Source organism: Danio aesculapii, chromosome 22 (assembly GCF_903798145.1).
Source record: "Danio aesculapii chromosome 22, fDanAes4.1, whole genome shotgun sequence".
Lineage (NCBI taxonomy): Eukaryota > Metazoa > Chordata > Actinopteri > Cypriniformes > Danionidae > Danio > Danio aesculapii.
Window position 1 is genome coordinate 8028591 of NC_079456.1, and position 144179 is coordinate 8172769.

Here is a 144179-nt window from a genome sequence, read left to right on the forward strand (position 1 = left end):
TTTTTACTGTGAGGACTCGCTTCAAACCACTGTTTTTAGTCTAGTGTTATTTTCATTTTATTATAAAAGTGTCTTGCAATACACTTAAAGGTAATTTCATTAATATATTAATCTTAAACGTCTATTTTAACTTTAGGTGAGGTTTTATACAACATTGCTACATTACATTTACGCCTTGATCAGCTGTTTCAAACACACTGTATAAATAAGTGACAAATGCGTCATGTTATCTGTTTTTATAAACCGTGACCAGAATAGTGGTAGCAAACAAACGTCTTACGATCGTGCAAAACACATGCAGCAAGCAAAATACAGAGGATAAACACATATAAAACCGTCTATAAAACGATTCAAAACAAACCGCGTCACTTCCTCGTTGAAGGTCTGAAAACAGGAAGAGAAACAATAACATAGGTCCAAACGTCTCACCACAGTCGAGTAGGCAACAGTGAAAAGTGAATATAGCGAGAAACTTCATTTTCACATGCGCTTCCTGAAGAATAAATGTAGATTATAATCCATTAAAAAGATGTCGTTCTTTTCTATTTAACAACTGTTCAAATCACTCGGCTGGATAACGCCCCACCCACCGCTCTACTGTTGTTGTTGGGGTTTGTGTGTGCGTGCGTGCGTGTGTGTTTTATTCCAGTAAAAGATAAACATTTATAAACACCTTCAGGAGAACAATATCATACTACAAAAATATCTAAAAAAAAATTTTAATTGATATTGAGTTATGCTCAAAATGCTATTAAAATATTTCAAATTTATTATATACTCAACATTTATGGATAAATGTTGAAGCTTTTATTGCTCATACTATTTTAAAAACATATTCGGTTTCTGCAGCTGCGTCTGAAATGGCACACTGTACACTCATGCATGTACTTACATACTTACACATTCAACAGCAGAGTGTCGTCCCAAATGGAGCACTAATGTTGTTTTACTAAGCGGAAATTCAAACCGTTTCCTTGATGACGTTTGACGGTTAATTGCCAAATCAGTGAAATAAATGACCAAATTATCAAATAATACTATTTATTTGTTTTAATTTAATTATATATTTTTTATTTATTTATTTATTTTTATTTTTTTTTGTGGATGCTGCTATTTGGACTTCCTAGTTGATTAAGGTGTTTCTATGATTGGTTATTTGTTTTTTCTGTATGTTCTGAATTAATAATAAAAAATAAAAAAACTATCAAATACTGCCATGAGAATTGACGCATTCTCCTTCGGGAGGCGCTATAACCACTCTCGTAGGAGAATTTTGCTGTCACCATCCAAAATAAATAGTTATCCAACATGTACGCCCGACATAGATATACACATATTAATGTAATGATCTTGATTTTTTTCATTAAAAAACAGAGAAGGGAAAAAAGTAGGAGACACAGTACTTCAGCTTTAGTTTAATTGGTTTTCTATTAATAGAAAGTACTGTAAATCCAGTGATAATGGTCAAAAATGTACAGTAAACATCTACATTAGCCAAATAGTATAGCTAATTACCCTATGAGCAGTATTGTCCCACATGTAAGAAAAAAATGATGACAAAGAAAAACTCAATGAAAATGTTTATTAAGCATAGCAGTCTCAAAATACACGGCAGTACCTTGGGTTCACTGGAGTCAGAATGAACCCTGAACATTCTTAAACTCAAACCTTTATACTCTCTTACTTGTTGCCTTTAGACTTGCCTTTAGATGTTAATGAAGTTGCTCCTTAGCTGTTGAGCTGTTCTCTCTATCTCTCTATGTTAATCATCTCTCTGCAACTGGGTTATGGACTTTTTAACTAACAGACCTCAGAATGTTAGATCTGGCCATATCTGCTCCACCATGGTCACACTTAACACTGGTGTACCACAGGGCTGTGTGCTGAGCCCCTTTCTCTACTCCCTTTTTACAATCGACTGTAGGCCTGTGAACAGATCCAACACCATCATCAAATTTGCAGATGACACCACAGTGATTGGTCTAATCAGCAATAATGATGAGACGGCCTACAGGGAGGAGATACAGCACCTGGCCACTTGGTGCACTGACAATAATCTGCTCCTTAACACCAGCAAGACCAAGGAGCTCATTGTGGACTTCAGGAAGGGACGAACAGACTCACATGATCCCATCCACATTAATGGGATGGCCGTTAAGCCTGTCTCATCCTTCAAGTTCCTGGGGACCCACATCTCAAAGGACTTTTCCTGGACCACCAACACCTCCAGCCTGGTCAAGAAGGCTCACCAGCGCCTATTTTTCTTAAGGCAACTTAAGAAGAACCAGCTTTCATCAGCCGTCTTGGTGAACTTCTACCGCTGCACAATAGAAAGCATCCTGACCAACTGTGTCACAGTCTGGTATGGAAGCTGCTCTGTTGCTGAGCGTAAGGCACTGCAGCGGGTGGTGAAAACTGCCCAACGCATCACAGGGACCACACTGCCAGCCATAGAGGACATCCAGAAGAAACACTGTCTGCACCAAGCACGCAGTAGTCTTAAGGACACCTCTCACCCTGCTCACAGACTGTTTTCTCTGCTGCCTTCCGGCAGGCGCTTCAGGCTCCCCCGGACAAAAACCAGCAGACTGAGGAACAGCTTTTTCCCCAGAGCTGTCTTCATTTTGAACCCTGCCTCTCACTGACCAACCCCCCTCGTACTTGTACATGTGTAATGGCAATAAAGTTGAATCTAACCTAATCTAATGCAGTTTCAACACCATTGATGAGATGGTTCTCTGTGCACCACACCCATCCCTATTCTACAATTGTTACCATTTGATCGAGATTTGGTCACCTCAAGTAATGCAGAGACAAGAAACTGTTGACTTCTCTTTTCTCTCGTAAGTCAGCCCTTTTGGGAAATGAGCATCAATTCACCATTTAGAGTGGAAGTTGGGTCGAGGCAGACTCATTTCTTACATGTGGGATTGTTATTTCTGTGCAGCTGGGGGTGAAGCTGACAGAATTTCAAACCAAACTGAAAAATTGGCAACTGTTTTGAATTGAAGCTTGATGTGTTGCCATGGAAAGTAAAAAGAATACAGTCCTAAAGCTGTTGCGGATGAGACAGTTGAGGCATTCTAAAATTACCAGTAAAAATGATGACATTTTTCATCATACTTGCAATAACTGACATAAGATGACCTCAGCAGCGTGGTCCTTCTTGATGTGAACTTTTGGCCGTTTGGGGTTTTAGATTCACCATTTTAGATGGCTCTTGAAACTGCTGACAAATACAGTATAATTATAACATAACTTTGACTCTTTAGGGAGTCCAGCACCAGATGCGCCATACTGCACCCCATCTTTACATTGTTTTCTCTGCTTTGTTGAGAAGGGCGGCACGGTGGCTCGGTGGTTAGCACTGTCGCCTCACAGCAAAAAGGTCGCTGGTTCGAGCCCCGGCTGGGTCAGTTGGCATTTCTGTGTGGAGTTTGCATGCTCTCACCGTGTTGGCGTGGGCTTCCTTCAGGTGCTCCGATTTCCCCCACAGTCCAAACACATGTAGTACAGGTAAATTTAACTAAATTGGCCATAGAGTGGTGTGAGGGTATGAATGTGTGTGAATGAGTGTGTATGGGTGTTTACCAGTACTAGGTTGCAGCTGGAAGGGCATCCGCTGCATAAAACATATCCTGGAATAGTTGGCGGTTCATTCCGCTGTGGCGACCTTTGAAATAGACATTACGCTGAAGGAAAATGAATGAATGACTTTAAGAAATGCAAAAATACACCAAATGGGGGAACTGAAGTGCGTACCCTCATTAAAAAACAATGTTTAGAGTTGTAAAAGACGTGGCATTGCTTTTTTGTAATGTGTTTTCATGCAACAGTTTCAAAAGATTTGAGTTTTGACTCAAAGTTTATAGCAAGCAAGTATGAGAACAAGACAGACGGTGAAGTGCCTAAAAGTAGGACAGGAAAAACGTTTCACCTACAAACATCAATCAGCCTTTGTCCACCAAGCAGACCAGTCAGTTTCTGAAAAATAAGTAACCACAGAAAGTTTCAGTTTGACTCTGGTGTAATGCCAGGTCATTTGTATAAAATTAGCAATGTGATATGTACACACATTCACAACCATTGAACATAATTTAATAGCAAATTTAACAACCTATGATTAATCTTTATCTTCTTCACAATTTAGGTTACTAAATACATGATTCAAACAATTTTACACCTTTTGAGAATTACGACCAGTTAATTATAATAACCAACACATTATTACATAATACATTCTGAGAATCTGTAACCAAGTTTCCATCCTAACACAAAGCACATATTTTCATTTTTGTGCAGACTGTGGGGGAAACCCTACGAACAATGCGAGAACATGCAAATTTCACACAGAAATACCAACCGGCTCAGCTGGGACTCGAACCAGTGACCTTCTTGCTGTGAGGCAACAGTGTTAACCATTGAGCCACTGTGCCACCCCGCACATATTTTATAACTGAACAAAAACAACACAAATGCTAATTAGGTGCATTTCAATCAGTTTGTTCAAGCAGCTTACAGTAGTATTGCTAACCTAGTAAATAAAACAAGGCAAGCATGAATGAATATAGCAATAAAAACATGACTGTAAATAATGGGCAATTTACACATATACAAGCAGTGTAGCATGCAGTAAAAATGCTATGCACAAATACTAGCGGAAATAGCTGATTAGTCACATGGGTTTGATGTTTAATATATCTGAATTTATTCTGCCATAATATATCTACCATTGCAAGAACACAAAAAACTATGTGCATGTGTGTATGCGGAACTAGGAGGGTCAAACTCTGCTGTGTGATTCATAACAGGACGCATGTCTAATCAGTCATCAAGTGTCTGACTTTACACTCAAACCATCGCTCAAGCATGTTTTACATGTTTGTGTTGATTCATTTGTGCTGGTGGCATCTGATTGGTGAGTTATAAAAGAAATTCAATTATTGTCATTTGGATGTAATTAAATATCGCATTAAATAATTTCTAAGAGCCTGAATGGAAAGTATATTGGTTTAAATAGAAACTATCTTTGGGTCTCTACTGGTAATTTTTGGCTATTGGTGGTAATTACTGGTTAACTATTATACACTATTAAAGGAATAATTCACCTAAACATTACATTTCTGTCATCAATTTCTCATCCTTTACTTGCTTTCATTCTTCTGTTAAACACAAAAGAAGATATTTTGAGGAAAGCTGGAAACCTGTAATCATTGACGTCTATATTTGTTTTTCCAACAAAGGTAGTCAATTGTTACAGGTTTCTGGCATTCTTTAAATATATATTGTTTTTTTTTGTTCTACAGCATAAAAAAACTCATAAAGGTTTAAAACTATTTGAGGGAGATTGAAGAGTATGTAAATTTAAATTTTTGGGTGAACCATTCCTTTAAATAACATTTAACTACTGGTTAAAACCTATATATCCTAATGAAAAGCATCTCAAAACACACTTTAGACCACTGAAATTTACTGGGTAAAATTTGATGGTTTGTAATTTTTCTAATGCCACTTGTAGCTATTAAACAAAAATGTATATTTATAAAACAAACTGTAAACTGAATTTTTTTGCTGTTTGGGATGTCCGTCAATTCATATTTAGTTAACAATAACTAACTTTGAGCTTGTAGACCAATGGAGTGATTTTAAAATGTGCAAAATGTGTTCTCCAGGAGTGTTTGGTGAGACTCTGTCAGTAATGGAAGGAGATTCAGTCACTCTAAACTCTGGTGTTACTGAAATGCGAGATGACGACAACTTACTGTGGAAATTTGGAGCTGAAAACTCTCCGATTGCTCAAATGAGTGTAGAGAAGCAAATATTCCCTGATGGGAGATTCAGAGACAGACTGAAGCTGGACAATCAAACTGGATCTCTGACCATCACAGACATCACAACTGAACAGTCGGGACATTATGAACTAGAGATAGACGGAGCTATGTGGTCTTCAAAAACATTCAGTGTTTCTGTCTATGGTGAGTGGAGATTGGTTTTCTGTCATGAAAAATTATTTGGAATATTTCAAGTTAAATACAAGTCCAGCTAAAATCGGCATCATCTGTTGCAAAAAAACAAAAAAAAAGTTAAGTTCTGTTAGGACCATAGACTGTAAAATATATGGACATAGTATCCGTGACGTCACCCATAGCTTTCTGAAGAACACAAAAGAATCTACCAGTAGACGTGGCCAACAGTTACCATTTTGTTCGCGCGTCTTCGCACCGACCGGGGCATACCAAACAAGGGCAAAGAGGCGGGGCGTGAGTGGAGCTACAGACACCTGCTAGCATTTTGCTTAGACAGGCTTTTCAATGGGAGAAATGCTTAATACTTCATTACCTCGTTTGTGATCTGACCACATGTGCTTGGCTGTACACTATATCAATAAAATTTTTAGACTTTTAAAAACACTATATATAAAACAGACTATATATGAAATCCAGGTATAACACTGCATGACAACATTTCAGATGACATTTACATTACATTTACATTTAGTCATTTAGCAGACGCTTTTATCCAAAGCGACTTACAAATGAGGACAAGGAAGCAATTTACATGATGACTATTTTAGAGCCTACAGCTAATCAATCTGACAGATTCTGGAGGGCATTACAGCTCTAAAGAACATTATAAATGATAAATGATCTTAAATAAAACATATACATTTATATAGATGGTATACAAGTATAACTTCACAGTTTCAGTTACTTTTGTATTTGCTTCACGAGGGAGAACGGGAGGTTGCCGCTTGGTTAAGACATTTGAGGGTTTAAAATTAGAAATGTAATAAGTCTATCCAAGTTTTAGGAACGACAAATAATAATTTTACTTCTAGTAAATTATTTGGTATCAGAAGTGGCTTATATGAAAGGCAAAGGCCTTTAGATTACGCTTATTATACCAAAATAAAATATGATCATGCCTTGATTTTGATTTGATTATCCTTGATTTCATTAGGACAGTTTGGACTGACTTTGCTTAGACAAAGCAAAGACTGACTTGTCACTGAACAGAAATAATGTCCTGTATAGAATATAAAGTCATGGTGCAGTGGAAAAAGAATGAATAACGTGTCTGACTCCATCATGAGCTTGGACAGCTGCATCCATACATCTCTGCAATGACTCAAATAACTTATTAATAAAGTCATCTGGAATGGCAAAGAAAAACTGGAAGACTAGTCAGGATAAAGGAAAAGATGAATGCAGCAATGCACAGAGACTTCATGAATGAAAACCTGCTTCAGAGTGCTCTTGACCTCAGACTGGGGCAATGGTTCATCTTTCAGCAGGACAATGACCCAAAGCACACCACCAAAATATAAATGGAGTGGCTTCACAACAACTTGGTGAATGTCCTTAAGTGGCCCAGCCAGAGCCCAGACCTAAATTCTATTGAACATCTCTGGAGAGATCTGAAAATGGCTGTACATCGTTGCTTCCCATCCACCCAAACAATTATAATTTACTCCTTATTTACTCACCCTCAACCGATTCCAAACCTGTATGAGTTTCTTTATTCTGTTGAACACAAAAGAAAATATTCTGAAGAAAGCTGAAAACCTGTAAACATAGACTTCCATAGTAGCAAAAAAAAATAAAACCATGCAAGTCTGTATTTACACTTTAATTTTAATTAGTCACACAGACCTATTATTACAATATTATATTAATTTGAGCCCTCATTTCTCAGATTTCTCATGTCTGTGGAGTTATACAGTTACTCTAGTGTGCATATCATATTATATTATAAGTGTTACATGACATTTTTTGTGCTTAAAAAGTGATTAACACTAAAAATAATATCGCATTTTTGTTTTTATGTCACGTTTCCCAGCTCGACTGTCCGTTCCTGTCATTATCAGAGTCTATCCACAAAACCTTGCATCACCGTCTTCATCAGTGCAGTATTGTTCACTGGTGTGTTCAGTGGTGAATGTGAGCGCTGTGAGTCTCTCCTGGTACAAAGGAAACAGTTTATCGTCCAGCATCACTGTGTCTGATCTCAGCATCAGTCTCTCTTTACCTCTAGAGGTGGAATATCAGGATAAAAACACCTACAGCTGTGTAATCAGCAATATCTTTAGCACCAAGGTGAAACATCTCAACATAACACGACTCTGCCAGACACACAGAAATCACTCAGGTACAACAGTGAACATGCATGTAGCAGTGACTGTTTTTGCTTGTGATCATACTGACAGATTCATTGTGTTGATAATAGATGAAAGCCTACCTTTATTAAACCTATTGTTAATATCTGCTGCTGGATCTCTGTTGATTGTAGCTGCAATCATAATGTGCTGCATCTGCAAGAAATGTAGAAAAACAGGTCAGGAATTCAGCTATTCGTTGCAAACATATGCTAAAAGAGCAAATTTATTTAATAATAGACAGGCTTTGTCCTTTTAACATGTCTGTGATTATTAATACAGATCAAAAAGATGAGGAGAATACACATTCAATGCCTTGTAAACCAAAAGCACGAACAAAGGTAAGACAGTTTATGACTGTGTAACAAAGAGTAGTTGCACTCCAGCACTTTAGCTATAGCTGTTGATTTATGATTAAAGTCAATTTGTAATAAAAAGATGACTGAAAGTCCCTGTTTACACCTAATTTAAAGATGATTTTTGTATATCTGATGAAAAAGACAACGTTTAATACACTTATTGTATGTTTAACTTCCCACATTTGTTCATTTTAAGGGTCATATTGTTTACCATGGTACTTAGAATATTTAGTCGGAAATCATATCATGTAATTATGACTTCAAAACAACATTAGCACTATTTAACCCCTTTTTTGCTGAATATTAATAAAAACAAACATAATATTGTATTATCATGTACACAACATACAGTAAATATAAATATTTTCTCCAGTAAAAATGACAAATAAATAACAAGTCTAGTATATCCAGATGCATCAGAATAATGTAGCTACTAGCTAACAATGTTTATATATATTATACTATACTACATCTGTCTTATCTGACTCTGAGCTAACTTCCCTGAACTGTCTCTATCAAACGTCCAGTCTGCATCATTCTCATGGTCACTAAAACCCATCTCACTCTCACTTTCATCTGCAGGAAGAGCCAGTTCTGTCCTTTTCTTCTTTCACTTACCATAGAACAAGGGTCACCAATCTCGTTCCTGGAGGTCCGGTGCCCTGCAGGGTTTAGCTCCAACTTGCCTCAACACAGCTGTCTGGGTGTTTCAAGTATACCTAGTAAGACCTTGATTAGCTTGTTCGGATGTGTTTGATTAGTGTTGGAGCTAAAATTTGCAGGACACCGGACCTCCAGGAACAAGTTTGGTGATCCCTGCCATAGAACATGGTGGTGCTCGCTAATACACTGTTCTCTGTATTCATATCTATTTAAAAGTTGTATTTCCATTAAAACTAGATTTTATCCATAACGCAAATGCCATTAACACATGACTAATCAACATTATATTACTAGCATTCATGCTGTAATTGTTACAACTTAAATGTTCACAGCTGACCTTGCTAGCTAGCAAACCCATTGCAATATTGCATGTTCCACTTGGCAACCATTTGGTAACACATACATTTGATCAATTTACAAAAAGCTAATTTGATTTTAAAAAAAAAATTGAGCTGTGAATTTGTCATCATAACTTACTGGAGGTGATGTTTCAGATTTTTTTTTTGTGGATCTGACATAATTTGATCCTTTGTTTTTATTGATGTTTACATTTGCATTCAGCAACTACTTACAATAAACGCCAGTCTGACAGAAATCACACCACAGAAAAACACTGCATGTCATGTAACTTAACCAAAGTACATCATTGGCTACTCTAAGATCTTTTCTTTCCAACAAGATTTTTTTTTTTAAATGTTGGTCTTAAAGAAACAGTGGCAGGGAAATGAACATAAGTATCATGTTGCCATATAATTACACCGTGCAGTAGAGGGTTAATTGAACAATGTTGTACTTTGATGGTCATCGGCTGCTAATATGATTGCCCTATTCAGAATTTATAAAAAATTATTTTCTGAATTTACATTAGAAAAAAGTTAAAATGTGCAAATAAAAAAACAACTTTCCCTCAGTACGACCAACAGCGAGACTCGGAGACTTGAAACAAATGGAAAAAAAGAAACTACACTTCAAAAGCACATCATGGCAAAAGCACGTCATCTATGACGGGTAAAGCTTTGTTCGACTGAAAAACATAAGACTGCTGTTTTTTTTTTTAAAACAATTTGATTACTTTCTTCAGATTATCATTTTTATATGAAGACTAAACAAACTTACTGCAAGATTAAATAAATAATAAATCAAATCACTCGATTTCTAATTTACAATTTGTATACTGCCACTAATATTTTATATTTATTTCTCAACAACAATAGATAAAAATAAATCATGAAATACTCTAAAAAAAGTCAAATAAATTATAGTTTTGAGAACCGAAAGTGAAACCAATTTGCTGGGAAAGCAATGGAAAACGCTAGCCTGCCTGCGACACATAGTTATGACCACAAGAGGGCCGCATCGTATCGAAAAGGTTAAAGTGAGGAACCCTTTTCATCACACATTACTACCTCGAGTGTTTAGTTACAAATTAATATTAACCAAGCAAATATTTGCAAATATACGGTATATGTGCAGTGTTTGTCAACGATTGCATAAACATATGTAATTCATTTTTGCATGCACTCAGTCTTGATTGAGGTAAAGTTGGTTTTATATTCGCAGATTCGGACTTTCCCCTTAATAATATAACTTTATAAAAGTATTATTTGCAAACTCTAAATAGCGAAATCATATTAGCAGCCAATGACTATCAAAGTACAACATTGTGTACAGTCAAATAAACCGTGTTAATGTTGTTTTCAAGTCATGCATGCTAATTGTGATCGAATATTCAAAGTAACATGGTAAACAATATAGAGACTTCTAAATAAATGAATATAAAACTAACTTTACCTATATCTTACTATTGATCAGTGGTCCAGAATTCATGTGCGCAGTAGGTTGCTCCGCATTTGACCGAATTTGTGGCGATTGAATGTAAATCCACAAAATCATCCATTGATTATCTGTTATCACTAACACTGGTGAGAAGAAAGTCTTAATGCTTAGCAAAGCTTTGATAAGCCATCATCACTTCTGTTATTTGTCTTATAGACGTGCCGAAACTAATGTCTTTAGGCGCTGAGTTTATATGAATGACGACATTCTTACCACAGGATAAGCAAACCAAAACAACAACTTCTTCTCATGCGGTTTGACAAGTAAAGTTGTTTACTACCGCCACCAACTGGACTGGAGTTTGAAGCATTGATAGAATGGAAGGACTAGGAAGAAATTCATAATTTTTTAATCATGTTTTATTTTTGTATTTTGGACTGTCATTCATTATGACTTTTATTACAGCACACTACATTACGGACATTTGCTGTTTGTTTTTGGCTTTAAAAAACATTTGATGTTATTCATTTTGAAGGGCAACATCAGGTTTCTGATTGAGTTTGTGTTTCCTTGCAGAAACGAAAGATGGAAGCAGTGTATGAAAACGTCCCCAAAAAACGATGATCAGCTAATGTTTGTAAGAGCTCAAATGTCCTATCGGTTTTGTTTACATCTGTTATATGCAGAATGTCTGTTAATGTGTTTCAGCTCCTTGTTTTTTGTTTGTTTGTCTCATGCATATACTTGTACGATTGTTATTTACAAAATATAAATAGCTGTATTCTACTATCAATGGCATGTACAGTCATACTCTATAATACACTATAGTATTCTCTAAGGCAAGACTCCGCTTTTTCATGAACCTCATATTTTGGGTTTTGTCTTTTTTTTGCAGTCTAATGAAAAGAAAACATCACTTACGAGTTTATTTTGAAGCATTTTATCAATTTGTGTCTAAATTTGAAGTACAATACACACTGTAAGTGACATTTTCTGAAATGGATTTTATATATACAGTTAAAGTCAGAATTATTAGCCCCCCTGTTAATTTTTTTCCCCAATTTCTGTTTAACGGAGAGATTTTTTTAAACACGTTTCTAAACATAATAATAACTCATTTCTAATAACTGATTTATTTTATCTTTGTCATGATGACAGTAAATATTTGACTAAATATGTTTCAAGACACTTCTATACAGCTTAAAGGGACATTTAAAGGCTTAACTAGGTTAATTAGGTTAACTAGGCAGGTTAGGGTAAATAGGCAAGTTATTGTATAATGATGGTTTGTTCTGTAGACTATTAATAGCTTAAAGGGGCTAATAATATTAACCATAATTTTTTTTTTTTATTAAAAACTGCTTTTATTCTAGCCGAAATAAAACAAATCAGACTTTCTCCAGAAGAAAAAATATTATCAGACATACTGTGAACATTTCCTTGCTCTGTTAAACATCAATTGGGAAATATTAAAAAATAAATAAAAATTCAAAGTGGGGCTAATATGTCTGACTACAACTGTACTGCATCGTATACTAGTACATAGGGTGCCATCTAGTGTCAAAAAACCACTAGCAATAATTGCAATACATTCATTCATTTTCTTTTCGGCTTAGACCGTTTATTAATCTGGGGTCACCACAGCGGAACGAACCGCCAACTTATCCAGCATATGTTTTACACAGTGGATGCCCTTCCAGCTACAACCCATCCCTGGAAAACATCCATACACACTCATTCACACACATACACTAAGGTCAATTTTAGCATATCCAATTCACCTATACCATGTCTTTGGACTTGAGGGAAAAGGGAAGCACCTGGAGAAAACCCATGCCAAAACAGGGAGAACATGCAAACTCCACACACAAATGCCAGCTGACCCAGCCGAGGCCGAACACATTTAGGGCTTTTAAAGACATTCTTAAGAAGCATATATATATATATATATATATATATTGTAGGGGATCAACCTACGTTTAAGATCAATCAGGGATTTATTAGCTCATTTAAATGAACCGGATCTTGAAGATTCGAATCATTGATTTGACTCAAGTGAGTCAGACTGAATCAAATTAAAAGATTCACACTTTATCTACCATTTGTCCTGCAAATAGAAGACATCGTATCTTGCCAATCTTGTTAATATTATTTACGTAGCCAACAATAATAACATAACACAGTATTGGGTAACTTTTAGCAAGGTAACAAGATCTACAGCTCGAGGCAATGACTTAGAAGCACATAAACAAGAACACAGTTCTTACAAACTGAGAACAAAGATTTATTGAGCTACACTACGATACATGAAACTAACTACGTAATAAGCAAACAACAAACAGACACACATACACACAGAGGCAGTTCAGAGGATGTAAGATGAGTTGAACAACCCAAGTTAATTATAATACTTCTTACAAGATCTTAGAATAACACCTGAGAAACCACAAAAGCAGAGACATGGCTTATCTTTAACTGCTTAAGATCAATCTGCACCAGATCAGCAAGAGACAACATTATTTTGTGTTACTTGCGCCCTTTTTGCTGAAGTCGAATTTCCCTCGCCAGCTGGCCTCGAGGAAACGCGGTGCTCCTGATTGGCTGGTGGCTTCGGTGACGTCCTTGGGATTCCCTAGCTCGTGAGTGGGTCGTTCTGGGTTACCGAGGTGACGGACTGCTGAGAGTCGGTTTGCGGAAGTTCGTGCGGTTTCGGCGGTCCCGAAACTTAAGAGGTTTGCATGGAGAGTTCGTGGTGACCCAAACGCGTGGCGGCGCAGTGTCCGAGCAGGCGAGAGGGGGCAGAAAGCAAAAGCATGTGCAAGCCAGCTAATACAAAAAGCAGTTTCTCTGTTGCAGGGTGTTTTTAAGTGACCTGGTTTGGTCCATCCCCATGGCACTGTCTTCCAATGAGCAGTTGCCATGAAGGGCGGGCCACGCCCCGTACCATCATAGAAAGGGTCAATAATTAACAGACTGCATGTAGAATTCTCGTGGTAAGTTTTGTGACTATATCACATCAAAGGTTACAAGACTAATACTGTTTGTGCTACTAGTTTTTCATTTACACCAACGTATTGCAAATGTCTAGCTTTCGTTCAATACCAGACATCATACATTTCAGACACAGACATATAATTTTAATCTGCAATAAGGGTTAAAACAACACATTGATTAACCTGGTTGGTTGGAATAAACATAGCATATGAGGAAAACCATGGCATATTATTTAACGATACATCTGCCTTAGTTTTGACAATTTAAAAGTTTGTCTTTCATTTGTATGCATTATTGTCTCTGTGAAATTGTACATCTGGCAGGATGTGCCCCAGGCGAGCACATGACCATGTAGAGGAGTCATTCAAAAGTCTCGTGAGGCCGTTCCTGCTGAAAATCCTGTAAAGCCCCATTGTATAAGTGTATTAGTCATTTACTAGTTAGCTGAAGGGTACCAGAACATCTGCAGCCAAAGTCTTGATACAGCTATTCAAGTCAATCGGTGCTCCGTTATCGTGATGGTATAAGCCCTCAAGCCAGTTCAATGACAGACAATTTGGCGCCCAGTTTCTGAGGTTTCAGATTCATTTCGTGCTGTTCACTGCGATAGGCCATGAGTTACTACCCAGGTAGCAAAGAATTCTGGCCCAGATTTGGCACAAATCTGGCACATCAGGCATTCATCCGGCACTGGCATACAGCATGTGGGCCAAACATGGCCCAGGTTTGGCAGAGGTGGCACCGTCTTGAAGGCGGCAGACAAGACATGGGCCAGATGTCAAATGTAGTATTTGGCCCAGATGTTCAAAACTGATCTGTGGCCCACATAAGTTTGGCCTTTCTGGAACCACATTTAAATACATAAAAAATATTTTTTCGAGTTAAAAAAATATTTCAATACACAGTCATTCCATCTTCCGCTTGCATCTTCTAATGCCTTCATTTTAATCTAGGAAACAATCAAGATTGAATTATTTGAATTAATCTATTCTCTCTTGTATGTTGCAACTAAATTTACCCTACATTACATATTTTTTATTATTCAAATTATTATTTTGCTAATTATATTATTATTAACCAATGATGATATACCAGAATATACAGACGGGAGTGTTAAAATGTTAAGTCAATTGTTTTTGTGCTGCTTGTCTCATGCACAAACACCAGAAAAAATTCAAAAATCCAAATCTACCAATCAGGTTGCTTTGAGAAAAAGCGCGCCTAATGCGCAATGCTTTATGGGTTTATCAATAGGATATTGCAGACGTGACCATTGGTCGTGACTCTCGGTTTTCTGTTTAATTTTCAAATATATTTTCTTCCGGTGAACGGTGTGTAACGTCAGTCTGCTGATTTAACTAGCTTGGTTAATTTTAACCACGATTAAAAAATAACGAAACAAAACTTCTAATTTGAAAAATACTCTCGGATCTATTAAAGAGGACGGCGGCGGCGGGCGGCCACTTGTATGCACTTCACCAACGGTCGTGGACCTAACGTTAACTGGAGCAAAGGCATTTTGGTAAGTAATAATTGGATTTGTAATATATTGTTTCAGATCAGTTATCAGTTTCATCGTAGGAAATTGAAATGTCATCGGTGTGGTTGTCAGTGTATATCCATAAGCTCGATAAATATTCTTTAACGTTAGCTAAAGTTAATTTATCTCATGTTAAGTGGCACATTATGATAAATAAACTCCAAAATAATATGTAAATTAACAGAAGACGGCATCACACAATTTAAGGATATTTATTCGTTTTGTTTATCCTTATCGAACGTTACTGAGATTCTCATTAAAAGTTGGACCATTTTCATGCTGTGATGTTAACCCATAGCCCTTGCAAAGTTGCTGTTTACGTAATAAAGCGAGAGATGAAGGGCATTTCAAGCAAAAACAGAATGATCACTTGGAATGATTCAAAATGTATTCTAAAATCACACCCCTCTCCAGCACGCACGCACGCACGCATGCATGCATTTTAAAGAGAGATCTTTCATGTATTATATTTGTATTATGAACAAAAACGAAGCCTAAATTATGAGGAAATATGCTTAATTAAAGCTAAGATATATCAAATTTGAGTATGCTGTATACATTATGTGCTTGCGTGGATAAAAAAGCACTCTACTTTTATGTGCATGTGAATAAATAGGCAATTTTAGATAAGTTTGTTTCATGCCTGAACTATTAACGTTAAGTAAAAAGAGTGAACAGGTTAGAGAAATAGATTTAAAGGGATAGTTCACACAAAGTTTGTGTACAATTACTCTCCTCAAATGGTTCCAAATCTTTATGGTTTTGTTATTTTTTCTATTAAACACCAAATAAAATGTTTTGAAAAAAGCAGAAAACATGTATTTGACTTTCATAGTAGGAAAAACTAATAGCAACAAATACAAGAGTTAGTGTTTCTAATAATGTTTAAAAAAAAATGTGCTTTTCAGTAACATTAAAAAAAAACAGAATAACAGTTTGACTTAGGGCTGCACGATTAATTGTATTATTTTCGTGAGAACTAAATTTGTGGCCACCAATCAATAATTAAATATCATCGCGATTTTACATTATAAACACCAAGAAGTGTTTATAGAAGAAGGCGGAGAAAATGCGCTGTTTAGTTCCACCTCAAGATATTTAAATAAAACTAACACCGAACTGCTCAGCACGCTCAAGAAGTTCAACTAAATGCACAACTTGGTTGCACATGTCAGGCTAAATAATTAAAATAAATCATTGACTTCTGCCGTCTTCATTAGTTTCAAAAACAATTCATACCTTAGGAATGGTATTGCAGAAAATTTTGGCAGTTTTAAAACCTTTAGTTTTCCAAACCACTGTATAACTTAAAAACAGTTATCGTCCCATGCCTACTGCAGATACTTTGTCATGTTGGTCGCGACACTCTGCTTTCTAACTTACTAGTTTATTACAATAATTGCACTTAGCTTTGCCATCGTTCTTCACCACATGTAGCCACTCTTTTGAGCACAATTTGCAGTCCATCTCTAAACAAAAGTTTAGATTATTATTGAAGGTGTTCTCCAGCGGCGAAGTTCCTGGCAGAGTAGCGAGTGAAAAAAATGTGCATGCAGAAATTGGACAAGAAATTGAAATCTAATCCCCACCCTTTTTTTGTTTTAATGTAATTGTTTTTTAAAATCCAATATCCACATTAACTGTTGATAAAAAAAGCTAATTTCAAACATTTACATATCTGTTTCAGTGGCTGTGAGACGAAACCGCCTGACATCTGAAGCCTCAGAAAAAGACATTGATTCAAGCATCAAAAGATGGCTATATCTGGCCCTGGATAGGGATGGTGGCAGGAAAGAGAGACAGAAGCGAAAGGAGAATCAGGAGAAAACTGGTTAAAGAACTTGCTTATATGGGATTTGCAACTTAAAAGAGTGCAAAATGCTGTGTGTTCTGATGTTAAAGATTTACAGTATGCTGATTTCTCTTGTTATGTTTTCTTAAATGTGAAATAATAAATATTGTTCAGAACAGTCATTGTTGTGATTTGATCTGGGAAGGGTTTAGTTTGGCTGCAGGTTTAGTTTATGTGGATTAGGCTTAGGTGTGGCTCACTTTTGGGCACTCTGGTTAAAGACTGGTCTTAACATGGTTTAATTATGGCTCAGTTTTGGTTCCAAATATTATCTTGATCTGGTCCGGTTGAGGGCCAGTTATGGCCCACTAGGCAACATTTCTCTGGCCCAGCTCTGGCCCACACAATCAGCCTTTTGCTTGGCCCACATGCCGCAGTGAATTACGGTACATGACTGGACCAAGTCTGGCTTCCAGACAATGACCATTCATGTGCCATAACTGGCCCAGTTCAGGCCCAGTTATGGGTTATAAACTTGGCTAAGACCTGGCCCAGAAATGGTCCGTGTTTGGCCCTTGCCCGGAAGCCAGACTTGGTCCAGTCATGTACCGTAATTCACTGCGGCATGTGGGCCAAGTAAAAGCTGATTGTGTGGGCCAGAGCTGGGCCAGACATATTTTGCTATGTGGGTACAATATATATATATATATATATATATATATATATATATATATATATATATATATATATATATATATATACACATATAATAATAATTATAATGCCATCCTGAAAGTCTTTCAGCAGAAATGGGTGTGTGTTCAAAGTGCATGTTCACTGCTGTTTATGTGTGCACTTCCATAATTTAAGCGCAGAGCACAAATTTGGGTCACCATTCTTGGCCACACATCCCTATAAAAAAAGGAAACAATAATAATAATCATATAACAAAATAAAAATAAATAATAAATGAGTGAGTTCACAGAGAGATTTACTGCATTTATTTTACCTGTTTATTACGTCCCTTCATACCGTCTCCTGTATAAACAATAACAAACATAATTGTTATATGGGCAATTAAAGCAAACAAATCACAACTTTTGAAGATTATTTTTACACAATGAATGTCTTTTTACATGGGGTGAAATCAGCTGAATATAACACTCACGTTTTTTCACAATAACGTAGCAGCACCAATGACCAGCGCAAAAAATGCAACACTTATCTCTGCTTTTGCACCTGCTGACAGGCCTGAATCTGAAACAGACGGTCACTGTTACTAACAAGTTACAGGTACTCCATGCACAACTGCTACCATCACTTTTACGTACATATGCATCTGTCACTTTGATGTGTGAGGTGGATGATAGAGGCAATACAAATTTAATTTACTGTAAGAATTGGAGAAAAACAGCAAATTATGTGTAAAAACAGTGATATGGCTCCACTCCACTCCCACATTAAAAAATACTAGTTATTTATAGCAATACTAGTGTTTTTGAACTATACTATAAAAACTATTTGGATTTTATAGTTGCTTTGGTATCACAACAACAATAAACAAACCAAATTATAGACCATTTTGAGGGATGTAAGCAAAAAAATGGTCCCAACGTATTTCCTGTTTTACATTTTTAATTTCCGTAGCTTCTAAGAACTTAAAAAGAGCCACATATTGATAAATAATGCTATGATAGCTGCTTTAACATTAAGTTATGATTGAATTGCTGCTTGTTACAGTTTTGAAATAGTCTGATAACAATCTGGAAATGTTCATGGGCCAATGACATTCCCACATTGAAATGGTCTATGATTTGCTCAGCAGCAATTTTAATGTTTTGGTAATATTGTTACTGCATCTGTAGTTCATAATCGTTTTTGTTTGTTTGTTTTTGATGGTCAGAGATTGAGCAGATTAAATTTATGGGCAAACATGGCAACCTCGTTTTCCACCATTACTGAGAAAGATGAAATTTGGAGTTCCCCAGCGGGAGGGGAAAAACTTCCACTATGGGGATTTTGTAAGAAAGCCAATAATTCTGAAGAGTAATAAAACTTTGTTCATTTAAGAGAGAGAGTGATAGAGAGAGCATGAGAGAGAAAAAGAAAGCTGCCGGCTATAAACAGGATGTTTCTCCCGGTCCCAAAGGAGCTACAACGCAAGCAGCGGCGGTCTAGCTGGGTCCAGTTTCCCGTCCCTGAGCGTTTCTCTGGTCCGGTTCTCCAAGAACGGATTGTATATTACAGCTAGTTTCCCTAAAAGAGCAACACAGTCAAGCAGAGCATATTTTTAAGGTTGTCATTCCGACCTTGAGTTTCTGGATGCGGTGGTTCCCTGTCCGCGGATGCTGGGTGGTGGTGTCAGATCTAGAAGCAGATATGATGGCCATGCTTTCCTGGGCTGCTTCAGCGGTGAGTCTGGAGATGGTTCATCCCCCAGCCCCACGGTCAGACTGACTAGATGGGTGCTATGTGGAGGCTAAGAAGAAGGCCAAGCCTTCTAAGCTACCCATCCCCTTCTTTCCCGAAGTGCAGAGTGAACTCACCACCATTGTCGGTAGAGCAGCCAGGGTGTACAAGGCAGTTCCCTAGGTCGAGCACGCGTTGGGGTCAATCCCTACCTGCATGGTGCCTCTTCCTGGTTCTCTCAGCCTTGTTTCCTATCCAAAGCATGTAGGCTATCTGCGTCCCTCAGGGCCAGAGCCTACACTGCTGCAGGCCAGGCTGCTTCTGCCCTGCATCCGATTACCACGTATCAGCGCTACCAAGCCCAGACGTTGCCTCAGCTGCACAAGGGTGGTTCTGACCCAGGTCTGATGCACAAGCTCCCCACCGCAACTGACTGACTATGCTCTGCGTACCACCAAGTCGGCTGCACTTGCCCTAGGAAGGCCCTGGATGGCCACACTAGTGGTCCAGGAATGCCACCTCTGGCTAAACCTCGCAGATATATGAGACGTTGACAAAGTTCACTATCTTAACGCACCCATATCCCAGCCTGGCCTGTTCGGCGACACCGTTGGTAAATTCACCCAGGAAATAACTGTGGTGAAAGAGCAGTCAAGTGCGATGGGTGAGGTCATCTATCGGCAAGCTGGTAAGACCGCTCTTCCAGCCAAACCATCCATGACTACTGGCTGCTGTGAGCCAGGGCATTCATGTCTACAAGAAGGCCCCCCTCGACATGAATGCCCTGGTTCAAGCTCTGCAATTTTATGTGGACCGCACTCAGAGCTTTAGATCCTCTGAGCAGCTCTTTTTCTGTTATGGGGGTTGGCAGAAGGGAAGTGCCATATCAAACAGAGGTTGATGAGTGTGTATTTTTTACTCTGTCAGCTGAGTTCCCCATTTGGTGAACCCTACATATTTCCTCCGTGGCACCCAGGATCTGACTCAGTGGAGGAATCGGGTGCCCAGCCCATTACATTGCTGCCATGCACACTCAGTCAGCCTGCGTTCTGAGCTTAGGTGCCTGCTATGCAGAATCCCATGCCACTGTTTAGTCCTCCCCGCTAACCATTTCATATGTGTACTCCTCCTTGCCAGGGATAGTCCATATGACTTTCTGCCACCAGGTCTTCCCATTTGGGCAGCAGGTAGCCTCTGCAGCATCGTCCCCATTCGGAAACTGGCATGCTTTCCCAACGTATTGTCGTATTTTATATTCTTAGAACTTAACTAGGTGTATTTTTACGACTCCCCCAAATATAACAATAAACCTATAAGTGCTTCACAGGTAAGTAAGGTAAGTTAGAGCCAGGGGACACATTGGAAGGCTGCGTCTCTGGTAAAACCTGGCAAACACTTCAACAGTGATGTGGTCAACCACTGTGGTGTTTTCCATACATTTCCCCATAGTGGAAATATTCCATATAGCATTAGAGTTCCCCTCTCAGTGGGGAACGAAACGTTTACTACGCAACCCTCATTCCCAGAGTGGGGGAATGAAAATGCTATGTTCCTTCGTCACAGTGGTTGTGCCTTAGCTGACAGGTGCTTAAGTGATGCGTTTTATACACAGCTGATAGTGATTGCTGCCAGCTGCTTTCGCTGATGCTGCCAACTCATTGGCACTTCATTGACCCGTTTTATTACTCTTCAGAATGATTGGCTTTCTGACAAAATCAAAATCCACATAGCATTGAAGTTACCCCCTCGGGGAACGAGGGTTACGTGCTAACCGTTTCATTCTCAGTTACTATTATTAAATGAATTTTTATATACCTTACCTTACACTGAAAAAAAATGGTTCATTGCAAATTGTTGCAAACAATTTACAAAAAGCTGAATTTAAACAAAGTCGAACATTACTAAACTTAATTTGCATATTAAATTATAAATTGTTTGCAACCACTTACCTTAATTTAAATTTTTTTTTTTTTTGTAATTGCAATTAATTATTTTTTTGTGTAATTGTGATAAAATAAATTAAATAAAACTTTTAACCAATAGACAGATTTTCTCAAACATCAGGTACACACATCAGGTGTTAAATATAAAGTTAAAGCTTATTAATAAATACAAACGACACTCTTATCAATTATCTTAATAATAATCTTTGTATTTATAAAAAAAAAATCTATACTGAAATAACCCGGGATATAACTTGCATGTAAGACATTGGACACTTGTTCTCATCTTTGCACTTTATGACTGCACTGTAGTCTATAAACTGAAATGTGGTATGTGATGTCATGCTTACAAACGATTGCCAAAATAATAAAAATAAAATCACACTATCAAAATTATTATTATTTTTTTTTACCAGACTTACAGACAGATTTTTCCTCCATCCCTGCATTTTTTTCCATTTCATGTTGGACAGTAGTAGAATTATCTGAAACAAACCAACAGCTGATTGAAGAATATTTTTGGACAGAAAATAGCAATATAAGAAATTAAGTGAAAGATCTTTAATGTAAATGATTGTTCTGTTTAATGATGTACAGTAAGTAAAAATCTATGAATATCTCTGCGAGAATGAATGCATGCAAGCTACTCTTATCGCTCACCATAGACGGTGACATTGAAGGTCTTGTCATTCATATTGCCAGTCTTGACAATTTCTTGCACATAAAGTCCAGAATCTGTGGCTTTGGTATCCATGATGGTCAGAGATCCAGTCTGATGATCCAGCTTCAGTCGGTCTCTGAATCCCTCAGCACCTTCATTACACTGAACATCTGTACAGGTGTAGCTGAGATTGACTAAAGCAATGCGAATATCCCTGTAAAACCATTTGATGGTTTCTCCTTGGACTATAATGTCAGTGTGAAGGGTGACTGAATCTCCCTTCTTCACAGACACGGGCACTACCCCTGTAACCCCACAGAAGACAGCTGGAAGAAAAAAAATTACAGAGAAAAAATTATTAAATCAAGGATAATGGGACAAATATATAAAACAACAGCACTGTGAACACGTTTGTGTGGGCTTTAGATATGTGAACCAATCCCCTCATATATAAACCAACTGGACAGTCAGTTTCATTGATCTTTTTAGAGACTGAAATTAACAGTTTCCATATTTTTCCATTTGTTTACAGGCGTGAATTGCATTATGAGAGCTTGATCTCTGCTCTGTTGACTTTTGATGTTGATAATTCAAATCAGTTTACAGTTTAACAGGTGACTTTTATTGACATTTTAGTAGTCTGAAATAATATAATGTGCGATAAATAACAAATAAAAAAATAAGTCTGAAAAAGAACAGAAAATGTACATGCAGCTTAATGCAAGGTTTTTGTACTATAATATACAACACAGACTCAGACAATATATCACTTCATTAAAAATGTTAATAAAAGTCGCTTGTCAAGGTTAAAAGTTGTTGGAAGAAAGATAAAGGCTTCATAATGCAACTTAAAAGCATAAAAAATGAATCATAAAATACATAAATCTGCTAATTTACGCATATTTTTACAGTCTAGATCAGGGGTCACCAATCTCAGTCTTGGAGGGCCGGTGTCCCTGTAGGGTTTAGCTCCAACTTGCCCCAACACACCTGCCTGGGTGTTTCAAGTATACCTAGTAAGACCTTGATTAGCTTGTTTAAGTGTGTTTGATTAGGGTTGGAGGTAAAATCTGCAGGACACCGGCCCTTCAGGAACAAGTTTGGTGACCCCTGGTCTAGATCATTCCAAAACACAGAGTTACATTCGTGTTTTATTTTCCTACTGATTCGGGTCACTTTTACAAGGCAACATTGTCATCTGTACTATGCAACATAAATAAAACTGCACGATCATTGGTTGGAAATATATTGCACCTGTTTACGTTCTTATAGTTAGGAATACTCACATTGACTAATAACCATATTAAAAAACAATATGATTTTTATTTTTTTTTTACAAAATTCTAATATCATTTAAATAATTCATTCATTCATTTTCTTTTCGGCTTAGTTCCTTTATTAATCAGGGGTCGCCACCCAATAGCTTACCCAATTCACCTATACCACATGTCTTTGGACTTGTGGGGGTAACCAGAGCACCCGGAGGAAACCCACACCAACACAGGGAGAACAAACTCCACACAGAAATGCCACCTGACCCAGCCGAGGCTTGAACCAGCTACCTTCTTGCTGTGAAGTGATAGTGCTACCCACTGCGCCACCATGACGCCATTTAAATATAATAAACATAATAACATTTATAAATTAGGATAGTTTTTTTCCAACAAAAAATTATAAAAAATAAAATAATAAATTTAATACCTAGCAAACGACTATAGTATATGAACTTGAATATAATATGGTCAGAGACATTTTATTACACTACAATCTAACAAATATGCCAACAAAACAGCGGACATATTCAACAGCATAGACTAAATACTAATACGAACGGTCTTACACTAAACTGTCTTTTTTCTTATCCAGTTGTTATTTTCGCGTGTCTGCCAACGTCATGGAAATAATACCAGGCTATGTTCCTGGAAACCGGTGCTTTCGTTTTGAAAACTTTTTATATATCTTTCCTTCTAAACTGAAATGCTCCATTTGGACAGACACAAGGATGCGTTACAGCTAGACTAATCGTAATTGTGAAGAGAAACAGAACTTGTAATTGGAAGGAAAAACAGCTAACTTAGTGGTCTACTTTACGCACTTGATTCCGGATTTAACCGGTGGGAAATCTGACTAAATCTGTAGTGTCATAGGAAAGCAAATACAGCAAGGACTCTGAAAGAAAATGTAGTTTGTTTCGTCCGGCATAGTTTAGACACTGTTTTCACTCATTCATTTATGAATATTCAATCAAATGCAAACTTTATCTAAAAGTTTTGCGTTAACGGCGACACATGGAGCACATGGTTTCTTTCCGTTCGACCCACGAAAACGTGTTAAAATGATTCAGCTAATTATGTTCTTATTCTTTAGCGGCACTAAACTGACTTCAGTCTAATGTAAGTGGCACAAATAGCCCCTGTTTAGCATAAAAAGAGATCGTTGTCTTACCAGGCAGGAGCAAACCAAATAAAATCAGAGAAATCATTTTTCTGGGAGAAAAATTAACAGATAATGAGATGAAAAGAAAATCTTCATTGTTGGTAAGTATGTCACGTCCTGAGCTGCTTTAATGTTTGTAAACCAAAACAGCTAGACTATGCGTTTACCCCTCTCATTGACAAAAGGGGCAAATAAACAAAAAAGCGGAAACAACTATCTTGTTCTGTTCTAATAGTTTCTATTTTAGGAACTACAACAATGACTTGTCAATCAGGTGCATATTCCCACCTACTCTATGGTCTGAACCATGTATAATATAAATTAAATAGCATTATTAAAATATTCATTCATTGTTTTCTTTTCGGCTTTGTCCCTTTATTAATCTAGGGTCGCCCCAGCGGAATGAACCACAGTTAATAAAATAATAAATAAATATATTTCTTAAAATTAAAATAACCTCATTCTGCTGTATTTCCCAAATGCCTCTTTTTCTTCCTGCACAATTATTGGTTATATATTTATAATTGAGTATATTTCGTCCTTATATTTCATACAGTAAATAATATGTTCTGCATTTTCTGTGATTTTACAATCCATAATCATGTAATTATTCATAAGAAATATGCATTTTAATCATGTAAGGTCAAACTCTGGTTAAATTAATTCCTTCTATTCACATTTTTGCAATAATAGATTTCTTTATGGTTTAATATTTTCTTTCACTATTATCTTTACTTCCACTTTAACCATTGTCTTAACTTCTTCTTTACCAGGGGGATATTTAAAACAGTTATATTTTTTTGTCTACTTTATAATCCTCTTTTATATTCACGAGTATGTACAGAAGCAGAAGCTAATGTAATATATTCATATTATATTAATATACACTACCTGTCGTCTATCCACGTTTTAGAAACAACAAATAATAACTTGAATTCTAGTTGATCATTTGGTATCAGAAGTGGCTTATATGAAAAGGCAAAGGCCTCTAGATTACACGTTTTTTTACTAAAATAAAATATGATCATGCCTTGATGTTTAAGTATTTCATTAGGCCAGTAAGGTCTGACTTTGCTGAAACAAAAAAAAGTCTTGTCACTTAACAGAAATAATGTCCTGTACAGAATACAAAGTCATGGTGCAGTGGAAAAAGAATGAATCGTGTATGACTCCATCATGAGCTTGGAGGACTGCATCCATACATCTCTGCAATGACTCATATAACTTAATGAAGTCATCTGAAATGGCAAAAAAGCGTTCCTGCAGGACTCCAATCCTGGCCAATCCTGGAGTAACTTGATCTTCTTTGCTTTCAGGAACTTTGATGTGGAGGCTAATGTTATCCACATCTATCCTGCTAGAGAATTTGCCCTGTCCTGTGGTTTGTAATATAAGGGGCAGCACAAATGTCTTGATACCTCAGGCTGTTAATGTTGCCATCCACTCTGCAGATCTCTCGCACGCACCCATACTGAATGTAACCCCAAACCATGATTTTTCCTTCACTAAACTTGACTGATTTCTATGAGAATCTTGGGTCCATGTGGGATCCAGTAGGTGTTCTGCAGTATTTCTGATGACTGGGATGTAGTTTAACTGATGATTCCCTCTGCCACTTTTCCAAATGATCACCTAGAAGTACAGTTATTATTTGTTGACCTTACAACTGTGGTCGACAGCAAGACTTTTGTCAGGTAGTGTATAATATAATATAAATATACTTTTACCACTTGCACCCACTGTAACGTGCCAATACTCAATAATCTCCATAATTTCAGCCATGCAAATGGTTAACTGATAAATAATTTAAATAGGATCATAATTTAAAAACAAAAATAGATATTTTACTGATAGGACACCTAGCTGGTTCCTAACGGACCCCTGACGTCCAATCTATACCTTTCTCTCAAACCCGATTCAAGGATCCAGTTTCCTGACTGCTTACAATTTTGTTAGAACAAAGGGTATCGTTTACTAATCGATTACCATTACTTATCGTTTAGTGAAGTTTTTTTCCCTCTCCGCTGTTGCCACTAGCTTGCATGGTTCGGGATCTATAAAGCTGCGCATCGTTGGATTTGCTCTTCAATGTTTGGACTCTCAGTAGTGATTATTAAACCACACTGAACTGAGCTAAACTGAACTGAACTTAAACACTACAAACTGAACTACACTGTTCTTATTTACTATGACCCTTTATGTGAAGCTGCTTTGACACAATCTACATTGTATAAGCGCTAAACAAATAAAGATGAATTGAATTGAATTAATCATTTTGTGTTTTTCGTGTTTATACGCACATTTGAACTTACTAATATTTGCTCAAATTCATTCTTCTTCTACGAAAATTCTACGAGTGTTTGGGTCTGTTCCAAGTTATCGTCTGCAGGCACTAGGTTAGTATTTTACATAACATACCAGCTCCATACAAGAGCTTTTCACAAAGTGGCACTTCTTTTTTTGCACAGAGTTTACTTTTTCCAAGTACAGGAGCACATGAGTGTACCCTCAAAATGCAAGGTGCAGTGGACAAAAGTGAGATGTGTGAGGGACACATGATCACAGCATAAAACACTAGATGGGAATGAAAACCCATTTTAAAAAGACAGCTCAATCCACAAAAAAAAATAATAATAATGAATTCTGTGTAATCGGGGCCTGAAGAGCCATTCATCCCTATGAGGAAACATACAGTTGAAGTCAGAATTATTAGCCCCCCTTTTAATTTAAAAAATATATATATATTTCCCAAATGATGTTTAGCAGGGCAAGGAAACTTTCACAGCATGTCTGATAATATTTTTTTCTTCTAGAAAAGATCTTATTTGTTTTATTTCGGCTAGAATAAAAGCATTTTTAATTTTTTTAAAAACAATTTTAAGGACAATATTAATAACCCCTTTAAGCTATATTTTTTTCCGATAGTCTATAGAGCAAACCATCGTTATAAAATAACCTGCCTAATTACCCTAACCTGCCTAGTTAACCTAATTAACCTAGTTAAGCCTTTAAATGTCACTTTAAGCTGTATAGAAGTGTCTTGAAAAATATCTAGTCAAATATTATTTACTGTCATCATGGCAAAGATCAAATAAATCAGTTATTAGAGATGAGTTATTAAAACTATTATGATTAGAAATGTGTTGAAAAAAATTCTCTCTGTTAAACAGAAATTAGGGAAAAAAAATAAACAGGGGGGCTAATAATTCTGACTTTAACTGTGTATGTCTATTCTCTAAAGACTGCCATGCCTCCAAACACAAGGTGAGACAATGTTTATAAGGCCCTGAGCATACATGATTATTGCATATATGTAGTATTAGTTGTTCTTGAATTTTTTATGCATTTTATTTAAATTTTTGTACAAAACTTTTGATGAATCATGATTTCTTTTTGGTGAAAATGTCCATATGCACATTTCATGTGTAACCCTGCTGGTCCTACACTCCCCACGGTTGCTCTATAGGAGGCTAAAGACCATGGCGTATGTCAAAAGAGCACCTTTAGTCAGAGGAGTGAGGTTTACCTGCACAGCACTTCACCAGCTGGCCTCTGCTACACATGCATAAATATGTGCCTAAGCATGGTTAGTGAATGAGACCCATTGTCTTCATCATTATCTTTACAGTTATCATGGCCAAAGTTCTCAGACCTTTCGCCGTCAGTCTGAGGTCTGCCTATGCAAGACTAGCTGCAACCCAACACTGAGAATACACTCAAGTCAAGTCCAAGTCATGAACCCACAGTGATAATTTAGTTTTAACCACACTGTCACTTACAAAAACAGTGACAAACACTTTGCATTGGTTTTGAAAAGCCTACTTTGTTATTAAGTGTACTAAAACATGATTTTCACTGGTAAAAAGAAACTAAATCCCAAACCCACAACCCCAACCAAAAGTAGTCCAACAGGACAAGTTCAGGCATCTCAGAAGATAAAGCATTTCAGGTTGCAGTAAAATCAAAACCCCACCCTCTCCATGTAAATATTGTTTTGCTATTTCAGGTATCATTATGTTCAAATGTTTATTTGTATAAAGAGTTAGCTTTTTATATGTATAGGGTTGGACAATGAAACTGAAACACTGGCCAATTTAGTGTTGGTGGTTTCATGAATAAATTTGAGCAGCCTTGTGGACAATCTTCATTGATGGCACATTCCACCAGTAAAAGTGCAGAGGTTTAATTCGTGTTGATTGAAATATGCATCTCGCTGGCGCATCTATGGCCAAGACACAAGTATATATGATGTTTCAAGAGCCACAGTATCCAGAGTAATGTCAGAAAACCTCCAAGAAGGATGAACTACATCCAACAGGAGTAACTGTAGACACAAGAGGAAGCTGTCTGAAAGGGATGAAAGATTTTATCCAAAAAAGATAAAAACCACAGCCGCCCAACTCACTGCAGAATTGAATGTGCCCCTCAATTCTCCTGTATCCACCAAAACTGTTTGTCTGGAGCTCAACAGGTTCAATAAACATGTCCACACTTCCTATAGCCAAACCTTTGCCCACTCATGCCAATTCCAAACACCGATCTCAATGGTGCTAGAAGCGAATGTCTTAGCCTGTGGACAACGTGAAACATGTATTGGTCTCTGATGAGTACACCTTTACTGTCTTTCTCACATCTGGGAGAGTTACGATGTGGAGAAGCCCTAAAGAGGCGTACCACCCAAACTGTTAATGCCCAGAATGAACCATGGGAGTGGATCAGTGATGGTTTGGGCTGCAATGTCATGGCATTCCCTAGGCCCAATATGTGTCATTGCCATGGACTATCAGACCATTTTGGAGGAAAATGTACACCCAATGTTCAAACTCCTGATTTTCCCGGGAGTCACCTGTATTTCAGACCCATCTACAGCCACCCACACATTTTGTTATTTATCACCTTGACCACTGCATGTGTGTAAGAACAGCTGACGGTGGTCATAGCAAGGACAAACAGCAGTGGAACGCCGTTTATACAAGCAGTTATAAGTAACAAAACACAACTAAATACATAATTTGCAAGCTAGACAAAGCAAGGAGGCAACCATTTTAAATCACACTTACTTACACTTTTGAGATGGAGGAAGAAACTGATCCATGATCCACTGATCCATGTACTGACATGTCCTTTACATCAATAGTCTCTTCTGATCCTTCCTGTAACAAACGGCCGAAGAATGCCCCGTTGTAAGTGTGTGGATTCCAGATGCTCTCGAACTGCACAAGGCTGGGCTATAATGCAACCACTGACTCTTCACAGTTTCATCTTTGGGTAGAGAAAATAATACAAACTTTCCGTCACACCTTCAATAGCATCTAGCTGAACACAGCATCTTCATGACTTAATTCAACCGGCCTCTGCTATAGTGATTGGCTGCATCTGAAACCGCATACTTCCATACTATATAGTACGCTAAAATCAGTATGCTAGCGGGGAAGTATGTCCAAATTCATAGAATTCGAAAATCAGTATGTGAGAAGTACCCGGATGACTTACTACTTCCGGCGAGATTCTGTAGTGCGCATCTCACACACGCTGTGCTATCTCATGATGCCCCGCGATAGAATTCATGAATGGGAGTGAAGCGACGCAATTGACACAGGTAGGTCACGTGACTATGACAAAATGGCAGATGTAGTCCATTCCATTCATACGTTTTACATTCATACTGTATAGAACGTACTTTTCTAATGGCTGAGTAGTACGCTTAAATTCAAATGCAGTACCTACTGAGTAGTAGGCGGTTTCGGACGCAGCCCTTGTCTTTTTCTTTGCTACAGTTTGTGGGCGGGGCCACAAGTTTCAATTTTCCCAGGTTTGCACGCGCAACAATTGGGCGGGGCTTAAGTTTCGCATCGACGGTCGCCGAAATGGCTAAAGACTCGTTGTCAAGATGATTCATTTGAAGCACTACGAGTCAACTCTTTTATAAATGAATCAATAGTTTTAAACACTGTGTACTTTCAGATTTAAGACTTAGCTGGATATTTCACTTCACTTAGAGCTGTGTTACACACTACATGGAAGGTCATTCTCAAAAACCCATAATAGGGGCTCTTTAATGCTCCAATACACACAGCAAGACTGGTGACAGAGTAGTTTAATGAACATGAAAGTAAAGTTGAACAGCTGTCTCTATTGGCCTGCACAGTCACCAAAACTAAATATTTATGGGCCACATTTGGGGTGTTTTGGAGAAGCGAGTCAGGAAACGTTTTTCTTCCATCACATAGTGACCTGACCACTATTCTATGAAAAGAATGGCTCAAAATCACTCTGGCCACTGTGCAGCACTTGTATCTGTCATTCCCAAGACCAACTGATGCTGCACTGGCCTCAAAAGGAGGACCTACACTATACTAATCAACTTTTTGTGTTTTTGTTTCATTGTCTAACCCCAGCAAGGAGATCAAGAGTGTGATTAATAACACCAGGACAGGTAGAAACAGTTCAGCAATAAGATGTTTTCCTGTCAGTACGTCACATTTCTGAAGAAAAAAAAGCAAACCCAACCACAGCTGGTTTCAGTTTGACTAAGATAAGCTGCAAGCTTCACACATCTGCAGAAGTGACAATAATAACAAGACTGCAACTTGTTTTGGTTTTGAAAGTTTTAACAATTAAATAATATTTTAAAACATTTTAAAATCCATCAAATCAAGATTTGTTTTAGGAAATTTAGTTTGACTAATCAAATGTTTATGACTTTTTCCATAAACTTCTATTTTTAAATACTCATACTGAAAGTTGCTATATTGTGGAAGGACCCATACACAGTAGATGAAAACCTCAAGTACTGGAGCATATACGATTCATCATCAGATGGAAAATGTTTCACACGCTTGCTTTGTTCGGTTTATGCTGGTGGCATTTCACTGGTAAGTTATAAAATCATTTTTATTGCAAAATTTCTTTCCATTTAAGAGAAATAAAACTGCTGCTGATACTAGTTAAATAATTAGTTCGAGTTTTTATTTTTTTATTTGATGTCGTTTAATCAAACTTCAAAGTTGCTGTGGGATTCTCTCTGAGATTATTGGCTGGTTACATAAACACAGCTACTGTTAATACTTGGTCTTACAGTAGTTACACCAGCTATGAATTAAACAAGAGCTAATCAGTCATATTTTTCAGATTCAAGTTAACCCAATCTACCTTTTGGTAAACAAATTTACCAAAAGCCTTTGGGAAAATTGTAATTTTTTTCACCCAAAAATGACAATCCTGTCACTATTTACTTGCCCTTGGATTCCGTAGTATTTGTATTTCAAATATGGATGTCAGTGGTTCAGGTTTCTTCAAAATATCTTGTTTTGTGTTACGCACAAAGACACTCATAACGATTTAAAAACGCATTAGCATGAGTAAATGGTGAGGTTTTTTTTATTTTTGGGTGAAATATCCCTTTAAACATCTAGTTTTAACACCCTAATATACGTTTGTCAGTTGATATTTAATTGAAGGTTTGGGATATCAATTCACATTGATTTCAGTCTGTAAAATAGCTTACAGGGGCTTTAATTTGTTGCTGATTGTTCTCTAGGTGTGTCTAGTGAGTCTTTGTCAGTGACAGAGGGAGATTCTGTCATTTTACACACTTATGCTACTGGAATACAAAAAGATGATGACATACTGTGGCAATTTGGAGCTGAAAAAAAATCTCTGATAGCTCAAATTAGGAGAAGTGAAGAAATCTTCCCCAATGAGAGATTCAGAGACAGACTGAAGCTGGACAAACAAACTGGATCTCTGACCATCAAAGAAATCACAACTGAACAAGCAGGTGACTATGAAGTGACGATCAGTGGAGCAAGACGGTCAACAAAACAATTCAGAGTTTCTGTCCATGGTGAGTGAAAAGCTATTTTATATGTGCTTAATTTTCTTTTTAAAAAGCAATATACACAGGAAAATTTAAGTTAAACAATATTTGTGGAATGTTGATAGAAAAAAAGTAATTAAACATCTTTTCAGGTTGGGTGTAGATGAGGCTGAGAGGAGTCTGGGATTTAGAGTATGGGAAGAAGAGGTTGGGAGTAAAGGATGAGAGGAGTCTGGGATTTAGAGGATGGGAAGAGGAGGTTGGGAGTAGACGAGGATGAGAGGAGTCTGGGATTTAGAGGATGGGAAGAGGAGGTTGGGAGTAAACAAGGATGAGAGGAGACTGGGATTTAGAGAATGAGAAGAGGAGGTTGGGAGTAGATGAGGATGAGAGGAGTCTTGGATTAAAAAGATGGGATGAGAAGGTTGGGAGTAGACAAGGATGAGAGGAGTCTGGGATTTAATGGATGGGAAGAGGATGATGGGAGTAGACAAGGATGAGAGGAGTCTGGTATTTAGAGGATGGGGAAAGGAGCCTGGGATAAGGCAAAGTGAGAGAAGCCAGGGATCAGGTGAATGAGAGAGAAACCTGAGATTAGGGGAAGAGGTGAGGTGCCGGGAATTAGTTGAAGGAGAGAGGAGCCGGGGGTCTGATAAAGGGGATAATAGCCAGAGATTAGCTGAAGGGGAGAGGAGTCAGGGTTTGGATGAAGGGAAGAGGACCCAGGGATAAGATGAAGACTGGAGGAGCCTGAAGTTAGTAGTAGTGAAGAGACGCAAGGAATTAGATGAAAGGTACAGGATCCAGGGATAAGATAAAGACTGAAGGACCCCAAACTTAGTAGTAGGTAAGGGGAGCCAGGGATTAGATGAAGGGTAGAGGAGCCAGGGTTTGGATGAAGAGAAGAGGAGCCAGGGATAAAATAAAGATTAAGATAAAGACTGGAGGAGCTCGAAGTTAGTAACAGTGAAGAGAAGCAAGGGATTAGATGAAGGATATATGATCCAGGGATTAGATGAAGAGTGGAGGACCCCAAACTTATTAGTAGGAAGTGGAGCCAGGGATTCAATGAAGGGTAGAGGAGCCAGGATTTGGATGAAGGGAAGAGGAGCCAGAAGTTAGTAGTAGTGAAGAGAACCAAGAGATTAGATGAACGGTAGAGGATCCAGGGATAAGAAGATGACTTGGGGACCCAGGGATAAGATAGAGGAGTCAGGAAGTAGACGAAGGCAAGAAGATTCATGGTGTAGATGAGGATGAGAAGAGCAAAGGTTTAGTTACAGGTGGAATGAACCAGTTTGGATCCTCCAGCACAAATGCTAGGACACAAGTCCACAATGGAGTCAAGGTAGGGAGGATCCATCAGGAAGTCCTTGGTAGGCCAGAGAAGACCAGAGAAATTACCAACTGAGACTGAGCTAGAGGCCAAGAAGTAGCCATTGGATGCAAGGGTCTAGGCACAACTGATTATTTTAGAGGTCAAAGCAGAGTGGTATAGAAGTGACTGAGGTGAAATCAGAATGTCAGGGGAGAGCAGACTGGTCAATGGACTGAGGTGGAATGATGGCCTTAGAGAATCTAGGTGGAACAGCCTTGTTGACATTGCAAGGAAGAGCAATTAGACAGAAAGCCCAAGGTTTATCCAAGTCACAAGATTTTGTTGTTTAGATTGATTCACATTTTTCTTTATTCTCTCATGTTTCAGCTCGCCTGCCTGTTCCTGTCCTCATGAGAAACTCTTCTCAGTTTTCTTCCTCCTCATCTTCTTCAATGCAGTATTGTTCAGTGGTGTGTTCAGTGGTGAATGTGAGTGCTGTGAGTCTCTCCTGGTACAAAGGAAACAGTTTATTGTCCAGCATCAGTGTGTCTGATCTCAGCATCAGTCTCTCTCTACCTCTGGATGTGGAATATCAGGATAAAAACATCTACAGCTGTGTGATCAACAACACCATCAGCAACCAGACCACACATCTGGACATCAGTCACACATGTTCAGGTACAGCAGCACTGATCTTATTATTCTATAAGATCTCAGTCTTTAAGCTTATACTGTCCGATACATTTTGTCCATTATAGATCAGGGCCCACATTTGCTGTACATTGTGCTGGTCATTGCTGCTGGATTTCTGTTGTTCACCATTACCGTAGGGATATGTCGCATCCGTAGGAAATCTAGAAAAACAGGTCTGGAGAGCAATTGTAAATTACAAATATTACCTACGATTTATACATTTAAACGAAAAAATATTTATACAAATGACATTTTAACACAACTGTTCTTGCAGATGAGACTGGAGAGGAAACAAGATCTAATGTAGTGTTGTGTAAACCGACACAAAAAATGGTAAGATTATGCATGTTGCATTCGGTCTTCCACTGTTTTAAGTTTGTGTATTCAGGTGTCCAATTGTTGTATAGCCTTGTTTTTGTTTATTTTGTGCTATAAAATAGGGTCTAGTTCCATGACTACGTTTTTAATGGGTCTGCGTGAATTTGGGTGGGAGTTTGACACTCTGCTACAGCACATGCACTTGGGCCCAAAATCCTAAAATATGACAGTGGTTAAACTGGACATTTTTTAAAATCTTTATTCGTGCACTGTGGAAGCAGGTCATCTTTTTTAACTAAATAAAAATTGCAAATTCACTTAAATTAAAGAGTTTTCTGGCTCAAACTCATGCAAGTAAACGTCGTCTCATGATCCCAAGGTGTTCCCATTTAAAGTCTACTCATCTTCTGATTAAAATTCATGTAAACAGCTCTAGCTATTAATACAACTCATGGTTTAGGATCAGAGTGGTGCTATGCTAAAACAATTCATACGTTACATACTGTATATCCTTTTAAGTTAAACGAAAAGGAAAAGACAACAACGTGAAATAATTTTGCCTGTGCTGAAATCTGGTCTTAAACTGCAACTGATGTCATTTCCTCTTGTTGCAGTTTCTTGGAAACTGTTCTGTGGTAGCAGTAAATCTGAAGTAGTTACAGATGCTGTACACTAGATGGCATTTCAACATACAGTTCATTATGTAGAACCAAACTGATCATATTATTTACATACAGTTACAAAAAAATAGGCTAAAATGCAATCAAGTTATTCAGAAATTAGATTAGTTGATTTGCTTTGTCACATGAGCAAGACTCATGATTCAATTTGTGTTTCCTTTCAGAAAAAGCCGGATGCTGTGTATCAAAATGTTCCCAAAAAACGATGACTGCATCTGCTGGACCAACTTTGGGCTTTATTCACATTTATTTTCAATATCTCTGTTTTATCTTCACTATACTGTATATACATCATTTTGTTTTCTTTACGGGGTTCACCAATAGCATAATAGCCAGAATCTCATCTAGAACATTAGTTTGTAGGTTGAATGGCCTTATAGTAGGAAGCGACAAAGTACCTGATGGTTCTTAAAGAGCTCCAGCATGCTCTAGTATTCTCAAATTAAACAAACAATGAAGACATTCAGGCAGTCTTAGAGCAATAAACAGTCCATAGAACTAATGAAACTTTGCATTATAATGAATAAACTAATATAATCCCAGAAAGTAATTTAAGAGCAATTCAATGACATCCAACAATCAATGGAGTGAAAAATTATTTAGTAAAACTGGCTAGTGATTCACTGACTGTCACAGGCTCTAATCTCAATTGAACCTGATAATCCACCAAACTGTGATTGTTGCTTCTTAATGGATGAAATACAGCAGTGCCAAGCCATTCAGGAGCAGCTGTCAAGCTAGTTTTTTGGTGTGTTCCACACAATACTTCAGATGTGGATACTAGGGTTTGTTAAAGGGGTGGCACAGGGGGTACCAAGAACCAGTCAGGGGGCTCACATATACATATACACACACACGTATATATATATATATATATACATACACACACAAATACACACATACAGTATACACAATCACAGTGGTTGGACAATGAAACTGAAACCAATTTAGTGTGTTTCACGGCTAAATTTGAGCAGCCTGGTGGCCAATCTTCATTATTGCACATTCCACCAGTGAGAGAAGAGTGTGGAGGTTTAATTAGCAGTGTACTTGCATGGTTTTGTTTATATTCCAATGCACACAACATTATGAGTGACATATCAGAGTTCAAAAAAGGACAAATTGTTGGTGCATTGGTGACAGCATGTCTCAGCAAATGTATCAAGAGCCACAGTATCCAGAGTAATGTCAGCAAACCACCAAGAAGGACGAACCACATCCACATTGGATGCAAGAGGAATCCAGTTTCAGTTGTCTGAAAGGGATGTCCAGGTGCTTACCTGCATTGTATCCAAAAGACATGAAACCACAGCTGCCCAACTCACTGTAGAATTATATGTGCTTCTCAACTCTCCCGTTTCCACCAAAACTATTCATCAGGAGCTCCACAGAGCCAAACCTTTGTTCACTCATACCAATGCCAAACATTGGTTTCAATGGTACCAGCAGCAAAAATCTTGGGCTGTGGACAATGTGAAACATGTATTGCTCTCTGATGAGTCCACCTTCACTGTTTTTGCTCCATCTTGGAGAGTTATGGTGTGGAGAAGCCCTAAAGCAGCATACCACAGAGAATGTTGAATGCCCAGAGTGAACCATGGAGAAGGATGAGTGATGGCTTGGGCTGCAATATCATGGCATTCCCTAAGCCCAATACTTGTGCTATATGGACACATCACTACCAAGGTTGAGAAAAAAGGCTGAACCTACCTGTGCCTCTGCCTGTGGTCCTGCTGTTCAATCACCTGGTCATCCGCCTGACTGGTCAACATCATTGGCAGGGAGGCCTGCAAGAAACATTAAGTGTAATTATCTAAGTTAAGTTTTCTTTTGGTTTTTGACTTCTCATTCAGTTTATTTATTTGTTTTTTCTAAGATACCAATTAGATTTTTCTTAATCAGGACTCAGGAGTTTTATATTTGGAATTGTTTATAATTAAAACATACATCTAAATGACTGAACTCTTGTACTGGTGACTTAAGGCAATACTGGTAATCCTGGTCATTGTTAAGGATTTATTGGTGTGTTTTTAATTGTTTAACATGGCCTAAATTTAAAGCTCAGCTACAGTAGTGAACAAAAAAAAGTCAACTTGTGAGTGGGGTCAATCTTCATTCTTAAGTAACATAAAAACACAAGCATTGTCAGATTATTACCTGTGATTCTGTGTCTGATTTTTTAAAGTAATGAATTGACAGCTTCTGCAAATTCAGTGTATGCAGTATCTTAGCTGTACCTGATTGCAGCCTGTCTTGTTTCCTGTTTGAACAATAACAAACATAAGTAAACTTGACTTATATTTGGGTTTGGGTAGTTACTGCAAACAAATATTTAGCATCTATTGAAGATTATTTTACCACAACTAATGGGTTATATCAACTGTATGTCACCTCACCTGTCTTTCTTGTTTTCTCGTTATAATAAATCCCAGCACAACAGCAACTCCAATGACCATCAGCAGAATAGAAGCATATTGCTGCTACAACAAATGAAGGAAGACCTGATAGTGGAACAGCGAAATTGACTGATACTTTTTTAATCATAAACAAAAACAGCCATATGGAGTAACAGCCAAAAGTATTACTTTAACTGTGAATATAATAAACCAAACGTTTCCTGTATTGATTGCGCATGTCTACAGATTTAAATATACGAAGGCCCTTCATAAATTTACTATGCAAATGACTTTATTCTGTTTGAACTGTAGATAAATACCTGATGAGTGTGTTTTTAGCAGTAATTAACCGGTTAAAACAATTAACTTCAGATAACTGGATTTAGAAGTAGTTTATATGTGTAAGAGATTTACAGTGGGGATGTATTCGACATTTACCATTTTTCGAGTTGTGGGGATGTACGGAAAGAGAGAGAATTTTGAGTTTATTGCTATTTCAGCTTCTTTGGCTGTCATGGGGGTGGGGGGTTTGTGGGGGGGGGGGGTGGAGGGGTTAAATTTACCACATTTTATAAATACAACTTTTCTATAGTTATAAAAAAATTCTAACAATTAAAAGTCACCAACAGCAATAAATAATACACAGGGTAAAATAAATAATAATAATAATGATGATAGTAATGATAATATATAACATAAAATCTAAAATAGTTTATTAGGGTAGATTAAAATTGTAGATTAGAGTTAAGGTTCACTCTTGATAAAAAAAATTACAATTTTAGAAGGATTCACATTTAAAAATACTTCATTTAATGTGTATCCAGATAGAAATTGTTGTCTGATAACATTAAAAATAGGGCATTCCACAATAATATGTTTAACAGTTGGTTGGTGGTTCTTCTCCTTTAAGTAAATGTTCATGTGTGAGTCTCGTGTGTCCAATTCGGCATCTTCTATCAACAATCTCATCGTGTTTTGAGGTAAAAAATAAATGAGATTTTCTTCCTATTTCTGGCTGACTTTCAAAAAGTTTATTTTCTGAGCACTGATGCCATTCTGTTTGACATTTGTTTAGAATATAGCCTTTTATTAGTGGCTTTAGATCTGTAGGTGGGATTTTGCACTCATTGAACTTTCCTGTAAGGGCTGTTTTGGTGGCTTTGTCGGTTTGCTCATTTCCAAATAATCCAGCATGTCCTGGGATCCAGCAGAAAATTTCTCTGTAGTTCATTTACTTTGATAAAAATGTCAATAATAACGGGATGCTTCAGTTTAAAATAATTCAATGTTTGTAGACAGGATTTTGAGTCCAAAAAAATAAATAAAATTGTGTTCTTCAGCATTTTCAATGTGTTCCAAAGCTAAAAATAGAGGCACTGCTTCCGCTTATGGATGTACGGAAAGCAAAAAGGGACAATTGGCACTGCTTTCGTGTCTTGCAATGTTAAAGCAGCATGGTAAAAATTTATCTCATATTTCCGTTACTTAAGTTCTGTAACTTTTTTCTAATGTCTGAGCTTGTGTAGCACAGTTTAATATTGCATAAAATCTGTGTGTGAGATAAAGATATGATATAACGATAATCTGGTGGGTAAAGATAAATCTGTAGTTACTGTTTCTGTACACTAGATGGCATTTTAACATTCAATACATTATGTAGAACCAAGCTGATCATACAGGTACAGCATACATGTACAAAATTAAGCTAGCAATGTTTTTATTAGAGTAGTAATAAGTGTAGTAATAAGAGTAGGAGCCACTGTAACCACTTTGATTACCACATGCATTACTACAATCTTTTGAGTAAAAATAATAGCACATTACAATTACGTTAAATTATATTATATAGGGGATTTTACAATTGGGGTTACCGAAATAGATCAGTCATTCAGTCATTTTTCCTTCGGCTTAGTCCTTTATTTATCAGGGGTCGCCACAGTGGAATGAACCGCCAACATATCCAGCATACGTATTACACAACGGATGCTCTTCCTGCTGTGAGAAACATCCATACACTATGGTCAGTTTAGTTTATTCAACTCACCTATAGCGCATGTCTTTGGACTGTGGGGGAAACTGGAGCACCTGGAGGAACAGTGGCGCCCCCAGAATATTTTCTTAGGGGTGGCCAAGTAAGTAAATCTTGGGGTGGCACACACAAAAAATAATGAATTGTGTATATATTGTGAATAATGAGTAATATTATATTTTTGTTTCTGGTAAATGAAATAAAGTTTTAATTAATTCCATTAATTACTCTTGAAATATTGGAACATTCCTTGAAATAAGAAAGTACACATGCAAACCAAATAAAATCAATATTTAGTTTGAAAACACAGTTCAGGTAAGTTATTTTTCTCATACTTTTATTGTACAACATACAGTATATGCCGGGTTTAAAATTAATAAAGATTACTGAATTAATTAATAAAATAAACAAATGAACAAACTGAGCAAAAGGCATTACTACATACACACTCACTATACAGACCCTAATACTATCATGTATCCATGTTCCTTTTTGAGCCACAATATTATTAATATATATTCTTCTATTGATGTACTTTTTTGCAAAATACACCCACAAAACAATTGAGATTTTTGTCCCTTTTAAGTCAACCAGCAAAATAATGGAGCTGCTAAATAAACTAGATCCTGAAAAGCTGATTTCAAAATGCATCCATTTTTATTTTTTGGGGGGGGATTTGTGGTTTTCAATCAGATAAAACACAACTTTTTCATCTCAAAAATAATTTCTTAATTGGATCAAATTATTAAATTCTCAGTGAATCAGCTACATCGGTGGCGCTGATCAATCCACAATAATTTAGTGGCTGCATTTTTTTTTATTAAGAAAAAGCTTTTATTTTAATTTTTATTCACAAAAAGTCCAGGTGTTTTTTTTTTTGTTTGGTTTTTTTTTTTATATAAAATGTCAATTAGAGACTTCAAATGGACACCAAATGAGGAAGTGCATCTGAAATACTTTTATTTTGTGTGGTTTTGTAGGCAGTTTTGAATAGATATGCATATATGCATTATACCAGGTGTACATTTGAAGTTTCCAAATGCTTTTTTAGAAAGGACGCCTTAAAAAACTTACTAAAAACTAACTAAAAGCTTACAGAAGCTACATTTTTGGGAGTATCATCATGAAATTTGAATAAAAACATAGACATTCAGTTTAATCTTTCTGGTGTTTCCATGCCATTATCATGATAGTCACTTTCATTTTTCCTCTAATGAATTTCATTGACACTAATCGCAATTCACTTTCACTTCTATTTTACCATGTTTTACTCTGTTTCTTTACTACTTTGGGTTATTTTGACCCTTGGCTACCAAACTAGCCAATGTCTAGTTTCAAACAAAACCAGACTTCTGAACATAGACCACAGGGTTCAAGAGCTACAGGCATTTATATTTGGGTAAGTCGTTTTTCTGGAAAATGCTCAAAAATGAGGAGCAGGTTAAAGGGTTAATTAATTTATTTATTGAAATATTGTGAATTTAAGTAAGTACATTTAAATTAATAATATCAACAACTAAAGGCGACAGTGCTAACCACTGAGCTGGCCTATACAAGTGACATGTCTTGTGTAATCTATAGTCTTTGTCTTTACTCTGTAGGCCAAGTTGTGTCAGTACTATGATGGGAAACCATCTGGGAAAACAAGAGCCGTTTTTCCACAATGAGGCCATACGGTTATCTTCACTTTACAATCTGTGCCGATCTGGGCCAGTCAGCATGGATACGGTTTCATTTATTTCACTGTGACGCTGATAACAGAACTAACTGGAATGTAATACAAATGCGCCGGTGCCTTTGTAATGCAAGTGTAATGTAAACGGCAATATGGATGAAGATCAAATATTTCTATTTTGAGGACTCTTTTATCTGATATTTACTTAATATAATAACAGAAAAAAGAAATAATGCATTTCCCGCTCTTGGACCACTATTCTCTTCCCATTACGGTTTACCTCTGCATCAGACATAGGGTCTAATTTAAGTATGTCCATAGTTTTAAAAACATAAAAGTGCAAAGACCTGCAAAGACTAAACTCACATGCACGAAATGACACTTTCCCCTACTAGCTGTTTGTCCATCAACAGACCAAAGCACACCACTGATGAGCATCAACCACAGAAGGTTTCAGTTTGACTCAGAAGCTAAATACAGAACTGCAAGATGGCAGAAAGGTTTAGCTTTAAAGTGTACTTTGTTTTTTTTTTTTAGTTTGTTTGTTTTTTAAGTAAGAAAAAGGCCACATAATTTCCTCTTAAAAAGGTATACTGAATTATTTAAATAAAGAAATATTAGCAGTCAAATCAATTAAAGATTTAATAAGAAAGATTTTACTGAAGAAACATTTAGTTTGCAGATGGAGCTAGGGGGGTCAAACTCTGTCAGGGGAGGTTTCAAACAGCTTCAGTATTTTATTCGTTTGTATTATTAGATCAGACAGAACTACTGAAGAAAATGCCTCACGTGTTTGTTTTGTTCTTTTTGTGCTGGAGCCGTTTGATTGGTAAGTTACTAAAGCATTTTTATAGCTTCGTTCATTTCCTAGACCAATTACAGCTATGAAATCTACTTTGAATATGAACCGAAACTCTCAAATCTTGGAATAGTTATGCAAATGTAGTATTTTTTTAAATCACAGAGAAGAATGGAAATAACTATAATAATTTATTTACAAAAAACATGGAAAGAACTTCTCCGTTAATCATGAATGACTACAACGAATGTGAAAGTTTATTAGACAACACATGCGGAAACCAAGAATTAGATTTAATGAGTCGTTTTTTAGGCAACAAGCTTCAATTTTGTATAATTTTTAAATTGAATTTAAGTGGCAGAATTAATCTTGTAGTTTTAAGCTAAAGTTATTATCATCTTGAACCTATATTTGAACTATTTTTTTATTTTACAAAATGATTTTGCTTTACATTTTAAATACGCAATTTAGTTGACACCTATCTGCCGATTGGTTTATCTCATATTTGCTTTCATGTTTCCTTCTGTTTTTCTGTGTGTTTCTCAATTTGCATGTATAAAGTGACATTTATTTTATCTTTGTAAACCACCAGTCTTAAAATTGTTGTTAAATGTTTTTTCTTTTTTCCAGGTGTGTTTGGAGAGTCAGTGTCTGTGACTGAAGGAGATTCTGTTACTCTACACACTGACACTCAAATACATGAAGACAATGACATTCTGTGGAAATTTGGACCTGAGAAATCTCTCATAGCTCAAATCATTAGAGAAAAACAAATCATCCCTGATGTGAGATTCACAGACAGACTGAAGCTGGACAATAATACTGGATCTCTGACCATCATGAACATCACATCTGAACATGCTGGAGATTATGAAGTGAAGATAACTGCAGCAAAACGATCGTACAAAATATTCAATGTTTCTGTCTATGGTGAGTAGAGATCTTCCTGTTATTCTCGACACCATTTGTGTTATAATACTAATAATAATACATTTCAAATAAAACGTATATACAAATATAATATTTTTAGAAATTGTTTTTACATTATTGTTCTTAGTAATTTTATTGGATAAAGATTGGGAAACTGTCTGTGTTAGCTTTGTTTTCATTTGTTGTTAAATATTACTTTTTAGAATGTAGTAAACTTATTATTATAAAACAAATGAAGAGTTGTGAAGCAATAAACAAAATGTTATCTAATATCATGATGTGTTCATTAATTAATCTGATTTAATCACATAAAGTTACCGCCAAAATACTTTTAAACTGATGTTTGATGAAGATTGAACAGCCTTTTTGCCCTTATTGAACATATTTATCAGTCGTGTTATCTTGCTCGCTCTTATTATATACTGTATAACAGAACGTGCACACACACACACACACAGTACATGTGTACATTGGCAAATATTGAAATTATATACAATCATACAGTTTTAAAAGCTTTGCATATCTTTTCAGCAATCTAATCAAATTAAGTAGCCAACAAGGTAGGGTAAGATTTAGGAATTAGCATAAAGTCCTATTACAATGATCAATACTGGAGTTTCATGTTTACCACATTCTGTAACTTGTAAGTAATTGTGTACAAACTGAAGCTGTGAACATTGCATAACACAGGTTATGCCAGTGTAGATACACATAAACTTTAAGATTAAAGTTTTAATGATCACAGTTTAGGGGCAATTTGCACTAAGAATGTGATGTTGTAATTTGGCACACACCTTATTACTGTTGGTTATAATGACTTATAACCCAGATGTCTTTATTTACCCCTAACATCTAAGGGAAGATGATGTGGCTTACTTTTGTGTTTGGAGTCAAGATCTACCAAAATGTGTGCATGCTTGTGTATATCATGTCTTCCCAGACTGCTTTGTAAAAGAGGGTTGCAGTGTGGGAATACACATCATCCATCCATCCATCCATCCATCCATCCATCCATCCATCCATCCATCTATCTATCTATCTATCTATCTATCTATCTATCTATCTATCTATCTATCTATCTATCTATCTATCTATCTATCTATCTATCTAACTAACTAACTGGTGCAACAGACCCTAAAATGTCTTGGTTTCCTGAGCCCTAAAATGTCTTGGTTTCCTGAGCCCTGACTGTCTCCAAAGTAATGCAAATTGTCCGTTTCACAGCATGGCTGTCTATTGTTTTCTCTTTTCGGTTAACTGGTCAGGCAGGATTGGTTTCCAGAACATAATTTTGCACACTGTTTTTTGCCTTTGTCTTTGTGTGAAACTTTCAGGTCAAAGAAACCCCTTTTATGTGGTCAGTAGCTGGGCAGGTTTCTAATATGTTGTCATCCACTCTGCAAACTTACATGCTGAAGAGATCAGGCCTAAAAAGGCAGTTTACCCTGCCAACAACAACACTTAATTTGCGTGCTTTGTTTTAGAATGTATAAAAAACTAGTGCTTGCTGTAGAGTAGAGAGTTTTCTTTCGATGAAGCCTTCTTATTAAGTTCTTCTTATTAAAGGATTCTGCTTTGAAGACAAGCGAAAGTTCTGCCTGGTTTTTTTGGGCTCTTCTTAGAATTTCACAATAGTTTGGTGCCGTGAGCCAGACTAGAGAAATTCACAACAACAGTTAAGCCAAAAAGATGGCTCACCCCAAAAATCTCTCATTTGCTCATCGTTCACTTGCTACAAAACTGTTTGAGTTTCTTCTGCTGAAGAAATACTGAAGAATGCTGGAAAAAGCGGCCATTGACTTCCTTATTATTATTCTGTTGCTACTATGAATGCCAAAAGCTGCTTTTATTCAAGAAAAGAAATACATTTATAAAAGTGTAGAACTGCCTGAGTGTGAGTAAATGGTGAAGATATTTTCAATTTTAGGTAAACTTTCCATCGAAGTGGTTTGCAAAAACCAAAAACTTTACTTTTTTTTACCTGTTTTCAAAATTTAACAGCCTAAAATTTGAGAAAAGTAGTTAAAAAATTATATATATATATATATTAGTGTTGTCAGAATTTGTGCGTTAACGCATGTGATTAATTTTAAATATGTAACGCATTAAAAAAATTTTTACGCAGTTGCAGTTTTTTTTCCCTGTTGTGGCCAACGTGTGTTTAACATGCACTCTCAGAAATAAAGGTACGCGATCTGTCACTGGGGTGGTACCTTTTCCAAAGGTACAAATTTGTACCTAAAAGGTCCATATTAAGACCTCAAGGGTGCATATTAGGACCTAAAAAGTACAAAATTGTTCCTCTTAAAATTTTTAGGTACCAATATGTACCCTTGAGGTATTATAATAGACCTTTTAGGTACAAATTTGTACCTTTTGAAAAGGTACCACCCCAGTGACAGATCGCGTACCTTTATTTCTGAGAGTGTGGAAAGAAATATGGATAAGACCAAGGAAGCGCTTTGTCATCATGACAAAGATAAAATAAATCAGTTATTAGAGATGAGTTATTAAAACTATAATGTTTAGAAATTTTGAAAAAAATCTTCTAAACTTTTAACAGAAATTGCGGAAAAATAAACAGGGGGGCTAATAATTCAGGGGGTTTAATAATTCTGACTCTAACTGTGTATATACATATATATATATATATATATATATATATATTATTTTTTATTCTCTCTAAGGTGTTGTTCTTCACTGGTATTCATGTGCAGAGCTGTTTGTCAGTGTGATATTGTGGTTTTCACACTGACCAGCAAAGACTCAACATCTGAGCATTTACATATTCACACCCGGTGTCAGTTTTTCCATGATTCTTGAACTACATTATACATTGATGATGGTGAGCTTCAATGTCAAGCAACGATACATGACTAAAACATGCACAAGACACATTATCATTATAATGTGGAAACATCTACAAATACCCAGTTATTTAAGGAAGCGGTAGCTTGAGGCTCAGCAAAGGGGTGTACTCAGACTAGGCATGGTTTCTGAGCATAAGCAGGCTTACGTCCTCGATGTGACTCTTTAGAAGAAAACAGGAAGTTCTCTAACTTACAGTTCTCTAACTTTAGTACAATAAAGATTGATTTAGTTGAATGAAGTGACACATGGCCGATTATTTTACTACACAGATTCACCACATTTGACCCTAAACATTTTCATAAAAGTCATCGTGCTGCACACATTAGGATGTTTACTGAAGGTGACAGCTGAAATAAAGTAAAGGGTTTGCTTCTTTGATAAACTTAGACAGTTTCCATTCATTGACAAGTAAGAATGATATTTAATTCCTTTGGCTTAGTCCCTTTATACATCAGGGGTTGCCACAATGGAATGAACCATCAACTATTCCGGCATATGTTTTATGCAGCGGATACCCTTTCAGCCGCAACCCAGTACTGGGAAACACCCATACACACTCATTCACACACTCATAGGCTATGGCCAATTTAATTATTCCAATTCCCCTTTAGCGCATGTTTTTGGACTGTGGTGGAAACAGGAGCACCCAGAGGAAACCCACGCCAACACTGGGAGAACATGCAAATTCCACACAAAAATGCCAACTGACCCAGCCAGGACTCTTACCAGCGAACTTCTTGCTGTGAGGTAACAGAGCTACCCACAGAGTCACCATGCCGCCCATAAGAATGATCATTCAATCATTTTATTCTTTCATTCAAAGATTTTTCAGGCCCACACTTGAAATCAAGGGGTAAGAGAATTTCCCAGAATACACCAGTCACAATGGCAGCATTGCTGAACGGGAAGTAAGGAGATCCACAACTTAGTATTTTTTGTCATTATTACAAATTTTTACAGCAAAGCACTAGACATTACTGACAAGGGATTCGAGTGTCATTAAGTGTCAGAATGTTGTGGGACTGCGAGTTATTATTAGAGATTATAGATCGCGAAATTTAGCGGGTTTTTTTAGCTTTTTTTTTTTTTTTTAAAGCATGACGGTAAAACATGAACATAAAACATTATGAATATTTTAAAACGTGTTTGTTTGTCGTAATAATGACAAAAAAAAATACAAATTTGTGGATCTTACACTGAAAAAAATTATTCAAAGATGATTCCTTGGATTTACTAAATTTTTTACATTAAGTGGTTGTAAACAATTTATTTGGGCTGAATTTAAACAAACAAATTAAGTTGAATATTGCTCAATTTAATTTGTTTGTTTAAATTCAACACAAATAAATTATTTGCAACAGTTTTGCATGCAACACTTTTTTCAGTGTATTTCCGGGCTCAGCAATGCTGTGGCTGTGCAGTGTTGCCAGATGTAGCTGACTGATTCCAGCCCAAAAACCATCCGAAAACCTCAGAAATGCAAAAAGAACCCCCTAGTCATCTGGAAAACCGCCCAATTGGGTGGTAAACCGCCCAATATGGCAACACTGCAGCTGTGGCTGGTGCATTCTTTAAATTTTCTTACCCCTTGGTTTCGAGTGTGGTCCTGAAAAATCTTCATTTGAAGGGCTATTGGAATTGGGGGACAATGTGGAGAATTGAGACACCCCTACCCCTTGGTGTGCACGCACAAAACGAGGGGTAGGGGTAAGGGGAAGGGCTAAGGGGTAGAAATGGGACTGGGCTTTTTTAAAGACCTTCCCCTTAACCCTTGGTTGTAAGGGCCAAGGGGAAGGGGTACAAAAATAGAATTGATATTGGGCCTAAATGGGAAGTCCCTAAAGGGTTAGGACCAGGCCCAGATTAAGAATTCAGAGGCCCCTACGCACAATGTCTTGTAGCCCCCCCCTACCTGGTCGCACCCCTATAGTTGAATTAAAAAATAAGATTAATATCATCTAATGATTCCTACTTGTCTTCCTCGTGATGAAGAGCAGGCAAAATCTGATATGTAACGGGGGGGGGGGGGGGGAGAAGAATGAGTTCCCCAGACGCTGGATTCGAACCGGGTTTATGATTGATTGTGTCAAAACATGTAGCCATGTGCTTTACGAGCAACGCCACTCACACTGTTGTTTGCTACTCTCTTTAGTTATGTTCTCTCTGTCAATCAAACGGTGATGGGTGGGAATCATACCCCCCAAAGGGGCCCCAAGTGCGTATCTGTGCCCATAATGCCCATTGGTTAATCCGGCCCTGGTCGGGACACACCAAGCTGACACTAAACAACTAGCACCAATGAAACGGTGTTGTCACCTCATGTCAGATTGTGTCACTCCTGCAAATATGCCTCATAGTCTAATGATACATATCATTGTGAATATTTGAGAAATTTTGCTAAATTATCATTGTCACCTGCTTGAATTGTTTACTTGCAACAAAACTTTACTACATCACACTCGATCTCTGATTTGTTGCTGAATAACCAATCAAAGGGCTCTCTTCAGCCGATGCAACGCACTGAATCGAGCCAATGAGCTCCAATATTAACTTGACAAGTGACGACTTGTGGATAACACCAAACCAATTAGCCTGACTGATGGAACGACAAAGCCCAATGGCAGTCTAACTGAACAGCATTCTGGCCCAACTCTTCCAATTAGCCCAGGTCCAACCAATCGAACTGCACCTATACAGAGCACTTACACTAGTGTAATGAACCAGGATTTGGGCATCAAAGATGATCGGTCATGGAGGGATATTCTAGTGTGATTACACCCTAAGTGTTGTATGTGTGCTAAAAAAATTCTCTAGCATTCTTTGCTAAAAAGCTGTAGGTTATCTCAAGGATTGATTGATAACCTCTATTGGTTATGCAGGTTCAGAGAAAGGAAAACCATTTATTGATGGAAAAAGTCCAAGAAACAGAATATCCTCAAAAAATGACAATTTACTTCTGATAATTTTGTAATGAAATGTTAATAGGTGATGTTGTGCACTGAATGTGTAATCTTTTCATAGTTTTGAGATGACAGAAACACTCACTGCCCTTCAACACCTTCCTGCTTCATATTTCTCTCTTCTATGTTTTCAGCACGTCTGCCTGTTCCTGTCATCGATAGAAACTCTTCCCAATGTTCATTATCTCAGTATAACTGTTCAGTGTTGTGTTCAGTAGTGAATGTGAGCGCTGTGAGTCTCTCCTGGTACAAAGGAAACAGTTTATTATCCAGCATCAATGTGTCTGATCTCAGCATCAGTCTCTCTCTACCTCTGGAGGTGGAATATCAGGATAACAACACCTACAGCTGTGTGATCAACAACACTATCAGCAACCAGACCACACATCTGGACATCAACACACTCTGTCAGATGTGTGAAGGTAATACACAACATACAGTGAAATATTTTGTCTCAAACAAAACCAGAAAGACTCTTGCTTGAGGTCAGATTTTGTTCATTTCAGATCAGGGCCTATCCTCATTCTACATAGTGTTGATCTCTGTTTCTGCTGGATTTCTGATGATTGCTGCTTCAGTCAGGATCTTCAGCATTTTCAGGAAACACAGAACATGTAATCGAGAAGGCAAGTGTTTAATACTGCTTTTGTCACGGATTGGCCAGGCTCTTCCACCAACATCACGCACCGAGCACCTTCACCTGAGTATTAACCACGCACAGCTGCACCCAATCACTCCCATTCACTATATAAGCACACACCTCACTTCACTCAGTGTCCGGTCTCGTTCCTACGAAGCGGACTCTGAGTGAACCACTTCCTAGGTTTCACTCCCCTACGATCTCAGCAATTATACTTAACTTTATTCTGTTTCCTTCTAGTCTGTCCAGTGTTCCCGGTGTCCTGTCAGCGTTGTGTGTCTCGTCAGTCTGTCTTCCCCGCAAGTCCTCTGGTGTGTGCATTCGGTCATCCTTCAGTGTTTGTCATCCCACCTGACAAAGAGGATCATCAGTTCCACTAAACTCCGTTCATCGCTCCATCAATATTCATTAATACTCTACTGTTGGAATAAACATTGTTTATACTCACTCCCCTTGTTTGTCCGTCTGCTTCCGTAACAGAAGACCGGACCTTAAACTACCAACAGCATGAGCACTCACGATCCCCTTCAGGAGTTGGTGGATTCATTGAAGAGAGTGCTACTACCATCTGCTCCACTTCCCGAAGCACCACCAGCACCGAGCACTTCTTCACCGTCCATCCACTCATCCAGTCCCATGGCTCGACCAGCGCCCTACTCTGGCGGGGCGGAGGAGTGCAATGGATTTCTCCTGCAATGTTCTCTGGTATTCACTATGCAACCCGAGTTATACCCTACAGATCGGTCCAAAATCGCTTTCATCATCTCCCTCCTCTCTGGGTCGGCTCTTCGGTGGGCTGAAACCATCTGGCAACAGTCTGGGCCGGTAACAAATTCCATTCAGTCATTCACAAAGTACTTCAAGGAGGTTTTTGGTCGCGCGGATGCTGAAGTAGCAGCTGGAGAACAGCTATACCATCTCAAACAGGGAGCCATGTCCACTCAGGATTATGCTCTCAGGTTCCGAACTCTGGCTGCTGCTAGCGGCTGGAATGAGCGATCTCTCCTCACAACCTACCGGTTCGGACTAGAGCCCAGCCTCCGGTTACAGCTGGCCGCCCTCGACGATACGATGGGATTGGAGAAGTTCATCCAACACTCTCTGCGCTGTTCCGATCGTCTGAGGGTCTACTTTCTGAATCTATTTTATACAAATATTTTACAGGTTAAATAGTCCTAATCACAATTATTATTTTGCTTTATCCAAGTTTATCCAACTGCAATAATGATAGTTAATGAAAGTTGTTAAACCTTAAACCTTATTTGGCACTTATAACTGATCATTTCATTTTGATCTTATATCTTGAAGACTGCTGCTCAAATATAACATTAATTGCACATTCTGCTAAGGATCATTGCATGTCTGAAAAGGTTATACTCTACAGCAGGCATGGGCAAACTCGATCCTCGAGGGCCGGTGTCCCTGCATAGTTTTGCTCCAACACTAATCAAACACACCTGAACACCCTAATTAGTGTCTTCAAGATCACTAGAAAACTACAAGCAGGTGTGTTTGATTAGGGTTGGAGCAAAACTATGCAGGACACCGGCCCTCCAGGATCGAGTTTGCCCATCCCTGTTCTACAGTATAAACTGAACAGATTATATATGAAAATGATTAGCTTCTTGCATCTTGATAATAAAAGTCTTTATAATACCTATTCTGAAACAATAAGAACCAGACCAAGTTAAGACTGAGATTTGTTGATTCTATTGTTATAGAGACAGGTCAGACTCATGAGGAAGAGATCACCTATGTTGCGCCAGCGTTCCACAAAAGAAAAACACAGAAACTGGTAAGTTAATTTAGATTTCACTTTTAAAGTAACTTAGAAATCTTTAGTCTGTAAACAAACTATACAATGTTTGATAAATTATACCAGATATTTTAGATTAAAATAATATCGAGTTAATATTATTTTATGAGACATTTTATAAGAAATAATATGAGACATTAGAGTAAAAATGTGAATACCAAATGAAAATGCAAAAAAATAAAATAATAATAAAAAATACACACTGTTACACTGTCAAGCCAGGCCCGTGGCCAGGGGGTTTGGGTGGTTCGGAAGACCTACCCCTCAAAGAAAATGGTCTAGAATTTGTCCCGTACATGGGCTTGTTTGTTCTATTTTGACTGCTATGCCATCATAAACAGTGAATATAACTCATCGAAAAAGTTAAGGCGAAGTGGAATCCTCTGTTGGCAGTGTGACTTCAGCTAATCAGTTTTGGCCAATGGTAACTATTATTTTCCCTGAATCCAATATCCAGCTGTGCAAGAAAACATACAATCTGAAGTAAAGTTATCTTTCACTACTGTACTGCTTTTAAATAGAGAAAATATTTTACAAGTAAATTTTATTCAAAATTTTGGACCTTATTCCTGAAACAAAAAATGACCAATAAAAAGGTGTGAAGCACCAAAAGCTGCCCATATTAAAATTCACTTCAATACTATTTTGGCTATTGTTGTTATCCATGAAATTTTCAAATGTACTTTACAAGAAAGGCTAGAAAAATTGTAAAGTTGAATTGTGTATATTATTATTATTATTATTATTATTATTATTATTATTGTGCTTAAAATGTGCTTCAGAAGATCCAAGTGCTTAAAATAAGGTCCACTTTTTGAGAAAAAAAAGAACCACCCCTTTCACTAGGCTGTCTAAGGGCCTGCAAGCACATACCAAACCAGCAGGTGGCGATTTATGACATTACCAAAAAAGTCATGTTGGCCAATCAGAAGCCTTAAGCCTGAAAAGGAGATAGAGATGGGTCAAACAAATGAGTAAATGGTGCTAATGCTGATGGCATGATGTTTTACTGCCCATGATATTGTTGTTAGAGGACTCTGAAAATCATGACACTGACATAAGTTTTCAAAGTTTTGGTTTCAGTCACCCAATAATGCATTGGCATGTGGACTGATAACCAAAGCACATAAAAAACAACAAAAGGGCCATGAAGTCACCAGTCCCCTAAAAGTATGCTCCACTCTCACCCACACCTTATTACTAACTCACCCTACCCACAGCACCTCATCATCCTCCACATAGAAGAACCTACTCTTCAATCAGTCTCCTGAAAAGGATGGTCAATTGAATGTGGTAATTTTTACCTTATTGCCCCAATGACTCCCAGGTGATTTTTTCAGTGATTAATTTTTCCAAACCTCTTTTGCATGATCCACTAGCGGGATTGCTCTGATGACCCAGTCTGTTTGTGATTAGACTAATGCATTCAATGACTCTTTAGCTTATGTTGTGATTTCCGGCTTATAGGAATATTTTATATGGAATATTTTCCAAAAAAGCTGAGACAGGCTGGAGCAAACCCCATCTCAGACTCTCCCCAGGACAAATCCGAAGTCTCTCAAATTTGCTATACCCTTTATCCTTGCCTCCTCCCACCTTTGTGTTTTCACAGCTGGTTCAACAGACCTCTCCCAGCTACTACTTTACAACCTCAATTTAAAGCTCGCTCTTCATGTTGGCCATCACCTGTTTTCAAAGACATACAATGGCAGATTCCTCCACTCACTCAATTAAATAAGTCTTCACATAGTTTTACAAAATAAAAACCTTCTTCAATTACAGTGGCATCACCAGTATCCATTCTGCCAAAACAATGGCATGATCTGCATTTTTGCACTGTGCAGCTCAAGTACCTTCAACACACCAGTCTGGAAGTTTCTAGTATACCTATAAAGAGCTTGATTAACTGGTGTGTCTAATTGGAGTTGAAACTAAAGACACTGGCCCTCCAGGACAGAGTTTGAGCACCCCTGCTCTAGAAGTTCTGAGCATCTTAAGACTGATTTGCTGGAAAATCTTCAAATTAGAAAGCCAAATCTGCCAAAAGTCTATGTCTCTTAAACACAGAATGTTGCAGCATGCACATTGAGTGACCCTTAAAGCACAGTTATAATGTTATTGTTTGTTATTTAAACTGTTTTTACAATCATTAATATTCTGTTAAGTGCATTACTGTGGATGTCAATAGTGATGCTGTTTTTTATTATTTAGACAAACTTATGAATGCTTTTTTTTATTATAGACTGAATTTAACTAAAAGGTGATATGTAATGATGTTACCTTAATGCACCACTAGATGGCAACATAACATGTTTTTCCTCCCCAGAATATTAAAGAGGAAGATGTGGTGTACGCTCCTATCACAATAAGATGATGATCAAACTTCAGTCTCTTCAAACTCCAGCACATCCTGCAAGAACCTCGGACAAGATATAAGATACAAGATATAAATTTTCTTCAATTTTTTCAAGAATGTGGTTTGATAGTTTGGCTGGACAAATATCTTCTGCATGAACAACAGGTGGTATTCTTCAGCAAACTGTTTTGGAAAATAGTCTTTTAGGTGAATATTAACTATTGAAGATTAACAATAGAACAGTAAATGTGATCTGAAATATTCATATTTCCGTATAGAGCTGTTGAACTGCAGCATTCAAAACTACAAGCACTGAAAATACAATGATTAAAATACAAGCTCTTTTATTGTAGTGAACATTAATTTGTTTTTTGAAGTTCAGCCTTATATTTTCTCTTTGCAAAGACCTGTCTCCAAAACGTAATCAAGATGCATTCATAAAACAATTTTCTGAGAAAAAAAATTATATATATATAGAATTGAGATTTGATGTTTAAGAATATAAGTGGTCTCTAACTATATCGGTTCTTTCACTTTTTAATTGTTGTATTTTTTAGTCAACTGTCTGTAACTAAAAATATGTGTGACAGAGCAAAACAAATAAATAAATAGTTTTTCATAATTTTGTTTTTATTATAAATAAATAAATCTCTCTCTGTACAAATATACACACAATTCAAAAACAAGAAGCTGAACATTAGTTTTAGAAAAAAAAACATTATGTTCGGCTCACACGGCGATTTCATCCTCTATTTGGTCGTCTGATATAAATGTGTGAAATCATAAAATATTTCTATAATCCTGGACTAAAACAGGTGATCTTTGATCATTAGTTTGACATGTTCACTAACAGCTGATTAATAGCAGTTACGGTCGAATTTCCCTTCAATGAATTTCTGACAGAACATTTCAGACACTTTCCTGCAGTGATTTCAGCCACGACAAACATCAAACTAAGATCCTATAAGAGTGCAGAATTGGATTTAACAAAACTTCAAATTATTGTGGAGAAATGTCAAAATAGAATTGTTTCTGGTTTTATCATCATAGGAGTAAAATAACGCTACAGATTGTCAAAGTTTGCTGTGAGGAATCATTTCAAATGCAGGTTTCTGAATGCGTCGTGGATTGATGACGTTAAGCTGCATGTGTTCATTCCTTTTATTTTTAGCTGAGTCCCTTTGTTCATCAGGAGTCGCCACAACGGAATGAACCACTAACTTATCCAGCATATGTTTTACGCAGCGGATGCCCTTCCAGCTGCAACCTATCACTGGAGAACACCCATCCACTCATTCACACACATACACTACAGACAATTTTAGCTTACCCAATTCACCTGTACCGCATGTCTTTAGACTTGTGGGGGAAACTTGTGGGGGAAACTAAGCTTGTGCTTCATCCCACTCCATTTTCGACCATGTCGAAATGTATTCTTTTGTTAATGATATTTTATGTATGATACTTTGTTCGAAAATAAATAAATCAAATCAAATCAAACCAGAGGAAACACACCCGAACGCACAGAGAACATGCGAACTCCACACAGAAATGCCCGAACCAGTGACATTCTTGCTGTGAGGTGACAGCACTACCTACTGCACCACCGCGTCGCCCAATTGTATGTGTTTGTTTGGCAAGTCTAGAATGTCATTCAATCTGACATTTTGAAGGATGAGATCTTAGTCTGACATGGCAATCATGTTCATAAAGTCTGGCAAGCTACAATCATAAAGAATTAGTAAAAATCACCAGTGTGAGCCGAACTTTATATACATGCAGATAATTCACAGATATATACACACGACAACCCCCATTTCAAAACCCAGACAATATATAGAAACATAAGTGAAGTAAGTACTGTTGAAAAAGACATTTCTGGGGAAAAAATAAAATAAAAATGCACAAAATATCAATAATCCAAACATTAAATACAAAACTTTGAGGTTTTCTTTCCATTTGATGGACACTAATTCTAAAAACAACTGACCAGTGAATGACATGTTCTTGCTTGTGGTGCCTTGCTTTGGATTAGTTCAGTGTAGTTAAAAACTAGAGTTCCAGAGGCAAATGACATTATGGATTCTCGTTAGCAGCTACGAGTGGTTCTGGATTTTCCTACATGATGGAAGCCTCCTGTAACAAAATTAAATGAACAGCACTAATGATTCACTCACACAAATAAACAAAAACCCTTCAGTCATCAGTCATCTAAGCTTTTCACTCATCATAGCACACGTGCTGCTGATGATGGGACAATAAAAGTGATTTGATTTGACATACAGCTCTATTTTCAGATTTCTTTGCAGTGTGTATCATGATTCTCTTGATGAGTGCTGAGTCTGTGTTACGGTGTCATCTTTTGTACTACTGTAATCATGTTTGCATGTTATAGTGTGTGAAATCTTGTGAAGTAATAAATGACTGAACTAATTTATTGTTGAGTTTAATAACAATATTTATATCCTGTTCACTATCAGGCATTATTAGCACGTTGTTTACCGCCTCAGTGTTGAAATTCTGCTTCAACACTTAACTAAATGTCCACACAGTGCTCCTCAAGGTCAGAAAATAGTTTATACATGCAAAATTATACTAATTACTACAATGTAAAAAATAACCATGGAATTGTTCATCTAAAGTAACAACAACAAGCCCTGTCAGATTATAGTCTGTGATTCAGTGTACTGGTTTCTTCATAAACTAGTGAATTCACAGTTTTTGCAGACAGATTTAGTGTGTGAAGTTTCTCACCTGTTGTACATGTGGCTTGTTGTGCCCTGTTTCCTGATTGAACAATAACAAACATAATGTATCTTTAATTACTCTGTGCAATGAGAATAAAACATTTCATATCTTTTGAAGATTATTTACACATAATGAATTTCAAATTTCCAGTGAGATAAATCAGCTGTACTGTATGTAACACACCCTTTAGGCGTTTCCATAAAAAGTATAACACAGTAGCACAAATGATCAGCAGCGCAACAGTAGCACATATTCCTGCTACAGCATCTGGAGACTGAGCTGAATCTGTAACAGTGAAAGACAGATGGTCATTATAATTAGATATCGACTGATCCTCCATCCAGAACTGATGATATCACCCTTACACATTCATCAGTCACTTTGACTTGTGTGAAAATGAAAGCAGCAATATGCGTTTACTTTAAAACTGAGTCAAAGCAGTCGACATCTCTGCTGTTTTTGACGGTCTGAGATCAAACAGTTTAAACTGTAGGCAAACAAGGCAAGATCTTTACACAAATACTGAGCACGAAGAACCTTTAGATCTGAAATGTTAATAAAAAAAAGGGGGGAAAAAAGAAAAACTGAAGCTAATTTGAACCAGTAGACAAAACTGCTCAAAGGCCGACACATCTGGTGTTAGATACAACATTTAGTCATTTACATTTAGTCATTTAGCAGACGCTTTTATCCAAAGCGACTCACAAATGAGGACAAGGAAGCAATTTACACAACTATAAGAGCAGCAGTGAACAAGTGCTGTAGACAAGTTTCAGGTGTGTAAAGTCTAAGAAGCAAAGCATTAGTAATGATTTTTTTTTTTTTGGAGAGAGAGAGAGAGAGAGAGAGAGAGAGAGAGAGAGAGAGAGAGAGAGAGAGAGAGAGAGAGAGAGAGAGAGTACAGTTAGTGGTATAGCCAGAGAGGCAGTTACAGATTAGGAAGGAAAGTGGAGACTAAACAGTTGAGTTTTTAGTCGTTTCTTGAAGACAGCAAGTGACTCTGCTGTTCTGATGCAGTTAGGGAGTTCATTCCACCAACTGGGCAGATTGAATGTGAGAGTTCGGGAAAGTGATTTCTTCCCTCTTAGGGATGGAACCACGAGGCGACGTTCATTCACAGAACGCAAGTTTCTGGAGGGCACATAAATCTGCAGAAGTGAGAGCAGATAAGAAGGAGCAAAGCCAGAGGTCGCTTTGTAAGCAAATATCAGAGCTTTGAATTTAATGCGGGCAGCAACTGGCAGCCAGTGCAAACGGGTGAGTAGCAGAGTGAGATGTGCTCTTTTGGGTTCATTAAAGACCACTCGTGCTGCAGCGTTCTGAAGCAGCTGAAGAGGTTTGATTGAATTAGCTGGAAGCCCGGCTAGTAGAGAGTTGCAATAATCCAGTTTGGAGAGAACAAGAGCTTGAACAATGAGTTGAGCTGTATGTTCAGATAGGAAGGGTCGGACCTTTCTGATGTTATAGAGTGCGAATCTGCAAGATCGAGCAGTTCTAGAAATGTGCTCAGAGAAGTTTTTAGATACAAGACAGTTTAACAGATATATATATACACACGAGTTTATGAAATACAATGAAAATAAAAACATGGATGACCTATTATACAGTGCTTATCATAATTGAGTACAGCCCATTTTGAAAATGAATATTTTTCTCCACTTCTCAGTGAATAAAGGCAATATATTTTGGTGAACTTACAGATTTATTAAACAGATATATTTATTAAAATAATATTTTAGTCTCCACATATATTTAGAAATTGAAAGATAACACTATTAAATTCAAGCTAAATATTGCAAAAAAAATTACAACCTACTAGGGGTGTGACAAGATCTCGTATGACGAGATCTCGCGAGATTGAAAAAAATCGCAGCACGATTTCTCGTCGAGGTGAAAAGTTGTCTCGCGAGTTGTGATGTTATGATGGAGCGTGAGGATAAAATTAGCATTGAAGGCAGGATTGGATTTGATCTGCAAATCAAGTGCTTTGCACACACCTGGCAACCCAGGTTGACTTTGGAGTTGTGCTTGTCACTCGGTTGGGCGGGCGGGTGTGAAGTAATTGTTTTTTTCCACCGGAGTTTAGTTGCCGCATGCAACATAGGCTACAACTGCAGCCTCACACATTATGGTTCGTATCCATGCATTGGAATAGCACTTCAGATATGCTGACAGTCATAATCGTCGTAAACACAAATGGAATTAATACATGTGGAGTATTCCTAGTTTAGTCGTAATCAAACTATTACCACCTTAATGGACTTTTAGCTGCATTTCGCAACAGGATATACACACCTAGTGAGTAAAGCACCACAGACAGACACATCTCTAAGCGCGCACAAACAAACACACACACTTACTGTTTTTTTTTTTCCTAGTTCAATAAAAATCTATTTTCCAATCATATAATAGCAAATATTTTGCAAATATTTAAAATTATATATAAAAAGATTATTTACCATTCACATCACATTACCCTTCATATTAGCAAATATTTAGCAGTGTTCACATGTCCTTTACTGCATATAATTCATTAAAATAAAAGTAAAATAACGTTAATTAAAAGTTGATTAAAAAAAGCACCTAATAGTTTTGCGATTTGTGTTTTTTTTTTTAATTGAATAAAAACTATTTTCCATTCATATATTTCATTATTGAGGATTCCTTAAAAATAGAGTAATAATCTCAACTCATTCTCATGAACCCAATCTCGTGACTCGTCTCAGGGAGTAGGCATCTTGTCACACCCGTACAATCTACAAAATTTCAACTAAATTTTTTATTGTTTTGCTTTTTAGATTTTTCCTCTTCTTTAAATTTGTATTTAATATTTTTCTAACATATAAATTTGGGTGCAATAGTTTTTGGACAGTTATTGTAAGTTATTTTGTTAGATGAGCTCCAGATTTGGCTTCAGTGCTGACTAATGTAATGTATATGCACAAATATAGTATTGTAGAGCATCCTATTAAAAATATGAATTTAATAGAGAAATTTGTGAGGAGTGTACTTGTAGATGCTGAGCACTGTACATAATTTTAGTGCCATGTCAGCATAAACATGGATGTTTGTTTGTTTTGTTCACGTCATGCCAGCTGCTACAGCCATTTTTATGTAGAGAAATATAAACTGAAGACAGATTATATTAAGGTTTTGCTATTTATTTTTGCTAAAAACTGTAAAACTGTATTTTTATATTAACACAATTAAAAATCGATTCAAACCAATGAACTGATTAAAATAAATTCCTCACAGGATTGACTTCATTTTAGATTTTATTTCATTAAATTTTAGATAAAAAAAAAACTATTTTGTCAATCAAAAAAAGTACAACAATGTTATTGTATTATCAGAGGAAATGTGCTCAATGCATGTCAAAAAGTAAATCTTATTTTACTGCTACTTTGATTAGCAAAATAATGACTTTAATGAAACTTGTTTAACTCTTTTCTGGATCTTATGTTCTTTATAAATAAAAAGTTTACTGTGAAATAACTGAACTGACCTGAGATATCATTTGCACTGAGAGCTGAAATATAGTATGTGATGTCGTGCTGATCAAAATAAACATTAAATTAAAAATAGAATAGATCAACAAGTCAATGATATTTTATTACCAGTATTTGAAGTGTCAGATTCTGTGTTTTTTTCCTTCTCATGTTTGTCAGCAGCAGAAACACCTAAAAAAGAAACCAACAAATGACTGAAGGATATGTCTAGAGAGATATAATAAAAAATATTTAAATATTTAATTTTAACAAATTATTAATAATTTTAATAAATAGTTTTAATGAATTTTAACTTTGAACCCACATTTATTCTAAAACTAATTTATGACAAAATAATTCATTATTTTTCACTAAAAAATACATACATCCTAAAAAATCCCTTAAAATTATGCAAAGACAGATGCAGCCACATTAACTGTAAAACGAGCAGAGATTAAAGGCTGAAATGAACGTTTCTCCAACTTCGAGACATAAGATCAATTATTCAGTTCTGTTCAATAATGATGATAATGGTGAAAATCAGCTCTGAATGTCACTGTTATAATAAACATGTCATGAAGTGATTTAAACACGTGTAACCTGCTCTTTATACTCACTATAGACAGTGACACTGAAGGACTGCTCTTTTTCATCACCAGTGCGGATGATCTCTAGTATATATTCTCCAGAGTCTGTGCTTCTGGTGTTCATGATGGTCAGAAAACCAGTCTGATGATCCAGCTTCAGTCTGTCTCTGAATTTCTCATCTCCATCATTACACAGAACATCTGTACAGGTCTTACCATCAGATAAATCAATTTCAGCTATTCGAGTGTTTTGAAAATACCATTTAATCCTATCTTGCTTGGTGATTTTAAAATCATTGTGTAGAGTGACTGAATCTCTCTCCTTCACAGACACTGATACGACATCTGAACCAGCACAGAAAACACCTGAAAAACAAAATGAACAATTTGTCAGAATTCAATAAGCGATAATGGGACAAAAATATACAACAAAGCACTGTGAATATATGTGTTTGAGTGTTTGACATATGAACAAGTTCACTCAATCAAACTTGCTGAAGAATCAATTTAAACGAAAGTAAAACCATTTTCAGGCCAGCAGATCAATCCAAAACAAAGACTTACATTCTTAAAAACGTTTCATTTTCTTTGGTTCACTAAACTAGTTCAGGTTACTTTCATAAGGCAACACACCAAAATGTGCTTATTGAGACACAAAAAAACTGCACTTTCACTGATCAAAAACAGAATCATCATTAATGTTCTTCATGGTTATGTGTGCTCATATTGACCATTAACCAATACAAAAATCTCACAGCTCACTGCTATTCATTTAGTTAAAAACTTGATCATTGATAATGATAATCTTCACTGTAAAATTTACCATCAAGTTTTAACACTGTATTTACCTTTTCAAGCCAAAAAGCATGATTTTATTGTTATCAAAGGCTTGGTAAAATGTATATTTTTATAAAATGTGTTTTGCTTTTGTTTCTATTCTGACTGTGTAGAATGATCACCCAGAATGAGTATCAGCTTCTGTTTCAGGAACCAGTGGTGTAGTCCTTGCTATACGCACGTATACTTAGTATGCTTACTTTTTTCCAAGAGCTGTTTGGGTATTACCACTTATGAGGATCAATAATTGAGTATACTTTTCGGTATACTCACTTATTTTTCTGATTAAACTTTCCTAATTTTAGTGTATTATTTTTAATTCTTACTTAAAAATGTATAAGTGTGTAAATGTATATACCTTTTTCTTTGTTTACCCCAAAATAATCTGTTCCTGATCCGCCCTAAAATGAAAATCCTAAAATCACCCCTGTACAACAGTATTTCACACTTGTCTTAATCATGCCTACCGCTACAGGGAACGACACTATATATATATATATATATATATATATATATATATATATATATATATATAAACATATATATATATATATATATATATATATAAACATATATATAAACATATATATAAACATATATATAAACATACATACATATATATAAAAACACTAAAAACGATGAAGCAAAGAGTACTCATAAATCACGTAACAATATGCGATTTAAAAGGGAAACTACTAGTATATAATAGTGACAACAGAAAATAGACCCTTTAGAGTTTGGTTTAAAACAAGCATGCAAGAATGTGACAATCAAAAATAATGGCTGATTGATTTTTAAAGAAACCTATTAAATGTAAAGTAATAAGCCAGTAAAGAAAGTAAAAAAGCTGTCTTTCCATGTATGCACAGGCCCTATTGAGTTAACTTAAATAAAAGTTAACAAAATTCTTGTAGGCTACATGCTGTATACATACAGCCAATTATATATATATAATATAATATAATATAATATAATATAATATAATATAATATAATATAATATAATATAATATAATATAATATAATATAAAGCTAATGAATCAAAGAAACATTGACTTTCATCGTTTCTTTGCCTACTTTCATTTAAAATATGGGTCGGGTGTAATAGTACACCACTTTTTGTTTTAGGACTACACCACTGTCAGGAACTTAAACTGAAACTAGGCTTCTTCCTGGCCTTTCTTTTGCGTTTTCCTAATAAAAAAAAAAATCTACAAATAAAAACATAATACAACAGACATATACAGAGTGTATACAGAAACAGAAACCTAAAATGAAAGTCAATCTGATGTGACCACACAATGAAAATAAAAGCATCAGATAATAATATTAACTAGGAATGACTGACGTGAAACTGACGTTTCGACAGTGTCGAGATCCCGAAGCGCAAGTGTTTCGAAACACTGTACCGAACGATGATCCGAAACACCAGGTCACGTGACTAAAGCGATTCAAAGCATTGATCAGTTCAGAAGCGTTTCGAGACCTGGAGAATCTGCATTTGACTGACAGGGTCAGTTGAAAATTTCTGTCTCGTGTGGCCCAGTGGACCGTCCATGTCCGTGTTGTTACAGGCTTTAAATGACTTTTGGGTTCGATTCCCGACTTGTACAAATACTCCAAAATCAGGATTTTATGTATTTTAATCATGTTACTGTTTATGGTGTACTCTAGATATGATACAGCTGCAGATACGCCATCAATTTAGCATCATTTTTGTAAATGTAAAACAATAATTAATATTTTACAGTACTGAGATGGTTGTGTTTAGAGTTGTGGTAGACGTTCATAAAATACAATAAATGGGAAATTTAATGAATAATATAAATTATTCTTGTTAACTTCTGTCCACAACTGTATATGATCTATCACAGCCCTGTTTTATGACCAAAACAAGCCATATTTATTTACAAAGTGTTTATTCGGATGTCAGACCAATGTTGAAACAGAACGATGCACGAACAAAGAAATCTCAAACTGATATTAAAGCATCTCAAAACAGCTTCATCAGTCTGGATTCGAACCAACAATCCCCGCTTCATTTCTACAAAGTGGGGTTTAATACCTCAATCTGCTCAATTGTTCTTTGCTGAAGCTGTTCCAGTGCAATACATAAAAAAACACTAGGTGTCACCGCTTCGACACATTTGCTTCAACTGTTTCAGTGCTTCATGAAGCCTCGCTTTGCCCACCATTAATATTAACATGATTAGTGTCATTTAAATTCGGAAGTAGTACATCTGCCCGCTTTGTACTGTTCACTTGCTCCTGCTTCGAAGTTTTTTCATACGACAATGGAAAACACCTTCAAGCCAGTCACGTGCGCCAGTTTCCGGGTACAAACAAAAACCCTGCGTATGTGTCAATGATTATTTTGTGTGCTCTTTTGTCGGTTTGTTGAATAGCCATTTAAACTTTCAGCCTCGCTGATAACGAGCAGTTATTTTGTTTTTATTCAAGGCTTCGCATAAGTCGATTATGTAAAACGCTAGAACGATATTTGAGGGAAAAGGTACATCTATTAAATTAATTTCTGTCGAGTGTAAAGAAGCATAAGTTTGTAATAAATACATATCTTACCATGGAGGACCAAAACACACGTCCAGACCACTCCGGAAAGCATTTTCACCGCAGTTTGTCTGAAGGAGAATAAAACAAGCAACATATTGGTTGATTTGAAAACCGAAAGCAAAGAGCGGTGAAGTAAGCTCTGCTCCCTCCCCTTCTGTAAAATGAGATGAGGCGTCAGTCGTGTTCCTGCCCTCCTACCATTACGGAAAAAACATTTTTCTTCTTGTACGGTTGTTTAAATGGCTGTTAAATGGGACATATTCTTCCACCTACTGAACTGGAGTACAATTTGCAGATAGATATTTCATCATTAACTATGGCAGGCTAACTTCCAATGTTGGCAATTTACGTAATTAAATTACTTTTAATACTAAATATAGTAAAGCGACCTTCTTGCTGTGAGGCGAGAGCGCCACACACTGCACCACCATGCTGCCCCAGGCCTACTATTGTTATGACGCAATTAAAAATTAGCATTTAATTACTTTTTGAAGCAACCTGCCAACTATACTGTTATATAGGCCAGTCTCTTAACACTGGAAACAGTGCCTGTTTGGAGGAGTCCATCCCCTTTTATTCCATCCTACATGTCTTTGCATTTCATATCTGCCTGCATTTTGTTTCTTTGTGCCATTTGTTCTGCCATATCTTCTTCATCTCAAAGCTAGTTACATCTGCTGTACTAATACTATCCTTAATTTGAAGTTTGACCCATTTGGTGACTCTTTTGTCAAATTGTCTCTTTCCTCATTCACTTCCCATTGTTTTGCAGATGGAACCAATAAAAATATACTTTACTCCTATTTGCTCCCAATCTGCTATAATTTAGTTAACGCCGGATCCATTGCATGAAAATGGCCAAAGAAACAATGATGGCTCTACTTTGGACCTCAACACACTCTGTCAAGTTCAACCATGTATGCGAAAGTGTAGTAATATATTAATTATTATTTATTAAGATCTCTGTCTTCTGTTGCAGATCAGACACATCACGTATGTTATGTGCGTAGCATTACAGAATTTTAGGCCCTAACCTTATTGTTTTTTATATTGTGCTGATCTCTGCTGCTGTCACTTCATTTATGTTTACTGTATCCTTTGTCACGATTGTCAGAAAATACAATAAAGAACATTCATTCATTTATTCATTTTCTTTTCAGCTTAGTCCCTTTAATAATCTGGGGTCGCCACAGCGGAATGAACCGCCAACTTATCCAACACGTTTTACGCAGCGGATGCCCTTCCAGCTGCAACCCATCTCTGGAAAACATCCATACACACTCACACACTACGGACAACTTAGCCTACCCAAATTCACCTGTCCAGCATGTCTTTTGGACAGTGGGGGAAACCGAAGCACTCGGAGGAAACCCACGCGAACGCAGGGAGAACATGCAAACTCCACAAAGAAACGCCAACTGATCCCAGCCGAGGCTCGAACCAGCGACCTTCTTGCTGTGAGGCGACAGCACTACCTACTGTGCAACTGCGTCACCCACAATAAAGAACAAAAAAATAAATAAAATAAAAGTAAGGGGTTATCTACTGATTGCAATATAGACTTGTAATTCAAAAACAAAAAGAATTAAATCTGAATCTTTCTTTTAATCAGAATTATTCTCAAAACTTTTTAAGCTATTTAGCTCTTTACTAAAAGCTAAAATGAGTTAATGATTTTTTTTAAATGTATTAAAAGTGTATAATTGTAAAAATAAAAGTATAACAGTTTTAATATAATAATTTATAATACATAATTAACAAAAATTACTAAACTAAATTAGGTAACTAGGTGTTACTTCCTGTGATTGTTTTATTTTTGTTTCTATATAGCGGTCTCTTTTTTTCCTCTGTTTCCTGATTTCTTTTGTTTGCAGATTGTTGCCACCTGATTCCAATCTGCGCAGCTAATTTCCTTAGCTATATAGACTGGCTGCAGCCAACCAGAAGGCGAGAGAGAAGATGACTTGTCTCACTTGAGCTGTTCCAGACACAAAGGGCTTGTGGCTCATGCTCTACTGTTTTTTACTTATATAATGTGAATTAATTTATGACCGTAAGGTGTGAGCTTTATTTAAAAAAAATTTTCTCCTGTTTTGGTGGGTAGGCAAGGAGAAAGGGATGTTAGTTGTGGTTTTCATTCTTTTGGGAATGTTTATTTTGTTAGGGAAGTTAGTTTGTCTTTAAATTAGTTATTGGTGGTTTTTGTTATTTTGGACCCCATATCCTGATGAGTTATGTTCTTTATAATTTAAGATACAAATTGTTTTCTTTTGATAACAAACTAAATCAATGATTGCCTGATGGTGATCAGAAAATTGACTTTTGTCTGATGATTTTTGGATCTGCAAGTGGTACTCTCCCTCTTTCCTCATTTATTCATTCTTAGTTATTTTGTTTTACCCCTAGACTTTTGTAGGAACGTAAAACTAAGTTAAATTAAGTAACTAGCAAAAAATTTGGTGCAGCAAAGTTAATAAAAATGCAGTTCTTCATTAATTCATGTTAGATTTATTATGACTGTTGATTGCTTCAGAAGTATTTTTCATTGTTCTCCACATACAAATGTTGAAAATAATCTTCTGAAAATATGCTATAAATGCTGTTTATTTTGCACTTTTTATCATGATTAATGACATATATCATACAGCATCAATTAAATGTGTGTGATTTCTGATTCATTCATTTTCCTTCAGCTTAGTCCTTTATTTATCAGCGGTCACCATAGTGAAATGAACCACCTTTTGAGGGATCATGTGAAACTAAAGATACTGAATGTTCAGTAATCCATCACATGATAATACATCTGTTATTATTGATTTTGGTGATTTTACATGTGCATGTGTCAACTAGCTTTAATGCCAAACTGAAAAACTATAAACTACAGAAATTTTAGATTTGCATGAAAGCATTTTCTTTTAATTGCTTGCGTATATAATGCTTAATGAGTCTTGATAGAAAAATATCTAGTTAAGACTGCGATTAGTTAATAATATCTAATCTATTGCATCTATTAATATGTAAACAGTTGAGTTTTGTAAAAAAAAAAATTAATCATGGTGATTATTTATGGTGAACCAGAACGAAAAAGGGAGTAAAGGGAAAGGAGAGAAACAAAAAGTGACAAGTCAAATTCAGATGCAGCCAGTGGTGCAATTTAAATGATACACAGGTCAATGATATTCATTTACTAGTCTATTTTGTTGTAGTTTACAGGGATTTTCCCATCTGGAATTATACTCCCCTATTAAAGTACAACATCCTATTGATCTACATTTAATTGAAAGACTATAGATCAGCGGTCACCAACACTGTTGAGATCTACCTTTCTGCAGATTTCGGTTGCAACCCTGACCGAACACACCTGTCTGTAATTATCAAGTGCTGCTTCAGGTCTTAATTAATTGGTTCAGGTGTGTTAGATCAGGGTTGGAGCTGAACTTTGCAGGAAGGTAGATCTCCAGGAACAGGGTTAAGCTGTGGTCACACTGGACTTGTCTCCCCATAAACTTCCATTCAAACGCACGAGAATGCATCAGACCGGAAACGCAAGGTCATGCGTCAAATTTTGCAGGTTGCTGCCGTGCAAAGTTCAAGCTTGGTGAACTCTGACCTGCGAAATCGCATCACTTGACTGCCTGAGACCAATCGAGGATCAAAACACGACCTCTCTGAACAGGAATTTAAAACATGGAGCAATCGCTCGCTTTTTTGAATGTCTAAATATCTTGTTTAAACTCTAGTGTGACCGCAGGTTTAGTCACTGCTGGTATAGGTTATCATCATATCAATTTATTACAAGCAACACATCTTTAACAGCCACTATGCTTCTATCCAAAGATGTAAATTAACTTTATGCGCAAAAATGAATTATCGCATATAAGATGTGTGAATAAAGCAGCGTTTCCATCCACCGAGTCAAAGAGAACAAAATCATCACTTCCTGATTATCTAGCGCCAATTATCAACAGTAAATACGGAATTTGCTGTAATAACAGAAGCTGCATTAATCTTTTCTTTATTTAATAAATGACTTGCGCCTCAGAAGGCAATCCTGACACGCAGTGAACGCGCGGTGACGTTTGAAGGCACGAGACGCGGAGCACAGACGCTCTTGATTCTGGAGGTAATTAATAATATAATAACACTAATATTAAAAGCTAATATTAAAGGCATTTTAGAATGACCAAAACAACATTTCAGATGTTTTACAGTGTGCTCAGCCTGCTGGTTTGTCCATTCACATGCATTTTTATCCTCAAATGATCTAATAACAAAAATCACATGCCTTTTTTAATGCACATGCTGGAATTTGTGTGGTAAAACAAGTGTTTCCATCATAGTTTATGCGCATCTTTCCTCATCGAATAAAACGTTTGTCCTACTCAGTTACGCGCATAAGTTTATGCACATTTTCAAAATTTATGCGCATCTTGGCATTTCCATCAACTTTTTTTACGCGCATATCCAAAATGCACATAAAAATAGGTGGATGGAAACTTAGCTATCGACACGTATAGCTGGAAAGACCTTCAGTCTATGTCTGCTCAGGAGTTCTTATGTTCCTTATCATCTAAAATAATGAGATGTCTTGATTGTTCAAAGCAAATAATTCCAATCCAAACGTCAGATTTTTGGAAGATCGCATTCAGAGAGCAAAACACAATTTGTGTTATACTGGTATTATTTTAAACGCATCTGTGAAGGTTTTGGTCGATTATGGTCTTGACGAAAGATAAAATTATGCAAAAATATTGGAAATCTTGATTTTTGGTTTAGGGATATGTAATAGAATGGAGATTAAAAAGGTGGTGTGTGTGTGACTAGGCATGGGACAATAACCGTTTTCAAGGTATACAGCGGTTTGGAAAAGTCAAGGTTTTAAAACCCCCAAAATTCTCTGCTATACCGTTCCTAAGGTATATATAGGATATTTTTTTTAGTTAATTATTATTATTTTTTTAGGACAACAGTATCTCCAGCAGAAAAGATATCTAATGTCGTTTTAAACTGTATTGAAATCTGTGTTTTGAAACTAATGAAGACAGCACAAGTCAATGATTCATTTTAATTATTTAGCCTGACGTGTTTACTGCTCCAAATAATTTTAAATGTTTCTCAAAATAAAATATATTGTGTTCAAAGGGGAAAAAAGTTGTTGTTTTTTACCCAGACATTTAAAAGGAATATATTTTAGAGCAGTGATCACAATAAAGTTATACCGTGAAACTTTTGTCTAAGGTTATCATATCGTCAAAATCTTATAACGGCCCATGCCTGTGTGTGACAGCTGTGCACTTCACAATGCTTTCAGTCTGATCAAAATAACTCAACAATCTTCATATTAATATATATTTTTATTGTTAAATATGGGAGAAAAACTCTTAACTAATCTATAAAAATAACTCTAGAATCAGAATAAAGTTAAAGAAAATTGGCATTATCTCTAATGGGCTATATGCACAGCAAGCGTTCTTTGTCCCGATAAACTTCCAGTAAACGGTTGATGTGATTGCAGAAGTTTCCTTTAACATAATTAAAATATAGTCAGTTAAATAGACTTATACATTCATTAAGTTGTTCAAGTGTAAAATGAGATGGAAGACCGTTTAGCAGCAGGTGAGAGCAAAAACTTGATTAAACATGCACATTTATTATACCACAGTATTTTCAAAGACATTCAGCAGAACAATGGAATTCAGTGCTTCTTGTTTGGTCTGAGACCCGCATTATATTGTAAAGAAATCAGGCAGTGATGTACAGTATGTGAAACCAGATCATAAATCCTGCGATTTTATAATGGCACGACAGCTCACCGGAAGGGATTGAGCTGGCTTAAAATTAAAAGCTCTTGTGCATATTAGTCCATTAGCATAAACAGGAAATAATAAAAAAAAGGGATTCACTTCCTTACTAATGCCTTCTCATGAAAAGGAGAGAGGGTACAAGGATATATAGATTCGAGGGCTTTGAGGGAAGGTGTTAAATCCCCAATGCACCCAACAAACTTAAATTAAGACATTCTGAACAAAATCCAGCAAAACAAACGCCATTTTGAGACTGTTTTGGCAGTTTGAAACAGCTCAAAGTAAACTTCTGGGGGCAGTTTGTTTTGGCTCCTAAACACCTTTAAGCAGGGGTCACCAACTTCATACCTGGAGGGCCGGTGTCCCTGCAGAGTTTATAGCTGCCTCAGCACAACTGCCTGGAAGTTTCAAGTATACAAAGGCTGTGTTCCAGTGCCCTATTATAAACAAACTCGCAAACTTCTCTTAACTCGTTTCCTCGGAGAACACAATTTTGAAGTGCGTTTCATTCCTAAAGTGAACAAGGGATGTTTACATGGACGAACCCTCGATTCCTTGATTTTGATTATATGAGCAAGTCTGCTTCATATGTCCACTCCAGCCCCAATATATCTCAGAAAGCAACAATAGTTTAGTTCCAAAGTGCTCAAGCGTTTAGGACATTACATTAAAGACCATTCAGATGTTCCACCAGTAGTGGACATACTCTTGTGTGATGTAATAAGTGACGCACATCTAAAGGAGAGAATTAAAGGGCATATAACAATAGAATGGAATGCAGCCCTAGAGGTAGTAGTCCTATAGGCCCTCCAGAAACAACTTTAGTGACCCCTTTCCATGGTGATTACCCAATGAGTGGGTGTGTTCTGAAAGTTTAAAGTGTCCTCATGCTGTATATCTTTGGAACACATCGAAAAAATGTCCTTGGATGCAACAAATCACCATGATAACACCTTAAAATCCTTGCTGTTGCTTGATGCAGGAACCCCAGGGATCTGATGAGCAGGCAGGAAATTCATACTTGTAGTAAACTCCAGTCTGTAGTTCTCCAAGAACATGAGAGATGGCTGAACATAATGATTTCAGTCACCGAGCAGCAATGATCTACAATACAAACACATCAGAAAAACAGTAATTACACGACAGACAGACAGACAGACAGACAGACAGATAGCAAATGATGAAACCTTTACCTTTAACAGCTCTCAGGTCTTCATCCTCATGAAATGATGTAGTTTGACTTTGAAAAAACATTAAATGAGAAGCAGACAACAGTTTACAACTTTGATTAAAAAAAAAATGAATAAACAAAAAAATACAAACATAGCGCAAAAAAGTACACTATCATCCGATGCAAGATTTTCATCTGTAGTGCGGTCAAGATGTCAATTTTAATAATGTAAAGATGTCATTTTACATTACTACTTGGTAAAAATCTTGATGACGTTGTTTCTCTGCTCTTTTTTTGCTTTTCATTTAAAGTCAATAAGTAGACTGAAATACAGTTTTATGGTCAACCGTACTGCAGTTACCATCCAGCTGCTGTTTGTGCTGGTGAGAGCAACGTTCAAATCAAGTTTGTTTACAGCACTTTTTCCTTTGTTTACAGTAGATTTAGTATTGTAAACCGCTGTTTTAAAAATAACGTCAATGTTAGCAGCACTTTGGTGTTTTTATAGCAGACATCTGACCTTGATTGATTATGTGGTAGTGTCAGTCTTCTGTTTTGGACTTCTGAAATGGCTCTGAACATTTTTTTTTGGCCCAAATTAGTTTGAAATGAACTTTATTATTTCTATTTATTTAGTTGAAGTAGATAATGGCCTTAAAGGAACACAGCGTTTTTTTGTAAATTGGCAAATTTTTTCCCAGTTCCAGTCCTCGAGACTCATTCCCTGCACATTTAGCCAATCTCTGGGTCAAGCAGGAGCACTATCGGCTTAGCATAAATTAGTTATTTTCAGGCATTGCATAATCTTATTGTACCTGTAGAGGCAAAGTTTTCTGATTATTGTACAAGAAATAGAGTATAGTTCCTAGCCATATCGGCCTAGAAAATAGCAACTTTTTATTTTCGGTCAGATTACAAAAGAGTAAGAATAAGAAAATTATCGAAACCGTTTTGTGAATGTTTCTTTGAGATGTTAATTGTCTAATCCAGATCAATAGTCTACGCTAAGGTAAGATCAAAAGTGCTCCCATCAGAACTGGAGATGGGCTGAATTAATAAAAAAAAATTGTAAAACTCTTTGTAAAACTGTTTAAGTATAGCGGAGTTGTAAAATGAGCCAATTTTTCAAAAGAGCAAGAGTGTTCCTTAAAACAGAAACTACTGAAACTACTGTCCCTACTGAACCTTTAGTATCAAAACAATCATAGACAATTTCCTTTTTTTTTTTTTTTTGCTTTTTTAAAATAAAAGTATCAAAAAAATAAATAAGAGTAGTACTAAAGAACTCAAGTAACAGTCCATTCACACAGGGCATCAGCGTCAACGCTTGACAGAGGGTGTCTCTGAAATTAGACCGCAATAGGCTACTGTTTGAGCTTGGTTATTTGCATAAACAGATCTGATTGGTCAACACTTCCTTTGGCAGTTCTTAACTTCAGCAGCAAGCGGCGCCACATCAGATCCACAATTCAGTTTGGCAATGCTTGATGACACACATCCAAAGTGAATGGAAAGAGTTGACGCTGAGAAGCCCCATGTGAATCAAGCACAACACCTTCAGTCAGTCTTAAGTACACTTCATCTGTCCCAATGGTCTCCATCATTGCGGAGGGACTCATCAATGTCCACATCCAGCCCAGTCTTTCAGTCCATGCAGACTGTCTTTTGGGACGAGGTCATTATGTTTTTTGAGAACTGATCTGCATGGAACACAGGCTTTCCGTTTCAGTAGCTTTACCAGTGCATAGTTGTTCATTACTTGACCCCATCTGCAGAATCTGACTGGACACACTTCACATCCAATTGACTGTTGCTTTAAAACTCATGGCTCAGTTGCATATAGAAGTTATTTTCAAGTAAAGACACATACAACCTGTGCCCAGTTGTCATAGCTGCTCATGTAGTAGCCCTTCATTAGAGTTATTAACTGCAGTTGAAGGTTAAAACATGTTCTATGGAATCCATCCATAGCGTCAGTCTGATTAGAAGTATCTTCTACAATCCGTTTTCCTGTAAAAATAATAGTAATTTTTAAAAAATTCTAGTATTTGTGAAAGAGTTGTGTTTGGTCTGCTTATTAAAGGGCACCTATTTTACCCCTTTTTAAATATGTCAGTTAAGTCTTTTGTGTCTCCAGAATGTGCCTGTACAGTTTCAGCTCAAAACACTGATCAGATTATTTATTACACCCTTCAGAATATTGGATTTTCTGCTCTGAATACAATAGGGTATATGCCGAAGCATGCTAATAGGACTTTTAATTTGCCAGTAACCTGGGTTAATTGTTTCCGGTGAATTGTATGCCAATGCAAAATCGGCGTGTTTAAGGTCTGTTTTCTTTAAAAATCAGCGATCTCCACTGGCTGAGTATATCCGATATAAAGTGGGTCTCAGATTGTACATGAAGCACTGCATTAAATTACATTTTCCCCGCCATGTCTTTATAATATGAGCATTTATTTTACCCCAGTATATTCAATGGAACTTCTGCGCTAGCCTGCCGATTCTGACTGGCTCGTGCGAGTAAACGGCTTTTTGTCTCGTTTTATGCTTGAGCAACTAAATGAATGCCAAAGTCTGTTTAACTGATTGTATTTGAATTACATTACAACATCGATGCTGTAAAAGGAACCGTATAAAGTGTAAAAAAACTCACAATAACAGGTCACCGGAAGTTTATCAGTATGGAAAATACACAAGCTCGGCATATACCCCATGTAGCTGTTTTTCTGACCTGTGCCTTTAATGCTAGTTCACCCTGCCCACCGCTCCCACGTGCCAGTCTCCGCCTCGGCTGCGACAGACAAGAAGGAAGCAGATCTCATGTAACATTTGTGAGAAATACTACAGTAAGAACTTTGCCAACGAGTAGGCCCACACGGAATCTGCACGCAGAATTTTGCAGATTTGTAGTCCATCATTGATTGTCTATTTACTTGTGCAAAAGTGTGTAAATTTGTATTTATTCAGTTTTTAAATTAATTTCAGTATAATTATTGACTAATATGAAAAAGTTAATATAATTTATTTACACTACAGTTTGTAAAGTAATCTTTTCTGTCTTTTAGTAGATATATTAGATAGAAGATTTGATTTTTTTACCAAATAAAGTGGATCTAATTGGAATTGCATTGTAAACATTAAATACAAGTTAAAAAGAGATTACTTTTTAGTTCATATATTAAGGTTTTAGATATGATACTCCCAAAATCATTCCGCATAAATCCGTAGATTCTGTCTGGCCCTACCAATGAGTATTTGATGTATATGTTGTGGAGTTAATTCAAGCCTTTCTGCAACGATGAGTCACACACAATGTCTTTACAAACTTCACGCGCACGCACGCACGCGCGCACGCGCGCACGCACGCGCGCGCACACACACACACACACACACACACACACACACACACACACACACACACACAGTGAACATACATACACATGCGCATGTTTAACTTTGCACTGTTTTGCATGCAAACCTGACAGGATACAGGTTAATCTCTGCTGTATGGATATCTGTTATGTTAATGTACAAAATAAACCTTAATTAAGTTCTCAAATCGGGATTGAAGCAACTTCTTTTATAATTGTACTGTGTGACAAGTAAAGCTGAAGTAAATCGCTGTAATTCATTACAAACATGCACTGTTTGATCACACTTGATGATGATTGATGATCACAGCCAGCTGAACAGATTTTTTAATCCCTGTTGCTTTGCGCACGTCGTGTCTTGTTAATATTATTATACCCGTTACTTTGGAGACATGCTAATATGCGGCTGTCAATCAATTCAATGGGCGGGGAAACCGCACTCCTGCGTCAAGTTGCAATCGGCCTCAAAATGTGAGGGAATTGGATCCTATTTTAACATCAGGAATTTTTTAAGGGAGACTTATTTTGTTTATATCAGCCGAATATGACTGCGGACACACTATACCTACACACAGTTCTGTCCAAACAGCTTACAAAAGATTATCCTCATTATAAGGTGCCCTTTAAAGGCTAAAGTATATTTCACTTATGTGTATGGTTGAGTGTGGATGTGCATACAATGCATGTGATGCGAATTGTCATCTAAATAATGCACTCACAAAAACAAACCATGGTTTTACTATTGTAAAAGTGTATTAATCCTGATGTTTGGTTACACATCCATTTGTCTAACCAGTTTTACAAAAAATACCATATTTAATAATGGTTAGATATGCAAAACCATAGTTTATTTGTGGTTTCTATGTTCCAAAAACATGGTTACTACAATTTTACAATTAGTAAAACCATGGTATGTTTTTGTAAGAGTACACAGTTGCTTTTTTTATAATTTTCTTTTGAAGTATTTAGTTTTATCCACATGGTGTCAATCAGGTTATTCACTCAGATGATAAAACACAACCTGCACATCTACAATGAAATATTATTGAAATATCACATTGGTATCTATTAATAACAGTAGTGTTTACTTCTGTCCTTTTTCATATTATTTGTGATTAGATTTATTTGAGACAATATTTTTCTTATTGCTTTTGACAATTCCTTACCTGTGAACTTCTGCTTGGGTGTTTGAAAAAAACACAATTAAGAAAATATTATTTTACACTCGTCATTTACATCCTGATCTTATATGTGTTGTAGAACCAATTTATGCAATAAAAATATATAAATAATTATAATTACCTAAAATACATGTATATTTATGTGTCTGGCACTTAAATATAATTTTAACTATAGTAGTAGTACAATAAATTTTTAATATCAAGTGAACTGCTATTTTCTTATTATTATTCAATGTATTTTAAATAAACAATTATTTTTATGGCATTGTGCTGTAGTTTAAAATATTTGTAAAACTGGACCACAAAACCTTGTTGAATGGGTAAATTTTAGGCAATAGCCAAAAATACATTGTGCCAAAAATCACTAGAATATTAAGTTCATGTTCCATGAAGATACTTTGTAAATTTACAACCAATTAACAATATACATTGGTAAGAACTTAATTTGGACCTCTTTAAACATGATATTCTCAATATTTTGATTTATTTCTTAACCCTCAGATCCAAGATTTTCAAATAATTGCATTTCATCCAAATTTCATCCAAATACCTCTAACAATGCAAATGTTCATGGAAAAAAAAAATCATAGAAAAACATTCATGGAAGGCTGACACTGTTTCAATTTGCTATAATCTTCTATGTGAAGCTACTTTGACACAATCTACACTGTAAAAGTGCTATACAAATAAAAATGAACTGAATTGAACGCATATTTATGCAGTTATCAGATAATGCATAAATCTCTTATCTTCAAAACTTGACACTTATGACTGATTTTGTGGTCCGTTGTCACATTTGTCAATGGCAATGCCTCATAATTCTAGTTAAATCGGAAGCATATATAATACTTACATTCAGTGCCAATTCTGTAAAGGCATTGTAGCGTTTGAAAATCACAGCAAAAGCCAAAACTGCAAACCCTAATAGAAAAATTACTGCAACAAAAATTCCTGCTAAAGCACCAGCAGACAGGCCTGAATCTGTAAGGATAAATACAGACAGACATTATTCCAAAATTTAATGATACTGTACTTGTACTTAATTTTAGAATTTCTCAAGGGAAGGTTTTGTTTTGTTTAACTTGCCAATGACAGAAACACTGAAGCTCCAAACACTGCTGACACTGATGCTGCGACGGCGACGGACCCTGAATCTGCTACAGATGATCTGTAGTTTATAATCACCAGCGTCTGTACTTTTGGTGTTAGTGATGATCAGCGATCCAGTTTGTTGATCCAGCTCCAGTCTGTCTGTGAATCTCTCTTTACACCGAACATTAGTGCAGATATGACTCTGATTTCCAATGATATCAGCAATGAGAATGTCATTAAAAGTCCATGTCATCACGTCATCTGGATTTTTAATTACACTGGCACTTAAAGTGACAGATGTGCCCTCCATCACTGACTTCTTTTCTTCTCGTTTAGCAGCAGAAACGCCTGTAACACAAAACAACAAGGACACATTTTAATCAACAATATGATGAAGAGAGATCAACTCTAATGCATACTCGAGGTGATGATGTTGTTATACCCCCATGTGTGCTGTATTGTGTAATATTTCAATGAACCGGTGTGAATTATTCCACTCATACTACGGTTACAGCATATAAACCACTGTTCAGATGGTGTAAGTATGCTCATGTGTGTCTAGTTTCTTAGGGCTGGGACACACCAAGCCAATGCCAAAGTAGCACAGACGAAATCACAACGTCTCGTACTGGATCACATCTGGACCAAAAAGCTGCATGTGAACACAGACGAAAGCCAAATGAAACGAGAGCCACGTTCTTCACAAGATATCTAAACAAAGCAGCGTTCAGTACCATTATCACAGTAACCATCACTTACCACGGAGGGATTTGCTCCTGCGAATATGTCTGATAACCTAATAATCCATATGATTTGAAAATATTTGAGAAATGTAGCGGAATTATAGCTGGCTGGTTTATGTTCCTTCTTGACTTAAATTGTTTACTTGCTACGTCACTTCACTATGTCACACATGTGCTGTGATTCGTTGCTGAATAACCAATCAAAGCACTGTCTTCAGCCGACAACTGACACTGATTCTACCTGCCGAATCGAGCCAACAAGCTCCAGCGTTAACCTAACGAGAGTCGATGTGTGACCAACTGCTTTGGCTTGGTGTGTCCTAGGCCCTTACACATCTCATATAAAGCCTTCAGTTGTGTTTTGATGTGATTTTTTGACTGTTGTGAAATGAAATAACTGAAATGATTCAGTGTAGTGATATAAAACAGCAATGCGCTCAAAATCTGCCTGAACTACTTTATCTGTGCTTTTATCTGAGAATAACTGCACAACTTAGAATGTTCATCAGCCAATCAGAATCAAGCATTCAGACATCTAAAGCCGCAGTCACACTACACTTTTTGCCCCATAGACTTCCATTCGAATGCAGCAAACCGGAAAAGCAAGCTTGTCCAAAAAAGTTTTGCATGCCGCAGCATTGCAAAGTTCAAGCATGGTAAACTCTGACCTGTGAAATCACATCACGTGACTGCGTGAGACCAATAGAAGTTCAAAACATGACCTCTCTGTGAAGAAACTTTAAAATATGGAACTATTACTACATTTTTTAAATGTCTAATTATCTCACTCAATACCCCCACCTTTTTCACAGCCCCATACGACAGAATTTTGAATGCTCAAACTCTATTGAAACCATGGCCTAAGGGTATTAGCAACGATAACAGTGCATACTGCAGCACTGAAGTGCACAGCACACCTGTAATCTGACACCTATAAAATAAAGTAAACAAAAACACAACTTGACAGATTTGTAAGTCTTAATATTTAATTTAAGTAATGTATTCGATGTCATTTTACTACATATCAAAGGATATTAGGCCCACTCAAGTACAGTTAAACAAGCACAAACACATAGCATTAATAACTTGACTCACCAATTACAGTAATATTAAAGTTCTTCTCGCTGCTACTGCTTCCACTGAGGATCTCAAGTTTATAATCTCCAGAGTCTGCAGTGTTGATGTTCATGATGGTCAAAGATCCAGTCTGATTTTCTAGCTTTAGTCTGTCTGTGAATCTCTCAGTCCCTTTATTACACCGAACATCAGTACAGATAAAATCTCTACTGATTTGAGCAATGCGAATCTTGTTGTAAAAGAATTTAACGCGATCTTGTTGTTTTATCTTCACGTCGGTGTGTAGGGTAACTGCATCTCCCTCCGTCACAGACATGTCTCTATCAACACCAAAAGCCCCTGCTGAAGAAATAAACAGATCACAATTCATCTCATCTGGGTCAGTGAAACAAAAATCTACAAGAGAAAGTGCTGTCAGTTATTTATGTTGTTCTACAAATTTACTCTCTAAGCAAATTTTGGTTGTCTTAATGTTATATAAGCTTGGTTAACTTTATATTTTGGTTTCTGTCTCGTCTGTGTTCATCATTGTTATTTATTTCCATTTTCCACAATTATTATTTATAAATATTTAATATTTTGAATCTTTCATGTCAGTCAACATAATAAACTTTCACCAGTATTAAACTTTTTGAAAGCCTTTGTTAATAAAATATGCTTTGTGGGGATTTAGCTGACATGTGAACAATATAGCCCATTTTAGCTCACAGTATTGTAACTTTCATATACAAAAGCCATTAAAATAATTTTAATGTGACATACAGAACTAAGACTGTTAAGTAAACTACTTGACAGTAAAGACAAGTAAAAACAACGTCGAAACTGCTGTTTTTTCTTGAACAGATTAATATTCCTTTGGTTTTATATAAAAGAATAACACAGGCTTGATAAAACTTGTTAATGCTCAGCTTTGGAATATAACATGTAATTAGGGCTGGACGATATTGCAAAAAAAAACAAAAAACAAAAATCACGATATTATGTTTCATATCATTTAATATCGATAATTATTGAATATTTTTTAACAGTACATTTAGGAATATTAGGATTTTTTTGTTATTTAACCAATTTATTTTAATTTACCAACTTTACTAAGGCAAATAGTTGTCAAAAACAAAAATATTTAAAATATTTCATCTCTCTATAATAAAATAAACATAAGTGTTAAAGAGACTCTTGAACTTGATAAATAAAATGATGTTACAAAGGGTGTGCAACAGTAAAGGTAGATCAACATCTGTAAAGTGTGAATAATAGTGATACAGTAAACCTCAAACTCTGTCAACTAAACAAATTATGAGAATCAAATCTGAGCTTTCACATATAGGAACCAACCATCATTATTCAAATACATATTGCAACATTACAGATTGTGATGCTGGATGACTATATTACTGCCTATGCTAAAAAAATCTTTCAGATGGTGTGCTAGTGGTTGGGATGCATAAGAAAAGAAACCAAAAAGCCACTCTGGTGACATCTTTATTTATTTACAATAATATCTGCAATACGGCACTCATTTTTACATGTGCTGTCGTGCGCCTCCATTGGAAATGATAAACTTACACCCTTTTTTTATTAATTTTATTGTTATTGACAATGGTGTTCGGTCAATGAATATCGATACCGACTTTATCGCCCAGCCCTACACATAATGTTTACACTACATTTGACAGGAATAAAAGCTATTTAAATACAATTAGTACACAATTTACTTTTATCAATGCACAGCTATGTATGAATGTCTTTTTTTTTAAAAGATTATTAACATGGATACTCACGAGTAATCACAAGATTGAAAATCTTGTCCCTGTTGTTGATCAGTAGCCGATAATCGCCAGCATCTGTGTTTCTGGTGTTCATGATGGTCAGAGATCCAGTCTGATGATCCAAATTTAGTCGGTCTCTGAACTTCTCATTACTTTCATAACACTGAACATCTGTACAGATCTGACTGAGATCTCCTTGGATTTGAGTGATAAGAATGTTATTAAAATACCATTTAACTTTGTCTTGCTGGCTTACTTCATGATTAGTTTTTAGTGTGACTGGATCTCCCTCCTTCACAAACACAGATTCTCTGCCTATATCTGGACCAGACACACCTGGAAATGAAATCAATAATTATATTTAATTTACAACTTGGCAATCGTAATTGTAATAATTTAACATTTTCATAAACTGCCTCAAGATAAAAACAAGACTTGATTATGAATATTTTTACTTTGTAGATGCATTACAGTTGCATTACAACATGTAAAAAAGATCAAATGAAATACAGGCTGGCTGTGCGCATTTGCGAAACACCTATTTTGTAGAGAGGTAAATTAGTTTTTTTATTCGCACATTCGTTCAGTGAAAACTTATGATATGCTCCCTATATAACTTTGAGTATTCGATCTGAAATCACATGTAAGTATGACTTGAAAACAACATTAGCACTATTTATTTGACGGTGAACGATGTACGTTGAAAGTCATTTGCTGCTATGATTTCACTATACAGAATTTGCAAAGAATACAGTTATGAAATTATATTATTAAGAAGTGGGAATGTGTGAATATAAAACCAACTTTAACTTTACCTTTATTTTGTAAAGAGGGAAAATAAAAACGACGTCTGTGTCACGTGAAACTAAGACCAGATTTCATGTCCAAACAGAAATATTTGCGATAGCTACCCTTAACTGTAATTTTAGCTTTTATTCAGACACATATAAACATATTTTTAAAGTGGTAAAATAATGTAAACATTAAGAGCCGCGCCCAAATCAGAATTGCTGTAACTTAATCACCTCCCTCCTCGTACAAATAAAACTACATCACTGCAACTTCTGTACATAACAAACATGTACATGCATCCTTTTGAAAGCATAAATATAAGTATCTTTCTTTGAAAAATAAGATCTTTATAAAATACTATATACCGTTACCAGCTCGCCGCAAAAACTAAAATCTAGGACAAATGTAATTTAACACATGAAATTGCCGTTCATAAAAAGCTGGGCGTACGCATAATTCCTAATAATCACTTAAAACAGCGATATCTTAAGAAATATTACATTATTTTACACTGCGTTGTAACAAACGGGGGCTAATATTAAAACTGCGTCACAGCAAATTGACCATTTATTCAATCGAGTACAACAAAAAGTTCTTACCAGACACGACGTATGCAAACATTGTGAGTGTTAACATTGTTACTTTCAAAGTCATTGTTTACTAAAGTTAAAAAAATGAAGAAAAAAAAAACGAAGCAGATGTCCGGACAACGAATAAATGCGAAAGTGAAAGCTCTTTGCAGTGTGATGTTTGACCTTCAAACAAGAGTTTTTAAGGGCGCAGTGTGCTTTTCTGCCTTAACATTATAAAAGCGTCTCCAAACATCTCCAGTAACACCAAAATAAAGTCGCTAATAGGGATGGCTGACGTGAAACTAACGTTCCTGCACAATATCGAGATCGCGAAGCGCAAGTGTTTCGAAACTGCACGGAAGCATGATCCGAAACACCCAGGTCACGTGACTAAAGTGATTCGAAACACCTGGTCACGTGACTAAAGCGACTCAAAGCATCGATCAGTTCAGAAGCACTTCGAGACCTGGCGAATCTGCGTTTGACTAACAGGGTTTGCAAAATCCCCTGTCCCATATTATATAGTAGTCAGGAATCCTACCCGCTCCACTAAATCACTTGCGGATTCTATCTAGGGATGGCTGACGTGAAACTGACGTTTCGACACAGTGTCGAGATCCCGAAGCGCAATTGTTTCGAAACACTGTACCGAACCATGATCCGAAACACCTGGTCACGTGACTAAAGCATTGATCAGTTCAGAAGCATTTCGAGACCTGGAGAATTTGCATTTGACTGACAGGGTCAGTTGAAACTTTCTGTTTCGTATGGCCCAGTGGACCGTGCGTATGCGTGTTGTAACCATAGACTGTAAAATATATGGACGGAGCATCTGTGACGTCACCCATAGGTTTCTGAAGAGCGCAAATGAAGCTAAAAGTAGGCGCCATTTTGTTCGCGCGTCATCGCACCCACAGCGGGATACCAAACAAGGGCAAAAAGGCGGAGAGTGGGCGGAGCTACAGACAGGTGCTGGCACTTTTCTTGGACCTGGTTTAGACAGAGCTTACTTTGGGAGAAACGCTTAATACTTTATTACCTGCGACTCGTTTGTGTTCTGACCACATGTGCTTGGTTGTACACTATATCAATAAAGTGTTTAGACTTTTAAAAGCACTGCTGTAATACATTGAGCCACTAAGCATTGTTCTTTTGACATTTTTCAACAGGAGGAAAACCCGAAATACATCCATACACTTCAATTATAGTCTGTGTTAGTAAATCCAAGACTATTGATGAAATCCAGGCATAACACTGTATGACAACGCTTCATATGACTGTTTTATAGCCTACAGCTAATCAATCTGTCACATTCTGGAGGGCATTACAGCTCTAAAGAACATTATAAATTATCTTAAATAAAACAAATACATTTATAGAGATGGTATACAAGTATATAACTTTACTCACCAGGGAAACGGAGGCCACGTGAATGGTTTGTGAGCACAATTAAGTGCACACAGCATACCATATCATCTGATAATTGTAGGAAATAATCCCAAAAGGCAATTGACTGTGTAAAGAAACATTAACCAACACAAAAATGCGATGTATATGGCGAGTTTATCGGCTAATTAGCCGTAATCAGCTCAGGTGACGAGACAGCAAGCAGCGAGACCTAGCTGTCACTCAAGTGGCCACGCCCCTAATTATGCAGACTTAATATAACTTAATAAAACGAAACGGATGAGTTATAAAAAAAATTCACCCCCATCACAGTTGTCATGAAGGTTAATCATGGCTATATGCACCAAAGCCATCTTTTGTACCAGGCTGTAAGCATGTTTTTATCAGCTGTAAAAATGGCCAATTTCCCATTGCAGTCAGAAATGACGTGGACTTCCTGGAGCCAGCCCCCCAAGGCGAGTCGATGAATTGCAGTTTTAGTTACTTCCGTATTGGCTTCCCGAGGGAGAGAGGGAGGTTGCTCCTTGGTTGTAACAGGCTTCAAATGACTTTTGGGTTCGATTCCCGACTTGTACAAATACTCCAAAATCATGATTTTATGTATTTTAATCATGTTACTGTTATGGTGTACTCTAGATATGATACAGCTGCAGATACGCAATCAATTTAGAGCATCATTTTTGTAACTGTAAAACAATAATGAATATTTTACAGTGATGTGATGGTTGTGTTTAGAGTTGTGGTAGACGTTCATAAAATACAATAAATGGGAAATTTAATGAATAATATAAATAATTCTTGTTAACTTTTGTCCACAACTGTATATGATCTATCACAGCCCTGTTTTATGACCAAAACAAGCTATATTTATTCACAAAGTGTTTATTCGGATGTCAGACCAATGTTGAAACAGAATGATGCACGAACAAAGAATCTCAAACTGATATTAAAACATTTCAAATCAGCTTTATCAGTCTTGATTCGGATCCAACACCCCCGCACGGTTGTCAGGAATCCTACCCACTCCACTAAATCACTTACGGATCCAATCTTACAAAGTGGGGTTTAATACCTCAATTTGCTCAACTGTTCTTTGCTGAAGCTATTTCGGTGCAATGCATTAAAAAAAATCACCATTAGGTGTCACTGTAGAGTGGGGTTTTGAAACGTTTCGAAGCTTCGACACATTTGCTCCAACTGTTTCAGTGTTTCATGAAGCCTCGCTTTGCCCACCACTAGTCGCTAATCGCTTTTTGTAAATATGGCGCTTGGTGGGTCTGAAAAGTTGCTAAGTTGGCCACACTGGACCAGCAGTGTCTTTGAAGCGCTCACACCTCAAGCATGTGCAGTGCGGACGAAACCTTCCATTATTCATGGGGGAACCCCGGTTTTGAAATGAAGAAGGCTAATAACGTTAAAATCTTAACAGTTATAGACAGATTTTGCAACATATAATAGAAAATGTATGAGCTATATACAGGGGCGTGCGGGATATATTAAAAGTGGGGAGGGCAGTTGTATGATATCCAAAAGTTTACGTTCATATAATTATTAATCCGGACAGCAAGGTGGCACAGTGGGTAGACCAATCGCATCACAGCAAGAAGGTCAGTTGGCATTTTGTTCTGTCCTGTATATATAACACAAATACATGAAAGATTTAAGATACATTAAAGATTTTAGTTTGTACTATGAAAATATATATTTTGGATATTAAAAGTCTGATATTTTTAAAAGAAGACTTATGTCATCAATCTGATTATATTATAAGTTCGATATTAATAGGCTACTTGTAATATTTTATGAATAAATTTAATAACTGCAATAATTATTGTTTTTATTATCTAACACATAATAGGAAAGTTATTCTAACTATTCACGTGTGCTCTTTCTTTAATTCAATTCAATTCACCTTTATTTGTATAGCGCTTATACAATGTAGATTGTGTCAAAGCAGCTTCACATAAAAGGTCACAGTAAATTGGAACAGTGTAGTTCAGTTTGTAGTGTTTAAGTTCAGTTCAGTTGAGCTCAGTTCAGTGTGGTTTAATAATCACTACTGAGAGTCCAAATAGTGAAGAGCAAATCCAACGATGCGCAGCTCTACAGATCCTGAACCATGCAAGCCAGTGGTGACAGCAGAGAGGGAAAAAAAAACTTCACTAATGGCGGAAGTGAAGAAAAAAAAAAAAAAAAAAGCTGGAAGCTGGTCTCAGCGAAGACTCCTCTGTCTCTGGAGCGTCACAGGAATCAGTCTCATGTTCTCCACTCTTCCATGACCATCACAGTAGCTGCTCAGGATTCGGCCTGGTCCAGGATATGGAAACCTTGGGATCATCTCGTCATTGGTCTTGGATCGAATCAGTGACTCAGCATAGTCTGAGGGCCTCGGGAAGAGTATCCCCAGGTGGAAATGGAGAATAAAGAAAATAATTAGCGTAGCTGATGTTCACAGTGTATATCAGCAAGATGCATAACCTGTGTGGAAGCCCCCTAAGTGGTGCACTAAGTGTATGCTTTACTGAACAGATAGGTCTTTAATCTAATTTTGAATTGGGAGAGTGTGTCTGAGCCTCGGACGTTATCAGGAAGGCTATTCCAGAGTTTAGGAGCTATAAATGAGAAGGCTCGACCTCCTTTACTCGACTTTGCTATTCTAGGTACTACCAGAAGCCCTAAGTTTTGAGACCTTAAAGTTGGATTGTAGCGAGACAGAAGATTGGTTAGATAAACAGGAGCTAGATTATTTAAAGCTTTATATGTAAGAAGCAATATTTTAAATTCAATACGAAACTTAACAGGCAGCCAGTGTAAGGAGGATAAAATTGGGGTGATGTGATCAAATTTTCTAGACCTGGTAAGAACTCTGGCAGCTGCATTTTGTACTAATTGAAGTTTGTTAATAGAGGATGCTGGGCAGCCAGCAAACAGAGCATTACAGTAGTCCAGCCTAGAAGTCATAAAAGCCTGGACTAGCTTTTCTGCATCTGAGATGGATAGCATACTTCGTAACTTAGCGATATTTCTCAGATGAAAGAAAGCAGTTTTTGTGACATGGGATATATGATTTTTAAAAGTTAAATTGCTGTCTAATATGACACCCAGATCTTTTATAGTAGAGCTAACGCTAACTTTGTATCCCTCTAATTGTAGGTCGAGTTGTGGGATCTGCTGTGTACAGGATTTAGGCCCAATAAGTAATAATTCTGTTTTGTCTGAGTTTAAGAGAAGATAAGTCTTGTGTAGACTATACACTTGTTAATCTGTTATTTTACGTTCAATTATAGAAAGTAATTCAATTATATTCAGTTCAGCAAAAGCCTGTTTTTGATCATGTTAGATCATGATTAAATTCAGTTTGATTTGAATGTGAAATTTTAAGTAAAAGGCGACCCTTCAAGCTGGTCCACAGGTTTCAACCTGACAAAAAATATATATATAAATGTACAGTTAAAAAAAAAAAAAAGATACTTACGAAGATATTAACTACAAAATTTAAAGAATTTGTAATAAATAAATAAATAAATAAATAAACAAATAAATAAATAAATAAATAATAATAATGTAGGGTAAAAAATTCCAAACATAACTTTTATTCATCTTAATTTTCATATTGATTTCTAAGCCTGACCCACCTTTTGTGAGTGATGATTATTAATTACATTAAAATACTTTTTGAAGAACAAAACAATTACAGAACTTCCAACAGTGTGCTATATCTTTTTTACCACACGATAGCGGTGGTGTACAAAAAAGTCGACAAGCTTTTAGCAAGGAAGCATTTCATGGTACAGTTAAAGGAATGTTTTCTAATTACTGTTTTCTATTTTAAAATGTTTTCTATTTTTAATACACTAAAGAAGATATTGTGTTCCAGTAAGTCAAACAGATTTAAGTAAATGACAGATAAAAGAAAGGGCTTTGAGCTGGCGCTAGTTTCCCCTTTTTTAACTTTTAAACAGTAATTTTTTTCACAATTATTTCAATTATTACAATAAAATCAGTGTTGTTGTATGTAGTTACGCACAATGAGTAATATAAATTTCACTTCAGTGAAAAGAGTAAAGAAAATATCTTATAGATAGTGCTGGGCTAAATTTTATGATGATTAATCATTTCCAAAATAAAAGTTTGTTTTGATGTAATATGTGTGTGTGTGTGTGTGTCCACATAAATAGTCTAATAATCAGAGAATGCAAGACGTCATGGGTAAAATTTTATCTTCGATTTTCAGTGTTTGATAAATTTGATTGGATTGTAAAGCTGTTCTGTGCAGGAGGAAAGTAATGCTGTGTGGTGCATAACGGAAAAACATGAGGTAGCTCTTCACCTACAAACTACATACATCAAACAAATGGCCCCTCAGATCACACCCAATTTCTGCAGAAAACAGACCACAGGTTTCAGTCTGAGTCAGATGAGCTGCTAATGCAGGGATGGGCAAACTCGATCCTGGAGGGCCAGTGTCCTGCATAGTTTTGCTCCAACCCCAATCAAACACACCTGCTTGTAGCTTTCTAGTGATCTTGAAGACACTAATTAGGGTGTTCAGGTGTGTTTGATTAGTGTTGGAGCAAAACTCTGCAGGGACACCGGCCCTCGAGGATCGAGTTTGCCCATGCCTGTGCTAATGTCACCTCCTTAAGACTGGTCTGAGATGCTAAACCAATTAAGGCATTCACAACAACAAAAATTCATTATTTAATCACGTAAAGGAGGGTGCTAAATGGCTAATCCAGTTGCTACAGATTAGTTTTAAATTAATGTTCAACATGTTAAATGGTGCTTTTTATACAGTAAAGATTATTTTCTAGTTAACGAATGTCAATGAATGTTGTATTTGTCCATATTTGACCCAACGTTGAGTTAAAACAATCCAGCATTTTTATAATTAGAGGCAGAAGAACATTTACATGTTAGATGACATCATGCATTCAAACAGCACATATGTGTTTGTGTGCACGCTAGGAGGGGGTCAGGTTCAAGTGTGGGTGGGTTCAAACAGAGTTGTTTTTTTTCCAGCAGACAGTCTCAATAGATCAAACTGTTCACCTGAACAGATGGAGAAAATGATGTTTGTTTTCTTCTTTTTGTGTTTGTGCCGTCTGACTGGTAAGTTAAAAAATAAGTCAACATTTGATCCTCCAACGATAGTACTTTTCATTTTATTATAAATATATCAGTATGTTCTTTGCCTGTACATTCTTTGTTGGTTAAAAAATGAAATAACGAATGCTAAACTACCCAAGACTTGCCACTGCACTCTAAAATGCTGGGTTGTTTTAAGCTAACGTTGGGTCAAACATGAACAACCACAACAATGTGTTAATTTTTTACTATTAAATTTAATTTAAATGAAACTTTATAACCAAAAGGTTGAGTTGATATGCATTCTCACAGCAATTCATAACTTTTTGTTTGATTTAGTGGCTAATTCATATTAATTTATATCTTATTTGTACATTTTAGATTGATTTGCTCACCCCCTATTGAGGAGTTGGGTCTGGGGTGGTATTTGGATGCACGTATGCTTGAATTTATTTATTTAAAAAAAATTTTTATTACATTTTCATATGAACGCAATCATAGGAATTGGTACGAATTATAAAATATTTATAAAACAATTTTTAAAAAATTCATTTACAATTTGTAAAATAGTTTGTTTTAATAACTTTCTCATGAGATCATTATGGTTTGTCCATATTTGACCCAATGTTGGGCTACACCAACCCAGCATTTTAGAGTGTACGGCGCATGTTGTTTTTCTGGTAATTTCTCACTTTGTACAAAAGCATCTGCATAAATGTAAATGTAAATACAGATTCTTACAAATGCTGGGTTAATTTAGCCCAATGCTGGGCCAAATATGGGTTTGTCCATACTTAGCACAGCATTGGATTAAACCAACCCAGCACTTTTAATAAGCTTCATGTTATTACATTTGTGTAAATTGTCAAGTTAAAAATATTATTTAAATAAAACAACCCAAATATTGGGTTTGTTCATATTTGACTCAACGGTTAATACAACCCAAGATTTTTGAGAGCGTACAGCACATGTTGTTTTTCTGGTAATTTCTCGCTTGTACAAAAGCATCTGCATAAATGTAAATACAGCTTCTTACAAATGCTGGGTTAATTTAAACCAGTGGATGGGCCAAAAATGGGTTTGTCTATATTTGGCACAGCATTGAATAAAACCAGGGGTGTCCAAACTCGGTCCTGGAGGGCCAATGTCCTGCTGAGTTTAGCTCCAACTTGCTTCTACACACCTGCCAGGAGATTTTAGGTTATCTAGTAAGAGCTTGATTATCTGGTTCAGGTGTGTTTGGTTAGGGTTGGACCTAAACTCTCCAGGACACCAGCCCTCCAGGACCAAGTTTGGACACCCCTGGATTAAACCAGCGCAGCATTTTTAAGAAGCTGTATTTGCATTTGGGTAAATTGTCAAGTTAAAAATATCATTTAAATTAAAAAACAACCTAAATATTGAGTTTGTTCATATTTGACTCAACACTTGGTTAATTCAACCCAGGGTTTCTTTAGCGTTATAAAATTTACTCTCTTCGTGAGGAAATAAAGCTGCTATTGTTCAAATTAGGGGACTTGAATTTGCTTTAACCCAACTCTAAATTCAAATTTAACAGATTTAACCCAAATTTGGGTTATATTTTATTTTTAACTGCTTAGTTTGTGAATATTCGATAAAAACAACCCACCATTGTTAGAGTGCAGTGAAGTATATTTTTTTGCTCTTTCTGATTGTCCCCAAATCACATTGGTACAAATGTAAGCTGCTTTAACCTGTACACATTAAAGAGTGCGGAGTTGATTTAACCCAACAATGGGTAGCAAACAGTCTAACCCAACAATTGATTTAATTTTAAAATCGAATTTAAATGACAATTTTAACTCAACTGTTGAGTTTGTTCCTATTTGACCCAGCATTTGGTTAAAACAACCCATTATTTCACCTCTTGATGTTCTGCAGGTGTGTTTGGTGTTGATGAAGTGAAGTCTGTGACGGAGGGAGATTCAGTCACTCTAAACTCTGCTGTTACGAAGATACGAGAAGATGAAGACATACTGTGGAAATATGGAGCTAAATTATCTCTGATTGCTGAAATCAGTAGAGCTTCTAGAATCTTCTCCACATATGATGATGTTCTTAATGGGAGATTCAGAGACAGACTGAAGCTGGACAATCAAACTGGATCGCTGACCATCATTAACATCACGACTGAACATGCTGGACGTTATGAACAACAGTTAAGCGGAGTAAAGTGGTCTTCAAAAACATTCAGAGTTACTGTCTATGGTGAGTGGAGAGTTTACTAGTCCAAACATTCACATATGCTTAATTAAAGAAGTATCTTGGGTTCAACAAACTTTGTAACAATGTTGCTTAATGTTTTCAACTTGAACGTTTAGAATGTCTCAACTGTCTCCCATTGAGTGAGTTCTAGAACTTTACACTGGATTCCATTTTAGTTTCCACAGTTACGCAGCAAGCTTCAATTAGAATGACTTTATATTTTGGTTTGAATTTCTGTCAGTTATGTGGCATTTACATTCTAAATTCTGTACATTCTAAAATGTTAATTCAAAAACCTCCAATATGCCGCTTGTTTTAAGTAAAAGTGGCAGAAATGAAGGTTAAATGGTTGAAAAATAGAACTTTGACCCTGGAGCACAAAATCAGTTATAAGTATAGATTTTTTTTGACATTGAGATTTAAACATCTCCTGAAAGCTGAATAAATAAGCTTTTCATAAATTAATTTTGACGATTGAGATACTGTACAACTACTGTATAAGAAATCTCAATCTGAGGTTCAAATTCTTATCCATACGCATTACTAATCATACAATTAGGTTTGATATTTTTACTGTTGGAAATTTACAAAACATCTTAAGATTTTTGTCACTAAAGAAAAAAAAAAAAGATAATTTTATTTTCATACATTGTATTTTTGGCTATTACCAAAAATGTACCCGTGGTGCAACACGAGGCGATATATGCTCCAAGGTGTGGAGCTTATAATTTAATAAAAAACTAAATTATGAAAACATTATTGTTTGCATTAGAATTAAGATTTGCTTCAGATTTTTTGCTGTCAAAGTGTCTACCGTAAAATTAAATGTAGCTTCCTAACTTGGTTAAGGGGCGGCTCATTCTACTGGGGCGACCCCGGATTAATAAAGGGACTAAGCCAAAAAGAAAATGAATGAAAGAACTTGGTAAAGAATTGTGTTTACGTTAAAACCATGTTAGCACTCATACTATTCACATCTTGTAATGTTTTTGTAGTAATCTACATTATGCCACAAATATTCACATATTTATGTTAGTGAAATGTTTAATAATTTGTTACTTTTAAACAACAAAACCGGTCATCTGTCAATTTTTTATTAAGATTTATACATCATCTAAATGTTAAATACATTTAATTTCTATTGATGTATTTTTTATGATTGTACAATATTTGGTTAAGGGGCAATCTGGAATATCAGGTTCCTGAAAAATCTAAATATTGTCCATATTAAGTTCTTAGCAATGCACATAACTAAACAAAAAGTAAGTTAATACATTTATGTAAAGAAATTTGCTAAATGTCTTTATAGATGATGTAATATTCTAATGATTTTTACGACATAAAGGATCGTTTTGACCCATACTATGCATTTTTTGCCATTAACAAGAATATTAAAGTGCAACCTAAGGCTGAATTTGTGGTTTAGGGTCATATTTTATCCAACTTATTTTTCACATTGTAACTTAAATGCGTTGTCTTATTGACTTCAATTCATTTTTAACTATTCAAAACAGCTTGTTGCTGCATTTTCATCATATTATTTTATGTCAAATGTAATATCACTAACATACTGGTTTGCGGTGCAAGTAGTTTGACCATTTCTACTGTCATTTTATTCCTAGTCATTTACGCAAAGTGACAAATGAAACAAGTCCTAACCATAAACCAATGGGAAGATTATTAATTTAGCTTTTTAGATGATGTCTAAATATCAATTTTGAAAAATCAATACTTATTTCATAGCCGAGGGTCACATATAGGATATTCCAATACGCACTGACATCAGAATTAAAGAGCACTTTCATATACTTCTTGTTACTTGTTATTTGTGTAAATCTGCATCGGGTTGTTTATATATCTGAGCAAAACTTACCAGTGTTTAAAATGTGTAAAGCTGAACCTGAAAAGCGTACTTAAATAATTTAATTTTGATCGCCACTGCAGCCAACAGAATCACGAACCTCAAACTACACCAAAAAATTTATTTTTTTCCCTATTCTCTCTGTTTTTAGCTCTTCTGCCTGCTCCTGTCCTCAACTCTTCTCAGTGTTCTTCGTCCCAGTCTAATTGTTCAGTGTTGTGTTCAGTGGTGAATGTGAGCGCTGTGAGTCTCTCCTGGTACAAAGGAAACAGTTTATTGTCCAGCATCAGTGTGTCTGATCTCAGCATCAGTCTCTCTCTACCTCTGGAGGTGGAATATCAGGATAAAAACACCTACAGCTGTGTGATCAACAACACCATCAGCAACCAGACCACACATCTGGACATCAACACACTCTGTCAGACATGTCCAGGTATGTTTTCGTAGCTAATGTCTCAGTAACAAAATAATACATCCAACTGACATCCGATGAAAAAAAACTTTGAAAAATTGAAGCAAAATGTTTCTTATATTATAATACTTTTGTGTCGTTATTTTAGTGGTCAAAACGGGCATCAATGTGTGGATGTCAAATAGACGTCAAGGTTTTGACATCAAATTGATTTGCATTTTTGACATGTTTTTTGTTGTTTTGTTTGACAATGTCAACTTGGATGTCGTTTTGACAAGGTGCCCTCTACTAATAATTGGCATAAAAAAACACATCAAAAATCAATTACAGTCTTGGTCTTTGACATGTTTTTGATGCCAATGTTAGATGTCAATTTGAAGTCAGTTCAAGATCAAGGTAGTTTACATGCATTATCGGGATGCAAAACCCAGTGTAAATTTGTAATTGAAGCTTTCAGATGAACAAAACGTTTCTTTTATTATAATACTTTTGTGTCGTTATTTTGGTGGTCAAAACGGGCATCAATGTATAAATGTTAAATAAACAGTTTTACATCAGTGTGAATGTTATTTTGATGTTGTTTTGACATCAAGGTGCCCGCTGGTAATAATTGTCATCAAAAAACCTGTCAAAAATTGATTACGGGATAGTCCTGTTTTGACGTGTTTTTGACGCCAATGTTAGATATCAATTTGATGTCGTTTTTGACGTCCAAGTGCTTTACATGCAATGTAGGGATGCAAAATCCAGTGCAAATTTGTAATATGGAATTTAAGCTTTCAGATTATCAAAACGTATCTTATAATACATTTTGTGTTGTTATTTTGATGGTAAAAAAGGGCATCAATCTGTGGATGTCAAACAGACATTAAGGTTTTGACATCAACTCAATGCATTTTTATGTTTTTTTTGTGTCAATGTCAATTTGTATGTTGTTTTGACATCAAGGTACCTGCTAGTAATAATTGGCAACAAAAAACTAATCAAAAATCAATTACAGTCCTGATCTTTGACGTGTTTTTGATGCCAATGTTAGATGTCAATTTGATGTCGGTTGTAAAACGCAGTGTAAACTTGCCATTTGTAATTGAAGCTTTCAGATGAACAAAAACATTTCTTATATTATAATAATTTTGTGTTGTTATTTTAGTGGTCAAAAGCGCATCAATGTGTGGAAGTCAAATAGACGTCAATGTTTTGACATTAAATAATAATTATTATTTTTTTAAATAAGTGTCAATGTTATTTTGATGTTGTTTTGACATTAACGTGCACATTGGTAATAACTGGCATCAAAAAGCAGGTCAGATATCGATTATGGAAAAGTCCTGTTTTGCCTTTTTTTTTACGCCAATGTTGGATGTCAATTTGATGTCATTTTCACATCAAGGTAGTTTATATGAATTGTAGTGATGCAAAACCCAGTGCGAATTTGTCATCTAAAATTTAAGCTTTGAGATGAACAAAACGATGTGTGGATGTCAAATAGACGTCAAAATTTTAATATCAAATTGATTTGCATTTTTGATAAGTTTGTTTTTTAACATCAGTGTCAATGTCAATTTTATGTAGTTTTGACATCAAGGTGCCCGCATGTAATAATTGGCATCAAAAGCATGTCAAAAATCCATTACGAGATATTTTTTATGAGATACGAGTTATTATTTACGAGATTTTTATTATTTTGATGGTCAAAAGAGCATCAATGTGTGGATGTCAAATAGATGTCAAGGTTTTGACTTTAAATTGATTTGAATTTTGACATGTTTTTTTGTTGTTGTTTTGTTTGACAATGTCAATTTGATGTTGTTAAAACAACAAAGTGCTCGCTACTAATAACTGGCATCAAAAAACATGTCAAAAATTAATTACATGACTGTCCTGTAATCGATTTGTGATGTGTTTTGACACTAATATTAGATGTCAAGTTGATGTTGTTTTGAGATTACGGTGGTTTACATGCATTGCAGGGATGTTTATAATCTATAATTGAAGCTTTCAGATGAACAAAACCTTTTTTAGTATATTATAATACTTATTATGTTGTTATTTTAGTAGTAAAAATGCCATCAATGTGTGGATGTCAAATAGACGTCAAGGTTTTGACATCAAATCAATGCATTTTTTACAGGGTTTTTTTCAGTGCAATTGTCAACTTGGATGTCGTTTTGACATCAAGGTGCCCGCTAGTAATAATTGGCATCAAAAAAAAAACTAATCAAAAATCAATTACAGTCCTGATCTTTGATGCATTTTGAATGTGTTTTTAATGCCAATGTTAGATGATGATTTGATGTGCTTTCAAGATCAAATGTTGTTTACATGCATTATAGGGAACCAAAACCCAGTGTAAATTGTAAAATTGTAATTGAAGCTTTCAGATGAACAAAATTTACTTATACTATAATACTTTTTGAGCTATTTTGGTGGTCAAATGGGCATTGATGTGTGGATGCATACCTGCCAACACCTGTTTTTCCCAGGAGTGTCCCGTATTTCACACCCAGCCACCCTCCTGTTTTGTTATTTCTCACAGAAAACTCCAATAATTACACCCTCATCACCTCATTTTTTTGGTACAGTCTCTAACACCCACATCCGATTGTCAACTTTAGTATAGTATCTGATTGGTGCCACAGCCCAAAAACAGTCCATGGTACAGTTATTAAAACAAAGTTTTGACACTAAATCGATGTAATTGAAGTCAGTTTGATGACCTTTTGACATCAAGGTGCCCACTGGTAATAATTAGCATAGCAAAAATGTCAAAAATCTATGATGTAATCGATTTTAGATGTTTTTTAATGCCAATGTAAGATGTTAATTTGATGTAGTTTTGACATCAATGTGGTTTACATTCAATGTAGAGACACAAAATCCAGTGCAAATTTGTAATTGAAGCTTTCAGCTAAACCTTTTCTTATATTATTATACAGTTGTGTTGTTATTTTGATGGTCAAAAGGACATCAATGTTTGGAAGCCAAATAGATGTCAAGATAAAATTGATTTGCATTTTCAATGTTTTTTTTCCCTTCAGTGTCGATTTCATTTAGACATAAAGGTGCCCCCTAGTAATAACAGCCCACTTTGTTGATTACAGAACAAGAACAACATTTATTTTACCTGGTGCTGATTTCTGCTGCTGGATCTGTGTTGATTGTCGCTGCAGTCAGTATGTACTACCTCTGCAGGAAACAAAGAATTACAGGTGAGCAGTGCAAGCAATTCATCTCCACAAATATTTATTTTATTTTGAGACAGATCTGTAAAGACTAAAAATAATATGTGATTATTAATTCATGCAGTCAAGGCTCAGGAAGAGGACAGAACTCATTCAGCTTTGTGCAAACCATCAAGACGAGAAAAGGTAAGGCTGTAGCAGTCAGTTAGTGTGATTGAAGTTTGCTGATTGAAGTTGTGTGTGTAAAGTGCATCAGAAGGTCAGTGTGCAGACTCTGGCCTAACCGTCAGCTTTATCAAAAGGACATCCGTTTAGCTGCAGTTTGCACTTCGGTCTAAATCTGGCTCTCAGATTGATTAATGATAACGGCTAAATCATGATTTTTTTTATGTATATAATAATTTTGTATATAATTATATTGTACTTTTACCATTAACAGCAATAAAAAGGCACCGAAAAATCATTATACATTAAAGAGTTAGCTGGTTATCCACCAATTGTCATGTTTGCTGTGCACATTTACATTTGTAAAACTTTAATTGGTGACAAAAAAGAGGGGGAAATTTGTCCTGCACTACTTTCATCCCCGCTCTCACCTATAATAGTTCAAAACACTGTAGTAATTCTTTTGAATGACTATAGTGTTTCATATGGAGTCACTTTAGTCCTATAGGTGATGGAAAAGTTAGTAGTTGTTAACAGAGGTTGTGCTGAAGTCTGGTGTGAAGCAAACTGCAGCTGCGGTTGATGATTTCATAAAGATGCACAAAGTGACATGAAGCTTAAATGCCGTTATTTGCTTTGTAGACGAGCTGCTGCAAGGAGCTTTCTGTTGCTTTTGTGCAAAATGTTAACCATCCTCAGCTTAGACACTGACGTCAGCATCTGTTCTGCGACATTCTGAAGAGCCTAAAAGACAGAAAACAAATGTTATTCAGACTAATGTTGTCATTTATTTTCAGTATTTTATTTTTTATTGATTATGTTTGTGCTTTTGTTTCTTACAGAAATCAAAGACGGAGGCCGTCTATGAAAACGTCCGCAAAAAAAGAAATCAGAAACTGCAGGCTGCAGTCTAAAAAAATAACGCTGCACTGCTCTTTCACTGGCAACTAAAATGTTTTGTTTTTTAGTTTTCACATGCAAAATGAAATCGCATTTTATTGTAGATTCCTGATCCAATTTAGGGCATTTTTTAAATAAAATTTGTATTATTTATTTTGCTTTGCTGGATATTTTAGCAAATGTACAGTAAAAAAAATAACGCACAAAAACATCAGAGCATCACTTTTCATCAAAATATTAGGTTTCACATCGTTTTCATCATCAGACTATCAGACAAAACACACACACACACACACACACACACACACACACACACATATATATGTACAGTATATATGGAGTGTTTATGTACATACAGTGTTCAGCATAATTAAGTACACCCCATTTTGAAAATGAATAATTTTATCCATTTTATACATGCAAAAAAAAAATGCAACCTACAAAATTATTCCTATATTGTAACATTTGTATTTAATATTTTTCTAAGCATAAATTCGTCTGTACTAGTTTTGGCCCCGTAATTGTAAGTTATTTTGTTAGATGAGCTCCAGAGTTGGCTTTAATACTAATCCAATGTATATGCACAAATACAATATTGTGTAGCTTCATATCAAAAATATGAATTTAAAAGATAGATTTGTGAGGGGTGTACTTATATATGCTAAGCACTGTATGTACATAAACACTCCATATATACAAAAATGTCTATTAAAAGTCAGGATTTCAGCCATGATGATTGAATCAGATCTGCTTTAATAACATTTACAACATGAGCTCCGGTCATTTCCATTTGCCAGACAAAAACTAATTAAAGCATGTTCTGATGTTAAAGAAGACTAAGAGCTTTTAAAAGTGCAAGGCACATAAAATATTGTCTCCTATACAGAAATCATAGTTCAGGATATTCTGTGAACTGTCTTTGGTCAGTTATAGTAGGACAAAATAAAACTGATGCATAAAACCGACTCCTGTGTCCATCTTCACATGAAATGCACAGACTTGATAATAAAATATTCATCTCAAATAAACCCTCATACAAAAGACAGCAATTAAGCTTATTTGTACAAAATCCATCAACAAAGACAAGAATAACTGAATATTATAATACAATATTTGCATATTTGTTTATGATTATCTGTGAATCCCTCAGATACTTACGCAGCAGCAAGAAACGCTGATAAAAAACAAGAAATAACAAAACATTACAGAAACACACATCTTACACTCCAGTGCAGTTTCACTGTTATTCTTGACAAATGCATATAAAGTGTCACCTTGATCCTAAATAACCAGTCTAGAGAAACATTAATATTATTAGTAATAACGGCATATTATTATTATTATTATTCTCATGGATATTTCTCTCTAGTTTTGTCAAGATGCTAATAAAACTGCTGATATTTCTTGGCTGAATCTGGTTCTTTATAAGTATTCGTGTTCACAGCTGGGTCTAAATAACCTGACTAATCATATAGCAGGCCTTGTTCAGTAAATGCAGCTGTTATTAACATTTATAAATACAGAAGAGAGACACTGCTTATAGCTGGATCAAAACCACATGTGCACATTGTGTAGCATTTACTAATGCATTATTAAAACAAGAACTAACACACAACAATGTGTTTTCACTAGCTAACATTTACAAATATTAATAAATACTGCAATTAATCATTTTGTGTGTTCACACAAGCATTATCAGGAGCAGCAGGCAAGTGCAGAAACTCCATTGAAAATGCTGTGGTAAAAAAAATAGGTTGAAAGTCTCTTTACATTCCAATAGTAATGATTAAAGTAAGTGATCCAAATTTATTTATATGTATTTTTATAATCTGGGTAAAGTGTAGGATTTAAAGAAATGTTCGTCCAATTGCAATAGGCAACTCAAACTCTCTCTCAACATCTGCAGATTTACATACCCATATATACACCAGATTAATACATCAGTAGTAGTGCGTTCATGAGAAGCATTTACATTTACAAACATCAACCTGAGCTTCGTTCTGAAAGACAGAAGTCAACTGGCCTTGTACCCACGAAAAATAATTTATTATTATTTTTTTTTTTATAAAAAAAAAGCTGTATCAATACTACTCTAAAATCTGAATCAATATTGGGGTTGCTTGTGCCAAATTAGGTCTAAATGATGACGCCATGATTCCAGTGTTTCTATATAAACAGGTATGACTGTTGTAATTATGCTTGTTTATTAAGCTTAACATAGGGACAGCAATACTGACAAACTTATATGAGAGAGAGGGAATCAGCAAAGTAAACATGACTGATGCCATGTTAATACCAGGTAATGAGATGCATTTTGGTGGATCTGATCACAGGTAAACGAGACACATAAATATTTTAATGGTATGTTTGTCCAAAGCCCATTATTGATACTGCATTGCTCTTAAATGTTATCTATTTATATCTTAGATGACATAATTAACCTTAAATTTATTTTTATTTTAATGATCAGATTTTTCCAAATGTATAACATTATTTTTTTCAGAGATTACATTAAATTGAAACCAAAATGTCCTATGGGTGGTGCCAAATCTTTATCTTAGTCACTGAATTGTTCATTCAGATTCATTCAAAATTGCTCATTTATAAATTAGTTGAATCTTCAGGAATGACACGCTCAGAGATTTCTTGTTAACCTCCTTTGTTAAGTGCTTCTTTAATGGTAATGTGTTTAAATTGTTGATTTAAATAGTAACAACATAGGAGGTGTAAATAAAGTCTATATTGTTGTCGATAATGTGCAGGGAAAGCTACTTTAGTTTTACATTAGGCTATTTTAGGTTCCTGTATATGTAGTACGACAGCTGTAAAGTTATGTTTTGTGTCCAGGTAATGATATTGACAATATTGTAGAGTGATGTTGCTTGACTAGTTTGCAGCTCAAAATTGGCTGCAAAATTTTACCAGAAAATTTGAAATGTTATTTGTATAGATGTATACATTATGTGCATTGTAGCTACCACTGTGAAACTAAAACAGGTAAAGTAATGAATACTTCACACTTAAGTACTTATTTAAGGCCGTACTTCTATACTTTTACCTGAGTACAGAATTGTAGTCAATACTTCAACTTTTACCAGAGTCGTTTTAAACATGAGTGTCTGTACTTCTACTTAAGTAAAGGATGTGTGTACTTTTGATTGTATTCCTTTACAAATTAGCTCAGCTGCAGTCGTAGCACATAGCTGCTTTTCTACTATCAGGCTGATTAACCAAATAGAACCAATCATTCCATTCATGCTGATCCAATTTAATTACTATGGAAATAGATTTATTTTCTACTGTGGTGCTGATAACGGAACTCTGAAATTTAATACAAAGTGTCAGCTGTTGTTGTGTCAATGTAAGTGTAATGTAAAGAGCGATATGAACAATGATAGGATATGTTTTTAGAACTGCTTTCTTTGATATATACCTAAATAAATAAACAAATAAATAGAGCTCTTCCACCTAGCCTGATACAGAAAAACTGGCAGCCTGGTAACCGAGTGGCGACATCATAAACACACAGCCCTGTCTAGAATTGCACAGAAAAAAACATGCTAAATATAATTACATTTTTCAAAAATGTTTTAAGTTTGGAGTCATAAAGTATTATAATAGTATTATAAAGTAGGGTTGTCACGATACTGGAATTTGGTACCTATTGATACGTTTAAAATTTTTCAAAAATTGATACTATTGAAATTTTAAAAACGTCCATTTCCTGCTAACATTTAAGCTCTGTTGTGTTCACATGCTCAACAGAAATGGCTGTGATTGGCCATTAAGATCATCAGTACACCAAACTCACAGCTGTTTACTGAGTGTAATCACAGATACAGGGACACTGGAGCACTTTAAAAGCCACGATTCATCAGTGGATTGCTCTTATGTCAACTTATAGACAAACCAGATGATCGACGTGACTTTGAAACACTGCAGTGTCCCTGTATCTGTGGTTACACTCAGTAAACAGTGGTGAGTTCAGTGAACCGGTGACCTTCATGACCAATCACAGTAATTTCTACTGCCCTTAAATGTTAGCAGGAATCGGACATTTTTAAAATGTCCGTATTGATTGGTACTAAATTCCAGTATCATGACAACTCTACTATAAAAATTTCTCACTGGTGAATAACTCATGGTGTAGTGTTATAATGTTGCTTGTGGTTGTCTATTAAGTATACTTCCATGACTTAAAGTATGAAAGCGTGGCTTTGAACAGCAATTATGTAGTGAAGGACATGCATTTTCAATGCTATCAGGCTAAAGTTAGCATTTCCCAGATCTCCTACTGCACCTTTAAGATATATAAAAATATATTAACTAAAAATCAGTTAGAACTGGCTAACATTCAGGTCACCAGAAATGAGTTCCTGCTAGTTGCCCATCTTCTTGTTCAATGAAAGTTTTAAACAATAAACCAGTGTTACGTTGGCATCTCGATGGCAGCTTCAGTCTCAGTCTGATTAGTGGACGAGTCGCTGATAGTTTCACCAATAGAGTGTCATTCTGATCAGGAGACGAGCCTTCAACACCTTTTGCCTGTTGAGAAAGAAATAAAATTGAGGAAGACAGAAGACATGGAGCTTTCCTTTGAAATAAATAACCCATCTTCAATGTACAATGACTACATTTACATGCACATCTGTAATTAATTATTTACCTTAATCTAACTAACAGAATAATTTGATTAAGCCAGGGGTGTCCAACCTCGGTCCTGGAGGACCGGTGTCCTGCATATTTTAGTTCCAACCCCAATTAAACACACCTGAACCAGCCAATCAAGCTCTTAAGCTGCGGTCACACTGGGCTTTTCCTCCCATAGACTTCCATTCATACGCACGCCAATGTGTCAGACCAGAAACGCAGGGTCATGCGTTAAGTTTCGCAGTTCGCTGCGGTGCAAAGTTCAAGCTTGGTGAACTCTGACCTGCGAAATTGCATCACTTGACTGCGTGAGACCAATCGAGGATCAAAACATGACCTCTCTGGACAGAAATTTAAAACATGAAGCAATCGCTGGCTTTTTTAATGTCTAAACAAATTGTTTAATCTTGCCACTTTTCGCAGCGCGACAGAATTTCGCACACACAAAGCCTGGTGTGACCGCAGCTTTACTGGGTACACTAGAAACTTCCAGGGAGGTGTGTTGAAGAAAGTTGGAGCTAAACTATGCAGGACACCGGCCCTTCAGGAATGACTTTTGACAGCCCTGGTGTAAGGCATGAGTTAGAGGAGTTGTTTTCAGAATGTTCATTTCCATTTCCCGTTTGACATGTTAAAGCACATCGATCGATTAACATCATTACGTCACCACCATATCCAATGGTTCCTCTGGAGTTTCATGCAGATTCATTTTTAATTTTTCAACATTAAAAGCAATTTGGGACTTTCACTTTCATTCAGGAACATTTTATTCATGTCCCTGTGAAAAACTCTGAGCTACTGGATGAGAGTATGAAGTAAGGACTGAAAGGAGAGTGCTGTTTCATTGCAATGATACCGCACACAGAATTAAAAGAAAACCTCTGCATTTCACGGACAGCATAAAAGTGTGTTCAGTGAAGAGTATGTCGGGTGTGACAAGTCTCTAGTTCACTATGCATGTGCACTCAGAGATTTGAGTGTGTGTGGTCCTTTACTGACTGGGTAGGTGCAGAAAATAGTGTCAAACAGTGTGTATGGTTTATCCTGTTGCAAAATAACAGCAAGTTAGATTCATGTGTTTACATGTCTGTGCTGCATTTCAATAATGTGAATAAAATAAAAACTCTATATCTCTTATTTCCATTCTTGTTTAATACGATGAAGACTTTAGTTGATATAATGTGATCCAAAATCTCTGTTTACATGGTAGACTGTCTTAATCGTATTAGAATCAAAGTATTGGAATCCATGTAAACATCCTCACTCTTTCCTTTTACATTTATTAAAATCTTCTTAAAAAATTTGCACATCTAATATGATTGGGTGTTTTATTGTTCTATTATTATTATTATAATTAGTATTTGCTAGTATAAAATGTTTTCAAATGTTTTCACACCCGCAGACATCGTCACCAAAAAGAATCTGAGGTAAGACTTCTCATACATAGCAGTTGGCTAATGCATTATAGGCTTTACATTATAGAAAGAAATAGCAGATGAACCAGATGAACAGCTCTCGATAATGGTTAACATGCTTTCATTTTCGTATTTGACATGAAACACACATTTACTGGTCATCCCACCCTACTCACCATTATCTATTCATATAGCCGTATACATGCCTATTCAGGGTTCATACACATTTTTACTACTAAATTTCCAGGACTTTTTCAAAACTTTCAGGTAAATATTCATGACTTAATGTTTCATGTAATATCTGTGTACACACTAGTTTTTTTTTTTCATCTGTAAAATAGTTTTATTTTTTAAGTATCTTGCTGTGTTTGTGAAAATATTTAAGAAATGTTGGCTTTTACCGTTCATAAGACTTATAAAAATAGTACAAATTAGTAGTAACCCTGTAGTTAGAGATGGTTACTTGACACCACACTCAAAAACGTAGCTTGAATTATGACGAATGCGAGTGAAAGAGAGGCGAAGCTAAAACTGAGACTTAATTTACCCCACACAGTGAACAGATAAACTGCGCAATAGTATTTAAAATTTACCCAATATTACCACCTCAAACATTTTCAAGTAGATAGATTATTGTTAAACAAATTAATTTCCAAGACTTTTCCAATATATTTCGGATTGCTTTCTTTCTCCAAAACTTTTCCAGACCTGGAAAATGCCTTGTCAAAATTCCATGATTTTTCCAGGTTTTCCAGGACCGTATGAATCCTGCTATTTCATTTCCATAATACACTGTGATATAGCCTGGTTCGGATTATATTGCTTTCTCACTACATTCGATCCGCTTCAGAGTTTGTTTCAATCAAGCCGAGACCACCTCATTGAGGCGATCTTGGACAGGTTGTTTAGATCAGAGCGTGATTGCTACAATCACATATGCCAAATGAACCTCACTAAATGGGGAAATGTGCCAGGTTCCGAAACAAAAGTCTAGGTGTGAAAGCACACTTAAACTGAAAGTGGGGCGTTTCATGACACTTTAAATTAAGAAAGGCATTGCCATTTTACATATTGCATAACAGTTTTGATAATTTGTGCTCACAATAGCTCACCTGATCACTGCGCTCCTTCCTGGAGCCTGACTGAAGAATTACAACAAACTCAATTAAACATTCTGACACTCTAAAACAAATCTAATATACTATATCAAATGTATATACATCATATGTCCATATTTTTACTTAATCTGAATGCTTTACTCACTTTTACCATTTGCTTTGCTCTTGTAGCAGCAAATTACACCAGAAACTGCAGCAGCAAGAAGCAGAACAGCAGCAGCAATAACAACAATTTCATATAGTCTTGGTACAGCAGCTGAAAACGACCCAGGATCTGGATATATGAAGACAAATTATTCTTTTTAAAAGAGTGACAAGAGAAACTGGATGATATTCACACGTTTCTACTCATCAATTGGATGAACTAGGCTAAAACAGCAAGATAAACAGAAAACTGGAGCACAGAGAAAATACATGGTAAGCATTTTTACGATAATAACATCAGAACAGTAAACAGAAAATATTTCCTTGATAACACAGCATGCCACTTGAGGTTTAAGTGATGAATATTTTAGGCAAACAAATCCTAATGAAACAGGTGGTATATTAAATTGCTGACATGGGACACCCTTTTTCACAAACTGAAATGATTCTTTGAGGCCTTAACCAAAAATCTACAACTTTCTTTGGTTAAAGTCTTCAATGCAAGTGTAAATAAACACCCTTTTACCTTTTCAAAAACACCTCAGTCCACAGTGACCCATTTTGGTGCCTGTATCTTTAAATGATACTGAGCTGCAGCTCACCCCGCCCCTCTTTGAAGCTGATACGATCCATTCTTGATGTAGAAAACCCACAGCACCACACAAACAGTGCTTATCTGAGCCTCGTGGTACTGCAGTGCAGATGGACGACTGTCATGACAAAGCATTAGAAGATTTTTCCACATTATAATGACAAAATCTGAGGCTGAATTGAACCGTCATGGGTGCATATGATCACACGTTTAATCATTGACCACCGTTATCAATGTAAAATGCATTCAAACAAACATATGTGGTTACACTAGACTGACACACACAGCTCTGCACATTAGAAGGTTATGATCTGATCTAAACACTTGCTAACATCATATTTACAGTACAGCTACATACACGTACATCACAGCTACGTCATTTCTTTGCAGTTCTAGCTTAGCATACCAGCTAATATTAATAATAATTAATAATAAAATATTTTGTCAGACTCACCATCAACAAGAACTCTGAAGATCTTTTTTCTGCTGCCTCTGTTGCTGATGATCTCCAGTTTATATTCTCCTCTATCTCTGTTTCTGATGCTCATGATGGTCAGAGATCCAGTTTGATGATCCAGCTTTAGTCTGTCTCCGAATCTCTCAGCGCCTTCATCACACTGAACATCTGTGCAGATGTAACTGAGATCTCCTCTGATCTGAGCAACACAAATGTTATTGAAATACCATTTAATTTTGTGGTGTTGGTTTGTTGTAGTATCAGTGTTTAAAGTGACCGGATATCCATCCGTCACTGACACTTCCACTTTAACTTCATGAACCCAATGGACATCTGAAGAAAAGAACAGTTAAGAGCAATTCATTATTATTTAAATATAATACACAAGAAGGTGTGGGGAAAATGTGTGTGTGTCGTAAAGACAGTGAGCTGACAAATACACACACTCACAGGCCACTTTATTAGGTACACCTGTCCATATACTTGTTAACGCAAATTTGTAAACAGCCAATCACATGGCAGCAACTCAATGCATTTAGGCATGTAGACATGGTCAAGACGATCTGCTGCAGTTCAAACTGAGCATCAGAATGGGTAAGAAAGGGGATTTAAGTGACTTTGAACGTGGCATGGTTGTTGGTGCACATACAACCTTGAAGCAGATGGGCTACAGCAGCAAAAGACCACACTGGGTGCCACTCCTGTCAGCTAAGAACAGGAAACTGAGGCTACAATTCGCACAGGCTCACCAATTGCACAATAGAAGATTGGAAAGACGTTGCCTAGTCTGAGGAGTCTCGATTTCTGCAGCAACATTCGGATGGTAGGGTCAGAATTTGGCATCAAAAACATGAAAGCATGGATCCATCCTGCCTTGTATCCTTGCTTTAGGCTGGTGGTGGTGTAATGGTGTGCGGATATATTTTCTTGGCACACTTTGGGGCTATTAGTATTAATTGAGCATTGTATCAACCCCACAGACTACCCGAGTATTGTTGTTGACCATGTCCATCCCTTTATGACCACAGTGTACCCATCTTCTGATGGCTACTTCCAGTAGGATAACATGCCACGTCATAAAGGGTGAATCATCTCAAACTGGTTTCTTGAACATGACAAGGAGTACTCAAATGGCTTCCACAGATCTCAATCCAATAGAGCACCTTTGGGATGTGGTGGAACGGGAGATTCAGATCATGGATGTGCAGCCAACAAATCTGCAGCAACTGCATGATGCTATAATGTCAATATGGACCAAAATCTCTGAGGAATATTTCCAGTACCTTGTTGAATCTATCCCACGAAAGATTAAGGCAGTTCTGAAGGCAAAATGGAGTCTAACTAGGCATGGGACGATAACCTTTTTCAAGGTATACCGCCTTTGGAAAAAGTTTTAAAACCTCCAAAATGTTCTGCTATACCATTCCAACGGTATATGTAATAATTTTTTTAACGTTTTAAGTTTTTTAGGACAACAGTATCTCCAGCAGAAAATATATCCAAAGGTTCCATTTTAAATTGTAATGAAATCTGTGTTTTTGAAAATAATGAAGACAGCACAAGTCAATAGTTCATTTCAATTGTTTAACCTGACAGGATTACTTTTCCAAAATAAGTTTGTCAAAATAAAATAGTTTAAAAGACATTTAAAAAGAGCTTATATTTTAAAGCAGTAATCACCGTGATATTTTTATCCAAGGTTATCATACCGTCAGAATCTTATAACAACCCATGCCTAGATCCAACCCCTTACTAGTAAGGTGTACCTAATAAAGTGGCCGGTGAGTGTATATCAGAATTCATAATGTAACAAGCAGACAAACAGTTGAAATATACAAAATATCCAGCTGTCTGAATCTAAAATAAATTAACTTACATTTTTACTTATTTGGACGAATATTTATCCAGAGACAAACTGACTGATGTAAAACACATTCACTGTCAGAATGTATGATTATTTGAACAGTAGTTAAAATGTGTGATTTGACTTTTGGTCAGAAAAGTTATATTTACAGTACTAAAATTCTATTATTATTATTATTATTATTGTTGTTGTCGTCATTAAGTTACTTGAAAAATAAGATCTATGAACGTGAAATTGTGTATGTATTTAAATAGGTGATGATAAAAGCTGATCAGACTTGATGAGATGAGAATCTGTCCTGAACACCAGAACAAACTATTAAAACTAGAAAAACTATTTAAACTCACACTAAACTAGACTTGTAGTTAAAGCTACACATTAATAAAGATATTTAAATCTACTTCTTCCATTAAATAAAATGACTCACCATGAACAACAACTCTGAAGATCTTTTTGCTCAAGCGGAAGCTGCTAAAGATCAGTAGCTGATATTCTCCATCATCTGTGTTTCTGCTGTTCATGATGGTCAGAGATCCAGTCTGATGATCCAGATTCAGTCTGTTTCTGAATCTCTTAGTGCCATTATCACACTGAACGTCAGTGCAGATCACACTGAGATCTCCACTGATTACAGCGATACGACTGCCTTCATTAAACCACACAATTCTGTCTTGTTGGTCTGTTTTAACACCGGTGTGTAGAGTGACTGAATCTCCCTCAATCACTGACACTGACTCTTCATCATTATCATCTTCATCAACCCAATAGACATCTGAAAAAGAAAAGAACAGTTAAGAGAAATTCATTATTAAAAATATACACAATATATAAATAAAATACACAAAACCACATGGGGAAAATGTGTCAAAAAGATGGGATGAGAACCAGTTTCAAGGTTTACAGCGGTTTGGGAAAGTCAAGGTTTTAAAACCGCTGTTTTACCGTTTCTGTTAAATCGTTCCTACGGTATATGTAAGGTTTTTTAAATGTTTTTTATGTGTTGTAAATAAATCTTTGCTTTGGAAATCAATAATTTATTTTAATTATTTAGTCTGACATGTTTCCTAAAATAAAATATATTGTGTTCAATGGATAAAAGTTGTTTTTTTACTCGGGCATTTAAAAAGAACTTATTATAAAGCAGTAATCCCAATACAGTCATATCGTCAAACTGTGGTATATTTATCCAAGCTTATCATACCGTCTGAAACTTATACTAGCCCATGCCTAACTGTGAGTAGACAAATATATCAGAATTCATAATGTAACAGGCAAACACACAACAGAAATATACTAAATATTAATAGTCTAGCTGTCTGAATCTCTGCATACATTCATCTAGATTTTTACTCATTTGACCCAATCTTTATCCAGTGACTAGGGCTGCACAATATATCGCTTCAGCATCGATACCGGAATGTGTGCATCCGCAATAGTCACATTGCATAGATATGTAATGTTGAGTTAGGATTGTATTTGAGCAAAAGTTACAGTTCAGAACACGAGGTTTGTGGATCTTGAACATGACAATGAGTTCACTGTACTCAAATGGCCTCCACAGTCACCAGATCTCAATCCAATAAGGGTACCTTTGGGGTGTGGTGGAATGGAGATTTGTGCATCTGCAAACTCACATTGCATAGATATGTAATGTTGAGTTAGGATTGTATCTGAGCAAAAGTCACAGTTCAGAACAAAAGGTTTGTGGATTTTGAACATGACAATGAGTTCACTGTACTCAAATGGCCTCCACAGTCACCAGATCTCAATCCAATAGAGCACAAAATAGTTTTATCATTTGCATGATCTTTAAGGCCTGAGAAAAACTAAAGTATTCTGGCTCAAGACCTTTTGTCAATTGGAAGTTTAATAAATAATCCTTTTATTGCATTAGTTATAAAATAAAGACTTCGCAGTGTCGTTTTTACATTTATATTTACAAAATCACAAAAGGACGCACTGCTTATTTCACTTTCATTTTTGCTTTATTGTATTTATCGATGATTGTAATTAGTTTGTTACATTTTATGCATGATTCACTTCCCTACAGAATCATCCCAATCTAAATTAATACATTTGGTAACACTTTATTATTAATAATTAAATAATTGCTTATTAGCATGTATGTTAAGATATTGGCTGCTTATTAGCACTTATAACTTGGCCCATACGGAATCTGCACACGCAGAATTCTGCAGATTTCTAACCCATTATTGATTCAGTTTATTTACTTGTGTATATGCATGTAAAGTTATATTTATTCAGTTTTTAAATAAATTTTAGTATAAATATTGGCTAATATAACAATGTTCATGTCATTTATTCACAATATAATTTGTAAAGTAATATTTTCTGTCTTTTAGCAGATGTTTACCAAATAACGTGGATCTAATTGGATTTGCATTGTAAACATTAAACGAAATAGCAAAAAATGTCCACAGATTCTGTCTAGCCCTACTTATAACCTAAATCATCTGAATGAATATTATTCCAATATTTTATCATATTTATTATTTATTTATTGCCACAACAGCAACTTTTGGCTATTTCATGGCAAAATGGACATACATAAAAATATTACACGATAAAAACATATTCGTATCACAATAAAAAGTTACTTAAATATATAAAATATAAATAAATAAAAATCCCAAAAAATATAATTATATATTCATAGTTAAATATGATTTTTTAGTTAAATTTTTTATAAATAAATGTAAGATTCTTCCTGGTGGTACCTTTTTTAAAAATGTCCATCAAAGTACTCTCATAAAAATTGTCTAATGGCATTCAAACTTCAACATTCCAACAAAATATGCTTCATAGTAAGAGCAGCCTGGCAGTAATTACATTTTTTATTTAGTAAATACAAATGAGTTAACCTAGAATGTCCAATTCGAGATCTAGTATAGACAGTTTGATAATGCCTGGTCTCAAATTTACAATTTGCTAAGTGTCTTTCATTTATTTTCAGGTTAATATTATTATAATTATAATATATCATGTTCTACATCCCTAACCTAATACCTAAACTACCTTTATTGCTATTAATAAGGAGCAATTTAGAAGTTTATAGAAGTAAAAGTCATAGTTAATGGTTTGCTAGTAGCAAGATGTGAACATTAAAATAAAGCATGACAATAAATTCTTTCCAAATAGTGCTATTCAATCATTTGGTGAAACTTTAGATACAGTTTATCACTATATATATATATAAAATCTAAAACTCACACTGAACTAGACTTGTATTTAAAGCTACACACTCCACTTTAACACTTAATGTGTTTGTGAAGACCCTGTGTGTATGTGGATTAATATACAGCTGAAGATAAATATCTCTGGAAGATCCAATAAACACATCAACATTCGTTAAACATATCGACTCACCTTTAACAACAACTCTGAATATCTTTTCATTGATGCTTTTGCTGCTGCTGATCAGTAGCTGATATTCTCCAGCATCTCTGAGTCTGGTGTTCATGATGGTCAGAGATCCAGTCTGATGATCCAGCTTCAGTCTGTCTCTGAATCTCTCAGTGCCATTATTACACTGAACATCCGTACAGATATAACTGAGATCTCCTCTGATTACAGCGATACGAATGCCTTCATAAAACCACACAATTATATATTGTTGGTTTGTTTTAACACCGGTGTGTAGAGTGACTGAATCTCCTCTGCTCACAGACACATCGTCTTTATCAACACCAGAAACACCTGGAAGAAAAGCACAGCTCATTATTAGATCAACAATATCAAAACAACTTCTTATGTGGTAAGACAGACATTATTTCTAATGATAATGATAATAATAATAATAATAATAATAATAATGTTACTCTTAGTATGATTTTATAATGTCATATATTTAATTAATTTTACCCTTTAACTGCCCCACCAACAAAATGTAATGTAATGCAATGTATTTTTTATTTAATGCCATGTCAGCAACCAAGGCTATTTTCATGGCAGGAACATTTCAATCACAAATATAGAATTAAAAATCAGCAACCAAAAGAATACATAAATTAATTAAACTTATAAACTTTTTAATGTTAACACATGATAAAAATTCTAAAATCTTTTCTGGTGTCACTTTGTTAAAAATGTCCTTAAGAGAGTTAATTTCATTAAAAAAAAAAAAAAAAAAAGTCTTCTGGAATCATTAAAAGCAGGACAGTCCAGTAAAATGTCCTTTACAGTAAGGGGAATTGTGCAGTACAAACATAGAGAAGGGTTTTCACCTTGGAAAAAACATGGGAATGTATGCCCCACAAACAAAAAAAATTGGATTGCATTTCTTAACTCCTAATGTCGCTAGATAACACACTCAATGCATTTTTTAACACATCCCATAATTTCTAAAATATCAACCATTTGGTAGAGGTTTATATGTCGGTTTATGGTAAAAGTACCAGAATCAATACATATATTATGAAAAACCTGAAAATATGAAGTGAAAGACCAATTTATTTAAAAACAATCAAAATAAAACCTTTTTGAATACTAAATCATCTTTCAGATTCTCATTTTACATGTTCACTTGGGTTTTTTTTTATAATAAAACCAAATTCAAGTGTAGTAGTGCAACAGGATTATGTTTCTTTGATTTTTTTTGTAAACTATTATTTAATTCTTTAAACTACTGTAACAATCATAATTTAAAACAGTCAAACATAGTCAACCATTTGTTAGAGATGGCAGTTCAAGTACGAAATAATTAATTTTTAATCATTAAATTAAGATTAACTGTGTTATACAAAGTATTTTAATAACATCTGACTCAGCTTGAGCTTTGAACCATCAAATGAGCAGAGTTTTATGGACTTCATACTGAATGTTTATGTCAAAGTTTTAACTTATTTAAACTGGGCTGGGCTACAACTAACTTAAGTTGAATATCTGCATCGTTCAACTATCATTTATAGCGTCGATTACACAAAAGATACACGAAAAACAACAACAATCGCGCAAAAGATAAGTTTGACTTGAAGCTAAAATGTCGATGTTATCAGTGTTTGGAACAGGCTTAACGTTAAAGGTCTTACCATTCTCGTGTAAAGTTACAGACAGCAGCAAAAATAGAGAAAATAGGACGTTCATGTTCCCTTTCTGGTGAAAGATAAGCCTTGATTCAGCGAAATAAAGTCCATCTGTTGTTCGACGACGCCATGAAATTACTAGTTTACAGTGATTTTGTGGTACTAGGGATTTAACGGATTTGTAGTCTCCCTCCGCACAGTTGCGCGATGACGTTGCACGCAGGGCGATGTTTTTCCAATCTCCTTACAAAACAACATAGATATATACACTAGATGTCGCCTACCCTGTTGTTGTCTATTGGAAGGAATGCGTCAATAGAGCCGCCATATTAGTACAGGGTAGCGCTCCTTTGAAATGAATGTGGGACCAAGCTGTAGTGGAGGACGGTGGCCATCCAGAGCCAGAGATACACACATATACATATATATCTATGATCGGGAGTTTTCCCGGAGGTCAGTATGAATTTTTTTTAATTACAAAAATTATTTTTCATCACTTTTCTACATTGATCAGTGATCGCACAGGCATTCCTGACAAAAAGCTTGAATTTTTGTGGATGGAAATGTACTATCCACCCTCCCTGTTAATCTGTGTTCTGAAACACACCTCCTGCTTTCACTTCTCATACTGACGGAGGGAGCGATTCATTTGTGAATGAATCTCCATTATAAACGACTCCTTCACTGAGCTGAAAAAAATACAAGTTTCTGGCACCACAGCTTCTCGTTGTCATATTTCATTTGCATTGTTTGCTGATTTTATTCAACAAAACTAGCATAAGCCGAGTGTTTAGTACGAGTTGGTGCTACTTGCCTTATGGTCAGTGCAGTAAGAGACTGTATTATCATCAATGTTACCTGTTTAGCGCAAATTAAGGTTCATAACATACAAAAACATAAAAAACTAAATCTTACCTATGAAATGTTTTGCCTTTGTGCTTTGTTTTCTTTGTTTGCTCGTTACTACACCCGTAGACAGCGCTAAAGTCCAGCATCTTCACTTAGTAACACTGTGTTGACTAGAGCAGTTGAATGACATTTGTCCTGGGAGCACTGTACAAATGTGGTGGCGCTACTGACGCACGCTCAGGGTCCGTGTGCGATATCTAGTGTATATATCTTTGACAAAACAAGAGTCTTTTTGCCGCGTCCCAGCTCGCATCCCAAGTTGTCCGTCCTAAGCAGTATTGGAAAATATAATTAGTATGTCCCAAACCGTAGTATATTAAAAAAGGTTCGTGGATGGTATTATTATTTCCGTCAGAAATTAGGAGTGTAACATTAGAACTGTCTGTACTCTAAACGCTAATATGATGCTTGACATGAAGTTATGGGAGGTTGAGGAGACCTTCTAGATTTCTTTACTGGCTAAGTTTTGTATGAGCGTTACATATGTCATTGTATAATCCATGCTTGTCAGTTATATGCTTCAATAAAAAAATAAAATAAATTTAAAAAATCGTAAACAAAAAACAAAACAACCGTTAATATTGCCCAGAATATATAGACTAATGACCGGTTTGTAAACGTTCAAGACGGGTGCGCAGCAAGGTCGCAGAAAAAAACTAAGAGCGCTAGCATTTACAGTGAGGTAATACGATGTGGTACAGAGTTTGTTGTTGTCTTAAAAATAAGTTATATTAATTACATATTATATTATTTACATAATACTTTTTAGTGAATTATAAAAGCTTGTCACCTTGTAATAAGTATTCAGCAAAAATTAACGTTAAAGTGAGCGGCGTTTCTCTGACAGGTCCATTTGCGATAGCACCATCCCAATGGATATTGGATAAGATGGCCAAGCATCCAGCCCCAACTATACAACTATCTCATTGAAACGCCAAGTGATTTTACAATCAACCGTGTTGGATGTGAATTCGATTAGAACTACAAACATGGCAGACACGCGAGACCAACTGTCAGATTTCTCTGCATGAAGAATTTGATTAACCTGATGCTGCATCTCCAACATGGCAGGTAATTAAATATGAAAGAAACGTGCATATGTCGAGATGATTGATGCCCTACATAACGGTCCATTAATGTTAAATCCCAAAATCTGCATACTCTGTAACACACTCAAAAGTACTTTTTTTGTGAAGCAAAGTAGTACTTTTAGAACGTAGTATAAGTATGTGTATTATGATGTGCGCTCATTTCTTAATTTACAGTGTGTAATGCGTATGAAAGTAGCAACATTCATCTTATATTTAAAATGGCAATTGTGTTTCTTTTCTTTTTTTTTTTATTCACATTCTCCATGACGTGCAAATGTTATACTTTTCCTCTTTAGTGCACTCACAGCAGCAATAAATCATACTAGAAACTGCAGCAGCAAGAAGTAAAACAAAGCAGCAACAAAACCTACATATATTCCTGCGACAGCATTTGGAGACATACGTGGATCTGAAAATGAAACTATGAAGATAAGATATTATTATTATTAGAAGAGAGTGACTGAGAAATGGACTTTTCTAATATTTGCACTTTTCTACTGTGGTCATCATCGGTGGCATGAAATAGGCTGAAACAGCTCACTGGAGCACAGAAAAACAATCTTAATCAATTTTCATGGTAATAACATTTAAACTGTAAACGATTCAGAAATGAAGTGAATTGATGAATATTTAAGGCAAACTGATTCAAATGAAACAGGCAATCAGGAATATGTTTCATTCATTTTCTTTTCGGCTGAGTCCCTTTATTAATCTGGGGTCGCCACAGCAGAATGAACCGCCAAATTATCCAGCATATGTTTTACGCAGCGGATGCCCTTCCAGCTGCAACCCATCACTGGGAAAGCAAGGAATATGTATATAATGTATATTAAATCACACTTTAGAGATGGCATTAGACACACCTTTCCCACAAAATCAATCAATAATGAAAAATCTATAACTTTCTTTAAAATGTTTTAATGGTGGTGTAAATTAACACCCTTTTGAGTTTTTTCCACATTATAATGACAAAATCTGAGATTGCATCGAAGCGTCTTGAGTGCATACAAATATATTTATAATCTCAGAACATTAAAAAAATAAACACCATGATGTGGTGCATCGTCTGAATCAGCTCAAAACATTTGAAGATTGTAATCTATTTGAAAATACATGCATATTGCTGTTTTACCACAATATTAAATGTGGTAAATTAACATGTTTGTCAAGTTTAATTCCAGTAAACACATATTCTACAACACAACATACATCAATATAGTTCAAAAATACATTTCAGAGTAGTCCTTGATAGCACACATGTGCATCTGTCTCCCGACGGATATTAAGTAGATGTTTAGAATGTTTTCATATTCAAATCATCTACATATTCATCTCATGGTTTAGAATGAAACAAACATTTACTTAACATGCTAACTGGATTACTAAAGGCTCAGTTCCTGAGATTGAGCGAATTTGAACATTTCATAATAAATCCATCAAACAAAAACATTCAGTTACAGTTCTTTGGTTGCAGCAATTAGAGAGTTTTAAAGAGAAAAAATACACATTTTATATCCACAACTCTTAAACGAGTCAATAGCACAGTGGTGAGTTTTGATGAACTTTGATATATAAATGTTTAACGCTTTGATTTTATCACTTTGGAATTGAAACTTGGAACGGATACATTACATTATTGATTTATTATTTATCATACAATGAATAGAAATTCTAAATGCCAACTCTAATTGCATCTACTTTTTGTATCATGACTTTTACTATTTCTTTAGCAGCTTTCAAGAGTTCACACTTAGATAATGCTCAACTATAATAGCAGGTTTGGCATGCTTTCCCGGGACAGAACCCTGAGCTCGGAGATAGATGAGCCCAAGGCTCCCACCTAGTCGAAAAGCATTAGGAGGGATACGAGATTGGGTAGTTCTCGATAACTTCCCAAGAATAGACCACTTACTGCGGCAGTTTTTACGTAGTAGGTGCTTGTGACTTTTGTTGCATGTTTTTTGAGTGTGGGAGGAAACTGGAGTACCCAGGGAAAACCCAAGCAAACACAGGGAGAACCCCCACAGAGAGTGTTGGCTGGCTCAGCTAGTGTTCGAACCAATGACCCCCTTGCTGTGGGGCAACAGTGCTAGTCACTGAGCCACCGTGTCGCCCGAACTAGAATTGAGGAGGAGGGAGAAAGGATGGATGAGGGGGTTTCCAAAACGAAGGTGAGGAATGAAGTTTAAGCTGGATATTTATATTAAATTTGGAATGATCCGATTGGCTAGTTATTGATTAGTGATAGGGATCAGCTGTAGTCAATCCTATCATGTGCTCTCGAAATTAGTTTGTGAAGTTTCACTTCAAGAGTTCACACAGATAATGCTTGACTATTATAGCAGGTTTGGCATGCTTTCCCGGGAGAGAACCCTGAGCTCGGAGATAGCTGAACCCTAGGCTCTCGCCTGGTCGAAAAGCATTAGGAGGGATACGAGATCAAGATCAGGTAGTTCTCAATAACTTCCCGAAAAAGCTATCGTGTCAGAACAGCAGCCATGTTTTCAAAGAACGCCCCCCAAAAGGCTAGAGAGAAGTGCTATATCCGGCTGCTGGATATGGTGGTTAAGAAGAAAGAAAGAAATAGAAAGGTAGAGGAGATGCGGGCTCTGTAAGAGTCCTGGCGGGAAAGGGAGGCTCTATCTCCTTTAGAGATAGAGCCGGAATGGTAGCAGCACCCTGTATATAAATATATCTAAATAAAAGTTTATTAATATACATATATATGGTAGGGTAATCTAGGCCCTGGGAGGGGCAGTGACGTGACTCAAAGCTCGAAGTCACAGCTCGGGTAAGTTAAGCTATCGAGGCTAGTTCTAACGGGAGTTGGGAAGTAAAGACTTCCGCTAGAGGTGATGAGCTTGAGGACCGGCCCTTCTGGGGTTAGAGCTTGGGGGTGACAGCACTATGTGTATAAATATATATCCATATATGTAGATATATCTGGATATATATATATATATATATATATATATATATATATATATATATATATATATATATATATATATATATATATATATATATATATATATATATATACATATATATATATAAATATACACGCACTTGACTAATATATGCATATATACATTTGTTTATGCATACGTATAAGTACTTGTATGTATGTATGCACATATGCATAGGGCCGGGAAGTGGCAGTGATGCGACTCGTGCTCGTAGTCACAGCTCTGGAAGTTGAGCTATCAAAAGCTGGTTCCAGTCGTGAAGTCGTGAGTCGGGGAAATGGGGATTTAGGCGGTGAAGACTCCTACTAGAGGGTAAATAGGAGTTTATTAAGCTCTGGGACCGCCCCTGCGGTGGCGTGAAGTGACTCGTGCTCGTAGTCACAGCTCGGGAAGTTGAGCTATCAAGGGCTGGTTCCAGCAGGAGTTGGTGGAAAAGAGAATTGGGCGGTGAAGACTCCTACTAGAGGGTGAATTAAGGGTTAAAACTCTGGGAACGCCCTTGCAGTGACCAGAGCTTAGAAGTGACAGCACTTTGTATTAACGTATACATCCATATACATGGGCATATATAGATATATATTATTTATATAAGCATATATACGCGTGCTGTGCGCACTCTAAATATATGCGTATATAAACAGGCAAAACAAAATAAAATAAACAAAAGAAGCTAGGGTCGGGTGGGAATTTTGACATTTTTTTATTAAGCTAAGCGGGGCATCTCTGCAGTTGCAGAGGTGCAATGGCAGTCAATAACAGGTAAATACGCCTCCGCAGAAGCGTTTAAACTGCTGTGGCAGTGCTGGGGAATGTGTCAGTAGTGGTATGTTAAATAGAAGTGTGTGTGAGCTCAGGCAGAGCGTCGCTGCTGCAGCAGTGGTGCAGAGGGGAAATGAAGCTCAGCGGAGCTTCTCTGCTGTTGCAGAGATGCAGTGGAAGTCAATATTGGAAGTACGCTTCCAGAGGCGATTTAAATGCTGTGGCAGTCCTGGGGAGTGTGTCGGTAGTGAATGGCTAATAGAGATGTGTGTGAGCTCATGCAGAGCGTCACTGTTGCGGCAGTGGTGCAGAGGGAGAATAAGGCGCAGCGGAGCGTCTCTGCTGTTGCAGGGGTGCAGTGGTAGTCAGTATTGGAGCATTATGAGTGCTCCCGCAGGAATGTTAAATACTGTCAGTTGTAATATGTAGAGATGGCGTCTTGAGAGTTTAGTCTGAGTTTGTTGACTGCGTTGTGTGAGGCAGTTTGAAGTAGATGGTGGAAGAGCTTGTGGGCTGACGTTTTGCGGGAACTCGGGCACGCTATATGCGAGGCTGCGGCTAGATTCTCTGGGAGAGCGAGGCTCTGGCTGGACCTGTTGTTGTTGTTTGTTTGTTTTTCCGTATCGATAGGTTAAATTGTGCGATGCTGGAGCATTTTGTAGCGGGAAGCATTTTCCAAAACGAAGATGAGGAATGAAGTTTAGGCTGGATATTTATATTAAATTCGGAATGATTTGATTGGCTAGTTAGTGATTAGTGATAAGGATCAGCTGTAGTCAATCCTATCACGTGCTCCTCTCGAAATTAATTTGTGAAACTTCACAAAGTGAAAGTAAATATTTACTTCTATTAGTGCCGACATGTCAAACCTCACTGGTTGGTAGTGGTTCATTTGTAAACAAGTAATTTCCAGAACAAAACAAATAACAAAAACAAAGCAAATAAATACAGCTGTGATTGATGCAAACCCCAGACCTTCAGTTTTCCTAGAACATGAGGTCACTAAATGATGATAGAGCACCTAATCCTGGCTTCACACCAAATGCAGAATTAAAGAGCCCATATTATAGATGAAATAGGGTCATATTTAGGTTGTAAGGGTCTCCAACAACAGTCTAATATGCATGCAAGGTCAAACAACACTTTGATGGTCTTATAATATGCATTTATTTTTACCTAGTTATCCCAGCGACTCCCATATGAATCGTTCAGCGATTCATTTGTACCCAAACCCGTCCTCAGCGCGAAGCTAATCTGCGCTGATTGGACCAATGACAGGCTGCTGCGATTGGTCGACGACACTGACAGGCTTCAGGGCGAGACAGAGTGAAATGCCCAGCAGATTATCAACAATATAAAAGTAGTCACAGTGTACACACGCTTCATAGTGGATTTTGGCTGCCAGTGGGTGAATGTAAATACAGACGATGGACTAGAAAATACTGACGACTAACTATTTTATCAAGCAAAAAGTCCAAGAACTGGCGAGGATATGTCCTAGCAGTCTACTTGCTCTTTTTACACACACGCACACACAGGGCCGGCGCGTCCAGAATAGAGACGGCGCGGCGGCGACACCTCCCTCCCCCTCCGCGTCCTCAGTTACATCCGCGATTACAACCCTAAGATTTCAACTGCGACACCCCCTAAAGTCCTCACTTTACAAACGGGTCCCTTTGATCACCCTTTGCCTAGAGCTTTACCCTATTCAGAGACACGCACACACACACATCAACCTCCTAAGAGGAGACACTCACACAAACGACCGTCCTCAGAGGAGCCACACACACACACACATTACACACACACACATAGCTGACTATCCATAAACAAAGCGGCACGCGTCGCGTTTTCAACGTGGCTTTACACGCGATATGAGAATATAAAGAGTTAACCTGATACAGCACACGCGGTTACAAGTAACAAAACACAACTAAATGCATAATTTGCAAGCTAGAGTAAACGAGGCAACAATTTTAATCGCACGTACTTACACTGGTGAAATGGGGGAAGAAACTGATTCATGATCCACTGATCCTTGTTCTGACAGTCTTTACCGATCCTTCCTTTAACAAACTGATGAAGTCTTCTTTGTAAGCAGGTAGTTTCCAGAGGCTCTCGATCTGCTCAAGGCTAGGCTATATGCTAAGGTTTCATCTTTGGGTGAACTGTCAATAATCTCCATCTGCACAGCATGACTTCATTCTACCGGTGTCTGTGTGTGTCTCTGTGTGTGTGTGTGTGTGTGTGTGTGACTTTTTTCTGTTAGTGGGCGGAGCCGCAGGTTTCAAATCTCCCGGGCTTGCGCGTGCAACTACTTGTGTTTCGTGGCTGCGTCATCGTGAAACACCTAATAACTCGTTATCAAGACGACTCGTTTGAAGCACTATGAGTCGACTCTTTTATAGATCAATCAATAGTTTTAAACACTGTACACTTACAGATTTAAGCCTTAGCTGGATATTTTACTTCACTTAGAGCTGTGTGACACACTACATGGAAGGGCATTTTCAAAAAGCCATAATATGGGCTCTTTAAACAGACTGTTATGTAAGTTACATACAAAGTCAAGGCAAACGCAAATTGAGGTGAATTACAGAGTGCAGCAAAAGAGAAAAAAAACATCTTGTAAGTGAACAAGAGCAAGTGACGCAGAACTCATCATTTGGTGTGGAACCAGCATTAAATCATCATGACGATTCTGCATGGTCTCAACAGCTAAACGTAAACCTCTAAATGTCGGCAGGACCACAAACAGCCGTGCTCACTGTTTTACACTCACACTCATTCTCACACACATATGCAGGTAGTCAACAGACACAAGTTAATGCTGGGTCAAGTAAAATAATAATGGAATGCAAAAATCTTTTTGACATTAATTGACATGAAAAAGTGTTTCAAAGTGCATCTTTAAGAAAACAATTCCAAAATTTGTGTTTCTCTAAGCTTCAGCTGGTGCTCTTCTCATGTTCCCTTTATGTTCTCATGTTTAACTTGAAAGTTTAAAAGTAACAACCTTACACTGATTATAGGACTTCCCATGTTTAGTGTTCATCAATTTGTCTCAGTCTGATTATGTGATGTCTCACTGCTAGCGTTCATTGGTTGGTCATTGGACATCCTATTATTAGCGTTCACCTCTGTATGGATCGATGATGAGTCGTCATCCTGATTGACCTGCAAGAACAGAACACGCAAGAAACATCTTGTCAAAGACATGAACATGACTAAGGTTTTAAAATTGTATTATGACATTAAATTTGCTGTCACGTTTTCAGAACAATGATATACTGCATCTAACATGCTTGACGTGTGAAGAAGATATTATTGGTATTTATAATTACTCAAAATTAAGTTAAGCTTCGTGATTTCATACTACTTTTCAATTTAGTTTGTTTTGAGAGTTATGTTCTGCTTGGGTGTAAAAAATCAAAACTTCCTGATCCTATTCCAGCGCTCTATCAGCTTGAAAGGGTGAATTTGACTAAATAGGACATTCTGATCTGATTCAGGCCAACACGTTGTAACATTAACCTGACCAGAGGCGACGTGTGGAACAAACCAGATGGGACAGATGCTCACTGACTGCCCAACAACTGTTGACTTGATGTGTTTCAGTCTTAAGGATAGGCTGTGAGTTGGTCCTAGTGGTTTAGTTGTCCTCTTGACTACTCGTTTCACTGATTGAGGAGCTAGTTTAGTTTTAAATTGCTTTCTTAAATACTCGTGGGAAAAAAATGATTGGAGTCTCAAATTTAGTACTGCTGCCATTTATTTTACAGACTTTCACCTAAATCTGCAAGTTAGGAGATACTTTTAGACGTATGGTATGTTCACACCAGAAGCAGGTGAATCGTTAAGCTTGAGTGATTTTCATTGTAAGTCAATGCAAAGACACGATTAGACATCCTGTGGCACTATTTACACGAATGACGCGAAAGTGGGGATGTTCATAATAATCGATTAACCGAAAGGGTGCGTACTTAACCGATTAATGGTATTAGTTAAACAATTAAATAATATTATTTAATTTTTTTCTTTAAGCTTGGCTGTATAAATGTGCAATACATATTTGTTAACTCGCGGGACGGTAACACGAGTTATGGGTGTGTTTGAGCATAACATGTGTTAAACCAATTTCTTTAACTCTCTTTAAGAGTCAGTAGCATCGTGTTGGGTGCATTTGCTATTTACATGGTGGACATTGTAAGTGTTAAAACGGAGTGCTTCACTAGCGAGAAAACAATTAAATGGAGCATCTGCAGCTCTAGGATAAAAAAACGAACCTCCTCCATTCGGCCTCTTTACTTTCTCTTTACTCATTCAATTTCATGGAAAAGCAAACAGTGATGTACGCACTCCTCTGAATAAATCCATTAGTCTACATATTTCATCTTGGTTTTTTTTAAGCATAAAGATTCATTTCTAAACTATTTCTAAATTCAGTTGTAATTTCCAGCAAATTAATAAATGAGCAATAATAACCAAGTGTGATCAATAAACTGAGTTATATCCCACATTCTGTTCTTATGCCCCATATGGTGATGCATACCTCTCCAAAACCCAACAGGTGTACAAATCTAAACGTTTTTATTTAACCAAATATAAATATGCATATAATAAATAATACTGCTAATAATAATAACATTATACAAATGCAAATTGTCATGAATAAACTGAGCTTCCCGAGATCAGGCATGGAGGTAGGGGTTTTTATATTTATGTATAAAATAATAATTTGAATAACATTTTAATCCTTTATTTTTTCATGTAAAGATATTTGTTTATTGCTGTACATCCTGTGTATATTAAGCAATGTGTAACGGTTGCGCAATAAATCATGCCAAACATGTCTAGCGCCTTATTGCGCCGGGTGTATGATAGGGCCCTGAGTATACAACCAACAAACCAACCTTTTTTGTATTTGGAAAATTACAGTTATTAATAGTTCTATGAAATATAACATTTTAAATAGCCTACATAGTGTAAGGCTCTAGAATATCAGACCCTGAGAACTGTTATGGAATTTCATGAGATGCAATAAAACAAAAAAACTGTCTGATCTGAGAAGAAGATCAGGAAACTGGCTGTTCAACTGTTCTATTCAAATCAACCCGAGACAGTTGACAATAAGCTGGAAACACAGAGCTACATCTCACCAGGGGGATTGCGAGAAAGCTCACCCTTCTCCTTTCAACTCAAGCCCCCCTTCTCGACCTAAGTTCAGAGTACATTTTCACATAAAATGTCCAATATTTTAATATGGTGTATCTCGTAGCACTAGATTCATGTTTGGTATCATTTTAAATGTCTCTGTGTGATTGGTAAAGTGGTATTAATTACACTGCAATATTTCACTGGTATATAATGATTTGGTTTTTGGCTTTGATAAGATCTTTGCCAGATGCTCCCCCTCCTTACAGACGATTAACTCCTCAAATTCACCAGCCAAGGGTCTCTGTGACACTTTTATTGTATTGAATTTATGGCTGTTTGTTCTGAGTTGAATATTTAAATATGTTGAAATGTGGACAAATATCATCGGGGTCTTGTAGGTAAGACACCCCCGTTGCAGCATCTCTGAGACTTATGCTGCAACATACTTCTCAGGTCAGGTATACATTTCTAACTCTTCTTTGAGTTATGGATGTTGTATTTTACAGTCTCATCTCTGAATTGGCTTTCTGATTGTTTTATTTTGTAATTGGCATAATACAATTTTACCTGACAAATAAAATGTTAAGTTTTGATTCATTCTGAATTCTCCTGAAATCTTTTTATATCCAGTAGATTAAGTGGAGTCTTGCGCTACCTTAAATTAACATTTGACTGTACGAAGCAGTGTGGACCGACAGCATGGAGCTCTTTAATCATTCATTCATTTATTTTCTTTTCAGCTTAGTCCCTTTATTAATCTGGAGCGCCACAGCACAATGAACCGCTAACTTATCCAGCACGTTTTTACGCAGCAGATGCCCTTTTAGCCACAACCCATCTTTGGGAAACCTCCACACACACTCATTCACACTCGTACACTTCGGACAATTTAGCCTACATAATTCACCTGTACCGCAGGTCTTTGGAAACCGGGGGGAAACCCACGCGAACGCAGGGAGAACATGCAAACTCCACGCAGAAATGCCAACTGACCCAGCCGAGGCTCAAACCAGCGACCTTCTTGCTGTGAGGTGACAGCGCTACCTACTGCGCCACTGCATCGCCACTTTGATCATCTAATTGCTGAAATTAGCAACTTGTCTAGATATGGCTAAATCTACTACTTTTTAGGATAAGTAAGCAGTTGGCAACCAGACTATTTAAGTATTAGCTAACCCTACATCCTACTTCAGAGTGTCGACATACGGTCCGTGAAAAGACACGCAAACTCGGGGTTTGAAACCCTGAGGGGTGTTTAGGTTTCTAATGAACGTATAACGGAAGAGTAAGGCATCAGATATAAATCAAAACTCTAAATTAAGTCATAAATGATGAATGTGATCCGTGTCTACAATTAGAAATACAGTCAAAATTTTATGATCACCTAAAATCGAAGTCAGATTAAATTCAGAGCTAAAAAACGAATAGAAATAAATTCTAATAAATAACAGAATTCTTTTCAGAAGCACCAGTAAAAGCTTACATGCATTTAACCTTCGACCATGCTGTTAGTTTCATCATTGGGCTCATAGATGGACTTCTACAATATCCTAATCAAAAAATCTTGATTTAATGAAAAAATTCTTGATTTTTGCATAATGATAACTCTGCAGCAAACTGAGGCTTTCCTTTTACAGCTTATAAAACATGTATGTGAATGAATGCAATATCATATGTAAACAAAATTGTTATATGCTATAGTAGCCTATACTTTACAAAAAGTCAACATATCAGCTTTGTTTTCTAAGGTAATACCAGACGCTCAAGACATAATCTTATAAAATGACTTTTATTAAAAATGTTGACGGAGGTTTATGATATATTAATAACAGCAGAGCATGAAATAAATGCATATTATTTCCATGGTGCGATGGATTTGAGGTAACCTGCTATTTTTGTTAGACAGAAGAAAAAAACATGATTGGAAAAAACAGCCTATGCTGGTTCTTAAAAAGGATTCAGTCAGTGTTTTTGTCTTGTAATCTAAATTTAAATTAGTTAACGAGCGGCGTTTGTCAGTCGGCAAAATTAATGATTGAAGCGAATGACAGAGCAAATTGATCATTTCAGGTGTTTATGAACTTAACATGTGATTCGCGCAAATCGCTCAAGTTGAAAAAATCTGAACTTTGGCAAATATTCACGCAGCATTAACCAGTAAAAAGCTTGCGCTAGTAAGGGGCACGATCATGTCGTCACACATGTTGTTGGTGTCCTTAAGGGAAATCCTCCTGCCAACATGGCACAACACCTCATTAAACTGAGACCTGCTCAGTTGGAATCTCAGTTTGTCATAAAGGTGTAGCTTCTGGGGGAGTTTATGAACTCACAGAGCTGTGTGCACCTCTGAAGGATCTGATGGATCTAAACATGATGCAGAACGAATCTACACCATTTTCAGCCTTCCTAAAGCACATAAACCACAGCTAATTTAAAAAAAATCAGCCACATCAGCCATTTAGCAACGTTACTGGAGTCGCCCATGATGCAAATTTGCATCTATTTTGAAGTGAATTTCATGCCTGAATGAAGTGAATTTGATGTGGGAATGAAGCGTCTAATTACGCGCTAATAACTGTGTAAATGCCACATCAAGATGTTTTTTGAATACGGCTTCAGTTTCTTTTTTAATAAAGTGAAAATACCAAAAAAAAAAAAAAAAAAAAATATATATATATATATATATATATATATATATATATATATATATATATATATATATATATATATATATATATATATATATTTGAAAAGTTTTTTCAGAAGTGCTAGAAAAGACGTACATCCAGAACACCTTCATCCACATCATTGGATTTTGTGTTTGGGCCAGTGGGTGAACTTCTCTTCTGATCACGGAGCTCAATCATCTGTCTGATGACTGTTTAAACAAAAACCACATTAAGCACATTACTTATAAGAATTTATTTACAAAATGCATCTTAAATGTCATCTCACCATTCCTTCTTGCTTGAGGTTTGAAATAGTAAATCACAGAAGCAGCTGCAGCAAGAAACATAATAACAGCACATATTCCTGCCACAACAGCTGGAGGAAGACCTGATTCTGGAAATATAAAACACACATGGTCATTATTCCTTTTGTTCAATATTTACATCTTTTAACTCTGGTCATCACTTTGATATTGCTTTCATCAATGAATAACTCTATATGGTGTGGTCATATATCAGAATGCCAGGTTCACAAATACTGCAGTGCCATTCAGGTGAGCCTAATACTAATTATGCGTCTAATATAACAATATTGATAACTACATTCAAACATAAAGTGACGAGTATCCTGCACGGAGATCAGCGTCACCCTGCACTCTCAGAAATAAAGGTACGCAAGCCGTCACTGGGGTGGTACCTTTTCAAAAGGTACAAGTACCTACAAGGTCCATATTAATACCTCAAGGGTACATATTAGTACCTCAAAAGTACAAAAATTTTCCTCTTAAAATGTTTAGGTACTAATATTTACTTTTGAGGTACCAATATGAACCCTTTAAGTACAAATGTGTACCTTTTGAAAAGGTACCACCCCAGTGACAGCTTGCATACCTTTATTTCTGAGAGTTTGGCAACACATCAGGAGAACCTAGAGATCATCATTAAGGGCTAATCGGTCACGACTGATGCCAATAATAACCACACCACATAAAAGAGAGACTCAGAGACCCTGTAGGTGAGCCAAATCTCTATTACACTTATGCTCCAGTTTCTCACATGATACACTGTGACCACATGGACCTCAGAGAACGCACTGGTAAACGTGGTTCACACGGAGGTCACACCACGCACCTGAGAGCGTAACACTGCACTTTCCTCTTCACATACAATTCTGCCTTGTCGTGTGCTTCTTTGCCAACTCACAGTGGTGGAGAACGTGCGCAAAAATCCTGATAAATAGCACCGACAAGTGCAGAATCACTGTTCAAGCTGTTTGTATACACCACCATCTTGATTTCTCACTTCAGGTATCTGTTCATAGGCATGTTCTTCCTCAGGGAAAGATCAAAAACATCCTGAAACAACTTATGGAGGTCAGCATATGCCAGGGCAGTTGTATGAACACCTTGCTGACCGCCTGCAGATGGCCGAACAAGAAATCACTGCACTCCGTCTAACCGCTGCTCAAAACACACTGCTACCTGACCCTACCTGAACATCGGCCAGCCCTTCTGATGTCTGACAGTTGGAGAGACGGTGAGTCTCCTCCTCGTGATTCTATTCTTTAATGTGTTTCAGCAGGTCACAGGAGGGGGCTCTTTTGGTAAGGAGAGAAGGGAAAGAAGACAACCACCTGAAACACTGGTGGAGATGAGTCAGCCAGATAGAGGGTGAAGACGTTCATCCTACTTCTCATCCCTCCCACACTTTATAGTTCAGAATGGCCTGCTTTACTGTGTCGCCCAGCAGAGGGGGAGGAAAAACAGCTGCTTGTAGTCCTGAAGGCAGAGTCGATCCGGGAGGCTCATTCCCATCCCCAGGTCCCGTAGGAGCTCAAAATACCATAGAGCGGATCAGAGACTGTTTTCACTGACCTGGCCTGCAGGCTGAGGTAAAGAGTTTCTGTCAGGCGTGCCCGACATTTCAGCTAACATCATCCAGGAAACCTCCCCCAGTCCACTTATTCTGCTTAAGCTCCTGTTTGGATGCCAACCGAGAGGTTTCCTTTGTGTGGTCAAAGAGGCCTGATAGTAGTAGCCGGCAGCCCATTAACTGGTGATCGAGCATGTGCGGGAGATGAGGGAGAGGATCACCCAGGTCATGCTATTAGTGCAGGAGCACCAACAACTCTCATCAACAACACTACAACCAAGCAGCCCAACCACAAGTGTTCCAGTTGGGAAACAAAGTGATGGTCCTAGTCCACAACGCAGCTTGCAATTTCCTAGCAACTTGGCAAGGCTCTTACATCATTGAGGAAAGAGTTTGACCTGTAATCTATTGTGTCAAGCAACCAGGAAGAAGAGACACAGTCCAGATTTACCTTGTTAACCTCCTAAAAAGGGATTAGGATAACAGGACCAGTTGGCCACCCTTGCATTCAGTGTTGAGATACCAGTTGAGACACCAGACACGACTGGGATGAACATCTGGAGAGACTTAGGAGGGTGCAGTCTGATCTCCGCAGAGTTGGACTGACCACCAACCCCTGAAAACGTCACCTAGCCATGTCAGAAGCCAAGTACCTGGGCTTCTGGGTTGGAACAGGCTTGCTCCAGCCACAGGAACAAAAGATGACAGCCATGCAGATGACAAAGACCCAGGCACAAGCTGTCTTGGGGTTGGCAGGTTATTGTCGTTGTTTCATCCCCAGCTTTTGCTCTATAACTGCCCCTCTGACAGACCTGACCAAGAAGGGCTCACCTGTGAAAGTACGCTGGACAGATGAGACAAAAGAGGCAGTTAAGGGGGTCAAGGAGGCGCTCACATCAGAACCAGTTCCTGCTACAGACTGATGCCTCTGACAGGGGACTGGGGTCCATGATCTCCCAGGTACATGGAGACGAGCAGAATTCAGTCATTTACAACAGCCTTAAACTGACCCAGGCTGAGAGAAACTAAGCTGCAGTAGAGGAGTCCATTGGTGCCCAAACTTTTTCATATGAAGGGCCAAAAACCAAATATCATTGAGAGCCGTGGGCTGAAGGTAAATATACCAAACTATTTTACATTAAAGTCACCATGGGTAATTTCCTAATTTATTTAATAAAATAAGTAGAAAACATTACTTTGAATCATATTAACTAATGCAGTATAACTTTTTAAAATTATAATTGCAGTAAAAACATCATATTTATAACACAGTGGAGTTCAATGCTGAATACACTAGTCAAGCAGAATCTTGCCTTGATTTGCTCACCAAAGTCCTTTATCCTTTATCCTTAAAATCTGATTAGTTGACACCATTTTAATTGAGACGTTTAATTTCTGTTAGCTTTTTTTGTATCTTAACAATAAAACAAACAAATAAAATGTCACATTAAATTTAAAATGGCAATCTCTAAACCATCCCCATCATTCTCAGATGGGATAGAGGGCCAAGTTAAAGGTTACCATGGGCCAACTTTGGCCCACGGTGTCATGACACTGGCAAGATCTTTCTCTTTTCTCTCTCTCTCTCTCTTCCTGCTTGTCATTCTTGCAGCGTGCACTCAGCTGATCGCTATTACTGATCAGCGTGCACATGGCTTGCTGCACCTGTTACCGGTCTCCCTTTTCCACTTTCTAGTCGCTAGTGTGTCATGTCGCTATTTCAGGCTATCTTGCTACGTTATCTTGTCTTGATTCCTGTCATTGTCATGTTCTGATTCTGTTTTTCTCTCTGCCCAGTTGCTCGGTTACCTGTGATTTTTCTTTTTTATTTGGATTCATCCCGGCCAGCCACCTACCTTCGACTTCGCCTGTCTGATGCTGAGCTTGACTGTCCTTAGTTGTCCCATCTGTCTCCCGATCGATGCCCGCCTGCCTGACCTCTCTCACGCCTGCCAATTTGGACACTGGTTGCCTTGTTGCCTTTCGCTCTCGCTGAGCAATCACATCATTATCATTTGAGACATGAGCCTCGGCTCGTCGTTGTTTTGAACAGTTAATAAAATCCTTTGTTTTGACAGCAATTGCGCTTGGATCCTTCTCTCTGGGTGTGACACACAGGCCCTAGTTTGGGGATCTCTGCTCTACACCGACCATGTCCTGCTACAACTGATGGCTCGTGCCAAAGACACCAATGCCCACGACGTTAGGTGGTTGCTTGTTTTCCAGGACTTCAGTTTTGATGTGCGCCGCCGGCACAGCCAACAAGGCTGCTTACATTCAGTTCTGCCTTACAGTCAAAGTATATTAAATGATCAACATGCAATTTTAAAGTATATACTTTTTCGTTATTTACAACATCAGATTAGTTTTTTTAAATAGTTCATTATGTTTACTTTCATTCACTGTCTAACAGCATTTGATATTCCTTTCCTGTATAATTTAGACAACGTTAACGAGATTTTAGTGAGTGTATTTTAACTGAGCTTCTGATATGCCATAAAGGGCTATTTTATTATTTTGGTATTTATAAAAATAATAGTAATTTTTAGAGTGTACGAATATATATAAAACTATGCAAATGAATATGGAGAGTTGCAGCTTTTGTTTTAGCTTTACGGTTTGTGACTGACAAGAGTAAAAGTCTGAAAAATCAGTAGTATGCTTTAAATGCATGTTGTGACATTTTCAAGTCAATCCAGGTTGATTTTGACGAGTTTGTCAACCCTGTGGGAAAAAAAACCCTAAGTGCAAGATATTTATTGTAAGCCAAGGGGAACAAAAGACAGTAAAAAACACATATTAACAGATTAAGTTTTTCCCTTATCAGTAATGTGACAAATGTAAGATTAATTAAGTCAGAATTTTGAAATATAAATAAAATTAGTTTTTCTATAAATCCTTTTATTCTTTTCTAGCCATAAAAGGCAATTTCTTCTAGTTTTTATTTTTATTTTTGCAATTATGATGCACAAGCAATCTTGAATGTTTATAATCCTACTGTGTAGTATGGCAATATGGCTGTGTGTAGTGAGTGACCTGAACAGCCAAAGTGTGGTATTAGAAGACAAGAGGCTGTTCTGACAGCACTGGCTGAATAACTAATAAAGTTAAGTGTTGTTCAACCTCAGAAATAATTTTAGATTCATAATTTTAGGGAAACTGCAGATATGTACAGACTTTTTGCTGCACTGCTAATGATTGCTGTTAACATGAATGTGGGAAAAAATGTACACAGCAGGAGGAGTATGAGTGAACTCAAAATACATCAGCACAGAAAATTGATTGACTGATTTTTGAAAAATAACATGAAAATTTAAAATATAATTTTTTGTAAAGAAAAAGGCATCAAATAATAACACAACACTCACCAGTGACAATAAGAGTGAAGCTCCTGCTGATGTTGAATCTGCTGTAGATGATCTCTAGTTTATAGAGTCCAGCGTGTTCAGTTCTGCTGTTCATGATGCTCAGAGATCCAGTCTGATTATTCACCTTCAGTCCGTTTATGAATCGCTCGTTACACCGATCATCTGCACAGGTCTTACTAGGACCGTCAGTGACTTCAGATATGCTGATTTTGTTATAATACCACCTCATCAGTTCAGCTTCATTTGATTTGTTTTTTCCACCAGGATGTAAAGTGACAGATTCTCCCTCCTTCACTGTTTTTCTCTTCACTTCATCATGTTCCTCTGAAACACAAATCAACAGCACTGAGAAACACATCTCCAAATGTCACTGTTAAACTATCACTAAACACATTAATAATGAGATTCAATAATCAAGAGTTGCTGTTAAACACAACTCACCATCAACAGTGACACTGAATATCATTTCAGTTCTGATGTCACTGAAGATTTGTAGATAGTAGAGTCCAGAGTCTGTGTTACTGATGTTCATGATGGTCAGAGATCCAGTCTGATTGTCCAGCCTCAGTCTGTTTCTGAATCTCTCAGCATCTTCAATACACTGAACATCTGTACAGATAAAACTGAGATCTCCAGTGATTCCAGCAATATAAATGTACTGAAATTCCCATCTAATATGGTCATGTTGGTTCATTTTAACATCAGTGAGTAAAGTGAGTGAATCTCCCTCCATCACAAACACTGGCAGTCTTTTTATATAATCTTTGTACAAGCCTGAAGAAGAAATGAATCATTATTCAGGGACAAACATAATTATATAACATTACAGTGCTGAGTGTTTTATAGATTGCAACAACAATAAGGGCAGAGAAATAACTGCAAGACACACAGATCTCACTTGTCATTATGGATAAGAATACCAATGAGAACAAAGATGACTATATTCAGAAATGATCATCACTCAGTAATACTCACTAGAAACTGTAACACCAAAACTCTTCATGGTGTTGTGGATTATCAGCTGAAAGCATCCAGAGTCTGTGGTACTGATGTCCATGATGGTCAGAGATCCAGTCTGATGATCCAGCTTCAGTCTGTTTCTGAATCTCTCTTTACACTGATCATCTTCACAGATTTTACTCTGATCTCTAGTGATTTTAGCAATGGTAATGTTGTTAAAATGCCATTTAACATCTTCTTGGTATGTTTTAACACCCGTGTGTAGAGTGACTGAATCTCCCTCCATCACTGACACTGACTCTTCATCTGTACCAGCACAGAAAAAAAATCAAATGTTCGCATTATGCTATATCAGTAATATTATATTTTATTGCACAACAATTAGCTTATGCAGCTTTTTGCAAAAGAGAGAAAGAGAGAATAGGCAAAATAGTATTCAAATGAATCTTAATATGGGTAGATTGTGTGTTTACTTGCACGACTGGATGTTGGACTCATGAAATATAATTGCATTGGCCAAAACCAATTAGCTGAAGTCACACAAAAGTGACAGCCAACAGAGGATTCCGCTTGGTCTTAAAGCCTTTTTCGATTGGTTATTTTTACTATTTTTAATGGCATAGCAGTCAAAATAGGACAAATGAGCTCATGTATGAGACAAATTCTGGACATTTGTCAGTGAGGGGTGGGTCTTTCGAACCCATCGAACATCCCCTGGCTACAGGCCTGTAGTGAAATTACAGCTGTATTTAAAGAGGTGATGATTAAAGGTCATCAGACATGATGAGATGAGAATCTGTCATGAACACCAGAGCAAAACTATCAAAACTACCAAGAGAGAACTAAAATTCCACTGAACTAGACTTGTAGTTAAAGCTACACACTCCACTTTAACAGTAAATGTGTTTGTGAAGAAACTGTCTGTATGTGGATTAATATACAGGTGAAGATAAACACCTCTGGATGATCCAGTAAACACATCATCAACACATTAGAGTTCTTTTTATACATATTAACTCACCTTTAACAAAAACTGTGAAGATCTTTTCACTGATGCCACTGGTGCTGAAGATCTTTAGGTGATATACTTTACTATCAGTAAAACTGGTGTTGATGATGGTCAGAGATCCAGTCTGATGATCCAGCTTCAGTCTGTCCCTGAATCTCTCAGCATCTTCATCACACTGAACATCGGTACAGATGTTACTGAGATCTCTGCTGATCTGAGCAATACGGAAAAACCCGAAATACCATCTTATGCTGTAGTGTTCGTATGTTGTAGTCTCAGTGTGCAGAGTGAACGAACCTCCCTTCTTCACAGACACTTCCTTTTTATGTTCATCAAAGCAAAAGACATCTGAAGAAGAAAAGACTACAGGTTTAAACTTGAAGTGAAGGTTTTCGGTTTCAGCTCACCTGAATAGAGTTTAGGTTTAATAGAGTTAGGTTGACTCAACATGACAATAAAAAGCTTCATCAATCGAGTCTGATATTACGATTGACCAAAGCAATGACATGAGACAAATTTAATTCCTATCACTCTCATATTATAACAGAATAAAACTGGCAAAATGGAAGGTTATTGAACCTAAAGGCTATTCATTCTCATGCTATCCCATGGGCGTCAAATCTAAAATAATAATAAATAAATAAAAAATCTAAGGTGTATAAATTTTAAGGGGCAGAGTTACTGTTGATTTATTGATTTTATTGATTTTATTAATAATATTTACATTTACATTTAGTCATTTAGCAGACGCTTTTATCCAAAGCGACTTACAAATGAGAATAAGGAAGCAATTTACACAACTATAAGAGCAACAGTGAATAAGTGCTATATACAAGTTTCAGGTGTGTAAAGTCTAAGAAGCAAAGCATTAGTAATGTGTTTTTTTGAAAGAGTACAGTTAGTGGTATAGCCAGAGAGGCAGTTGCAGATTAGGAAGGAAAGTGGAGACTAAACAGTTGAGTTTTTAGTCGTTTCTTGAAGACAGCAAGTGACTCTGCTGTTCTGATGTAGTTAGGGAGTTCATTCCACCAACTGGGCAGATTGAATGCGAGAGTTCGGGAAAGTGATTTCTTCCCTCTTAGGGATGGAACCACGAGGCGACGTTCATTCGCAGAACGCAAGTTTCTGGAGGGCACATAAATCTGCAGAAGTGAGAGCAGATACGAAGGAGCAAAGCCAGAGGTCGCTTTGTAAGCAATCATCAGAGCTTTAAATTTGATGCGAGCAGCAACTGGCAGCCAGTGCAAACGGGATGAGTAGCGGAGTGACATGTGCTCTTTTGGGTTCATCAAAGACCACTCGTGCTACTGCGTTCTGAAGCAGCTGAAGAGGTTTGATAGAATTAGCTGGAAGCCCGGCTAGTAGAGAGTTGCAATAGTCCAGTTTGGAGAGAACAAAAGCTTGAACAATGAGTTGAGCTGTATGTTCAGATAGGAAGGGTCGGACCTTTCTGATGTTATAGAGTGCAAATCTGCAAGATCGAGCAGTTCTAGAAATGTGGTCAGAGAAGTTTAGTTGGTCATCAATCGTTACTCCAAGGCTTTTTACCATTTTGGATGCAGTAATGGTTGCCCCATCCATCTGGATTGAAAAGTTATGGTGTAGAGTCGGGTTGGCAGAAACTTCAAGCATTTCTGTTTTCGCAAGGTTAAGCTGAAGATGATGATCTTTCATCCAGTGTGAAATGTCTGACAGGCAGGCTGAAATGCGAGCTGGAACCGAGGGATCATCGGGGTGAAAAGAGAGGTATAGTTGGGTATTATCAGCATAGCAGTGGTAGGAAAATCCATGTTTCTGGATGACTGGTCCTAAAGATGCCGTGTAGATAGAGAAGAGAAGTGGCCCAAGAACAGAGCCCTGAGGTACCCCAGTGTTTAGATGCTGTAGGTTGGACACCTCTCCCCTCCACGACACCCTGAATGACCTGTCAGAGAGGTAAGAACTGAACCATTGAATAACAGTGCCTGCGACGCCCAGTGACTCCAGCGTAGATAGCAGGATCTGGTGGTTTACAGTGTCAAAAGCAGCTGATAAATCCAGCAAGATGAGGACAGATGATTTAGAGTCTGCTTTAGCCAGTCTGAGATCCTCCACGACCGAGAGCAGGGCAGTCTCAGTTGAGATGGCCTTTCTTAAAGCCAGATTGCTTGTTGTCAATGAGGTTAATTTGAGTAAGAAAGGCCAGGACCTGATTGAACACTACTTTCTCCAAAATCTTGGCCATGAATGGAAGCAGGGATACCGGTCGGTAGTTTTCAAGTAGTGTTTGATCCAGGTTGGGTTTCTTTAGCAGTGGGGTTACCCTAGCCTGCTTAAATGAAGTAGGGAATAGACCAGAGTCAAGAGATGTGTTAATTATGTGAGTCAGTGTTGGTATGACTGCAGGAGAAATGGCTTGCAAGAGATGAGAGGGAATGGGATCAAGCGGACAGGTGGTTGCATGGCTTGATAGCACGAGATTGGACACCTCAGACTCAGAGAGCTGGGAAAAAGAGGTGAGTGTGTGTGGTGTTGGTGGTGTATCTTGCGTGTTTGTTGTAGGTGCAGCAAATTGAGCACTGATTTTTGCAGTTTTGGTGCAAAAGAATAACATAGTTAAATAGAAACTGAGGCGTATAACTGCAAAAAGGTCCACTTTTTGAAAAAAAAAGAACCCCCCCTCTCACCAGGCTGGCTACGGGCCTGCATGCGCGCCAAAAAAGCAGGCTACTTTTGACACCCCTGATCTAGTCACATATTATTTACTGTCATCATGGCATCAATAAAATAAATTAGTTATTAGAAATGAGTTATTAAAACTATTACGATTAGAAATGTGTTGAAGAAACCTCTCTGTTAAACAGAAATTAGGGAAAAAAATAAACAGGGGGGCTAATAATTCAAGGGGCTAATAATTCTGACTTCAACTGTATATAAGACTATCTTACACCATTTTTAATGAAATGCTTTTGATGAAATGATGCATATACTGGTTGTGAATTAACACACAGGTAAACAGAAAAACACCTCTGAATGATTGAATTGTACAACACAATGACTGACCTGGAATGATGGAAACGGTGAAGAACTTTACACCGACTCTGCCGTTGCTGATCTCTACTTCACATTCTCCTTCATCTCTGAATCTGGTGTTCATGATGGTCAGAGATCCAGTCTGATGATCCAGCTTAAGTCTGTCTCTGAATCTCTCAGTGCCATTATCACACTGAACATCAGTACAGATTACACTGAGATCTCCTCTGATTTCAGCTGTATTAATCATATCATAATACCATATGATATAGGTTTGTTGATTTGTTTTGACACCAGAGTGACCGAATCTTCATAATCCACAAACACTTCTACATCTGAATCAACAGCAGACACACCTGAAGAAGAAAAGAGCACTTATTATATATATTTCTAGAAATTTCGCTCTCATTCTGACATAATAGTTAAAGCTTTAACTCTAAATGAGTTTGCGAAGTAATTATCTGTATATCACTGTATATACAGTGTGTGAATGAAAATAAAACACTTCTGGACGATACAGCAAACACATTAAATGTAGAAAACTCTCTTTAAACATAAAGACTCACCATCAACATCAACTTTGAAGATCTTTGCTTTGTTGATCAGTAGTTTATATAGTCCAGAGTCTGCAATGCTGATGTCCGTGATGGTCAGAGATCCAGTCTGATTGTCCAGCTTCAGTCTGTCTGTGAATCTATCATCACACTGAACATCGGCACAGATAACACCGAGATCTCCTCTGATTTGGGCTATATCAATTCTGTTATAATACCATCTCATCATATTTGGTTGATCTGTTTTTACACCAGTGTGTAGAGTGACTGAATCTCCCTCTTTCACTGACACTTGAATCAACAGCAGACACACCTGAAGAAGTAAAGAACAGCATATTAAGAGTTAAAAATATATTACACATCCAAAGCAACAGGAACACTTGATTAACTAATGTACAACAGACAGATATTTACTCTGTAAATTAAGACTTTTAAAACTTTTGACATTCGTAGACATTCAGTTTGATACTCTAAAAAATGTAATTAATTCAATTAATTTTATGACTGTAAATATACTCAGCAGTTTGTTTCAGATTTGACTAGCAAATTTCTCAGATAATTATTATATTTAAGGCTGGTTTTACATACAATCCGTTTCGTATTTCACAGAACAAACATTACTTAATAAAACGATTCACATGGAATAATACATACACTTAAGTTCATCAAAATAAACAAAGTACATTCAAGTTGATTATATTTAATTTATATTTAAATATAATATAATATAAAATATAATTTAAATTAAAATTTATATTTCCCTCTAATGAGCAAGGCATCAAACCGAACGTCTAATGTCAAATATTAAACCAAATGTACCACGTTACGTCACCATTTATTTTTGTCTTTGTATTTGTATGTATTTATATGTTTAGTTGCTGTACAAAGTTTTTAGCATTTACACAGAAACGTTTTAAACATGTATTTATTGATTTTGACTGCTTTTTTAATCGTTGACCAAGAAAGATACACAACGAACGACAATGGCAGAGCAAAATGCCGTTACAGACAATCAACTACAGATAAAACGGTTGAAGTTAGTGTGACGTTTATTTTGATCGTTATTCTGAAAAGGGCTGAATAAAGGTCTTACCATTCTCGTGTAGACACAGCAGCAAAATGAGGAAAACGAAGAAATGCTCCATTTTCTGAGTAAAAACGGAGTAGCAAGATGCAGATTTTATATCTATCGTCTTCTTCGGAGTGTAAAGCGATGAAATTATTTGAGACTGCTCCCACAGTCACAGAACGCAACACGTCATAACCTGAAAGCTCATTGCAAGTTTATTATTAATTTATCGCTTTTTTGTGTGTGAAATTTTACACCCATAAATGCACATTTTCAAAGAAACACACTTAGTTTTTATTTTCAGAAAGGACTTTAATATTTATATGTGAACTCTTTAAAAAACTCTAATTATATTATATACAATTATATTGCATACAAAACTCTTTCTTGGTGTAAATCATTTAAACTTGTTTAATTTGCTGGAATTTTATTTATGTAACCCTTTTTGTCTCTTTGTTCATACTGTATCTTTGTAATGTTCTTTCTTGAATAATATTAATTATAAAAACTAATTCTTTGTTAACCAAACATTCCCCATTTTGTGAATGTCTTCAAATTATATGTAAATCTTTAGAAACAACCACAAAACAAAAAAGCTCTGAAAACATTTAATTTCATGTAAATGTATTTATATATATATATATATATATATATATATATATATATATATATATATATATATATATATATATATATATATATATATATATATATATATTCGCTTTCAAAAACTATTTAAATATATAATACCTCTTGTTCTTGTGGCATTCAATTAATTTTAAAAACTGCTTCTTTGTTTACAAATGTAAATTTTCTTCATCATTACTCAATTTGCAGAATTTTCTTTGTGACTTAAATTGTTTACTTACTACAATACAAATTGTACTGTACTGTGGTCAGATGAATCATTATTTCAGGCATTCCAGACAGAAGAAGAAAAGCATAATCCAGACTGTACCAGCAACAACTCCTAAAGCCAGGGTCTGTCATGGAATGGGGTTGTCGTGTCAGTGCTGATGGCATCATTAATGCTGAACAGTACATAGAGACTTTGGAGCACAATATGCTGTATTTTTCTCCAGGGACGCCCATGAATATTTCAATAAGACAATGCAAAAGCACATTCTGCACACATTACAAAGTCCTGGCTGCGGAGGAAGAAGATACAGGTCCTTCACCGGCCTGCCTGCCTGCCTGACCTGTCTCCAATAGAGGATATGTGGTACATTTTAAAACGTAAAATGCAACAGCGAAGATGGGGAACCATTGCCCACCTTAAAACTTGTTTGCAGGAAGAATGCGACAAAATGACACCTGAAACACTTCATCACTTGGTGTTTTCAGTGCCTAAACGTCTTTTAGGTGTTGTAAAAGTAATGTCAACATTAGAAAGTGGTTAACGCTTTTACTGTTACTTTTTTTATGTGTTGCAAGAACCAAAATTGTAATATGTGTTTATATTAAAATAAAACTAACAAAAAATAAATAAAACATTAAATAATGTTTGTTATATTGTCTGCAATGAAATTCAAGTCAAAGTATATTTAGAAATTACTTCTTTTTTCATTTGCGTTTTCCATACTGTCCCAACCTTTTCTGATCTGCGACTGTAGATATTTCCGCAGCGCGCAACACTTCAAGCTTTACATTATTCAAACACTATTAATAACCGAATGGAAAGTATTTGTAAACATTACCAGCATGAGAAAACAGACTTCAGCAATCGATCAAATCGAGTTTTAATTGCACTCGTTATCACGTGAACAGCTTTGTTTGGTTTAGCCTATATGTGCACAAAAAAAATAGACACCATGATGAGACGTAAGATCTGAATCAGCTCAAAACATTTGATGATAGTAATATATATGAAAATACATGCATATTGCTGTTTTACCACAATATTAAATGTGGTAAATTAACATGTTTAATATCAGTAAAAAACTCATTCTACAACATAACATACATCATCATATTATAAAAACACATTTATGAGTGTATTTACTTCTGGAACACACATTTTAGAGCGTTTGCTCACCTGTCTCCGATGGATATTAAGTGGATGTCTGGAATGTATTCATATTCATCTCATGATTTAGAATGAAACAAAAAAAAACATTTATTTAAACATGCAATCTAGGTTACTACTGTTTCAGGCCCTGAGATTCATGTTTCACTTGAAAGTCTAAAAGTAACAACCTTACACTGATTATGTGACGTCCCATGTTTAGTGTCCATCAATATGTCTCAGTCTGATTATAGGACGCCTCACTTCTAGTGTTCATCGGTTGGTCATTGGACATCCTATAGTTAGCGTTCATTTCTGTATGAGTAGAGGATGAGTCGTCATCCTGATTGACCTGCAAGAAAACAGCTTCACTGAAGGTCAAAGACATGAACATGATTGAGGTTTTAAAAATGTTTAGGATATTTAATTTGCTGTCACATTTCCTAAACAATGATACTCTGCATCTAACACGCTTGATGTTTGAAGAAGATATCATTGGTATTTATAATACTCAAAATTAAGTTAAGCTTCGTGATTTCATATTACTTTTCAGCTTAGTTTATTTTGAGTTATGTTCCGCTTAGGTGTAGAAAAAAAAAAACAAGTTCCTGATCCCATTCCAGCACTCTATTAGCTTGAAAGGGTGAATTTTACAGGAAAACAGACAATTCTGATCTGATTCAAGCCAACTCGCTTTAACATTATTAGTGTTGGGGTTGAGTCCACCTTTGGTGAGTCCAAGTCAAGACCAAGTCCTTAACCAGTCGAGTCCAAGTCCAAGTCAGAGTCCAAAATGGGTCAAGTCAGACTTAAGTCCAAGTCATTAGCAGTCCGAGTCAAGTCCGACTGAGTCCAGAAAGTCATAAAATTCATTCATTCATTTTCCTTCGGCTTAGTCCCCTATTTATCATGGGTCGCCACAGCGGAATGAACCACCAACTAGTCCAGCATAAGTTTTACGAAGCGGATGCCCTTCCAGCCGCAACCCATACACTCTCATTCACACCCACACTCATACACTACGGCCAACTAGTATGATAACTGGATATCCTGACAGTGATGTTGTGAAAACAGTCACGCAGGAAAACTTTGAATCTTTTTCCTTCGATTTTATTTCGACCATATTTACAAAATAATAATAATACAAACAGCTAAACTGTTGACTTACAAGGTTTATGCATTTATCAATGAAGGAAATCCACAATTTGAACCCTTTACGCATGGTCTTGCATTAAGAAACAAAATCGAGTCTGGATTGTATAGCTTCGCAATCCGGATCTGGACCGGAGTCCAGTACAAGTTCACCCGAGTCTGTGACAAGTCCAAGTCCAAACTAAATTGGAGTCTGGACTCGGGTCCGAGTCCAAGTTCGAGTACCCCAACACCAAACATTACCTTGACGAGTGTGGAACAAACCAGATGGTACAGATGCTCACCGATGACCCAACAACTGTCAGCTTGATGTGTTTCAGTCTTAAGGATAGTCTGTGAGTTGGTCTTAGTGGTTTAGGAGTCCTCTTTACTACTCGTTTCACTGATTTAGGAGCTAGTTTCAGTGCTAAAATGCTTTCTTAATATTCATTCATTTTCCTTATTCTCTATTTCAGAGGTCGCCACAGCGGAATGAACCGCCTTCTTTTTTAATACTGTTAGAAAATGTATTAGTCTTAAATTGATGACTGACGTCCATTATTTTATAGACTTTCTCCTAAATCTGTAAATTAGGAGCTACTTTTAGCCTTAAGTTTGTTTTGTGTTTTCTAGAAGTGCCAAAGACGTACATGCAGAATACCTTCATCCACATCACTGGACTCTGTTTGGGCCGGTGGGTGAACTGTTATCACTGTGCTCAATCCTCCGTCTGATGTCTGTTTGAACAAAAACAGTATTAAACACATTACTTAAAATAATTGATTCACAAAATGGAGCTTATATTTCAGCTCACCTTTTCTTATTGCTTGGGGTTTTAAATAGTAAAATCACAGCAGCAACTGCTGCAACATACAGAATAAGAGTACATATTCCTGCTATAACAGCTGGAGGAAGACCTGGTTCTGGAAATATAAACACAGATGATCATTATTCCTTTTATTCAATATTTACATCTTCAAACTCTGGTCATCACTTGTATGTTATTTCTTTCATCAGTGAATAACCTGATGTGGTCGTACATCATAGTGCCAGGTTAAGAAATACTGCAGTGCTATTCAGGTGAAGCGAATCCTAATCCTATTATGAATATAATGTAATACAATATACAAACAGTATATATATATATATATATATATATATATATATATATATATATATATATATATATATATATATATTTACAGTTGAAGTCAGAATTATTCGGCCCCCTTTCAATTACATTTTTTTCTTTATAAATATTTCCCAAATGATGTTTAACAAAGCAAGGAATTTTTCACAGTATTTCCAATAATATTTTTTCTTCTGGAGAAAGTTTTATTTGTTTTATTTTGGCATTTTAAGGTCAATATTATTACCTCGCTTAAGCTATATATATATTTTCGATTGTCTACAGAACAAACCACTGTTATACAATGATTTGATGTGATTGTACTGAAATTCCCATCTAATATGGTCATGTTGGTTCATTTTCACATCAGTGAGTAAAGTGAGTGAATCTCCCTCCATCACAAACACTGGCAGTCTTTTTATATCATTTCTGTACAAACCTGAAGAAGAAATTAATAGGTAATCATCAGCCAAACAAAAACATTATGTAGGAAAAAAAAGTGCTGAGTGTTTTTCATCGACCACAGAGAATTCATATGATTCATGTCAAGATTACAAGAGTGAAATATCTGTGAGACAGACCGATCTCACTTGTCATAATGAATGAGATCAAAGATGAATATATTCAGAAATGATCATCACTCAGTAATACTCACTTGTGACTGAAACATCGAAACGCTTCCTGGTGTTGCGGATTATCAGCTGGAAGTCTCCAGAGTCTGTGGTTGTGCTGTTCATGATGGTCAGAGATCCGGTCTGATGATCCAGACTCAGTCTGTTTCTGAATCTCTCTTTACACTGATCATCTTCACAGATTTTACTCTGATCTCCAGTGATTTCAGCAATGAGAATGTTGTTAAAATGCCATTTAACATCATCTTGTTGGTTTGTTTTAACACTGGTGTGTAGAGTGAATGAATCTCCCTCCTTCACTGACACTGACTCTTCATCTGTTTCAGCACAGAAAACACCAAGGGCAAAGAAATAAATATTCACATCACTTTTATTGTTAGGTTTTTGTGTGGATGTTTTTTCCATCTGTTTCAAGTTATGAATATTTGGATCACATATCAACAGAATAAAACAGAGACATGATCACAAACTGTAAATTGTAGACACTTGCAATCCATATACTGCCCCAGCAGCTGTTTTTCAGTCATTTAAAACCATAATGTCCCTGTAACGTTATATTTTATTGCACAACAATTAGCTTATCCAGCTTTTTTTTAGGAAAAAGAGGAATCAAAACATGCATGAACTAAGCTGTTGAATGTTCAGCATGCTGCTTGCACATTTTTAAAATGTAAATTTAATTAAATTAGTTTCTAACCGATTGCATATTATGTCGTGGATATACCCCTCTAATGCATAAGCAGTCCTTCTTTGTCTTGTTTTCTCAGATATCTCCCCTGTTTGCCAAAGACTAGTAGTTATCTCCTTAGGAATGTCTGACACTGGTACAAACATGCTGTAATAAACTTGCCAGATGCGAAAGATTGACCGGCTTAACAACAGTAACTAAGGAGGGCAGGGCTTATCAAAAGGTCAATTTTGGGTTTCCTTCGGGTGCTCCGGTTTCCCCACACAGTTCAAAGACATGCACTATAGGTGAATTGAATAAGCTAAATTGGCCGTAGTGTATGTGTGTGAATGAGTGTATGGGTGTTTCCAAGTGCTGGGTTGTGGCTGGAAGGGCAGAAAGGCAGCATTGTTAGCGTCTTTGCCATTCCTTTCCAAAAAGAGGTTGGAAGAGGGCGGAGTCTATAGTTCCCTATCAGGTCAGGAACTTCGACATGTGTGTAGAAGAGACACTAATGGGAGTTCACTTTAAAGAGTTCACTTTTTCGGTCAATCACTTTAAAGGGTAAAAAAAGGGCCAATGAATGCCCATGAGTTGGCACAGCACAACTCTAAAGGTGCTGGTGATAAATCATTAGTAGAGTATATAACCAGCCCTGTTGGAGAGTGTTTCAATTTGTTAAGCAAATTGAGGAATTATACACCACCTTGTAGAGTTGAGGTTTCAAGTGGTTTAGTGAAGCGGTAAGAGTTCTTGACTAGCATGCAAGGATAATGGGTTCAAATTCAGGGTGATGCAGCTATAGATGTTAGTTTTTTAAATGCTCTGTTCATCCGAATGATCACTTTGTGAATAAATATG

General features: G+C 36.5%; 8 protein-coding genes and 1 long non-coding RNA gene across 14 annotated transcripts in view; 3 read left to right on the forward strand and 6 right to left on the reverse strand.

The window, feature by feature from the left end:
* LOC130216612 (uncharacterized) overlaps positions 1–578 on the reverse strand; it is a 16299-nt gene extending 15721 nt beyond the window's left edge. The window contains exon 1 of the mRNA XM_056448504.1: positions 430–578. Within this exon, the coding sequence (XP_056304479.1) occupies positions 430–478 (49 nt within the window). The 5' untranslated portion in view covers positions 479–578. The remainder of the gene's footprint in view (positions 1–429) is intronic.
* A 32190-nt stretch (positions 579–32768) lies between these two features.
* Positions 32769–36397, forward strand: LOC130216615 (uncharacterized). Its single transcript, XM_056448506.1, has 5 exons — positions 32769–32861; positions 34216–34543; positions 34624–34731; positions 34833–34891; positions 35721–36397. Exons 1-5 carry the CDS (start codon positions 32769–32771, stop codon positions 35763–35765), a joined length of 633 nt encoding a protein of 210 aa, XP_056304481.1. The 3' UTR covers positions 35766–36397.
* A 6288-nt stretch (positions 36398–42685) lies between these two features.
* Positions 42686–51025, forward strand: LOC130216617 (CD48 antigen-like). Its single transcript, XM_056448507.1, has 5 exons — positions 42686–42704; positions 43086–43385; positions 49351–49638; positions 49723–49842; positions 51021–51025. The coding sequence occupies exons 1-5, from the start codon at positions 42686–42688 to the stop codon at positions 51023–51025; spliced, it is 732 nt and encodes a 243-aa protein (XP_056304482.1).
* An 18862-nt stretch (positions 51026–69887) lies between these two features.
* LOC130216234 (uncharacterized) lies at positions 69888–72373 on the reverse strand. The gene is made up of 2 exons (XR_008835776.1): positions 71256–72373; positions 69888–71166 (listed from the first exon to the last, which is right to left on the reverse strand). It is a non-coding gene; the product is annotated as an uncharacterized LOC130216234 (long non-coding RNA).
* A 40-nt stretch (positions 72374–72413) lies between these two features.
* zgc:171497 (uncharacterized) lies at positions 72414–82208 on the reverse strand. Of its 2 annotated transcripts, none has more exons than XM_056448007.1 (6): positions 81861–82208; positions 80482–80805; positions 78719–79039; positions 76875–77228; positions 76642–76769; positions 72414–73243 (listed from the first exon to the last, which is right to left on the reverse strand). In XM_056448007.1, exons 1-6 carry the CDS (start codon positions 81913–81915, stop codon positions 73229–73231), a joined length of 1197 nt encoding a protein of 398 aa, XP_056303982.1. In that variant the 5' UTR covers positions 81916–82208; the 3' UTR covers positions 72414–73228. The 2 variants fall into 2 exon arrangements, with proteins under 2 accessions (XP_056303982.1, XP_056303981.1); XM_056448006.1 differs by having other exon boundaries at positions 78719–79042.
* Positions 82209–87445: 5237 nt separating this feature from the next.
* On the forward strand, positions 87446–93434 carry LOC130216618 (uncharacterized). The gene is made up of 4 exons (XM_056448508.1): positions 87446–87449; positions 90231–90557; positions 92567–92848; positions 93421–93434. Exons 1-4 carry the CDS (start codon positions 87446–87448, stop codon positions 93432–93434), a joined length of 627 nt encoding a protein of 208 aa, XP_056304483.1.
* Positions 93435–104408: 10974 nt separating this feature from the next.
* LOC130216249 (uncharacterized) lies at positions 104409–112605 on the reverse strand. Of its 2 annotated transcripts, XR_008835777.1 has the most exons (6): positions 112363–112605; positions 110702–111031; positions 107742–108086; positions 105448–105783; positions 104928–105111; positions 104409–104531 (listed from the first exon to the last, which is right to left on the reverse strand). XR_008835777.1 is itself a non-coding variant. In XM_056448148.1 (5 exons), exons 1-5 carry the CDS (start codon positions 112415–112417, stop codon positions 105074–105076), a joined length of 1104 nt encoding a protein of 367 aa, XP_056304123.1. In that variant the 5' UTR covers positions 112418–112605; the 3' UTR covers positions 104886–105073. The 2 variants fall into 2 exon arrangements, 1 of the variants encoding a protein (XP_056304123.1); XM_056448148.1 differs by lacking the exon at positions 104409–104531 and having other exon boundaries at positions 104886–105111.
* A 7010-nt stretch (positions 112606–119615) lies between these two features.
* LOC130216619 (uncharacterized) lies at positions 119616–136255 on the reverse strand. The gene is made up of 8 exons (XM_056448510.1): positions 136162–136255; positions 133132–133467; positions 132126–132416; positions 131592–131924; positions 131151–131474; positions 126197–126304; positions 126025–126119; positions 119616–121261 (listed from the first exon to the last, which is right to left on the reverse strand). Exons 1-8 carry the CDS (start codon positions 136253–136255, stop codon positions 121139–121141), a joined length of 1704 nt encoding a protein of 567 aa, XP_056304485.1. The 3' UTR covers positions 119616–121138.
* A 3488-nt stretch (positions 136256–139743) lies between these two features.
* Positions 139744–144179, reverse strand: part of LOC130216510 (fibroblast growth factor receptor 3) — a 17883-nt gene continuing 13447 nt past the window's right edge. For 2 of the 4 annotated variants that reach the window (XM_056448411.1, XM_056448409.1), the window contains 4 exons: positions 142675–142968; positions 141705–141813; positions 141552–141627; positions 139744–140111 (listed from right to left, as the gene is read on the reverse strand). In XM_056448411.1, the coding sequence (XP_056304386.1) occupies positions 141609–141627; positions 141705–141813; positions 142675–142968 (422 nt within the window). In that variant the 3' untranslated portion in view covers positions 139744–140111; positions 141552–141608. Of the gene's footprint in view, positions 140112–141540; positions 141628–141704; positions 141814–142674; positions 142969–144179 lie in introns of all 4 variants that reach the window. The other 2 variants (XM_056448410.1, XM_056448412.1) reach the window with 2 other exon arrangements.

Bases quoted from the DNA above. Each gene is read 5' to 3' on its own strand.
- LOC130216249 (XM_056448148.1), bottom strand. From the start codon at position 112,417: ATGAACGTCCTATTTTCTCTATTTTTGCTGCTGTCTGTAACTTTACAC. The intron at 105,784-107,741 runs GTGAGTCATTTT...TCTTTTCTTCAG, and splicing joins CTTCAGAGTTGTTGTTCATG to ATGTCCATTGGGTTCATGAA. The intron at 105,112-105,447 runs GTGAGTCTGACA...TTGTCATGACAG, and splicing joins CTTCAGAGTTCTTGTTGATG to TCGTCCATCTGCACTGCAGT.
- zgc:171497 (XM_056448006.1), bottom strand. From the start codon at position 81,915: ATGACTTTGAAAGTAACAATGTTAACACTCACAATGTTTGCATACGTC. The intron at 79,043-80,481 runs GTGAGTATCCAT...TTATTTCTTCAG, and splicing joins TTTCAATCTTGTGATTACTC to CAGGGGCTTTTGGTGTTGAT. The intron at 76,770-76,874 runs GCAAGTTAAACA...TTATCCTTACAG, and splicing joins CTTCAGTGTTTCTGTCATTG to ATTCAGGCCTGTCTGCTGGT.
- LOC130216617 (XM_056448507.1), top strand. The intron at 43,386-49,350 runs GTGAGTAGAGAT...CTATGTTTTCAG, and splicing joins ATTCAATGTTTCTGTCTATG to CACGTCTGCCTGTTCCTGTC. The intron at 49,639-49,722 runs GTAATACACAAC...TGTTCATTTCAG, and splicing joins ACTCTGTCAGATGTGTGAAG to ATCAGGGCCTATCCTCATTC.
- LOC130216615 (XM_056448506.1), top strand. From the start codon at position 32,769: ATGAGAGGAGTCTGGGATTTAGAGGATGGGAAGAGGAGGTTGGGAGTA. The intron at 34,544-34,623 runs GTACAGCAGCAC...TGTCCATTATAG, and splicing joins CATCAGTCACACATGTTCAG to ATCAGGGCCCACATTTGCTG. The intron at 34,732-34,832 runs GTCTGGAGAGCA...CTGTTCTTGCAG, and splicing joins TAGGAAATCTAGAAAAACAG to ATGAGACTGGAGAGGAAACA.
- LOC130216618 (XM_056448508.1), top strand. The intron at 90,558-92,566 runs GTGAGTGGAGAG...CTCTGTTTTTAG, and splicing joins ATTCAGAGTTACTGTCTATG to CTCTTCTGCCTGCTCCTGTC.
- LOC130216619 (XM_056448510.1), bottom strand. From the start codon at position 136,255: ATGAACACCAGATTCAGAGATGAAGGAGAATGTGAAGTAGAGATCAGC. The intron at 133,468-136,161 runs GTCAGTCATTGT...TTTCTTCTTCAG, and splicing joins CACCGTTTCCATCATTCCAG to ATGTCTTTTGCTTTGATGAA. The intron at 126,305-131,150 runs GTGAGTGTTGTG...TTATATTTCCAG, and splicing joins CTTCACTCTTATTGTCACTG to AATCAGGTCTTCCTCCAGCT.